Genomic DNA, 138,014 nt, shown 5'->3' with positions numbered 1-138,014 from the left:
ATTAAAAACGTTGATTTTTTTGATTTTTGATATATTTTAATAATGAGTTGCTGTTTTTTAAATACGTCACGTAACTTTGATTGAATGACTTACTATTGAAAGATTATTCTCTACATTTGTTGACCCACATTTTTAGATTTAACGCAACTTATATTATATCCAAACCGGAACTTTATGAACCGGTTTTGAAATAACGATGGTCGAACCGGAGCTGAACCGGAACTTTTAAATTGCTCCGAACTGAAACCGGAACTGAACCGTATTCCGAAAAAATCCTTGAACCTGAACCGGAAAAGTCAAACGGTTCGACTCCCTGTTAAAAATATTATTACACAAAAAACAAACAAATTCAAATCAAAACAAATTAAGTTAATTTTTTTTAAATACTGGATACAAAGTAGTCAAAATGTAAACAAAAAATAGCCTAATACTGATAAAGTCGATATTTTTAAGTTTTCTTGTTTATGTAAGAAAATTGTTATGTGTTCATCATTTTCTCAAACACAAAGTGTTTATTTTTGCTTTAATAATAAAGGTAAATTACGAAATCACGTGATCCTTTTCTGGACAGACAAACATGTATTAAGGTTTACTGTTTGCACATATACAGAGTTGTGAGAAATAATCAAAAAAGAGAGAATGCTAACCTATATGTTTTAAGTCAAAAGAGTGACAAATGATTTTCATACATTAACAAAAAACTTATCGGGAAACGCTTTTAATCATATTCTAAAGATCACGATCGACCATTTTGGGATTCCGCAGATGACGAATCTTGAAAAACGTTAGCTACTCTATTAAACCTAAATTGTAAACAGCAGTGGAAAAACCACCAACATTTGAAATGGGCGAAAATAAAATCCATAAATAATTCGCATATGCGCCACCGAAAGACAAGTAAATTGCATGTCAGAAAAGTCAAACATTACACGGACATGGTCATTTTTTTAGGTGGGTTTTTCCAACCAACGAGTAGCACCAACTGAAATACAAGACATAGACTTTAAGCTGAATTGAAACAGACAGCTGAGTATATACAACTGAAAACTATAGCAAAGTTTTATGGTATTCGGCTTGGCCGAGGGTTAATATGACGCTGGCGTCAAGCAGGGTATCGAATTTGATGACGTCATGCATGCGCGTGCGAAAACGCGGTTTATTTTTTGTGGCATATGTCGTCGCCGCAGCCAATCGTCTCGCGGCTTTCAATTAAACATTACGCCGCATAAAATTTGCCGCCCACTGCACATGTCCGTCACTATAGACTTAACGAGCTCGGAGAAGGTGGGCTGCCGTGTGTGCTTTACGACCTAAGCCGACACGCGAGGCGTTAATTATGTTGACAATTAGCAGCTTACCCGAATACCGCACAGATCTGAGCGAACTTTGGGGATGCTAGTGGAGATTTATGAGTGGTGATAGTCAGGTTTTATAACCACCAGGTCGACTTTTGTATTTGTTAGTTTTTCAAGAGTCGTAAGCATGTTTTAAAATCCATTGCTATTTATAAATTAGACAATTTAGCCTTATTATGTCAATTTCTATCATACAAGACCTAAATAACCGATTTAAAATCGCAAAATAGTAATCGAGATTTATCAAACATTGCATTTTAAGGTCCGGCGAAATGACCAACTATACGTAAGTTAGATACATGCAGTTTTTAACCCTTCTTCTTAATTTCTTGTGATATACAAATTTCACTTAAAACTTAAGTTTGTGTGTTGTTTCAGTATAAGGGTTACACAATTAATACTAATAAATCAAATGTATAACCTCTATTTAAGTGAACATGTAAGAAAAATGTCGATTACTTTGAGTGGTACCGACAGAAACGTAATGCAGACCCTTTTTGTAATTCTAGTATATTTTAAATGCAAGATTTCAATACTTTGATTATTATCTAATTATGTAGCAACTGTTTTGTAGAGCAATTTTGGTAAGCCGATACGCCGATTCACTATGAAACTGAGCACAAGTACATGCCTTTTCGGAATAGTTTTCATCTTAATATTTGCTGCAGGATTCTCTGCTGGGCAAGATCAACAGGGATTGTTAAGGAGGTAACTGATTTTATTACATTTTCCTGTTTTTGGCGAATCACTAACCACAATTGCTTAACGCAGTAAGCAGAAACACATGCCTAAATATAAGAACCCAGTCGGTATGTAGACCGGCGCAGATTGTATTTCAACGAGCCACATAAACCACTTGTATATATCGTGTTGCAGGGTTATGCCGCAACATTAAAAAAGAACAGAGCATACCGCGCATTTAACACTTGAAATGCAAGACTCCAAATTTGCGACACTAAACAATCTCTATTTTTATTGTTTAGAAAAGCAAATTTGAGAAATCCTTACGTTTAAATCGTTGCCGTTGAAAATCTGAAATAAACTTGCTTTATATTTTAGGCTCTTGTTGATTGGGCGGCAGCAGAAGAGCGTTCCCACCTACGTGGTCTACCTCAACCCGCACAATTACGCCGAGGTCAACTTGCCAGCTTACCAGGACTACAGCGAAGGTAGCACGGCACCCGTGACGACCCAGCATCTCCGCGACTACGGCGCCTCGCTGATAGATCCTCTGCGAAAAATGTACCTCGAGCGCTTGCTGCAAACGATTACGGGCATCGACCCAAGTTCAAATCTGAGGTGCGTGCATTCTTTTGACAGGCAATTACCTTTGAGATCTTGTTTTAGTAATTATATCTTGAAAAGAGGTCTGTGTCAAGTGGTGGAACGGTGCTGTCATGCATGTTTTTTATTATACCGATTCAAGGTGGGATCAAGGATTTGCTGTTTGGGGGTGGCCAAAAAAAACATCAGGTATGATGTGACAAATTAACTAAAGAAACCTAATTTTCTAGTAAAACAAACAGTTTAGAACATCCGCAAAAGCGCAAAAAAATGCGTCCATTTGGAATCATACGGAAAAAATAAACTTTGAAGAAGGCTTAACGCACTAAGCACATACCAGTTGTTAATGTTTGATCTATTGAGCTTGATTTTGGCCGTTTAAGAATATTTACCGAGTTTTACAATTAAATAACATTAAGTTTTACAACAATTTTTAATATAAGTACTTGCTCATGGCAATAAAAAAACTAATCACTTTTTAAACGCCACAGCTAGATAGCCGTATTAGAATCACGGTGCGCACTAAGTACAAAAAGGCATGGGCTACATTATATAGTTTTTAAATTTGGATAGGTGTTATACTCACATTATCGCAAATACGTTATTCATTAGCAAAAAAGCAACAAATTGCATTGCTAGATGATTTGGCAGAAATTGTATTGGTGAAAACATGAAAGGCGAAAATAGTACACGGCGCATCAAGCTGGAACGATTCCTTTTACATAAGTAAAGCATCTTACAAAATAGAAAAAGATTAGAAAAATTTGGTTGCATTTATTAAAGATAGAAAAATATAACTTGCGAGAGCCATGGCTTCGTATCCCCCTGGATCAGAACCTCAACGTTTTCGCATGTGCTTTACCCTTGACTTTAAAATGTGGCTTACTAAACCCTGTGTCTGATATAATACGTGACCTACTTAAAAAAAAAAAATGTAGTAGAAAGCAGGGCTGCGGGGTCGGAGTTGGACTCGGGACTCGGAACTCGAGTAAGACCACGTAAAACTATCCGAGTCCCTATAGTCCGATCTGCACATGCGCAGTACGAACTTTTAAAAATGATATCTGTGAATTGTTAAGGCGAAAATAACATGGTGGATTTTCCAACCATGTATTGTGAGTGGATGGTATATGAGACTGCTATGAGTGGATTCCTAAAAAATCCACCTTAATTTAAAAAAAAAACGTGTATTGTGTTCAACCTTAATTTAGTTAGCCTAGATAAATGGGTGAAGTAAACGCTGTAGGGTCGCAGCCAGATTCGGTACTTGACCAAACAAATTTACCCGAAGTCGGACTCGGGAGTTGGACTCGGTTATTTTTAACCTAGTCCGCAGCCCTGGTTTAAAGTACTGTACAAGATTACACTGGTAACACACAGTTGTAAGACTGCTGATTTAGTATGCTTAGTAATTTTGTCGTTTTTTGATAAACCTAACTTAATAACTATAATTTTACTAGGAAAGGACACATTTAAACCAGGGTTGCGGAGTCGGAGTCGGACTCGGGACTCGGGTAAGACCGCGTAAAACTACCCGAGTCCCGAGTCCGACTTGCGCATGCACAGTATCAAATTTTAAAATGTTGTAAAAAGTGTAATAGCATATGTGAAATATTTTTAAACCATGTAATGCGGGTGGATCAATTATGACACCAATATGAGTGGATTGCAGGAAATCCACCTTAATTTAGTTGCGTAAATGGGTAAAATATAGGCTGTAGAGTCAGAGCTGGACTCGGGACTCGACAAAATCTTACATTTGGCCGTAGTCGGCTCGGGTGTATTTATTTGGCCGGAGTCGGACTCGGGAGTCGGACTCGGGTTGTTTTTAACCAACTCCGCAGCCCTGATTTAAACCATCAAGCCACAAACTTGGTCAGAATAAAACGGTAGACAACATAATATATCGCAGGGCTGCGGGCTCGAACTCGGGATTCGGGACTTTGTTTTGCTGGGATCGGATTTGGGACTCGGGACTCGAGTAAGACCACGTACAACTACCCGAGCCCCCGAGTCCGACGTGTGCATGCGCAGTACGAAATTTCGAAACTGATCAGGCCTTGAATTGTACATTGTAAAGTTGGAATAGCATTATGGTGGATATTTTCCGACCATGTATTTCAGGTGCATGAATTATATGACACCCTTAGGAGTAAATTGTTGAAAAAATACAGGCTGTTGGACCCGGGAATCGGCGAAATCGCACATTCGGACTCAAGTCCTTTTTAACCGACTCAGCAGTCCTGCTATAACGGAAGCGCTTTTTATGTGTCTTTTTGCAAGCTTTTTGCTCGTTTTTGCAACTAATCGCTCACCAAGCGTTGAATATACCAGACTCTCAAAAATAATTACAGGTATTTCCATTTTCCAGGTATGTGGAAAATGCATGCTTTTTGATTCTTAATGATATAGATAAACGATAGTATATACGTGTAATGCACCGTGGCCATGAGATTGACATTACGCCAAACCCAGTCACACGTGCGTTCACATATGTGTAAATATAGTCGACGCTTATGCCGACTGACGGCATTAGCCCAAAGCCCAGGCGATCTCTTAAATAATTAAGCAAATTGAATTATGAATGGCGATTTTTATTTTGCTTAGGAATCCCCCGCTCGCAACCGTTCTTGACAATATACAAACCGGTGACGGCGCCTGAATCAGCGTCGGTGATTATCTGGAATGGTGTCATGTTTGGGGCGGGATGCATTATTAAAAACTGTTGCGTTTGGTCGGCGCTATTTACGGCGTAAACCGCTTGTCAAGCCGATTTACATCACAATTTGCGAGCAGAATTTAGGATATCGGAATACAAGCGCTGGTCGCACGTTTCATTCCGAAATAGTGACCTGGAATAACCTTTAAATTTGTTTAAAGCAAATGGTGACCATTAATTTCCTAAAAGAAGTATTGGCTAAAAAACGCGTTGCCTAAATGCTGTTACATTGTTTGTTGTACACACTCGGCTTACAGTTTTATACAGCTTTTGCGATTTTACGTAGTTTTGTTTAGAGGTTTACCCCCAATCAGAAGCGACGGCAAAACGAAGCAAGGTGCTATACCATCCGTAAGAAAAAGTGAGGGCAAGCGTGGGGCAAAGTCGGGATCCGGATGCGACGGTGTATCTTCATGTTGGATCACCAACCTGGGCCAAACAATAGCCAGCACATCGGGCGCCAGAGACACCAACGTCGGCGAATTCGGACCAGGAAAGAAGTGACACTGGACGAATTTAAAAAATGTTTCTCCGACTGTAGATTTATTTTAAAGTACTGGCACTCTATGTTTTGATTGATACTTCGCTATACCGACGATATTTTTGCGCTATAAATGGTTCTTGCGCCTGAACTAGGAATGTTTATTTGTAGTAAATATTTTATGACAAAACAAAACATTGCTTTTACTCCACATATAACTGGCTACAACAGTACAGAATTAATATTACCTTGTAATAGTAAAGGGATTCAATTGGCATTTAAAATATTCTGTTCCCTTTAATAAATCACTGTGTAGTCCGTCTCAAAAACTCAAAAAAATATACAACGCAACGTGCAAATCGATATTTCGGTGTGGATAACGCACAAAGGCAACAGGTTGTCGGGATAATTAATATACCTACACAGGTGTGACAAAAAATATTTAAAATTACTCACAGCAATGTTTCAAAGCGCAAATGGAAGACATATACCTAATAGCTGTGATTCATTCGCTTATCTTGGGTACCTTGTCAACAGATAGTGTGAAAAAACTTTTTTTTATTTAAATATTCGCTTTTACTGTCAGCTTCCATTAGTTTCTACGACGTTGTCCTGTCATGTAATGTATACATTAGGAAATACGTTGCATAAACTATAAAATAAATACAAATTCAATGTGATCACAGGGGGAAGTGAAAAAAAATAGGGATGGCGTAACAATGGTAAAAAAAACGTGACGTCACAAGTACGTCATAAACGTGATATATTTTTTACATTGAAAAGACGGAAAACACTCGTGTGCAACTTGAAAAAAAAACCTAGGTTTAGTTTCAATTACCTAAGCTTTACTTAAAGAGGGCGCGATGAACCGCATGGCAACTTCGGACTAAACCGATTTTAACCACAAAATATAGTGTAAAACAATTGCAAACAAAAAAACATAAGCTATATTCACGCGGAGCGCAATTATTTATATGTACGCAATTTTTTGGACTTCAGCCATTTTTTACCCAACCCCCACACCTAACCTAAACCATTTTTTTTCAGTACTAACTACTAATCCCCATTCTATAATATCACCCATAACAGGTTTTTTTGTTCTTAACTTTTGTCATAAGTGTTGTCAAAATTGGCAAAAACCGACCTGTCTCGTATAGGTTCAGATAAAATCAATTCGCACTAGTAAGTAAAGAAGAACTCTAAAATACCAACATATCCCACTTACAAACAACAGATCAAGTGCTTCCACCACGACATAGTCATCCACTTTGCATCGAAACAATTTCCTGTGCTGTGAAATAAAACAATCTGCATGTAGCGCAGGTGTTTTAATGATAATTGCAAGCCGCAGCACTGAGACAGGTACTCGATAAACCAGAATTTCTGCAGCAATTGAACGACCACCGTCCGAAGATTTAAAGAGCACAATCGGCAGAGATGAAGACATTCACGTTTTTATGCGCCTTGATATTGCTCCTGTGCATTCCCGCCAAAGGCTACTTTATCGGAAGACACCACGTTCACAAAAGGTAACGAGACAATGTGAAAGTTTGTTTAAATTTGTAAATTGCCGTTTGCCTTCTATATATCTTTTTTGCAAGAATGATGCCTGACATGGAGGCAAGCGGTTGGCCGGGCGAAATTTCCGCGGCGACAGAACGCCCGGAAGAAAGAAATCGACAGGAAAAAACATACGGCTCTAGCGGCAGTGGAGACTTCCAATTCTCGTAATTCGGTTAAACTTGAGTGATGGCGTTTAATAAATTTTGCTAATATTCATCGTGTGACTTCGGTAAAATTGGAGAGGTTAGACGTGTGATTAACAGTCAGTTTTCAATTGTTTAAAACCGTTTATTGCAACAGAAGTAATAAATTCAGGTTTTAACGGCGGAACCTATAGCATATCCTCGAGGTAAACAATTAAAAGCGTTTATTCACTAAACACAAAACTGTTAGAATGTATAGCTTTTACTTTTCCAATGTTTACGCCAAAGGAGCGATTTTTACCAATTGATTGCTATCTGGTCGAGCTACTTTTATATATTCGGCTTTCTTTATGATATAATAAAGAGCAATTTAAAAGCAGTGTACAAAATGTGCATACCTATGCCCAGTGGTGGGATTCAGCCGGTTGGCACCGGTTCTATAGAACAGTCTCGCGATTTTTTTTGAGTTTTTTGAGATCAGCGAACTGGTTAGCATTACTGGTTACTGTCAATAGATTTGCATCTTATTCCATACATTGATTTTTGAGATCCAGGTAGCTCATGTGTTTGTTGTGCAATGGTCAATGTCGCACGTAACAGTCATACATTGCGTTAATTTTTACAATTATAGTAATTTTCCTTTGTGATTGTTTGTCTGAAAATTTGAAGTACGAGTCATGAGACGAATGCTGCTTTTTAGTGTGGCTGTGAGCACTTTTCGCAGTTCGCAACATTCGCTGAAACCTGGGGCTGCATCCTGTTCTTGCGACTATTTTAATTATTTCCCGGAAAATGTGACTTTTTGTAACAGAACCGGCTGAAATATATGTGTTTTGTGATAGAACCAGCTGACAAAAAATTTAAATCCCACCACTGCCTATATGCCGCTAATTTGTTTAAATGTTTTTTATAGGAAAGAATTTCAACGATTTTAAAACGTTGTCGCCGAATCGCCTTGACCGCAAATTAAACCTTGGTAAATTTTGTATGTTGTCAAGAAAATAACATGAAAAAATACAAATAAGTGTATGGTTGTTTTGAAATGAAATCAGCTTGTTGATGTTTTCCAAACTTGTGGGATGCGGTGATTGAGCTCCAAATAAACTTTTCAATTCTGCTGATTTCCAGCAAGGTTTTAGGTAAGCAGGTCTAAGCCTAAGGTTACCATGAGTAATTATCCGCCAAACTAGTAAAGGAAAACAAAATTCAATACAAAAAATGTAATACCTTTTACATTTACATAAATAAAACGGATTTCTTTAATAAGTAAGTTCAAATTTATTTGTTTGCACCAAAAATAAATGGTATTTTGTACAAAAATAATCGTTTGAAAAGGTATAAAATTTAAGTGACAACCATCAAAAATCAAAATATCAAATATTTGCAAACACATAAGAAAAATGAATACAGGCATGCTGCGCAGCAAAAGAAACATACAAATGTTTTCCCGCATAAAACAACGCAAGAGAGTCGTAAAAATTCTATTTAAAACACGCGGTGAAACATGCATTTGCAACAGCTGGTCTTGGGAATATAGACAACCAGTTACAAAAGCTTTGGTTTACAAACAAGACATAATATATCACAGATAAAAAAAAAACTTAGAACCCTTAAAAGCACACACGAAAACACAGTAAAGTTAAATCATAAACGGGGTGGTAAAACTAGAAAACAGAAAAAGACAAAAAAAAGAACCAGCCATGGACAGAACGAAATCGCGAAAATCGTGGACTTTCAAGGCCAAAATCGCCAAAAAATTCACCCGCCCACTGTCCTTATTCACGCTTTGTGGGTGGGTTGCTGATCATGTACACTTGGCTTCCGGCGGTAGCCACCGTCATTGTGACGTCACTGTGGTGGTGGTGATGCTGCTGGAGGCGGTGTCGATCGTGGTCGATGCTGTAAACGCCCGACGGTAGGTTGCTGATCATGCCTGAAGTCTGCGAAAAGGACAAGGGTAAAAAGGTTTTAAAAAGGCTTTATAGGAGGTATTTTGCACCTTGAACCACCTTGAACAAGTTGGACTGGGTATGGAGTTACGGTGCTCACAGGTTGATGACGGCCAAATATAAACCGATCGCTTTTAGCGACACAAGGCTTTAAAATAACTCTTAAAACAAAAAACTGTTACGCCAAACTGCAGGATCCCCATTTAACGGCCTGTCGCACGCCAAGCGCTACACGTAGTGTCTTTAAACTGTAATATTAGCGAACTGTAAGTAAAACAATAAAAAGCGGCCAACGTCTAAAAAGGGGCAGAAACGTAAATTGCAAAAGTCTACAAATGTTTCACAAGCTCTCCCCAAACCCGATTGCTTTCATTGGTTTTCGGTTACTCGGAACACCATAACGAAGGGAAAAAATGGTGTAATTGCCAAATGTAACTAATCACAAAGGTGCCAACGGAAACGTATGATAAGATAAGAAATAAAGCGTGAAAGGTGAAGTGCAAAAGGGAAAAAGCGATCTAACTGACGTAAGGGAGAATGAGAGAGTGAAAATAACAACACGCGTACAAATGATAAACAAAGAAACAGTACCCCACACACAAACGATAAAATAATCGGTGCAAAAAGTAGAGGAAAAGGTTTTAGCGACGGTGGTTAAGGGTGGGCAATATTGCTTATTTGGCACTGGTAGAACATGTCAGATTGGTTATTTTGCCACCAAGTAAATCAACTAGAACACTTTAAAGTCGTATAAACTATTAATGGGCGGGATATGGTACCTGGTCACATGTTGTTGGTAATTTGCTAGCTGTCGAGTCACTGCACTTCTATGGAAATGTCAAGGTTATGCAAATGTCACGAGCTAATGTGCAAAGGGAAGTGATTGCGCGAATAGTTTATCTCGAAATATAGGTTGTACTGCAAATGCATGATAAACCGTACGGAGTCATTTTTTGAAATTTCTGATGGAAAAGTTCATAAAGGAATTTAAACTGGACCGGGATTGGTCGAATAAGACTATGGTGTTCATCTTTTACCCGCCTCAGTTAACTCACAAAAAAACTATATATTTGCAGAGGCGTAGCTAACGGGGGCGGTACATATGTCCCCGGGCGCCAAGGTACAGGGGCGCTAAAATACGGCTTATAAATGCCAAAATAAGGCTGCTACTTAAAAAAAAACTTTCTATTAAAATTTGAATTGTTTTTAGGTATATTATGTTAATGTAATGGAGAATGTCATTAAACATGAATGAGGAGGAGTTTATAGATTGCCGCCGGGCGCTAAATAGCCTGGCTACGCCTCTGTATATTGGTAACAATTTTTTTCGTGGTATGTTACAAACCAACGGCATTTCCGATTGAGCAGGATTTATGGACAGTTATATATCCGAGTCCCACCCCTAGTTGGATACCCGACGATCGAAAACCGGCCGTGTAGCCTTGTTCGTTTCAAAGACGTCAAGAATACACGTAAAATATGGTACGAAGCTTACCCCAAGGGTTGTCTTGTTGACGATGCGGATCTGATTGTTATCGGCTCCCCCGCAAATCATGTGCTCCCTGCCTAACCACTGACAGCAGTAGAGCTGGAAAAAGAAGTAAATAACTCTACACAGGTGACAAGTACATTGCTTTCAACCATCACTGGCCTCGTGTAAAAAACATAAACTCCTCTTCTCCATTTATATGTCATCAAGTGTAAGAAAACGAAAATTATGCTCAGGCAACAGCTCCGTTTTCTAGCTGAATGTTGTGGCTACGGCTTATAAAAAACACTTTTAATTATGTAAAAAAATTACAGATGAACCAAAACATAGAAAGTATTTAGTAACATAACGAAGGAGGAAATGTCTCGTTTATATGAACAAATAGATTACATAAAGATTTAGTTATGTTTCAATGCAAATCTGCAGCATAAAGGAGCAAAAATCTATTTATCACCGCCCGAAACTTCTCTGACCACTGATTTAACCTTTTTTTATTATAGTGTGTATAAATAAACCTTGAACGCCAAGTCTCGCGAATCAACCAGTAAATCTGTTAACTATAAATATTTGCCGCACTTGGTTGTTAAGCACTTGCCAGAAGCGAGTTGGGCGAGTGCAAAATTTGAACTCTTAAAGGCCAAGTTCAACAAATCGCTCCCAAAAATAGTGGCACGTTCGACGCGGCGCGGAAGACTAAACGGGAAAGCCGCAGTGACGGGATTAGGGCAACTGTAATAACAGGCTAGCGGACACGCGTGAGCCGGCGAACGACAAGCGACACGCAAAGTAAATACGGGCGCATAATCCCGGGAAGACTTGATTTTTGGCAAAAAAAAACATGTTTGGCACGTATCCGGCAAGTCGTCTCGAGTGACATTGGACGCGGAGATGTTTCGCTTTACAATGGAAAGCACGTGTAATTCGGGATGTCACGATTACGGACAACCGGACTGTCAAAAGTTCAGGATCGGCTTCTGTAAGGTTGGCAAAAAAACACGACGTTTAGCTTATTACGACTTTTTTCGGAGTCACTGCAAGTTGGGCAAAAATATCAACGCTGAAACTTAACAATACACTTTTACAGGAGTACCGATATTGGGTGTTAAATGTGTTTAAATGCGCTGGTTTATTGTCTCTTAAAGGGAGTCATGAAAATGACATTCGTTTTTATCCGATGTTTAATCCTCAAAAAAACGCCATTTTGTGTTTTTTCGACACTCTTTTCCCGCTGAACCCGAAAGTTTTATTACTTTTTACTTACTGAGAAAACATTTAGGTATTAAAAAGGACTTTTTTAATTGAAGTGATTCCTGTTTTGTAAGAAATCCCGTCACATATTCAATAATTAAAAAAAAAGTACTCGGAAAATCGCAGGACGTGTGATAAATAACCAACATAGAACGCCCGATAGCCTTTTTAGAACACAAAGTAGACAATTGTTTTGGCTACAATTGAAACTTTAACTAAATTCGTCATATCACGAAGATTTATAAGGGTTTTTGACAGGTAATTTCGACAGAATTAACAGAATATATTGAGCTGGCCATTCGTTCTTTTGTTTGGTTGTTTGGCCAGTTCTTTGTTACAAAACATTTTCACGTTTTGATATTAAATAGTTCTTTAAGAGACCTCGATTCGGAATTGGAAGGTAAAAAACGTTCTGTGTCAATAACGCGCCTGACAGTTGGTAAACACGAGGCCATGAGAAATAACAATGCTCGAGATTGGGAGAAGGGTGCGTCAGGGCAAACCCTGAGGCGTCAAGTTTCACTATGTGGCCACCGAAAGAGTCGATTTCGCATGTTTACGAAAACAAGTATTAAATGTACGTGGCAAGTGCTGTTAACGACGCTATTCGCTGGAGGATTTGCCGAAAAAATAACAACGTAATTTTCGCCGACCCTCGGGAAAGTAAAGTGACATTGCAAAGTCCATAACAGGAACATTTGGCGTAGCCTTAGTCTCCGTGACGTACGGTGTGCAGCCACTTACAGGGGAGAACAATTGTTATTTGTCCATCCCTACACAACATGAGCAAAACCCGATACCGGCCGACCCGGGAACACAAAGAGGACGACAGCGCAAGGCCGTTCCGTACACAAAGCTACTACTATACACACTTCAAGCGATGTGCTGAAAGTGGGAAGGGATTATAGGCAAGCCACGGGGCTATTATACAGGCTATTCCATGGTTAGCGTTTCTAAGGTATGGTTATATAGCGGCGCTGTTCATCTTTGCATTACACAACAAAGACAAATACCGAAGCTGCAGCGCAAGTCAGACGCTTGCATAAGGAGTAAATCCGACATAAAATACAAAAGAGTTTTACGGAACAAACTTTGTTCGTTTATAATACCAAAAAAATTAGTTACAACAATGTCACAAACACATCAGCCACCATTTTCTGTCAGGCATAACACATGGTTACCTTTAAACTTAGGCGCCCATACGTTTACCTAATAGTAACCCTCCCTGCCAACATATCACGGGTAAATAAGAAGCCCTGACGGTTGACGCTTATGTGTGGCCAAGCAAAACCAAACTTAGAGGTATTAGGCGCTTGAAAGTAAAGTTTTCGCCAACAGGAATCCGGAGCCATCGAGTGGGGCAAAAAGGGTACTTAAACGCACTTTGCGTTTGACTTTGAGGCCAAACCTTAGCCACTCACCATCGAATCTCCTGAAAAATCCGGCGGGATCGTCTTGAGTTTTTTGCTGGTTTTAAAGTCCCAAACCTGCGTAAAGGAATATGTAAAAAAAACTGTCATAATAAACGAGGTAAGAAAATAAACTCGTTTTGAACTGACGTCTTAATTTTATCAAAAGTGAAACATTTAGCTTAAATAGACAGGTTTTTTTTACTAAATCAAAAAAAAATTGTAGCGAGTTGACCTCAATTTTTTGCGTGTTTTTGTAGAACAATAGAACAACAACCTACGTTAAATATTTTTTAAATTTAATCCTTAAACTGAAGCCTATTGTACCAAGAAGGTTCATACATGTATTTTCGAGCGAACGGTCACTATTTTATGAAAGTATTATTCGAAAACCAAATGTGCTACATGTTGGGGCAAAAAAGTACGACAAAAATCCACCTGTAGGACGTCGTCCTTTCTCCACGAGGCGGTCAAGATGTGGTTGTATTTGGGATCGATGTCGATTCCCTCGCCGCAAATGTGAGGCCCGAAAATCCGTCTGACAGAAAAGCAAAAACAGGCGTCGGATCGGCACTTACCCTGGAGCAGGAAGGGACATAGTATACTGATAATAATCGTTTGTGTGCGCGCGTGGGAACATGACTTGGTGCAGTTTGGGCTGTAGCGAGATATTGGTTGACTGTCGAGGACGTAAAGCATAATCACTATACTAGCATTACAGTTACACAAAAAATCGCACACTTTATTTGCTTTGTTGCCGATTTTTTTACTGAAAAAGTCCCCCCTCCTTGTGTTTTCGGTTCTGTTGTGAATTACAGTTTCATTAACTTTGCCTATTTTCTAAATAACTTACTTGAAAAAATCTTAGTTTTTCTAATCTAGTTCAAATTATTATAAAATAAACTTTAACGCATTTTCATATTTTACCGCACAGAATGCTCCACTCTCTGGTCCCAGATTTGAATTGTGTCATCCCATCCCCCAGAGAGAAAAATATGCTCTTCGGTTGGGTGATGCTTTATCGCAAAGACGCGAAACCGATGACCATCCATTACAAAGCGATCGGGACTTGTAATTTTAAATAAATAGCATCATGTAAAAGTGGAAAAGAAATTGAATTCTCAAAATAGTGAAAATTGCAACCACAAGTTGAGAGTCAACTAAAACTTTACTTCTATATCTAGACACAGATTTTGACGACTTTAATATTTCCTGAATTGTTTGGTTGAATAAATTATTGGAATTTATTTAAAGTAAGCAAGATAACTTTTGAAACAGTAAATTAAAGACAAACGCATACAAAAAACATGGGTTCTGACATAACAAGACACTTCTTTATGTAATTAATAAACCCACCTTGGTTCACAAGTGACTATCTTATGTCCTGTTACAGTGTCATAAATGTTGATTTCTTCAGAGCTTCCAGCAGTAATAAATCTCAAAGTACTTGGTGAAAGTGATGATGTCAATATCTGTCTCTTTTCATGAATTGTCTGCAGGCAAGTCTTAGTTGCCAGATGCCAAAACTTTACCATGCCACCAGCATCTGCACAAACCATTGTGTTTTTATTTGTGATAAAATTAATTTTACTAAGTGTTACAATTTTATCTAATTTTATTAATTGCCCATTGAGCTTGGGATTTAATAACAAATTAACCAATAGAACAAAAGTTGGGAAAGCTTTTCATACAAGTGCCGATTATTATTTCGCCTTTTGTTGAAGTATCTGCTGGGATGAAATTTACTGATGTTACTGGCAGCCGGTCAGATTTGCTTTCTTCATCAGACAAGTGATAGATACATGAACCAGAGGATGATTTGTATACCTAAGAGACAAAAATTCTTCTGCAAATATTTCCTTAAATTTCAAATAAAAATTTGTGAACGTCGCAGTAATTTATCTAACTATTTTCTTATCATATGTCCATTAATGTTAGGTCCTAACTATAATAAATGAAGGGTTAACAAACCAATATTAATATTTATGTTGCTACTAACTCTTCGAAACAATGTTTTTAAATAATAATAAAAATAATACTAGATTACAAACCTTAATATCACCATTAGATAAACCCACTGCAAATTTTTCTCCACATTCAGAAAACTTGCAACACATCGCATCACAGTTAACTTCTCTAAACAGTAAACCAAAATAAGTAAAACATTACGTACACAACATAGCAAAATTAAATTTTTAGGATAAAGTTGTTGGTTTAGAATATTTACATTGTTTTTAAAATTTTGATGTCCCCTTCACAAATTGGGGCCTTGCTTGCCTTGGGCAAGAGTTCAGTGACAAGGGGGCTGCCACGATAAACTGACTGGCCTTCGACATGACCCATATCATCTCGAAGTTTAGTCTGCAACTTGGGCGATGACGTTAACATACTTGATTACTTGAAGGACCAGCAAATATTTCAAAACAATTCTGTAAATGCAAGAACAATGTTATTAAAAATGTTTTCTCGTAACTACAAGTTGTTTCTATTGGTGAAGAAAACTAGTTCTTAACATATGACAGTGGTATTGCACTAATCTGCAATGCAATGGAGTTTTAACTGTGACAAACAACAGACAATGAAATACGTTTTATGGACTAAAATTGTAACTAACAGCCCACCGCCATTCATAGAAATCACGTACAGCTCGTGTTTATAGAAGCGTGAAAAAAACAGACAAAGCTGACATTTCATCAACGTTGATTTCATGGTTGATTATTATTATTACCTTTAAAAAACAGGTCATAGGTTTTCTTGAAAACATCGTGTTGCGATTTGATCGAAACTTCAGGTTTTTGCGGCTAAACTGGGGGAGTCGATCCTGTCACTCCTGATGTTTCAGGCTTGCCCTATTTTTTCGTAAGTAACAAAAAAAGAAAAAAAAAAAACAAGACTGCGTGTTTGCTGAAATGGGTGTATGTTATCATTCAGACAATAATATGTAAATGTCACATAACATTATGTAGCAATTTGAAGCTATACTGTTCACTGTTGTTAGTTCCCATTGTCACTAAATTGATATATTGCGAGGTCCCAACGAGACAAAATATGCGAGTGCAAACCAGACACACTAACTGATAGTTGTTACGCTTGGGTTGCTCAATATAGAATTGTGTACATACTTGCAGAAACTATATGATGTTGGTTGGTTCAACTTGAAACGTAAGGGCAATAAAGGTACTTCCTTTTACCCTGCTGGTAAAATGGTTATTTTATAATATTTTTTGGCCCAAAAGAAAAAATATACTATTTGCAAGTTTATTCAAAATTACAATTAAAATAGGCATACCTACGTTCATAGAATACTTTTGTGTCTAACTTATACCAGGATATATCGCGATTAAACAGGAGACTTTCTGTTGCGATCGAGTGTAGCTCAAATAAATCTAAATCAGTGGCAAATGTTTGCTTAATTGCGGTACCGCAAATGCATACTTTACTTCGAAATCGCGACAGTATTCATAGCAAATAAAGGAGTGACGTAATGGGATCTTTCTTCGTATCGACTTGCGTGTGTACTGTGTATAGTTGGCGCGTAACGCCAGCAGTTGGGCGTGAAGGTTATTTGACAAACAAGCAAAAAGGGGAACTAAAAATTAAATATAGCTGGCAGGTAACAGGGTATACTTGCACTGACAAACTTCGAACTTTTTTGTACGTGTTTTTAAGTGTTTGCTTCAACAGAATAATATAAATAGAGAAATCAGGTGGCACTGTATAAAGACAAATTGAACAAAGTATGCTACTTTGACCTGATGAAGCACGGTTGTGCGAAAGCTTGTCGAGAATCAAATACAATTTGTCTTTATACAGTGCCACCTGATTTCTCTATTTAAAATTAGGACAAATACGGCCATATACAAAGAATAATATAAGTAGCCTACCGTGTAGGAGTTTAGGTTTCGGCTTTTATTGTTTGAAAATAGTTAATCGAAAGAATAAAAAGTGTAACAATGGCCGGTTAACTGTATAGTAAGTAAACATCGATGGCCAATGAACAAGCAAGTGCTAGTTTGATAAAAAATCGAGAAGTGGAAACCAATCCTTGCTTCTTTGTTTCAATTACGAGGAACCAGGTAGTCTTATGAGGTTTTATACAACTACAATAGGACTGATACTAAACAGGCGTTGTTAAGCACCTAATAACATAGCCAAGTTTAAAACAGGCAAATTGAGAAGTAGAGGGGAAACGCTAAACTATAAAAGAAAATATTTACCTTTTCAGCTGGAATAATTAATTTGATAAAGAAAATTATGGAGGTTACGTTTGACGAAAATAACCCCAAACCGCAACTTTAATTACTTGTGCATGCTTTTGGTGTAAATCCGAACATTCTTGCCAAATTGTGAAATAATTTATCTAGAAATGTTTACATTTTGCCAAACTGTTTATGATCGTAATCTGGTTTATGTGTAACTAGACGAAATACCCGGCGTTGCCCAGGTGAAACAGAATATTTACCGGATATTCGTAAAATCTTAGTAAAAGACATAAATAATGGAAACATATTTTTTAAATGTCATAACAAATTTGCTTATGCCTAAACGTTTGAACTGAGTGTCACTAAATAGAAATTTCAAATCATGTCCTTTCTGTTAAAGGCCATTTAGACGGCTCCTATGAAGCTTGCCAGTAAAAACACCAATTAAAAACACTTTTGGTGTCGGAGTTAAATAGGTATATTTCATTCCCCTTAATGGATACGAAAGTTTGTTAGGTGAAGCGATTCACTGAACTGCGTCATCATTGTTTTATCTTATTCAACCGTATCAAAAACAGCTTTTAGCCGTATCAAATTAAAAAACAATACCTGAGACGTGAGTATAGGCTCTGCTGATAAGCATCTACATAATAAAAGAGAAAGTTTGTGAGATGTAAGTGTGTGGCAAGAGAGTTCGCAAATTTACGAAAGAATTGAATTTTTATTTTTAAGCCGTTTGTTAGCGATAGTGATTGAGGCCAAAGCCTAATGACTTCTTACAATGTGTTTACCCACGCAATACTTATCAGAGTTCGCGAAATATTGCGTTTATTGCAGTAGTTACCGGAAGCATTTGTTTTTTCAATGATGATTTTTCTTACGTTTGACGCAGTTTAGCACCGGGATTACGTATTTGCTTAAACATGGCGCTATCAAGCAAGTCTAAACAATTGCTGCTGCAACCTAAAGTTTTACGTTTGGGAGTTATTCTCAATTGACAAACGTCACGGGTTTTCGTTACTTAAAAGATGTATTGCATGCTTAGCCAAGTGTTGTGCGCTATAGTTAACCGACTTCACATCACATGATTTAAAATTTCTATGTAGTGACACTCATTTCAAATGTTTAGGCATATGCAAATTTGTTATGACATTTAAAAAAATATGTTTGTTTTATTTATGTCATTTACGAAGATCGTACGAATAACCGGTAAATATTCTTTTGGTCGGAATGGTCGGAACGCTCACAGTATTATTATTAAATATAATAACACTTGACCCACCTTCACCCAAACGCTAACCCCCACCCTAACTCAAATATTGTGCGTTGGTTTAATAATTGTTTTAACGGGGTAACACTTAAATTAGTGAGCGTTCCGACCATTCCGACCATTCATAATTCCGTAAATTATAGTATTACCCTATTCTTTGTAACCTGGGCAACGCCGGGTATTTCGTCTAGTATAACACTATAACTGGGAACGTCCGATACTTGACTTTTCATTTTTAATAGAAGTAACGCGACCCGAAGATACCAAATGACGTAATTACTAAGCAAAATAGATGAAATTAAAACGTTTAAGGTATTTTTTACCGTTTGGGCCAAAATTTGGTTTAGCGTTGAAAAGTTCAGTTGCCTGTATACTTGTTAACCAACTATTTTTATCATAAATTTATCATTATAAGTCGCGGCGTTGGATCGAAAATTAGGGCTTAAATTCCGATATTACTCCTGTATCGGATCGGTACCGATACCACCGTACTATCGAAAAGTGTTGTAATGACTTAAGTCAATGACTTGACTTAAGTGCACTTAAGTCACTGTTTTCAAATGACTTGACTTGACTTAAATCTTTGGGCGAAATGACTTGACTTGACTTAAGTCTTTTTGGCCAAATTAGTGCTTTCTGTATGCCTTTTTTAATAAAATTGAGCTATTTATCCAAATGTTTGCACATAAAACATATTAAAAAAAAATTAAATAGTTCAACGTTTTATTTTTACGACAAGGACGTTACTTGAAGTTGACTTGCTCTAATTATGACTTGACTGGGACTTGACTTGCGCAACTGATGACTTGGACCGGGACTTGACTTGTTATTTATTCAAAAAGACTTGACTTGGACTTAAGTCATTTCAAAATGACTTGTTTACAACACTGCTATCGAACGATCGACTACCACTTGGCATCGGCTCCGATTCGACGTTATAGGACATCCCTAAAACTAACAATCTTTTTAAGTCTTGTATTCTTGGTTGTATATAAAAAATAGCTTCATAGTTTACTTTTTTAAATTAGAAACAAAATTCGCGGCTCACTTACTTCTACTATTTTTTTTTTTCGTTTCATGGTAGGCAGAAGATATACTACGCAGATACAGTTTTCAACCTGGCACCTACCTGCTGAGATGGAGTAGCAGCTACGGCAAGATAGCAGTGTCTTGTGTGTAAGTAAGTGTGGACACCCAATTTTTTCTCGAAAAGGATAAAATGTTGGGTTAGCTTACCAAAGCGATTTTTAAGGCGTTTTCTGGTAAACCAGTAGCCTATACTTCTACTTATAGAATAAAAATATAAAATAGTTTAAAAGTAAATTATTTTCCAGTGGTATGAAGTGTTGATTGCTAAGAAAATTACTATTTCATAAAAAGCCAGGTGCTCTATTAGTGTTTTAATAAAACAAAAAATGAAGTTTAAGCAAAGTAAAACCAAATTAATGTCGACCGACTTATCTTGCTTACAGATTTATTGTAAATCTATAATTTAGCTTCACGATTTTGTTTTTTCCAAAGATCACTGCCATTCAAACACAACAAAATTTTTTTGCAACAGAATCGCTGCGGACACGCTTGATCATGCTTTAATCTTCGTTTCGAAAAAAGGCCAGTTTTACATGGAAGATGGCGTTAGTTTCGCTGAACTTCAGCACCTGCTCGACTACTACTCGCAAAACGGAATACCAAATTTTTCGGCCAAGAAGATAACTGTAACTCTAACGTAAGGACCGTAGGAGGTTCTGTTAATCACACCGGTTATATTTCTGTTTAGGCCTCAACTGTTAACTTTTCAAAAGTACGGTTTGCTTCAAACGTAGGCTACCTTATAAAACCTTTTCAGTTTCATTAACCACAAAGTTTGCGAGTGTTAAGCAGAACATATCACTTTGTCTGCGCTTGCATGCATATCGACAGCGTTTTGCATTAGTTTTGACTTTGTACATCGAAAGCCAAAAAAAAGTAGAATTTACATAGATTTAACACTTCAGTGAAATAGATGTAGCCTAACTGGTATCTTTATACAAAGGGTCAGGACCTCCAGTTTGGAAAACCCTTATACAGATGAAATCATATTTTACATATTCGTTTTCAGTTTGCAAAGCCCAATATGCTTTTTTATCGCAAACAATCAAATAATGGGTGTAATGTATTTAGCGACATACAGCGGTCCACTTATTTTTGTGCAATATAAAACAGCTGCAGTCTTCTGTTTTAATGCATATTTGAGAGCAAATAAGATAGAAATGAAATCGATTTACATCTCAAACAAAAATAAATCCCTGGAGATACTGACTCATGGGCAGCGCCAGGTGAAACATTGCGGATGATAGGCTGGGTAACAACTTAGCTAAGAAAACTAAATTTTTGCTGTAATATTTACAAGGCACCCGGTTTACCGCCATCGCCAAAAAATGCCCTATCCCTGGCAGAACGAAGAAATCGACTACGAGACTGTCGAGGATCATAAATATGCAATTATCGGACAGCACACTAAGAAGTGGCAGAACACAGTAAAAGCGATGTAAGCGGTGAATTTGTTTTCATTTATAACTTGTTGTTTTCACCAAGTAATGTCGGTACCGTATAGAAAAACTTAAAAATCGGTTTCAAAAGAGCGGATTTAGGAAGTTGTGTGAAGTTTAATGTAGTGTGTATTTTCGTAAGGCTCTTCCTTTAAACAAATTCATTTCAAATTATTTTAGTTAAAGTTAGCTTAATTAATATTTACTTTAATAATATAACTTTAACACTTTACTAAACTAGTAAGGTAGGTAGATGTAGGCATATTTTGATTAATTTAAATATTTATTACCTGTTTTAAACGATATCTTTTACGAATAAATATACAAATGTCTTTTTTTCACCTTTATGTTTCGTAGCTTAAAGGGGAGCCCAACCGGAACGCCTCCTCGGAAAGAACCTAATTTGGACGACAGTGAAACTAATCCGAAACTTTTGCAAATCGACTCGGAGGCCGAGACCTTTGTCAAACTCCCGAAAAGCCTCAAGCAAGATTCCCATTACGTCGGGGTGGGAAAAACACCCAAAGTCATGCCGGTGACGCGTAGCCCAAATGTCCCACCCGTCCCAAAACGCAGGACCCTTGACATGTTGGCTGACCAGGTCACGCAGGTTCCTTGACATGTTGGCTGACCAGTAACGGGGTCACAACGTGACTTCATAAAACAATTACTCCTAAAAAGACATGGTGTTCTCTAACAAACTCGTGCAAAAGCACCCCTGACCTAGCTTATTGTTTTATTTCTTCTACCAAGAAACCAAAATGTTTATAAAATGACAGTCGGAGACTGTCTAGTTACCATAGGTTTGCCAAATTAGTGAATGCCCAAGTAACTTTCAATTCAGTTACCGGACGAAACAAAATTTCGTCTACAGACGAAATTAGCTCATTTTTGTGTTAACATAAAATCGATATACCCATGATTTAAACAAATCAAGCCTTGCTTGTAAACCCGGACTAGTGAGGGATGCCTGATCGATTAATTCGCAAGTATTCTGTACAGTGTACAGGTACCATTTAATATTTCAATAACAAGTTGTACTATAATATTATCAAATGGGCTTTGTCTAATTGGCCTGGGTCTAATTAAAAGCCCTATTTACTGCTAACGCATTTGCAGTGGGTGCGAAACCTTTATACCCCGCCAATTCACTATGCAAATTATTTCTAAAAATGTACCAAATATTTAGAATTTGTATAAACATTTTAGGTCGATTTTATTCTACACTGATACGATATGCAGCATATTAATCGGTCCACATCAATCCCATAGCAACTGTAAACCGCCGAATATTGTTTTAATAAGTTAGCGGAAGGCTGCGGAGTGATGTTTGATTAACGGTCGACGTGACTGGTTTTGCTATTTGCTTGCGCAACTGGCGTGTGAGATTGCTAAGCAATAAGTTTAACCTCTGTTGTGCTCTTCAAATGATGATTGCATGTTTTTTTTTCGTGTTGTACACGTTAACACGAATTAGAAATAAACTTTTTTAAATGCCCTTTCAGATTAAGTTTTAGCGAAAAAATCGTTAACAGCGCGAATTGGAACAGCGCCCCAACAAACAATTTATGTTTCTAAATTTTGGTAGATGTGGCAACAATGCTAACCAAAATGTTGAGATATTAAAAGGGTTTGCAGGGTCTTTAATATCAAAACGAGTTAGCATTTGACCAAAACTACCAGGAATAAAGATCAAATTTTGGAATTACCTTATTTTGATAATATATTTGCATGGTTATAGTTTCGTTTCGGAAACAAAGATTAAATTAACTAACATTTGCGTTTGTGAAAAAGCCTATTTCTACCTTTGAGTTTCTGCTATCACAAAAGTTGACTGGCAATTTCATAGCCTCACAGACAACGCTGTGACTTTTTCTTGAAATAACGCAAACAGCGACCGCCAAAATGTCGAGAGAAGATTTACCACACAAAACCAAACCAACTGACAGAAAGTTACAAAATATACAATTGTTTGGCTAGTGTAGAAAGGTGTATAAAATTCAGCGTAGTACCTTTAACGGCCATTTGATAAACAACGATTCTTTAATTAAAGGGTATACATGACCTAAAAAAGCACACATACAATACAGTGATCTAAAATCACTTGACCACTCTCAACACACAGAGTAGATAAGACTGCGGAGAAAGACATGCACATCAACATTACACATCACTGCCATTGAGTTTCTGGTCATTTTGCTTATTACAAGCTAATACAGTAATACTCACTACAGTACAATGTAAATTGATAATGGCAAAAATAAAATAAAATCTTCTACAAGTTTATGTTTTTCTTATATTAAGGCGCAACGATTTACATTATGTTGAAGTAAAGAAAATTTTTAAAGTGAAACCAAAAAAAAAATATACTCCTTCTTCGGCTAGAAAGTAAGCCACCATATAAATCTATACAGTTTAATGCTTTCAACATAAGAAACAAGGTTCCTAGCTCATGTATTTGTTCTTATAAAACTTATTCAACTGTTCGAGGAAGATAAAGGTGAGGACAGTGTGTGGGCCCAGTCGAAAGTAGTATGGTGTAAAGCCCTTCCACAAACTGAACGGACCTTCATTGCGCACAACTTTTGTAAGAACATCCTATAAATCAATAAGGAGTAGGTTAGGCCCCAGTAAACAAAAATTACATCTGTTATTCCTCACTTACTTAGTTAACACTTTACATATTATACATATCATATTATATATTTTTGTATTTGTAACTGCCATAAACCCAATATTTTGTAGTAAACAAAATTATAACTTACAATTGCACCCTTGTATTCTGGCTTTCCATCAACTATCTTCATATTTTGGATTCTGAGAAGTTAAAAATAATGTGAACAATGCCGGATGGAACAGAAAAAATTATGATGCAAATAACTCTATTTACCTGGTTTTTGCAATATCGACAGGCATTGATGCAGCCGTGGTTATCAGACCACTAATCATACTTGCAACAAAATGGCAAAAAATGTTATCGTTGAAGTAATCTGTTTCAACACAAAATATTGTTTTTTAATATAAATTTGCAGTGCTTTTAGCACAAGACAGTGATGTTAATTAGAAACTTACCAGTAGTAAGCAACATTTGTTTCGCTTGCGAATAAGAGGCTAACTGAGCAGCATTGACAACAACAGCCCTGCCAATTGTTGGGATACAGCCCTTAAAGGAAGAAACATTGCATTGAAAATAATGTCTAAAAACAAAAACATTGAAAAACAACAGTTTACTGATGACAGGTTAAATATTTATACTTGTTTTAAAATGTACAAGAAAAGTTCCTTCTTATTGCTATTTACAAACAAAATTCTAGCATATATATCACCCTACTTTTTTCTTAGCCTTAAATTTTACAATATTTCCTATAAAAGGGGATAAAATTTATATTTGACGAAGTTACTTACTCGCCATAAAGTGAAGAGGCCCTCTTCACTAATCATTCGCGACAAAGCATTAAAAACACTGGTGTAGCCCCTTCTTTGTTCAACTGGTAAACGGCCATCTGCTGTCATGCGAATGAGTGAAATCTCTGCCGGGGTACCAACAAAAGCACCACATGCACCTGCAGTCATTCCTGTATAATATAAAAATTATGAATTATAATCATTTTCGTGTTGTACTAAACCGTTGTTTCTCAACCTTTTGCGTGGCGGCCGGCAACCCAAATACCAGGCACAAGTTTAACAGCAAAGCTTTGGCATTAGAATTCTCATCACTGAACTTTTTGTAAGTGAACAAACGATAAGAAATAGGCAAACATTAAGTTCAAATTTAATTAAATGACGACCAATCTTTGGGTTGCGAACTATGTGTTAAGAAACACTGCCTAAACAAAATAGTTTTATTATGACTGACCTAAGGCTGCTTTTTTGAAAAAGCCAGGTGGTGTTCCATCTGGTTCTGCAAATGCATCAATCAAAAAAGTGAACACGCCAAGTCTTGTTGTGGTGTACGTAGCTTGGCGGAGAAGGCCAGCCGATAGACTGCAAGGTTAAACAAGAATTGCATTACACACGCTTATTTTTATGTTTTATTTGTTTAGTACTCTCAATGATACAAGACATTGCAGCTCTACTAATTACCCATTGTACATTCCAACAATGCCTTCACTGCGTAGAATCTTGGAAATTGCATCAAAACTGTTTTTGTACATCTTTTTTTGGCCACCTTCTCCACTTAATTGAAGGCGGTTTTTCACCAAATCTAGTGGCTGGACAAAAAGTGTGGCACCCATTCTAAATAATACAAATCGGCTTATTTAGATAGGTAACAGACAAAAAAGCAATAAAACATTTATATATATCTTACCCTGCTGATCCTCCAAAAAGGAACTTCACTGGTGCTGGAATAACCTGAGGTTTAGTGCTTGACATAATTGCTTGAATATATATACAATAATTTGTTACAATTAAACCTATAACATAAGCATAGTATGCCTAATGTTAAGTAGTAAATTTGTGTCTTTAGCAGGCGTGCAACATCTTAACCAAAAGGCCAAGGTGGAAAAACACGCCTTAGCCACTCGGCCAGATGATGATAATGTAACTTGAGACCATACGGTTAAAATAGATTAGTGCGCAATTCTCTTGGTTTCTCTCTCCAATTACATGCCGCTACTGAGTAACACTACGTGGTAATTTTTTCGTTTTCGTTGCAAGCTTCGTTTTTTGCCTAATAGTTTATTTCAGATGAAAGAATTTATCTTATACGACAACCAGCTTTTGCCTGAATCGACAACTTATGGTGACCCTACAGACAACAGCTTGCCAATCAATTATCGCCAATTCGGATATTCCGAAACATCCGCAGAAAACGTGGCGGAAAACTAACATGCGTGATGCTGGCATATAAGTTTTCGTGCAATCATGATGATTTGAAATACGAGGCTGCAAAAACTCCACCGCCCAAAACAAATTTCGAAATGTCTTGGAGCAACGCCTTACAGACAAAATATTTAAAAAGAATGTGAGAAATCCCAGAATGGTTTTCGGTATTTTTGTTATTAAATTAATCCTATTTCGAATAAAGAATGGTAAAAATGTTAGACATATCATGTCCATCACCTAGGTGTATTCAATGTAGCACGAAAAACATCTAATGTTGCAAAAATCTTCATTTGCAAGCCCGCATATTCTCCTTCCTACCATTCATACAGCTGACTGCTTATCCACGTGACGCAATGTTTAGCTAGCCATTTGCCAATCGGTGTTGATGGAAATTGAAGGCAAAGGAAGTGCACAGTTACACTTTTCTCGAAATGTTGCAGACACATTAATAAGTTACAGAATTCAACCGAGCTGGACAATCCGTTTGCTTACTTTCACACCAATCAAAAAAATCATTTTGATGTTTATTTCTGCCAGTAATCGGATTCGGGTACACCATACAGATTATAGTGTTTGATAAGTGTAAAGTGTTTTGAAAGATATTTTTAACGGCGCTGGTCTACAATTCTACCACATTTTTATTGGGGGGAATATATTGCCAACATTGTTTGGGTTAGGGTGCGAGTTAGCGTTTTAGTTAGGGGGATCAAGTATTATTATTATAATATTTAATACCCCATATTAACTTGTTCTTTGCGATTTCATTTTTGACAACTCGTTTTGTTACTTAAAAAATGGTAGGATTCTAGACCAGCAACATTTCTAACATTTGGTATTGGTATAGTTCTGCATTTTAAACAGAATGAAAATGGGGTCTTCCAATAGTAAAAGGTACAGTAATCCAGATGAAGCCCTACAATTTATTAACGAAACAATATCGGCACATCCTGTTGTGATGTTTTCCAAACTGACCTGTCCTTACTGCATCAAAGCAAAATCAGCATTCAAAGGCATTAAAGTTCGGTATCACGATGTTTCTTTGACGGGCAGATCTGATCGTGATGTCATTCAGGATGTGCTACTGGAACTAACTGGGGCGAGAACTGTTCCAAGAGTTTTCATTTATGGAAAATGCATTGGTGGGGGAAACGAAACAAGTGCACTGAACAAGCAAAACAAACTGAGGGATCTTGTACTAAATGAAGGACAAGATAACTAACTATTCTTTTTATTTCTAAAAGTCCATTTTATTCATATTTTACTTTACTTAAATACATTTCATATTGTTGGTAACCATGTAACCTATTTTGTTTGTGTATACCTAGTTTATTTTTGATAATATGCAAAAAGTTTGTTAGCAACTGCATAAAGTTGGGTATATGTAGATGCAATGTTTCATAACAGATTTTGTTTCTTTGTTATCAACTGATATTATGACTGCACTTTCGTTACATACATTATACAAGCACTAAAGTTATTGTTTATGTTTATAAGTTCGAAGAGACCAAACTGATTTACTTTTTGATCATCCGCATTATGTAGTTTTATCCATACTGCTATGGGAAAGTATGCACAGTAATAACTAGTGTCTCTACTATACAAACTATTTTTTCACTGTAACTGTAAAATACATACTACCTATAGTGTAAATTAATTTAGTGTTTGTATTCTTTTTGAAACTTTTAGGTATGTTGTGCATTGTATTTGTTACAGTCTTTCAAAATGTTAGAAATTTACATATCATAGGTGTGGGCAAAGCTGCAACTATGTTTAAGACTTCTTTAGCTGATAGTAATCAAAAGTATTGACAACCTGATTTTTTGTCTTGTTTTGACTCTTTTCAATAACAATTTTGCTTATTCCTGATACATATATTTTATAAACAGGAATGCAAAGTTGCTTGAGTTTGTTAAATTTTATATTTTTATATAATTCCTTATTACTACCTCCTAAAAGAATATTTCTCCAATAGCAGTGGTTACCAAACTTATTGTTGAATGTGCCCTTTGAAAACATATCAAAACTTGTGACGCCGTAATGAATTCAAATATTGCAGATTAAAAATCACGTTTGTTCAAAATGCAAAACATTGAAAGATTTTAATGCCTGAGTTACAAAAGGTTAAAAACATCGCAATTTGCAATACATGGAAACAAAACACTTCATGCGTGAGAGGATAACACTAAAAACGCAACAACTTTCACTTGCTTCCATTGAACCCATGGCAAAGTTTTGGCGCCAAGCTTGGGAACCGCTGTCTAATGGTCACTCGTTAAAAAAAGAGTTATATATAGAACTATGCTATGTATATAATTGTATAGAATGTAATTACAGCTCAATAAATAGGTATATAAAAGTATTTTGAGCTGTGTTTAAAGAAAATATTGACTAAAAATTTTTGATTGAATTAAAAAGGAATAAATTTAATATATTAGTCCTTTTTTTACACTCTTAGGTCTTAGTGCTGTATACTTCTTTAAAATGTCTAATCCATTTGACAGTAGTCCTGCTATTCGGAATGTCAGACATACAGGTGCAAAACCCATGGCAGGGGTAAGCCGATCTGGATTTATTCGGGATCCTTCTGGTTTGTTGATGTCAATCATTCGCACCCTTTCAGCCAGCGAGGATGATCGACAACGTGACCAGGAAAAAGAGAGACTGGAAGAGGCGTTTACTGAAAATGATGAGAAGCTTGATGAATTAGTCGCTGATAATTACGAGGAGTTGGCTGTGTCTATCAAGCAGTTTGGGAAGATTGGCGATCGCATTTCAGAGTCGAGAAAGCGCATTAAAAATGTCAAGGAGGATTTGCAACAGTGTAAGTCACTTCTATACTGTCGCCAGGATGAGCTCAGAAAGCTGTGGATAGAGGGTGTGGAACATAAAAAGGTTCTCTACCTCCTGGATCAAATTGAAAGGGTAAAGCAGGCTCCGCAGAGCATTGAAGGTTACTTGGGTAAAAAGTTTTACCTCCACGCGACAGAGCTTCTTACACAAACCCTTACTGCTTTGGAAGGGGAGTTAATCAAAGTTGAGGCACTGCATGACATCAGGAATGAGCTGATCAGCAAAAAGCTAATAATGCATGAGGCCCTGATAGGAGAACTACACAAACAAATATACATAAATTCTATATCAAAGTCAGCAAAGAGTCAGTCTTCTGAGAAACCACAGGCATCAAAGCTTGAAAGAAAGGAATCATTTGAGGACGAGGGCAAGATTGGAAAATTTAGCAAATCTGTTTTGCAACTTGAAGATTTGGATGGCAACCCTGAAGAAGACCCTTTTAGGTTGATGACCATCCTGGTAGAGTCCTTGTCCTATCTAAAGAAACTTCCCGATATGGTAGAAGCAAATAAGACAAGAATGGACCGACATATAAACTCACTGGTAACTCATACAACTGTGGAAGTCACAGACATGGCTTTTCAGGATGAGTCGAGGAGTGAGGATAGCCCAAAGAGGTTGTTAGAGCTTCTTAAGCTGCTATTTAAAAAGTTTCACTGTGTTGTCTCCGCCCACGCTCACATCCTGGAGTGTCTGAAAAAGATTGAAAACAAAACAAATGTTGATGTCCAGATTTACGAAATTGAAGATGTATGGGCTAAAATACAGTCAGTGTTACAAATGCTCCTTCACGATTACCTTGATGCCGACAATGTTACCGATGCTTCTCAGCAACTGTCAGGGCTGAGCTTTGCCGAAGGAGGCAGTTTGTCTCAGCACTTTGCCCGTAAGAAGGCAAGTCGACCTCAAGTTGCCAAGTTGTTTCGCTTTGACAGCTCATCACATGCTATTTCTATGAACACATACCTGAGAGAACAGCGCGCCCAGCGACGCACTAACTCGTTGGGTGGTGTAACCTCCCCTTTGATGGATCATGTTTTGTCAACACAGAAAGTATGCAAGCCGAATCCAAGAAACATTACCATCATATTCGGTCCACTTAAGAAGTTCTTTAATGAAATAGAAACCTCCTTGGGATACCCTAAAGGCAAGAAATGTGCATTGCATGAGTACATTACTGACTATGTGCAGGATGTGTTTATCAGACAGATTCAGTATGAGTTGAAGAAGGATTTTGATGCTGCACTAAAAGTTACAGACCCTTTAAAGGTTTTGGCAGATCCCAGTTTGCAAAAGGATATAGCCAAGGGCAAAAGTCTCCTACAAAGTGCAGTAGTTGCTAATTCTTGCATGTGGTTTCTTTATGACCTGACAACCAGCCTCGATAGCTACCACGATCATTTTCTTACCATGGCCTGTTCCTTGATTCAAGAGTACAAAGAGATGTCCATACAGTCTTATAGAGGAGTGGTGCAGCCAGAATCGGAAGACCAAAGGGTGGCCAGTGCATCGTGGGTAAGAGAACAAGAAGTAAGTGAAGTATTACGCAACTTTGACAACTGGAAGGCAATTACTTCTTCTACAGCGGTGTCATCAACATCTCTTAGAGAAGCTTTTATGGAAGAAGCCCACTTCTTTGTTGACAGGCAGGGATCAGAAGCCTTGGGGAAAAATTCCCTCATGGAGGATCCAACATGTCTAAAGGACATTGCCTGCCTTCATGAGAGCCTAGAATGGTATGCAAGTCGCCTGGAAGAGTTTATCGATAAAATACAGAACCTTGCCCCGCCCGACACTTTGCAAATGCTGAGAAACTTGAATCAAGATTATGTACGCATGGCAGAAATATGTCTTCTCTGTTTGCACATCGAAATGCGACTCAGGTGCTTTTACCACTTGACGCCAATGCTGAAGAACACCAACTATGACATCCGTGGGCTGGAAAGCATGGAGCATGATTTCCAAATCACAAAGCTTATTAAGGATTTGCAGGCAGCAGAAGAAAATCTTAGTCCTTCTCTACAAAACACAAAGTACCGCTACATCTTTGAGGGTCTTGGTCATCAAATGGCGGCTATTATTATCGGAGGAGCAAAGTATATCAAGCGAATCTCACCATCTGGAGTAAAGAAAATGTGTAGGAACATCTTCACCCTACAACAGTGCCTCACCAACTTCACGATGTCTCGCGAGTCACACCTGGACATGGCTCGTCAGTTTTACGAGATGCTGAACTTGCTTCCTGATGATCTGCAGGTATTTTTTCCATACAGAATAATTTACCATTCAGCTGTTCCACATCGCAATTACAAAAGCCTTCTGTTTCTCAGACAAAGGCGTAGCTAGGGGAGGGCGGTGAGGTACATATTTACCGGGCGCCAAAGTACAGGAGTGCCAAAATGAGGCTGCTGCTTCTTTAAATGCAATCTTCTATTAAAAATTGAATGGGTATATTATGTCATTGTAATAGAAAATGTGATTAAACATGGAGAAGGGGCACCAATTCAACAGTTTGCCCCCAAGCGTAAAATACCCTGGCTACACCTCTGAGATCAGGGGTACTTGAACTGGGGTCCATGAAGGCCAAATTGAAATGTTAGTGTATATTCAAGAAGTCAACAATTTTCAAACAAAATAGTTCAATCACAAATAAATCGTTTTAACACTCAATGTATTTAGACTCCATTTCACTTTCACATTGTTGGACTTAAATCAGTATATTTCTGAAGTTTATTTGTATTGTATTGTGAATACATAATGTTATTTTTGGAAATTTCTTGCCCACTGAGGTCCACAAGGTATAAAAAAGTTGTTCCCCCTGGTCTAAATAAATGCCTGACTTTACTAATCACAGCATACCTAACAGTTGTTTATCAACATATTACAAGACATAAAAACTAGATCTCATCTGCTGGACAAATTAAATAAGTGTCCTCGTTTGGATCTATAGAAACAAGTTGTAGCCTCATTGTAAACGCGCATCACAACAGGCACACAATTCATATCGTTACGGTTCCAGGTGCAAGTGGTGGAGCAGGGCGTGCGCTACAACGAAGAGGATTACGTGGAGGCCTTACATCTCCTGCACCGAAGCAAGCCGGGCTCGGGAAGCGACAGCGTCCAGTTGTCACGCGCTCAGCGACTGCGTGCGATCGTGCGCGAGCAAACCTACAAACGCGAGTACGCCGAGCAGATGGAGCAGCAGCAGAAGAACGGCCCCGACTCTTAGTCCCTTAGCTTGCGTTTAAGCACTTTTTTTGTTCTTTTCGTTTTATTCAGACGCTTGTGTCGAAATGCAATAGGATTTTTATTTTTATTTTTTTGATTTATCATGTTGTGAGCGCGATTTCCGAGTAACTGTCGTTTACCAAGTCTGGTCATTTCAATGGAAATTCGGTAACTGGCGGAATTCATTTTTTTCTAATTACCCATTTGAACCACCTGGACTAAAGCGCCTGCCAACGGATAACCTACACCCTAATTAAATGTCACATAAGTATTAAATTCGCTTATTGGAATAAGACAGGCCCTTTTTAAGCTGATAAGTTCAGTTGGTATTGTAGATTTTGGTTGGGCATTAAAAAATCCATCAGATTCCGTTAACAAGTGCTAATGTGATTTTCTTTCTATACTAATATAACGCGGGGGTCGCCAACAAACACACTTGCCACTGGCACCAGGTCGCCCGATATAAGGCGCCCACAGGCCGAAAAAATAGCTTACTCGCCATCAGTGAGCTGCGTCTAATAAACTATTTCTTTTAATCACACTGTAAATTTATATGTATACGGAAACGACAAGATTCTTATAATACATATCCAAACTGTTTGCCTTTGGAATAAATCACTACACACGAAGTAGCTCTCCGTTACAAAAATGTTGATGACCCCTAGTCTAATGCCTTCTCGCCTTTCTTGGTTTATTTCAATGTTGTGCAGCCGCGTCAAATGGCCTATTACTGTATTTTCATGGCCGACTTCTAAACTCTAATTCACAGACGATTACGTCCGGGTAATTCCTGCTAATTTATCTCAAGGATTTGGCCCTGGCTTCAAAAGCCTTTTTTTGTTGAAAGGTGGCCATGTAAGCGCGATTTATTTTCACCTGTCTGCAGTCGTGTGCATTACTCGCATGATATATCGTTTTAAGACGGAACAAATGTATACGCTTTAAAAATAAACCAATATATTTACAAGACAGTATTTGGATAAAATGTTTTAGGTCGATGTTATCACACAAATGTTAAGTATTGATCTATTTATTTTGCAATCAATCACAAAAAAGCCAAAGCTTTTCAAAAAAGCACGGTAATCAAAATGACATGCTGACGAACAAATGACCCTTTCGACCAAAACTACGACACAGTGAAATTTGTTGCATAAGGAAATGCACGCTTATTAATAAACGAATATCCAAAGCGGTGTTTTACTAATTTCATCCAGGACCATTTCCGAATCACCTCTACGATCAGTTCCTAAAGAGATTGATTTCATAACTCGGTTAAAAATGTCGGTTGTTACGGGCAGCACTTTATAGTACCACGAAATAAAATTGCACAACATTTCGCCACAAAATATGAAATTATTCGTTGCATACATACATAAATAAATAAATGCAAAGTGTATCATCCGGCCGCTTGAAATCGACAGGCAAATTTTGTACAAACGAGAAATCGTTTACGCACTTAAAATTTTCTGTTTTCTTTTTCTACGCAAAGAACTGAAAACTGTTGTGCAAGCAAACGGATCGGATTGTCAGTAGGGGTGTCCTACATCATTACTTTTTTAAGGGTGGACATATATTGATCCTATATTACGTTTTTCAAAAATAGAATTACTCCAGGTGACTTGTATAAGATTGCTTTAGCAGATGAGATCACAAATTTTTTTAAAGATCTTTTCAGTTTTGCCATTTTTAAAGAAAATTACGAAATCTTTTAGGTATTTAATTGAAATGAGCAACTTACGTTACTGCTTTACGGTGGTAAACATACAGCGACTTGGGTAATAGTGTTTACGATGTGTTAAGCCAGTGAGCACAAAGCACGCAACCGAATGTATTTCCCAGCGGGCACCAACGGAAAGCTCTTGGACGCAAAGTCGGCGTTTAACACTGGAGGATGTGCAACAAACGTAGAGAATTCAGCCGATTTTTGTCGACCGCATTCGTTTTGTGTGAAATGAACTTTAGAGCGTGGATGTACACGAGTGCGAGAACTGAGCTACTGAAAACCCACGCAGGCTTATTGCACTGAGGGCGCCCATCGAAGTTGAGCGAACAACGACGCTTTAAGTGAAGTAAATGCGATAACTCGGCCGCCGATGGACAAAAAGAAAACAATGTGACACGATGCAAGAAAATCTATTAAAAAACGCTCATATGTCACAGGACGGAGGCGGCGACGTTTGCTGCCATGACGCAAGATTTCATTTTCATACTTGAACAGTAAGATTAAATATATTTTGCCTTTTCCGCCATCACCTTTGCGCCGACACCAGCTTAAGCCGATCCCGAAGCGACTTGCGTTCTTGTTCCGACACCATCAGATCGTCCTAAACAGAAACTCTTGCTGATTTAAACCTGTGTAAGAACACCCCAGAAATCAGGGTATCATCTGATAGTTCTATTGTGTAATTGGGTCGCGAAACAACTGGAAACACCGCATGTGTATTCTGGGTTTACCAGGTTCAATTAAAGGCACGACAATAGCTTTAAGCTTAATCAAAAATTGCTTAGATATTTTAAGTACCCTTGTTCCCTCTGGTTGGCAGAGTATGTGGTAACTGCATTTTATACACACAAAAATGACACAACAACAAGTATAAGATTAAATCTTACAGTGGATATAGAGCAAGAACTAACACTCTTCTAACGGCTAATGTACAGATCGACATGGCGTATGTTGCAGCGTTTGTACCAATCTTTGTAAATCGCGAAATTTTGTCTAATTTTAAATTAGGGAATCAGGTTGAACTATGTAAAGACAAATTGTATTAAATTCTCGACAAGCTTTCGCACAACCGTGCTTAATCAGGTCAAAGTATAAATGAAAATAACTAAACTACACGTAAAAGCACAAGCGCGAGTAAAAGGCGATAAGAATGGTAACGTCTAACATATCGACAGGTACATGCTAGTTCGCACCAAGTCACTCACCTGCATCATTTGTAGCGCGGCCACCAGCGAATCGCGTTCCTTTCCCAAATCGACCAGCTGCTGGTTGAGACACATCACCTCGATGTCCTTCTCCATCTTCAGCCGCTCGAGGTCGCCGTGGATTCGCTGTTGCGCAACACTACTACCGAGACTAACAATCGCCGGAGACTCGGACGGTTTCGCGGGCAGTTCGCCGTTCGCGAGACGTTCGGAAACTTTCGCGTGTTTAGCTTGGTCGGGGCTTTGGCTCAGCGTAACAGTAGCTATGGGCGAAATAATCGTGTCCACGTATTCAGGAGTGCTCGCCGCTTCGCTACAGGTCACTGTCGGCGTGGTCTTGAGCACTTCGGCGATTTCAGTGACTGACTTGCCCGTAGAATCCACTGTCAAATAAAACAACAACAAGGAATTTACAAAATTGATAATTATACTTTAATATCGTAATCCGGGAGTGTTTCGTAACACATGTTAAGTTGTGGAGAATGTGTTTTATGTTTTTTCAATTTCGCTAAAAGCGTTTTGTTACTTGAGTGAGCGCCCACAACATAGATAAAAAAGAACGTTAAATAAAACCAACACAAATACATGTTTTAACTTTTATAAAAAAATATCCTACAGTAGAGAAAATAAGTCAAAACACGTCGTTTGATTTACATTTTAGTGTCAAATTACAACATAGTGGCAACGAATATCGGTCGAAAAAGTAACTTAATGTAGATTAGATGGACAAATGTGTTATTTAGAGATTTCTGGATTGCACAGCACATATTCAACTTTTTAAAGAAATCGTAAAATTTAAAATTGCCTACATGTACCCAAAGTTCGAATTGGTATTTAAGCCAAAATGCTCGACTGCGACGAGTGAAAGAGGGCTTAGATCAGGAAAGAAGGCCTCTAAGTACTGTGTGGTTACTTACTCGAAACATGGAATGTCCCATCGTCGACTCGCTTCACCGAGGCTTGATGCACGTGGAGTGCGATGGGCGGTAATTTTGCAGTCGACGCGTAAACCGACTTGCCGTCGTCCTGAAAACCACAAACGGCATATAGCAGCGTTAAGTGTGTGTTGAACTGTGAAGCACAGCGAGCCCCATTCTCACAGCATAGATTTCGAATAGGTGCAGGCACCAAAAACAATGTAAATTTTCGTTGTCCACTTTTGGCCAGAAGTTTGAAGACCCCCTTATTTGAAACACTGTCTTTTGGAAAGCTCCATTGCTTTTTGAGATTGGTTTATTTTTCTGCTGCTGTTTGAAAATATTGTGGAGTAAATAAGTTTTCAATTTCTCACGACGAAAAATATTTCCTAGCTTCCCGCGTTCCCGGTATTAATTTTCGGTACACCTTGCTTAACATTTTTCGGCGCTACAGTTATACCATTCCACAGAGCTTCGGATCTTTATTTGCTCTGCTATAATAAAAATTCACGAATAAATAGCGTTACCCAGCAAAAAACACATGTGGTAAAATTGTCAATCGCCCTATACACTACTGTGGCAAAGCTATCGGTCAGCCGTTTCGTTAAACAAGGAATCTCTGTATTAGTAAGACAGTCAAGTTAATAATTGTAAACGTGGCAATTAACTTCCGTCAAACTTTGCCAAATAAAACTTTAGTAAGCAAGTATACGGCTTCACTTCGGACATGCATTTGTTTCAATGGTCAACATTTGCGGATAATTTGTGGTGTGACATTGTCCAACTAACACAACAAGTTTTTTGCTCACCCTGATTGTGAGATGAACGTCATTAGCCTCTATTGACATCGGCATAACTTCTGGGACCACTTCGTCCTCTAAGAACGCACCTGAAACAACGTAAAAAGCATGTTAGTGAGGCATTTGAGTATTTTACATCAATGCTAAAGCCAATCTTTCAAATGGTAAACCGACATTCTTCTATTTTGAAGCGCCGATTTACACAGATAAAAAAACTAAATATTCACAAAACATGTTGAATGTAGTCAACAATGCATACCTATGTCCATCTCAGAAAGGTCCAAATGGTTTAAGTCGGTGTTAAATGGCAAACCGAAACAAGTGAAACTTTAGGCCTAAAATTTCTTTAAATAAACTTTTAAATATAGCAAAAGAAATCTATTTTGTATAGATTTATTTGGTGCATCAATAAGCCGAGAGTCCGAGACACGAAATAACAAATTCACTTCGTGCATTTTTCGGTTATATAGTTTTTGTAAAGACTAATGGGAACAAAACTGTGTAAAAAGTAACCTGTGTTGAAAATATCCAATATTTTATGTCATTCGTGCAAATAAGCTATTGCGACCAACCAGCTATAGATTTCTTGGTGTATTAATAGCCAAGACACGATTTATGTCATTGAGGCCAAGGAGAAAACAAACTTAGCAGCAAGCAACCTGTATCACAAAATATCCAATCTTTTATGTTATTCGTGCAACCAAGCTATTATACGACCTAACCGGTTATTACCTAGATTGGCGAGACTGGATGCGTTGACAGTTTCGTGGAGATGATCGACGTGGAGTTGCAGCATCCCCGTTTTCACTGAAGCTTTCGAGAAGCGAGAGGCGGACGGGCCGGAGTCGATTCGCATTCGCACGCTCGGGAAGGAATTGGTGGTGTGGTGCACTTTGGCTAAGAGTTGGTAGCAGATGGATAAGAGTCAGGAAAAACACGTACAAGCGTAGTTAAAGGATGCGGACTGTAAACTATGCCGATTTGTCAGACATTTTTCAACCTCATTTAAAACCTCTAAATTTTTGTTTCTAAAATCATTTAGAATGCAGTTATCAAAGGTTCCATATTGTCGTTCTTCTGATTATACATTCGCTCCAGCAAGTGGATCTTCCCAAGGCCATGTTGGTAATGTCTGGCATATTGTGATGAATCATATTTAAAAGAATCTCAACAGAATAAAAATAAGGCTAAACCCTTTTTGAAGTTAGTTTCACATAGTCTCAACTAATTGGGTGACTTAAAATCAGGGCTGCAGAGTCGGAATCAACCTCGACGGTATCGGTTTATTACGCTAGAGTTGAACTCAGTACTATTATAATACGCATGACTAGCAGTCCAGAGTTCGAAGTGTGCACGTGTGGCCACAAACTGTAAGTTGTAAAGGTGGAATACCACGTACTTGGCCGGGGTCGAATCGAGTTTATTTTTTCGGCATAAGTCGGACGCCCGAGTAATTTTAACTCACTCCGCAGCCTTGCTTAAAACATCGCAACAATCATCCGACGAAGGTTTATGGTATTTAACACAGCACAACTGGAAAATGTACCCCGCCATTAATTAGGAACAGTTTCGTATGTACAACCACTAGGCGACTGGCCTTTAAAGAACTGTTCATTGCATACGGCGGATGAAACGTACCTGGTGTAGAAAACAGCGCTCCGGCGCCATCCAACGTCATGTTGCCGAGTTCGTGCAGCGCGACTTTATTGACGACCAACTTCACGGAAGCGTCGTCGCCTCGCGCGTCCACACTTAACTCGACCTTGTTCTGAGCGGCGATCCGAAGAACAGAAACCTAAAAATACGTGATATTAAGTTCAAAGCTACATTGTAATGTTCTAGACGTGGATAGAAAACGGCTGGGCAACAAATTTAAGGTTTTTTAGTGTTTACAAATCGATTTTTTTTACGTTTTTACCCCGAGCTTGTTTATTTCACCGGCCAAAGGCTTATAATAACGCCACAATTGCAAAGTAATGATATGATACAATAACAGGGAACATTACGAAAAGTAAGTTCAGATTAAAATGCAATTGAATTACCTCTACATAAAAAGCGTTTTACTGTTTCACAATTATAAAAGTGCGATATTTCTGGTAAAAGTTGCAATTCAGAAGTGGTTCAGTTACCAGGTATTTAGCTTTTTGCTGAATTACTGAGATTATGTAAACGCAATAGTGAAAATAAAAATAACAAAAAAAACGCATTTCTAAAACAATAATATATGTCTCGGTACATTCATAAGAAGGGTAACACCATAAACATTAAAATAGACGTACTGCTCTCGGCATGCTACAAGCACTTGCTCAAGACTAGAAGCTATACGTTATCGCTAATTATTTTCCTATCGTGTTGTTGCTCGCGTTTTTTCTAGTTTTTTCTTGTGTTTTTTCCATATACCGTACTACCAGCGTTCGGAGTCAATTACCCTGATGAAGGCGATTTGAATTGGTTGCCAAAACGTTAGTTAACAACTACAACTACCATAGAAGCTGTTTTTTTTTATTATTATTACTAAAATATATGGATATGTTTGTGGCACATGTTTTTCGACAGAAGGGCTAAAATTTTAAAATTGAAATTTAATGTCGCGGAAAACGCGAGCAAAACCTTTCGCGATCCAGGTTTTGTGTTTTCCTCGTTCTGCGCTGTCTGCACGGATCTGTCGACGGTTGCTCCAGGCTCTTCCTCCAGCGAGTCTGTGTCCTCCTGCCCATCCACCATCGTCACCTGGGAGTCGACCATGCTCGGATGCGGGACTTCCATCCCTCCAACGCTGCCGAAAAACAAATCAGTGCAGTCCTAAGGATAAGGATTGACTTTAGGTTCTCGAGCAAGACGTTTATTGGACGGTACGACAATCAGTATAAGGCAAACATCTAAGCCACCCATGCACACTAAGGGCTCGCATAAGGCTACAGCTTGTCTCTAACCACGAGATTACAAACAGACTGCCCTTAAAATGCGTCCGATTCTCTCGGTATCCACCAGAAGAATAAAACGATGCAATACCACGCAATACAAAACGAAATTGCGCACAAAGATATCACGCAGCGCTGATAAAACGGAGGCTGCGAAATTTACACAAGGAGAGAGGGAACCCGTGTCGGCGGGTAGCCGAACCGAACGACGGCAAAACGCATTGGTTCGGCACAAAAGGGCTACAATAATAAAATTTGTGACGCTTGGTTGCGCATTTGAAAAGTCGCAACAGTAATCATTAGGTCCGTATTTCTAATCCGATGAAAGCAACGTGTGTTCAAGAGTTTAATACTAAAAATGGCGGCCTGAAACAGTCGAGTTTGTTAAAAACAATCGCGCATATTTTTCTGTCGCTAAGCATGACAAAAGTGCCATTCGCCTTCATTCTATTTAAGCAGCCCCGGTTTGTATAAATTAAAACCCCCGGTAAGCGGGCACCACATAAGGAGGTTATAAGATAACCGTTAGTCAGTAACTTGATACAAAAAGTAATTACAGGAAAACAATAACAACCATATAGGTACTCGCTGGAAATAGTTTTGTACACGGAATTCGAGAAACTCAGGTTGACAACCACTGTTAAGTATGTAACTGTAAGATAGAAGTCCCTACCTAAATAAAATCCGATGTTTATTTAAACGTGCCACAATACTTGATCAAGTGACCAAAACTATCGCAAAAATGTGAAGTGGCTATTTTCCCGTATCGCTAAGGTGCACACACCCATGGCTTTGAGTGATACATTGATTTTGGTTAGGGTTAGCGTCGTTAGCGTTTGCGTTCGGATGGTGGTATAATTAAATTTATATTCCCGAGTTTTGCATTATTTCCACTATTTATTCGCTAATCCATTTAAACTAGTTTGTTAGCCGTGAAGATAGCCTTAGGGAGTGCATAGTAGCTATTTGCCCGTCTCGCTCCAGTAAGCAAACTACGCATATAGTAATCCGTGATAAAATATGCATTTAAAAAATTTTTTGCCCGACAAAAAATGCTAAATCGCAGGAAACAAACCACGAAAGCGATAAAACTCTCACCCAGGAAGATCCTGCAGGTTGAGATTCGAGTTGTTGGCAGATATGGGCTTGCCGAAAGGCGGCGGAACGTCAAGCAACACAAACTGGTTGTCGCTGTCACCGCTGGAGGCGATAGAGGTGCAGTCCTCCTCGTGTGACGACACAATCGAATTCATGGACGAGTCGAAGGACGCTGTGTCGTAACCGCTGCTCACAACGGTGGTAGATCTAGAAATATCGATTCGTAAAATTACTTAAACGAGCTTAGGTTTTTTTGTGGAGGAATTTTCTAGATAGTGATTTTCAATAAATTTGTCTTGTCGGACAGTTTGTGTTGCATTTTTTTCTTATCAAAACAAAGTTTTTGACATCGAAAAGACAACCAACTTTATCTAGTTTGCAAAATAACATTATTTTTATTTTGGGTGGTAACTAAATACTCGAATTTACTAATCTTCCCCAACTGGAAAAATTGACAAAATCGCAAATTTTAATAGATGTACTACAGGTTTCTGTGGCCTTTGGTGGTCAATGACAAACTTCACATTTAAAAATTCGAAAGCTCAAAAAGTTTTCCTTATACTTAAAATCGATTTTAAGTTATTGCCCACAAAGTAAAACTTAACAGGAAATTATCGAAAACTATTTTCACAGTTTGCCAACAGTTTGGGTTATTCTGACAGCCGCGCGTTTGACAGAACCAACGTAAAAATCAATAAAACCACTACATAGCGAAACACGAATTGAAATTTCCTGAAATGCAACAAGCAATAAAGCTTTGAAGTGCGCAAGAAGGCGATCAATGTCGGCTGTAGCTGGCCAAGCCCTCGAGCCTCACACTTACCGGGAAGATACGTTTTCGAAGGACACGCTGCTCGATATCGACCCGTTAGAGACCTTAATCTTGGTTTGTAGCCGGTCGTCGGCTTTCCGTCGTAGGGTCTGGATCGGGTCCGTGTTGCCCCGCCTTCGACCTAGATAAACAACAGGGAAGGTTTGATTTGTTAGCGATTTTGTTAAAAGCGCAAACGTTTCGGCGTCTTTTTGGTTGCGGATTGTAGGTTTGCGCGCCTTTCAGTGTTAACTTGAATGGATTCGCATTATCGAAGATTACAAAAAAGGGTTACGAATTTTAGAGATGACGTCACAAATCGTAAAATAAAACTTCACCTGATTCGATTATTTGTGGTGGCAAGCAAATGTAAGTTACACATAAACTGCAACGTTATAAGAATCAATGAAATACCATGTAACCCAATTTGGTAATGTAACGCGATTGCATTCCAGTGCGTTTCCGACAAAGATCTTTGGCATGACCCCGTCAGTAACGTCATTTGGCGCTTCGTTTGGATGAGAGACTAAACTGGCGTTAAGCAAAGTAGCATTTTAATTAATTCCGAAGTAGATTAGAACTAGAATCAGGGCACACAAGGATTTCACGAACTAGATTAGAATTAGAATTAGCCGCATTTTGCTCTAATTATTTGAGTTGGAAAACTAGAATAATTCAGTTGTCCACGCCTGATAGGATCCCTCCCAAGCAGTGTTAGGTATGGCTATACGAACCATACTTAAGGTCGCTAACATGCCCAACCATGAGTGCGCCTCTGCAGAGCAGGGTGGTTCTTCAACTTTTTTTAACGTGGACCCGCTGCAGACTTATGAAACCTGCTGTTTTCGGTTCTACAAATATGAAACTGAAATAAAGCCTAAATACATTAAAGAAGAAGGCACCGGAGCGTTTTTTTCAATTAAACTATATATAACAAGGATTCTATTTTCTGTTATGGACCACCTGGAACTAGTCTACGTACCCTCAGACTCCAGTTTAAGAACCCCTGATAGACCAAAGCTAAAACTACACAATAGGCGTTTTTTTCTTCCTGCTTTTGATATTATACACCAAGATTTCCATGTGGGTGTTATGGACCACCTAAAACTAGTCTACGTACCCCAAAGGGGTCGACAGGCCACAGTTTAAGAATTCCTGATATAGAGCAAAGCTGAAACAGCACAATTACCGAAGGTTGGCGACGCTGGCAGCGAGGCTCGCTCTGTAGGAGCAGCTGCGACGAGAGACTGACTCGCTTCGTCGTAAGGCGCCTTCACAGCGGGAGGGCTGAACAGGGGAATGTCGTCGCCCAGAATACTGACTGTGTCCGACGAACTGCACTCGGAAGGCGCCGGGGTCAAATGTCGCGGTGACGTCACAGGTGGACTGGGCAGCAGAGGGTCGTGCGAGGGACCTGGGTTGCAACGCGAAATAATTGTTAAGGCTTTCCAGTATTTTAATGTTTTCAGCCACAACTGGATTTCTGAGACGCTGTGTAAAGTTTCAACCAGTGTTGTAATGACTTGACGTAAGTGCACTTAAGTCACTGTTTTCAAATGCCTTGAATTTACTTCTTTTGGGCAAAATGACTTGACCTGGCTTTCAGCTACATTTCGTGTATAAGACACACCCCTGAATAATTAAGTTGCAACGCAAGGTTGTTTAGAAAACGGTGAGCTAATTTGGGATGGACACTGAACAGTAGATATTTTTGTACAATGAAAAATATGGAATTGTTAAAAAATCGGTGGACAGTTTAATTACTGCTTAAACAAGTTAAAAAGAAACGTTCACATTTAAAGTGAGTACAGTTGTACGCTCGTACATATTTATTAATATAACTCGGATCAGAAACTCAATATTATTAGACCTGGAAATATCAGATACTTGATGTATTCCGATACCGAAAACCTGTTGTTTATAAAAAAAGTACGACCGCATTGTTTATAAAAAAGGACGGGCGTATAATACGGTACCAAATTTCATAATTTGTGTAGTTAAATACAGTAGGTAAACTGAAAAAAGGTAAAAATGCAGCAATTTTTTTATAGATTAAAAAGCAATCCTTTACTTTGGGATTTGGAATCTTAGTTAACTTATACGAAATGTATTTTTCAGTTATGTTTTGGTGTGTGTTTTATATTAGTTTCAAGTACATAATTTGTCCTTACTGTAATTGGACGACGTGACGCTTGAGATGTCTGAAGGCTCCTTCAGCGGATCTGAAACTACCTCGGGCGACGGTTCCAAGACGAGATAGAGACTGGCTTCGGGTAGGACAACACGCACTCCGCTTGATTGCGTGTTTTCAGGCTGAGGACTGAAAAACAAACCATTTTGTTTAAATTAACCGGAATCAAAAAGGAATCAAGCGGCAGAATCAAATTAACCGGAATCAAAAAGGAATCAAGTGGCAGAATCGAATTAACCGGAATCAAAAAGGAATCAAGTGGCAGAATCGAATTAACCGGAATCAAAAAGGAATCAAGTGGCACTATGTAAGGACAAATTGTAATGAATTTTCGACAATCTTTCGCACAACCGTGGTTCATCAATGCTCTTTTCATCAACGTCGAGCGTTCCATACAATATTTGTCTTTACAAGTGTCACTTGATTCCTCTGTTTAGAATTAGACAAATACGGCCATTTACAAAGACTTCTCTACAATGACACCCTTCACTTCCAGTTCAGGATAAACTTGCAGCATCTTATTACAAAACGTCCTTTCCTAAAGCGGCCCGTTCTCTGCCAGTGAATTATGTACTTAAATATTGGTATCACTATCATACATACGTTATATTCAGGGTTACACACGAAGACGACTTGTCGGAAAGTATGGCGTCTGTGTCATTGTAAACCTTCTCTCCGATACTTTCCATTGATTCGGCCAATCGCAGAAGAAAGAGAAACTGATAGTGGTCAAGCATCAATCGCAGATGCTACGAAAACAAATTAAAAAAATATCAAAGTAAGATACGTTTGTGCCTTTTGAAATAATTTTTGCCCCATTTTTCAATGGCTGGTTACAACATACATGTTCAAGCATACAAGAAACAGTGGATGTATTCTTCTACTTACACTGTCCGTGTCCACTAATATATAAGTAGAGGCGGGTCCATCGATGGTGGAAGGTTTGGGAAGAGGGGTTTCGACGGGAGATTCTTAAAAGCGCAAATATGGTTGTCATTGATCTGCTAAGTGTAAAAATCTGGCGATAGAAGCAGAAACAAAACAAACATATCTCTTATATCAAATTAATCAACATAGCCACCATGCAAAAGAGTTAGTTAGTAACAAAACAAAGCTGAAACTTACAGTTAAAAATTAGGAATATAAAGGGTTGGGAAAAATAGATGGAATATTCTACAGTTACCATCCCTTTTTGCACAGAGTAATAGAAACTACCTTACCAATAAAACAATGGTAAAAAACAATTTACGGTCTATCTCAGATAGTCTAGTTCTAAAAACGTAGGTGTAATAAAAAAAATTAAAGTGTGTGTGCACCAGTTAATTAGTTAAAATCTATAGAAAATAGCAACTTCTACAACATGCAATCACAATCAATCATAGTGACCGGGAATTTGTCATGCAAAACACGCAAATTAAAAACTACAACATCAACAAACCTTCTATGGTACCTCTATAAAAATCCAGGAGCATCTTGTTTTTAGGCCGAGACTTCCGGCCAGGCTCTTCTTCCAACGAGTGAATAGAATCATTGTTTTTGGTTTGCTGACCTAACTCACCAGACGACATAGAAGATGTGGCGACAGGCAACTGTTCCGCCATAAAGCCGTCAGTATCCAGCGACGGCAGCGAATTGCTTTGATAAACGCCGTTGCTTTTCGCGACCTTTGACCCTTTGAACTTGACCTTTCGGTCTTGATCGTAAGATATCACGTGATCAAGTCCGGCAAGTGTGCTTTCCTCAACTTCGAACTGTTTTTCGTCCTTGGGAATCGGCGTCGACTCGGATTGCTTCGGACGCAACACAAGACCTTCATCGGAATTCGCCTTCAGCGGCTTCGGGTCGTCGACGTCGGTTTTAGCGATCCACATGAAAATTGGGAGCGAGTCGATGAACGGACAAGTCCTGTGCGAGTTGCTGCTCGGAGATAAGTTTGGGTTGGAAGCATCGGCGGTTTGCGGCTTCATGACGAAGTCGATCCAAACCTGCCGCAACCAAACCGACCAGACATCTTGGTAGGCTTTTTGCTTCAGGGCAGAGCCTGAAAGGGCAAGTCTTTATTAAACTGAGGGTTGTAGATCGTTAGGACATGGGACGTGGGTGTGCAGAAGGTTTTTAGACGCCATGGATTGCTCGTAGGGCGTCAAAGCGCCCTGGAATTTGACCAAGCTATCAATACATGTGCAAAATAATTTCTGTAGCACAATCTTAGTTAACCCAAAGTATTTAAAACTTTCCTGAATTACCATAGGCACGAGGCCATAGAATCACTAAACTATGTTTTTAATGTTTTAGGAAATGTTATTCTATTTATTGTTACGTTTTGTCCATTTCAATGGAAACTTTTTTAGTCTAAAGGCGCGAAAATCACATTTTGAAAAGAGGAATTGTTGGCTTAGTGATAAAAGTCAACAGATGTTATCTAAGCGCACATTTTTTATCTAATTAATAAGTAATTTTCCACTGACTACAAACAACCTAACGCCCTGGAATTTGAGTCCGGTTCCTATGCATTCGGTTAGGACATGTGTTTAGGAATATTCAATCGCTTGTTTTACCTATCAGTTGTGGCAACGGGGACGAGCAAGCAATCTTCACCGGAATATCCTTGCCCTCCGCGTGAGTTCGCAAACATCGGTGGAGAAAGTCGAGGTCTTGGCCGGACTCTTGCGGAAACGTTGTTGGGTTTCTATCAAACACAAAAGAGAGAGGCTGAGTGATTTTCGCTTCAACAATTCGGGTGAAATTGTGTTCGACTTACTTGGCGATAAACAGTTTTTCGACGGTTTGTAACAAAAGAAGGAGTGACTTGCGTGAGCTGTTTTCCCCTCTTCTGCAATTTGTAACTAAAAAGTAAAACATTTGTTTAAATGTCGCTCGCAGTTGGCATACAGGAAACATATTGCTAATTGAAGTCATTGGGAATTATAAACAAAATCGCACATCCTGTAAATAGTATAAAAGAATTGCATTATACCGGCAGCTTGCGATATTTGTATCTCCAGTCCTTCAGGCGAGTTTGGATCATCATTATCAATTGGTGATGGGACGAATATCTATGGCAGTAAAATAAACGTAAAAGTTATTACTCTTCTGAAGAGGATACATTCAATAACAAATCAGGTAAAAATCACCTATACATTGTAAATATTGCCAAATGGATGATAAAACATTAACATTGACCGTTTCTATCATAAATACTAAGACAGGAAACAAACAAGGGGGCATTGATTTCTCAAATTTTTTAAAGGGTGCCACGGTGTAAAAAAGGCTGCGAACCCCTGCACTTTGAAACCCTGAAAGCAACGTGTACCTTCGGCATCAAGGTCTCGATCCTTATGTCGACATGGTCTTCCTCCTTCGGGTCCCCTGTTGCCATGACAACGCCCAGGTCGTCAAGCATCTTCTGGACGGACTTGAGTGTGGAGAGGGCGAGCTGGTTGCACCAGAGGAAGGACGGCCAGTGGCACCAGATGCGAGGCGCGTTCACTCGCACGAAGATGTTGTTGTGTGGTGCTGAGATAGACACAAGGTTTCGGGTTAGGCTTGCTGGGTCGGATCAGGGCTTCTCAATGTTGTAATGACTTAAGTCAATGACTTGACCTAAGTCACTTGGAATCGACTTGCTTTAATTATGACTTGACTCGTCATTTATTTAAAAAAAATTGACTTGGACTTAAGTTATTTTACAAATGACTTGACTGGGGCTTAAGTATTTCCGAATTGTTTACAACACTGGAGCTTCTTAAAATGCTCTGTAAGGGTCACGGAAAGTTTTAATAGTGTTTTTTTAAAAGAGTTACTAACTAAGTTGAAGTGAATTTTATTACAAAATAAACTGTTTAAGATAAACCAACCTTATCCTAAGTAAAATTACTTGTCTAAAAAAATAAGATGCTGTTGTGTCGTGCTGAGGTTGCGAATTGCATGTCAGGCGTGGTTATTTACAGGACAAAATGTATGTGCAACTAAATTAAACACTTGTTATCCAGTGTTTCTTTCGAATTCAGCCACCAACTGTATTTCAAGTGCTTTTTGATGTCTGCTTTTAAAATTGGCCCGAGGCAAAATTACTTTATCATGACCTGAATACCTGTAATACACAACTAGACTGACAATTAAGTGTCCCTTTTTTGGCATATTTTTGTCATTTTTGACTTAACTAAGTTTTGTGTCTGCTTTTCATATAAGGTCTTTCGGGTCAAATTCCATTTATTTCTGGCCTATGGAAAAAAATAAGAAGTATTTTGCTGAAAAAAACGTTAAAGGATCCAAACTAGATTGTTGTTTTGTAGATAAGACTTGACTTAAAAAATATATTAATCGCACTATATTTAAACTTCAGTGATACAAAAATACTTGTTTAGAAAATAGTAGAAACTTAATTTTACATTTTCCCAGACATTACCTGGGTAGTTTCTTCCATCGGGAAAGAAATAATCAGTGAACACTGCACACGCCAGTGGCATGTCTTCAGGTAAAAGGAGTTCTTTTCGCTGAGAAGAAACAATTTTGTTGCTGGAACGTTCTTTATCCGAAGATGAGGAAACCTGAATGACAATCACAATTAAAAGTTTTTTTTTATACTTTAAAAGCACATTTTAGGGTTAAAAAATGCAAAAACTGTGTAGTTCAGACATGTCAAAATGTCAATTGAGCATTCAGCTGCCAGTTTATCAGTGAACAATGTGTTGCCTCGCCAGAAATAAACGTACAAATAATGATTTGATATGCAAACAAAATATAATGGCTGCTGCCAAGGTAAAAAAACAGTTATCCTTTGTATTAGTTAGACAAACCTCCCAAATATGTTATTTAATGTATTACTTACACCTTCTAGTTTGACATTGTTTCACAAAAAAGCGAATAAATAATATGATGAAAAGTTCGCCATTAAAAGACTGTCATAAAATGGCAACTATGTAAGTAAATGATTAATATAAAAACCAAGGCCATCATGTCTAAAAATGGATGCACTTATGCAGGTATCGCAACATAAAATCAATTCCTAGTAGCCATAAATATGCAGTCAATGAACTAGATTTGGGGCAATTAATCAATCAGCTGAGTCATGCACTTTGAACAAAACATTTGTTGATACAATTGCTGTAAGCATGTTTGCATACACAGTTATACAACAAGACACATGTCATCAACTTATTATACATAAAAACAAGGAAGAAAATAACTGATATTCAGCTGAGTAGGCTAAAGCAATTACCACATTGTATATTACCCTTCTTTAACAAATAATGTAACATAGAATTATAAATACATTTCGCTTAAATTTACAAATTTATTCATTTAATTTTCCGTTCAAATGAAATCAGTGTTGACTGGTAAATAGCCTAATTAAATTTACTTCGCTAAATTATTCCATTAAATTTCAAAGCAATGTATATTTAAATTTTGTTACAATACAATTAAATGTACAGCAAAATGGCTGGATAATAAGTAATTTGAGAAATTTCAATAAAAAAACAGTGTGTTGTATAAACGACATTTAGCTTAATATAACCAAGTCACCAGCTGAAACCCTGCATCACTGAATCTTATATGTAGAATAGTAATTTAAAATTAAAATTACTGTAGCTTATTAAGTAACAACCCACCTGCCCGACTTCCAAATCGCCTAATCTTGCCACAAAACAACTTTCCAGCAGCTTCGAATTATTAGGTGAGGCTAAAACAATTCAAAATATCTCAATGCTATTTACCGAACAGGCTTGTTTTGCTGTGGGTATAAAAAAAAGACTAGTAGCAGCAGTCATAAGCCACCAATTAGTAAATTACCTAAGATAATTTAAGACTAGCCCTTTATAAGTCCTCTGTCTTGCAATAATTATCTTCTATTTTACAAAATTATGTTCAATTTTGCTTAAAATGACCCAACAACTAATCCAAATGGTAAACAATTGTTGTGTTGGTCATTTATAATTTCATTAGGTGCTTTTCATTAAAAAACTTACTTTTTTAGTGCTTGAATCTGTTCAGTTGTTAAACAAAATAACCCTAAATACGGGAATGGTTGGGCAGTCCTGTTTTATATTATTTTGTTCTTAACGAAAAACTAAACAGTTTTTAAAGGCATCTATAAAAATTTGGACAACATGCTGGTAATTTACTACAAACAAACCTACCAATGTGGCCTGCCGCAATTGCTGCTTTCTTTAATTCCAAAAAATCTTTCCTAAATTGATTAATGTTCTCATCTGCCCATTTGTCCCGCGATGACAGTATCTCATTATAGCCTCGAAAGTGTTTACGACTTTTTCCTGTTAAACAACCAAACTTTCAAATAATTTTAGGGTAGTGAATTAAAAAGCCAATCAGGTGTTCAGAAAAGCATTTACTTCCAGTGAGGTGAATAATCTTATTGTTCCTTCATTGTTCTGAACTTAAACAATCTACCAAACAAAATGGTAAGCAATGTTCACATGTATAATTAAACCAAACATTTCTTAAAAAAGGTTAAACTGAAGTATTCATTCTGACAAAAATTTATTAACCATAGGCCAAAAAGAATATTTATCACAGAACAGATCGAATTGATGGATTGGTTGATTATATTTTAAGGTAGACAACTGTCAATTATGTTGCTCCAAAGCTGGTGACAATGCTACTGCAGGAATATTAACTCCCACAATGTGTGTGGTGGATTACATCTTGCTAGTATGGTTAAAAAAAGGAACTCAAGCAAAAATCTTGAAACAACATATTTGCCTGCTTTGTGATAAGGGTAGTGATCCAACTTGAGTGAGTGTAGTGTAACCAGAATAGCCCCTCCTTCAACCACCTTTTTGTAGGTGGCTGTAACAACAAATTTACCTTATCAAACATGTTTTGTACATTTTACTTGCTTTGAAAGGTGACGTTATATTATTACCAGTTAGTAGCCACCTAACTATTTAATATATAAAATTTATTCTATATTTAATGTTCTTATGTTATTTGCTATTCTTTGTTAGCAATTCAACTATTTCATTAACTGGAACAATTTAGAAAATAAAAGTAGGAAAAGTGTAACCCCAATCATGGCATCTAAATGCTTTAACAGTTTAAACACATAACAAATAAAAAAGACACAATTAAAAATATTTATACTGCTTTTGTACATTCAATCCTTATTACCTTCTTTGTTATTATTTGAACCATCGTCGCAAATGTGCAAGTCAATGCGGTCGATGTCAATGTGAAACGAGGTTTCTTGTATGTTGTGAGTGAGGAAATACTGATCACTGGTTGGTGAGGCGGGCACAGACTCTGGGAGCTGGATGTTGGTCGGGGAAGCAGCCTGAAACAACAAGAGATTAGCATTGCTGTTACAATGGTTACATCGTGGTAATTGCAAAGTTTTTGTTGCCAACAATAGGAAAACATTATAGTGGTAGCATTTTTGTGCTATTTTTTATGTAGCTATACACAAAAAAACATTTCAATAAAAGTAATAGATTAAGCATTATTGACAACTGACAATCAACATGTTTTAGTGACCACACAGCAACCTTGTTAACAGAACACTGTTTTAATATGAAGGATGTAGGTCAATTGAAGCCACGATAGAGGGGTTTATCAACTTTATAAAAAGCTACAACAACATTAAAACATAGCATCCAAAAATGTGAACTAATTCACCAGCACAGAAATTGTTAGAAAAACAAACCAAGGCCAGTTAATTTCACTAGGAAAATAAAGAACAATACCTAGTCTAAACATGGCATTGCAGGATCAAACAGGATATTATAACATTGTATTATTTGCAGTATTAAAAGTGTCACTGACTGAGTGACTGTGGCATATTAAACATTGCAATAGAACAAAATAAATAAATACATAAATTTAGTGGGCCAAAAGCAAATGACAGGTGATGATTTTTTATTATTATGTTAACAAGTTGTACAGTGTTTGACAAGAATTTCTATGTTTTGGGATTTTGCAACCCCATATAAACGCTTCTAAATTACCAGACAAAAGCAATTTAAAAAAATAGTTAGGTAATTGGTATTAGTTGGTTTCATTAAACTCAAGTATTGGAAAATGAATTATTAAAGGGTGCATTTAATCCACTGATAAGTATACAATGTAGTTTTACAAGGAAATAACACTCAATGCATACTTTACGCAGAGCATTGTAGGATGCCCACCTGTTTAATGTTATACAAGATATACAAGCATTACCAGATTTGCATTGGCTGAGTTAGCAGTGTTTTGCTTGCTCTGCTGTTGTGAGCGTTCAATGGTTTCACGAATCGACTTGACACAGAGCAAAGCAGACTGGACTTGGGCATCCGTAAGAACCCACAAAAGGTCGTCAAACTGCATTTGTAGTTGTGAGGCAATGACTGAGAGGTCAGACACCTAGAAAACGCAAAATGCATGAAATTAAAAGAAACCAAAAATCAATTCATAAAATTGATCACTGGATCTTTTATGGCATTAAAAGCATTTTGTTAAACTAATTTTGGTATTTTGTTTAATCTAATCACAGGAATATAAAAATTTCTCAAATGTCCAAAAGGTATAGAGAATAGCGGGAATACTTTCAACAAAATATTTTTTATGATTTTGGCATTTTTACACATGGAAATCTGACATAGAATACATTTGTGAACTATACTTATGAGTCACAACAAAGCTTAAGACACTTAAGTGGTTTGTAAGCACTTTAGAATGCATTATTAATGTTAAGGGCAACAGCCGATTGATTTTGAATGTTGATTATATTTATTTTAAACAAAGGTAGACACTAGACCTGTCAACATATAGTAATTTTTTCTATAGAAAGTTAAGCATTCAGTGGTGACAAGAATAGATACCTTGCGCCTCAGAACAATCTTTATCTGTGCTTGGTTTGTGATGAGTCGAATAGGAGTGGTCACACAACCAATCCCAGTGGGTGAAATTGAAGCTGCACTGTCCACAGCTATACGCATTGTCTGCCATGTCACTTTTTTAAACGTCAGCACCTGAAATACACAAAAAGTAGATCTAAATCAGTGTATGGAAAGAGAAAGATAAATTCGTAGCTCATGGCAATTATACCACATTAACATAGTCTCTTTGTCCTCACCTGTCCGAGTTCTTTGTTTAATATTCTGGTGAACCTTAAGTCGGCTTGCTTGCCATCGGGATTTGTGCTGTAAACCAGGAGTTGGGACAACTGACAAAACATGTTGGTTGTGATTAGCAGAAAATATTTTTCAAATACAAGTTAATGTGTACCGGCTACAGTTAACAAGTTTGCTTGCAAGAGGACTGTAATTTATTAACAACCACATAAAATATGCATTTTAAGTATTATGCCATGCCAACAATTATTCTCACTACCAACAAAAAGTTATAGAAAGTAAATAGAATAAATTTAATATGCATACCTGAAACTCTGCCTTAAACACAGCAGAAGAAAAATTTACATTGATGGAGTTGATTCGAAGAGAAATGCCTTCTAGAACTTTTTGAATAAATCCATAACTGGCATCTCCACTGTATTCAAATATGTAATATTAAGGGCAAAACCACTCAATTTTATAAGCATAGTATAATTAGAACTGTAAGCTGCAAACTAAAAAATATTTTACATAAAATTATATTCATTTTGATCTATGGTAGATTGTTAAATACTAAGAGTTTATAGCAACAATAGCTAAGCTATATATACATGGTTATTTGATACTGGTGTAAATCTGACCTTGAAGCAGATGCCTCAATGGGCGAAGGTCCATTAGGTGGCCTAGGTTTCTCACAAGTCACCATATCAAGTTCCACAGCATCAAGAAACTAAGCAAAATACAGAAATCATTGACAAACTAATATCAGTTTCCTTTAGTGGAAACCTTGATTAGGTGACCAAACAGACAAATTTCCTATGCTACAAACAAGATGTTTTATTATTATATATCTGTCGCAGTGCAATATCACAAATCTTAAGTTGTATAGAAATAAAGCTAGCAACTTACAATAGTAATGCCAGTTCCTTTTAGTTTTGTCCAAGGAATCTGAAAATAAAAGTAAAATACTTCTGTATTACTCTGTCTAGGATGAGAGAAATAGTTGTGTTGTAACCATAAAATCACATTTAAGAAAGTCGAAAAATTGGCAAATATTGCGTATACCTTGACATGCACTTTGTTGCATTTCGCTTGGTTAATTTGCAGCCAGGTTGGAAGGTTTATGAGGTTTTGTATGGCAGAACAATCAAGTTCCAAGTTTGAGAGTTCGCCCTCACCACGCAAAGTGCTCAGCTGAATGCTGTCCGAAGAGAGATTTTTTGCAAACCTATAAATTCATTAAAATGCATTCATTTGAATTTTGAGCACTCATTTTACTGTAAAAAAGTATGTATTTCAAATGCATTGCAATGGCAACTTAGCACAAAATTAACTGTTTTGTAGTAAGCATTAAAACTGACAAAAATGACTATTAATATTCAATGAAAATCTGACTAAACCTACTTTGATAAATGCTTTAAAATTTGCTTCTTAATAAGCCCAGCCATCTTTCTTCTCTACTGGATTAAGATATTGAACAAATAGGACAGACAATCTTTGTGCATAGCAAGTTAAATAAAATCCATACTAGATCGGATAAGTTACTATGTTGATATTACTCTAAAATTATGGAACAGCATCAAACAGCAGGAAAAGTGTAATAAACAAAAGAAATTCTGTTTACTTAAAATCATAAACTATAAAAATGTTTTTATGTTCCAGTATAGAGGATAATGCCCACCAAAGCATAGTCCCATCTAGAAAGTATGGCCGAACTCGACGAGATCATGGTGGGGCCTGGCCCAAAGCAGAGCCATGTTTGATAAATGGGAGTGTAGGTTTAGTATTTTATTAAAAATTCATTGGTCCACTTGCTACACTTTTGACAGTTGTACATACTAGGCACACTAAAGTGTTCTAAGTATAATAATTACCAAGTTACTACTAAGCTGGGCGCTGGTCAAGAATCCTGAAACAATTATTAAAGCAACACATAATAATTGGGTTAGGGTGTTAGTTAGTGTTTGAGTGAGGGTGCTCCAAGTATTATTATATTTTTTATTTCTTTTGCTTAACCTACCCAAACCCGCATCTTAACCAAAATAATGTTTGTTGTCGTAGGATTGTAGACCGGCACCCCAAGCTGAAATATATACATATTCCTTGTAATTTGCTAGAGGTAAAATTAGTGGTTGTGTAAAGGCATTTTGTGTCTTATGAGGGATTTAAAATCTACTTAAAAACAAATAACTGGACAAGATTAACAGGTGGCCCTCAAAGTACTCAAAATACTTTTATCAAAAAGCATAACACAATATATCACAGTTTTTTGCCTTGCATAGAAAATTCTAATCTAGAAAACACTCGATAAATAGTTGCTTGTCTATTTGTCAATCTTCATGTATAAAAATGAAAAACCAGTTATTTAGCCAAATTAATATCGTTAAAAACAGTTCAACTTACAGTGAAATTCAGGTCAGTGTTGATCTGAATTTCCCATACGTTACACTAGCGCAGTTAACTTTTGACCTTTAGTTCGATCAGTGCCGCTGGTCTAGAATCCTACCACAATATTAAAATAACGCACAATATTTGGGTTAGGTTGAGAGTTAGCGTTTGGGTGTAGGTAGGTCAAGTACTCAAGTTATTATATTATTTAAGAATAATACTTGACCTACCCTAACCCAAATCTCTAACCCGCACTCAACCCAAATAATGTGCATTGTGGAAGGATTGTAGACCAGCGCCCTATTTTGTAAAATTGAAAATCTTTAGGTTTGAGAACCCCTAGGTCATAATTAAACAAATGCGTGCACTGGCACGTATATACGTTTGCAAATGAGCGCGCTCGCATCTCGTTTACATCTAATTTCTTTTTTCCTTAAAATAAACTAATGACTAGTTCATCAACATAGTTTCATTAGTAAACTGTTAGTTAGTTATTAGGCAATACAAAAATCACAAGTACATGAAACCTTGCTTGAGCGGCCTAGCGGAACGAAAATAAAAATCAAATCCTAGAAACCCAGACGAACAGGTAAGCGTGCGATTGCAAGAAGTTACTTGGATATGTCCGCGGTGCATTGTATTTTTTATTTGTTAAATAGTATGTTTACTAAAAAAAACAGATATCCGTAAAAGAAATACAATCGAGAATCCCTGATTTCCACGTAACATACTTCTTTGTTGCTACCTAGCGGCCATTTAATAACCTTGTTGCATAACTGAACGTCGCCAACTATCAGAAACGCAATCTGCAAATGTTTATCAGAAATCGCAAAATATGCAAAAATGTGTTTACGTCGCAAGTGGTCCGTTTAAAGGCCCTTCTGCAAACCGAATTCATCCTAAACAATGTTAACTATTACATTAAACCCCATTTAGCTTTCCCATGACAAATAGCTAAGCCAAAACTCTGGTTCCCGTTTTTTAGAGTGGCCTGTTCATCACGTAAATAAAACTAATGCAGGCTACCAGATAAATTTTCAAATTGGTGCGGTTTTGCGGAGTTGTTTAACACTGCTGTTTTGTTGCGTGGTCCAAAATATCCGAAATGCTTATGACAGACACGGAAAATTCTGGTCAGACATGGGCAAAAAAAAATAATTTGACTTATGTGCACTTAATTAAAGTCACTTCTTAAATTAGTTCACTTGACTTGCCTTAAGTCATTTAAACAAAACAGTTGACTTGGACATGAGTCATTTTTTTAAAAGGCCCCCCAAAACAACATACCGGTACCGCAAAGATATAAGATAGTTTTGCATTTGTTACTCTTTTATATGTTCACAACACTAAATAGTCTACATATCTGGTAAAAACAAACTAGTTACAAAATCCATCTTGACAAGTTTAGGCGATAAAACAACATTATTTGCAGATTGACATTAGTATGAAATTTGTAGCACTTCCTTAATATAGGCAACTTCGGATTTTACGCATTTTCTTTGTTGGAAGAAAACTGTAGGATAGCTCTTTGAAAATAAATGTTTTGTCAGCGTAAACATGGTTCCTGAATTAAAAATTTCTCCAACTTAAACCACATTGGAAAATAGTTTAGGAGGTAATAAAATCCTTTAACGCTTTTTTTTTTAACAGTTAAGTCCTCCATATAACGCCAACTATTTGTGTATTTTTAAGATGCACATGACCCCTCCTTCTCCCTCCCCCGCTCAGGAAGTACTTTACATGACACCACAAGTAAGTTTTTTAAAGTCATAATGGAAACGACAAATCTGAATTAAACTGGCCAATAATAAATTAAGAGCGTTTCGTGGTCCCCTGGGTCAGAGGACCAAGGTTAAGATTACCGATCTAATAGTGCAATGTAATATAGCCCTATCAATATTGACTTTTTTCGAATCACAAAGATAAGGTTGAAGGTAGAGAGCGAGCATCTGTTTTTGTTATTTAACGTTTTCGTTTTACGTGTGCTATCGAAAAGGTTCTTAAAGTCGTTCTGGCTATTTCCTTTTCCCGTTTGCATCCTGTCCGCTGAGGTCGTTAAAACTGACCAGTCAATCCCTAACGCATTCCTTTTTCCTGCGACGTAGTTGTATTTGAATTATACTGCATGAGACAACGAAATGTACGCCTTACTGACGAGGCGTGTTTTTACTGCCCTGTAAGATAGTTAATTTATTAAAAGCGAAGTATGCTGAATTTTCGATTTTAAAATACCTGACAATATGCCCTTTGAATTGAAATGCAATGGCAGTTTACTTAGTTTGGACTTAGCGGAGTCCAGGTAGCACGGTGGTCAAGTCCAGGGCTTCCACTTTGATTTTCAATTTATCCTAAGGTTTCATGTCTAAAAGAATTGGAAAAAAATTTATAAAAAAAGCTGAAATAGATTAAAAAAGCTGAAATATAAGAGACTGGTGGACTTTCTGGTGTGCATCCATGTGTATTGAAGCTCTAACACAGGTTTTGGCAACCTTATTTCTAGTCGCGGGCCAATACCCAACTGAAAGGTCTCTGCGGGCTGCACACAAAGTTAACGAAGAAGCGTGGTATTAAAATGTTAGAACAACTGTGAATCAGGCGGGCCTCGACTTTTTTTGCACTTGAAGACGAGTTTGATTACATTCAAGGATCGAGGCAGTAAATTGTTTTTTCGAGTTCACACTTCGTCATCCATATACTACTAATGAAAAGTGTAATAAAAACTTACTTCGAAGAAACGCGATAACTTTACCTCTAGCGAAGCGAGCTTGATTTTTTTAGGTATACCGGTATTTTTTATAAATTTCTTGTAAGTTTTTTATTACATTGCCAAAAATAGGAAAATGTTGATATTTTTTAATCCGTTTTTAGTTTGTCAGCAACGCAATTGTCAGCCTTCCACTCAGCCGTTTAAAAAGACAGCCCAAAGCATAAACAAACCAAATGCACAAAGATCATTCGCGCGAAGCGCGACACTTTTATGCACTAACGCAGCGCTTCTCAACCTGTGCGCCGCGGAAGGCTACCAGGTGCGCCGCGAGCAAAAAGAAGAAAAATTAATATGTCTAACATATATATATAAATATATTTTACTTTCCCATTAAGCTTAGCTCATTGATTTCACAGTACTTCCAGGTAGAAAACGTAACAAGACCTACAAATTAGCAATATCTTAATTAGATAATCTATAACACCATAAGATTAAGACCACCGACATCATAACGCCAAATTCGCAGTAATCACGACAGAATAAGATCTAAAATAGTCTAGATAAGGCCTAAACATGTCAAAATAAGTCCAAAATTAGTCTGAATAAGACTAAAATAGACAAAATGCTAAGACTGTAGGGAAAGGGTATGGGACATTTGGGGGCCACTTGTCTGGCATTGGCCGTTTGTTGTCGCCATTTGGGCGCCGCTATTTTGGTCCCGGATTTTTTCCCTTGTTTTGGCTTCAATTGGGTTAGGGTTGAAAATATCAGGGAAGTTAGTGATAGTTATGGGTGGGGTTTGGGGTTAGATAAAAGGTGGTATAGGCAATATTTTTGCCAATTAGGTTTATTACGATTATAAGGTATTAGTCCTATTTACGCCTTATTCTTAACTGTATTTTTTTCCGAAGTTAATGTTGTTCCAATTTTGGTCTCAAGGCTGGAGATCCTTCAAAGATTTGCAATTATAAAGCCTATATAATGAAAATTGACACCAATTTAAAACAAATACCGGTACACCTCCAAAAGTTCGCCCTTGCTTCGCTCGTAAGGTGCGCCGCCAGGTTTTCATATGTCTCTACGTGCGCCCCCAAGTAAAATAGGTTGAGAAACACTGCACTAACGTATAGTTAAAATAGTCAAAAAGTAAAATTTACTCGTGTCCATAGTTTGTCAAATAGGCGGCGGACGGATGAATTACATTTGCGGGCCAGATCCCGGTTTTAGTTTACCGACGCCTTCCTTAATAGCTCCTATTATTATTGTCGATTGGGTCTGTTGCATTAACGCCGTCACACAAGCTAGAGTAAATGAACAGTTTCGTCTAACAAGCAAGAATTAGCATTGTTACGTCACATGAGGAATGTATGCGACGCGTACACCCACGAGCCAGGAAAATAGCTTCTTCCTTATTCCTATTAGGAAATGAGTCCTTAAATACAAGCAAAAAAATATTTGTAATTTCAACCTGCTAATGAATTAAAATTCCCAAGATATGGAACAGATATCCCCAGATCCCCAGGTCTAGGCTAAAATCCCAAGGAGTGGCAGCCCTGGTCAAGTCCCTCTGTTAAAATATACAAGGTAAATTTGTGGTATTTCGTACGTCATAAGGGCAAAGATATTGCAACCTAGCTCATTCATGACCGACTAATATTATTAAATACCTTTCCAGTTGTTTAAGCTTTAAAATAAATTAAAATTATACTTTAAATATTTAATATTGAACGAAACCAGCATTATAGTTTAGGGATCACACAACGTAATAACCACATGTAATTCTTATTTTAATCAATTAACGGTTGAAAACACCCACAAAGTTTGCAGTATGTTGATTGTTGACGTTTTTTATGCAGTTGCTCCTCTAAAAAAGTCTTCGACACTTCGCACCCTTCGCAGTAGATGAAAACTGATAGCAAAACATTTTTTTCAGAATTAAATTTACTCTTTCGGAAAACTTATTACTCTAAACTCCCAGCTATACAGTTTGTTTAAATGGTAAAGCTGCTCAGCTCAACAGGTAGGCCGCTTACGCCAGTCGTGCACTGCACAAGCTATTGCGCTGTAGCCCGAAACAGTTGATTATTATGACCAGTATGTGAGCTGCTTTAACTTTGTTTTACAGTTACGAAACGAGTTGTTGTCAAATTTAAATAGTAAGAAAGAAATAAATATGCAAGAGATTAAATATAACGTAATACTTTACTCATTCAAAACCAAATTCAAACGATACCCAAAATAATGCTAGCAATATTAACACCTGGACAAAAATGTATTAGGATTGTAGACCAGCGTCGAGTTTTTTTTTGTTATAAGAGTTTTTTTATGTTACCTATTAGTAATGACTATTTTCATATTTTACTAGGATCATTTCAGCAATGCATATTAATTGCCAAAAATAATTTGATTTGTGTTGAATAAACATGTTATCTCGGTTGCAAACATGTCGACAGTGCTTTCATATTACCAGAAAAACCCAGCATATTCTTCCAGCATCATGGAAGTACCCGTTTGCCAACGAATATCAACATCACAACCTGCAAAGACAAAATATAAGCCTGACAAGTTTTGATAAAGTCGCAATGCACTCCATGATAACAGGAAAAGAAAATGACCTGGGACTTGAACACCAAGAGGTAGGAACTAAAAGGTTACTGCTGTTTATGCGATCATATGTTTGGCCAAGAAACAACCCCTCAGTCAGAAGAAGGGTTGCCCTTTCATTATCCTTACTGGTTGGTGCCAAAGTACTCAATGTACAAGTGCCATTCTTGTTTAAACGTGTTGTAGATGCATATGGTACAGCTGGCATTAACATCGATACGCCTGAAGGCATGGCCCTGACCACAGGAATGATGATTATTTTGGGCTATGGAGCTGCAAGAGCAAGTTCAGCACTGTTTGGTGAGTTAAGGGATGCAGTATTTGCCAAAGTTGCCCAAAGGTCCATCAGAAATATAGCGAGAAGACTATTTGCCCACTTACATGATCTTGATTTAAAGTTTCACTTGTCTCGACAAACTGGTGCTTTGTCAAAGGCTATAGATCGAGGTACCAGGGGAATAAACTTTGTTTTGAGAGCCCTTGTTTTCAACATTGTGCCCACAGCAGTTGAAGTAACAATGGTCAGTTCTTTGCTTTGGTATAAGTGTGGCGGTGACTTCGCTTTGATCACTTTAATGACATTAGCATCTTATGCAACTTGGACATTTGCCATTACGGCTTGGAGGACAAAGTACAGACAGCAAATGAATAAAGCAGACGGCAAAATAGGAACAATTGCTGTTGATTCATTGATAAACTACGAAACTGTGAAGTATTTTAACAATGAAGCCTACGAAGTAGAAAGATATGACAAGGTTTTGGCAGACTATGAATCAGCAAACCTAAAAACCAACATGTCCCTTGCTTTGCTTAACTTTGGTCAGCAAGCCATTTTTACATGTGGCCTAACTGCAATTATGTTACTTGCTGCAAAGGGTATTCAGGAGGGTAATTTAACTGTTGGTCACCTTGTGTTGGTCAATGGACTTTTGTTTCAGCTATCTGTGCCACTTAACTTTTTGGGTTCTGTTTATCGAGACATGCGCCAAGCTATGATTGACATGCAGTCAATGCTTAGTTTAATGAACACCAAGCAAGACTTGGCGCTGCCAGATGAAGCCCCCAAGCTGGTCTTATCCAAAGACCAAGCCTCAATCAAAATTGAAAATTTGACATTTGGCTACACTCCGGAAAAAAATATTCTCAATAATTTGAGTTTTGAAGTTCAACCGGGACAGAAAATTGGAATTGTGGGGGGAAGTGGCAGTGGTAAGTCAACGATTGTTCGCCTGCTGTATCGCTTTTATGATCCCGACCAAGGCAGCATTACACTTGGTGGACAAAACATCAAAGATCAGGACATTCAGAGTGTCCGGAAAGCTATCAGCATTGTGCCACAAGAAACTGTGTTATTCCACGACACTATTTATCACAACATCGCCTATGGAAACCTAAATGCTACACAAGAAGAAGTTTTTGAGGCGGCAAGAATGGCCGACATTCACGAGGCTGTAATAAAAATGCCCCAGGGTTATGACACTCAAGTAGGTGAAAGGGGTCTGAAGCTGTCCGGTGGTGAAAAACAAAGGGTGGCGATTGCCAGGGCTATTCTCAAAGATCCGACCATTCTCATTTATGATGAAGCCACCTCTTCGCTAGATTCAATTACTGAGGAAAACATCTTGGCGGCTGTGCAACGTATTTCAAAAGACAAAACCTCTGTGTTTATTGCCCACCGTCTATCCACTGTGATGGACTGCGACAAGATTCTTGTTCTGGACAATGGAAAAGTTATTGAAGAGGGAAACCATTTGCAGCTTTTGGCCAATCAAAATTCCCTCTATCACCAGCTATGGTCTAGCCAACATAAGGGTGTGCTAGATAATTGTGAATCTCCTTAAATGGTATTCTTTGTACTTAGATATATTTTTTTAACCAATGAACTGTTTGTGGATTTATAACACTACAACACATTAGGACTTTAAAAGGGTTTTTGATCCAAAAATTTTTTTTATTTAATGTGCTTAGGCCAATTTATTTTCCAAAATACTGCCTCTATACTTTCTATGCAAGCCTATTTTAGGTAATTCCACAGATTATTACTTACCTGGCTCGCGGTCTACTGATATACAAATTATTAGCAAAGTATGATTGTTATGTCATAATAATATTATAATTGACACTTAACACTGCTTAGTTGTATATTTAGCAGTGCTATGAAAATAATGCTTATTAGCCTTGAGGGTCAGTTTTTTTTACTGAAATCCATGTTCTACTTGAAACAGTTGTTAACCTTTTAAACTAAACATTTGCTTTAGGTACCCTTATTTTGTTTAACAGGTTGATCAGAAATTTCCTCTTGATTTTAGAATGCAATAGTTTACATATCGTTTATATTACTATTTATTTCAGTCCAATTTTTTTAGTTAAATATAATGACATTTTCTGATTTAGTTCACAAAAATTTGTATATCGGCATATTTTCAACATTTTAGATGCCTTTTTGTTGTTTTTTTGCATATTATATAGATTTTATTACAGACAAATAGTACTACAATAGTATTTATTTATGGTGATGCATCAACAATTGGCAAATATTTATTTTTTATAAGACATTGCCTAGTTTTAAAATTGTTTAATGCAAAATTGCAAATGTAATTTTCTATTTATTGGAAGTCATATTTTATTCAGTACTGTAAGATACACTTTGCCTTAATTCTTTAATCATACAGCATTTTGTATTGTTTTTTGTTACACAGTCGGTCAATAGAAAAAAGGTAAAATTGAGACAAATATTTTTTGTGCCATTTGAAACATGGCATCGGAAGCAATGGATGTGGAAGAAGTAGCTTCAGCCAATCCAAAGCCTACGACGAATTGTTTGAAAAAGGATTCTGCTGCTATCAGCAGCAAACCAAATGAAGAGAAACTGAATGGAAACAGCACTCGGATACTCTGGTCTAGCAATGGTGTTTCTGGTGGAAGTAAAACCCCAGTGGCTGACAAGGACAGAGTTTTTACTTTTATTAATAGTGGAAATCACAATAGAAGCTCGTCAGAAAATTCAGCCTGGTCCATCAGGTCACCTCAGCCAATAAAAGTTCCTCTTTCTTGCCCAAGCCATGCGCTGCTGCGACAGCGGAACTCACATGAAAACGGTGTAAAGGCGAAAAAGCTGAGTTCAGGTTGCCAAGAGCAGCAGAAAAATAGTGTTGGCGACTCGCGCCGGTCGCTTGTGTTTTCTGCAAAGTCTCCTTCATCAGCCTTCACTAGAAACTTTCTGTTCCAAGCCCCAAACGAGCTAAATTCAATCGAAAGGGAAAGTAACATACTAAAGAGATGCAACAGTGCCCCACTTCTAACTGACCTTGAGTAAGTGGTGCTTATTACCTTTTGCTAAGTTTCATGTTAACAATATTAAAAAATTAAAATATTTAGTCACTGGTATTTCCATAAAAAATGCTTTAAACTAGATGTATTGCCTTTAACATTTTTTGAATATGTGTGGTAAAACTTTGCTCTAGTTTTCGTTTGAAAAACAGTTTTAATTGGTGTCCAAATTGGGTATTTGTTTCAGAATTGAGGAAATGTCAGCTTCCTGGTCGGCGAATCGACTTGCAACTGTAAAGTCTGGTCGAATGAGGAGGTTCAGTGCCACTATAGTTTCACTTAATGCTGTAAGGCTCCACATAATGTCACATATTAAAATCATCTAAACAGATATCAGTATTTATAGCTTCTTAAAAACAACCTGTCTAGTTGTCACTGCTATCCAGTTGTAGGATGCCATTAAGTGGTTTCATGCTTTTATTTCTGCCACATATATTATATACAGGGGTATTATATACCTGTGTTTGTTTTTCCAGTATAAATATATTTCTTCATCTTTCAATTTTAGTTAAAAGAAGCATTAATAATTCAACAATATTTTGCAGTCTCCTGCTTCAGGTTCTAGGCCAAGTTCCAGGCTGCGTTTGCACCAGCTAAAGAAGGTAAATCCACATTCTAACTATCCCTGTAGTTAATGCACTTGACAAGTGTACAAAGCTTGTAACTTTATTTTTTGTTTTTACTTGAATGATTTTCCGCATTTTGAGTATTTTTTCTTTAACAATTTTCATTATTGGTCCATAAATTCTTGTCTTATCTAAATTTATATGCTGTTTTGCTGTACTCATGATCTGTGATTTTTTAGGAGGAAAGTCTCGAAGGTATCCAGAACAAAGAAACTGAACATGAAAGGTTTGTGAACTGTTTTTTTAACAGCATTTAAAAAAAAGATTTGGATTTGGCTTTTATTTATTTATTTTTTTGGCTTTTTTTACTTAAAATCAAATCTGTTTTTAGAGAGGTGCAAGCTACAATTCAAATTTCGTCAAACTGCAGCGATTTAACATTGGTGAGTAAAAGTCATAAACCTATACCCCTTTAGTATGCTGGTTTCGCTTAGAATGATAGATTAAAATGTAATAATTGCTCCTGCACTACAGGTAGGTTTAATTTGTCAGTTTTCATATTTGTTTTTCACTACTTTTTCGATTCACATACTGAAGGCAAAAAATAGTTTATTACGTTTAGCCTTTGAAAGGCGCATTATAACTTTGAGACGGTGGTAAATGTGCTTGCAGTGGCGCCAGCGTGGTGTTTGAATAGACAACAACCTTGTTGGCCTGATCAAACACGCACTCATGCTAGGCCATTAACTATGAGCCGGAATCGCCGAATAGCGCGGGAGTTGAATTGCGGGATTAACTGCTTTACATTGGACACACGGTGTTTCAGTCGAATCTTTAAAGTTTAACAAATCCGTCCGGTTTCCGTTCAACGGTGACTGAATCTCGCCTGCTGCGGGGACCATCATTCGGTAAACTTGCTTATGCTTATTATTATGCCCGCGTAGGCGTTTTCAAAAATATCAATATGAAACCGCAGCGCCTGTAATCTCGATCTGAAATCGCCGGGCGGCAATTTTCACGAAAAAGCGTCAGCGTTGGTCAATTTCAAGCTGACAATTACCAGCCCGCCTATAAATGTGCCCGTCGCTGATGATAGAGCAAGTTTTTGATCAACAACCGTGACCAAGCGAAAACGACTCGCTGCCGACAGGCTAACGTCAGCACTTTTGAGTCGGTTCAGTGGTCAGCTTCTTGTTAAGCGTTTAAAAGTTGTTTTTGTGTAACTATGGCGAATATTACCATGGGTGGCAAAAGGTCTTTAAACTGCTACGCCAGTACCGGGTATGTATTTATTAGGCGTGGAATGATTGGGAATAAAGGCACTACAAAGCGTGTAGAGTTTTCAATGAACTAGCGATGTAACTGGTTTCCAAAAGTAAGCGTATAGGAGATTGGATACTCTCTGATACCGGCGGTCATAAAGGTTGCGGCCAATTTTTGCCAGTTCGACATTTCGAAGTTTGTTTTCTCCCCGCCATACATTACAGCCTTGGGCAGCGAGCAGCGAAGCGACGAGCCGGGGGTGTGTGTACACGAGAAACCATCCAGAAAATGCACTCTTTCCAACTTGCGTCGCCGTTATAGCCAGGCTTAACGGTTTGGGCTTTAAAGGGCTAGTTGTTCCCCCGCTGCTCGTACAGTTGACTGTGTAACAAACTACTTAACGCTTCGGCAAAGCAATTTTGTCGTTTTGTGCCTCTCAGTTATCGGCAGCAACACACACCCACATACACACACACGCTCGCGCGCACAACCGCGATCACACGCACACATAGGCGCGCTGTTAACACGGTAATGCGCGGGCTAGCAAGCCAGCCGCCTGTTGTGCCATGCCAGGTTTAATGATGATCCGTTTGCCAGGAGCTGCCTTAGAGATTTACGATCGAAGCGCATTGCTAGCCCAGCCAAGCCAGCACAGGGGGCCTTGGCACGTTCAGTTACTCAACGGGAGGGATATTCGACCCGAATTGGGTCGATTGGGGTTTGGACTGTCGATACCAAACGCTATCCGTTACGCCCTTATTGGAATCCGCGCGACTTTCTTTGGCCAAACGCCGACTCTACCACGGCGCGCCTTTGTGCCACTCGGCATCTGGTCATTGTTATCGCGCAATTGCGCTGTATGATTAAAACGTCGCGCAACGGCGCGAATGTGGGATGTGTTGTACAAACTTAAGTGCTCTGCGTGACGAAACTCGCGAACAGACGCGTTACCCACACCTTCGTACACGTTTGCTGACTTCAGGTTTAGAAAATACATTCCATTTCTCAGTGGTACGTTTTAAACGTTTCCGTCACCAAGATCATCTATTCGTGTTAGATCTTATGCCATCCACATATAAATGCAAACTTTATTGAATAATAAACCCACACACGCCACAATCGTTACAAATGGACCCGTTTTCTAACCATTTAATAAGTAACAGTTATAATTGTCGTATATCTGATATTGCGTATATACAGGCGTCATAGGCGTATTCCCTATGGTAAAATTCCTTATCAACGAATAACATGATATTATTATTTAAACTGGTCTGCATAGACTAAATCCGTCCTTCATGTGATGTTTGCGTAGTGTTTAAACAACCAAGTAAAAAATGATCGAATTTGCTGTTTTATCGCCACATCGAAAAAGTAGCACCGCAATAAGCTCCAACCATTACTACATTATTATTGCATGTTTAGTTTTATATTTTTTTTTTATGTATTAACTATAATTTACATAGTAGATTTTAACGTCACATTGAAACAAAAAACACTCAGGTAAACGATTTTAGGTGAAATTTTGCTTATAATACTACAAACAACCATCACCATTATAATTCGACGAGGCCTGACTAGCGAATTTTTCGAAAAATATCGTTGTTTCTTAATCATTGTCAATGTTTCGACATCTCTTTACATGCGATTGCAGGGCGAACAGCGTCGCACCAGCCTGGACAGCTACCTGGGTCAGAGCTTCTCTCCTCGCAACCACGCCTCGCCCTCTTCACTGCCACTCAAGCCTCAATTTCCCGCTCCGACCACAGGTAGGACTGATTATCCCCTTTGTGGTAACGTCGAGATTGGAGATGCTTGGTCGAGGTATTACTCGTTCAGCTCGTATCTACAAATGGAGGGTGATTTGAGCGGGGCTTATTACTCTATTTTGACGTAAACTGTTGAGAAAGGGTCAAGTTTGATGTAATTGCTGATTGGCTCTTATAATTTACGTCGTGTTAAACTTTATTAGGCGATTTTCCAATATTTTTATTGCGTTTAAATCTGAAAATGGTGCTTTTATTCGGCTACCTGTATCTTTTTGATTTCATATAACGTTGTCTACTGTGCTCACCGACACAGGGGCCCGCCGATCTTGTTTGGCACGGCTCACAAACAAATAGTCGGGGCGTCTGGCGATCCAAAAGTTGCCAGAACGCGTTTTGTGCCGAAAACCTTTGGATTAAATAGTACCACCAAGTTTCTAAATATTAAATTTAATGACAATCTATACCTATTTACCATGTTACTGAAAAGAAATTAATTAAATTTAGGATTAGCCTCAACAAATGCCATATTTAACATAGTAAACGTCATGCAATTGTGTCATTTTTTCCCGTTTCTTACTATTTGCTAACGATTGGTCTATACCGCGTATTTGATTATTATTGTTATTTTTTAATATGATTTACAGTGGATAAAACTCATATGGTATGCGACAATAGTCGATCTTGGTAAACTGATGTCCAAGCTTTCCAGTGACAAATGAACACCGCTGTTAGGTCCCTAACCATTGTATGTAGACCTTTATGAAAAGTCCATCTCAGGAACTGTGTCATAACAGGAACTGTGTCGTAGACCTTTATGAAAAGTGCATGGAACTGTGTCATGACATGTTAAATGGTTTTCCCTAATCGACATTTAACAAAATCGCGAAGGTAACGTAATGCCGTGTTGGTAAAACTTCAGTAGCCAATTTACATTCTATCATTAAAAACAACTGTCCATCTAAGAACGAAAGCAGAAACTATAATGCAGAAATGTAGCTGGCTGTTGTCCTCTAGTTGCGAAAAAAACATAACCGATCTTCAAGATTATTACAAAAGGATTTCATTAATTGATACTTTATTTATTTTTTTTCCTTTAAGCAAAACTAAGCTCATTTCTCTCCTAATACGCTCAACAGGTGCAAAATCAAGCCACACGCGCGCCATCGACTTCAATACGCCGCATTCTGCCCCTGGCGCTCTCAGTCCGACGCCGTCGCCCCTACACCAGCACCCCTCCTCTGGGGGGATACCGTCTCCCCTCACCTTTTCTCCCTCCCCGAGCCTGTACAGCTCGTCGCCCCTGCCCCCCTCCCCTACACGCGCCCTGTGCGGCCCCGGCAAGCAGTGCTTCTCCCCCTCCATGCAGATCCCTGTTTCCTTCGCGGCGCGCACCACGAGTCGCAGTCCCTCGCCGAGCCCGACCAGACGCAACTTTGTGACGTAAGTACTCGCCCGTTCTTGCTTGGTTGTGACGTCATTTCGTTTGTCGTCGTTGTTTTGTTTTTTTCTTTGGAAAGACGGTGGCCGTGAGACGTGGCTGTAGTATTATTTTATTATTTTAAAAATAATTATTTTAAAGTTTAGATTGGTCAAAATTTTCAAGACCTCTAAACAATTTTTTTTTTAAACTTATTTTTTCCCTTTGAATAAAGATTGCACCTTAAGCTTAGTTTCCTTGATCTCATAAAATAAACATGATCAAAACTAGTTGGGTTAAACATATTGTTTGTAAAAAAAACATATGAACGACACATCGGGCAGTTCAGTTTGGCTAATCCGTAGATATCAGACGCTTTTTGGCGTTATTGTATATAAGTTTGTTTTTAAAAACCTGTAAAAATACCACTTATGATACCTGTTAAAGCATTAAGGAGGTTGGTAAGAAAATGTCAATCAATTCATTAAACCCTTTCAAATAATCCATATTACCCAATTGCCTCACTGAAGTAGTTGTATTTGAACCGTAAAAAATGGTGATTGGATTTGAATGGCCTCGTTTATTATACGCGTTGTGCCGGTGGCCTATTTTGTGTGCTTATGAAGCAGCTTGCAACGAAGCGATTCTTCGCCATTACGTCAGCTGCCAAGTGTTGTTTTAAATCCTGGATGTGCGCCTGTCATTCACTCTTAGTGGATTTTCAAGTGTTCACAAAACATGAAAGTGTGTAACTATATAGTGCCTATTTATCACCAAGTCATTCTATTAACAGACTCGGGACACTACATCGTGATGTATAAAGAATCGTATACGCCGTTTTAGTAGCAATACTGGATGGTTCATCGTAGTTTAAGGCTTTCTGTGTCGATTATTAGTTTTAGCATTACATTTAGCAGATACCAAAAGTTTTCTTGCAGGGTATTTTTTAACCATGGTTCATTTCAGTCGTTTGCGGTAAAACACTTGCCATTTAAACGTTTCTCCATGTCCTAAATCTCGACTTGGAATTGTGTGACTCATTTCATGGCGTCTTGACCAATCATGCTGCACGATTTAATTCGACCGTATGTAATGCGAGGTTTAATAATTCCCATGGCGCTCGTAAGGGCGTAATGTTACCAATCTAGATTTGACAAAACATAATATCCACCGAGGAATAACGTATAGAAACGAAATGTGCAGTGAACTGTATATTATTTTTAACTATTTTGAATTTACATGAATTAAAGGTACATCTCACCGAGTAATTACCACCAGACCTGGTTTTGGGCAAAGTTTTTTTAAGACAGTTGAACAAACTTTGGGTGTTAAACAATGTTCAAACTTCCAGAACCGCGTTAACGATAAAGCGAGCAAAGTTTGTTTGCTTGTTTGTTCCAACTTATTATCGAAAGGTTGTGAATAAGTAACGCAGCCCAGTGACCTAAAGCACGTATGCGAAGTTACCACTTCGCCTCCCACAAAGTGTAAAACTTTAAACCCGAATAAACTTAAACTACCCCTAAACCTATGCTAGTTATGAGCTCATATCGTTAATTTAAACCACAGTAAACGTTTATTACAATCTTTTACTAAAGGGCTTTGTCGAAAATGGCCACGTCTTTGAGTTTTCAAATATGGAACGTCTTCGGCAAGTTAGTAAAGACCTTTTTGGTCTAGACTTAAATCTGCTCTCAGCGACGTTTAGTTTTAATCATACAGTTATTCAATGTGCGTTTCACATTCATTTTCGCCATTTCGTTTCACGTTTTTCTATACTTTTCTCATTATCTCACCGCGTAATAAGCTAGTTTTGCTAATCAGTCTTGTCATGGTTAGCAATGGACGGAAAAAAGTTTTGTAGTGTTGTACAATCCCTGCCCTTTGAATCAAACAGCGTAACCGCGTAGAAATAGGCGGAGTAAGGAAATTATTCCATATTTTACTTTTTAACCACTTTGTCAAAACCTCCGCTGTGTCTAAATCGTATGTTTTTGCATTATTGAATTCAACTCGTATATGTTTTGAAGCGCGGAAAAAAAAGTTTTGTACTAAAAAGAATATTTTTCCGCGTTGGGCATTCGAACGCTCCTATTTAATTTTCGTCCTCTAATAGATTTTTACTTAACAGTTTCTATGGCCTCTTTAACAAACATCTTCATATTACTTACTTTGCTTTAGTTCAGTTTTACGAACAGAAAAGTGGGCACAAGTGGTCGTCTTTGTATATGTCAAGTACAGACTGTAACAACACACTCCGTTGTATGTTTTCAGGCGCAGACGGAGTCAGAGCCCCTGCATTATGCGACCGAGCGCGTTGGGCGCCATCAAAAGGAAATGTAAGTGTGTTTTGACCGGATTTGCTCTTTGTGCGTGCTTGTTTGCGTCCTAGGCCAGGCGAGCATGACTTGTCGACGAAGAACTTTAGGAAGGTTGTGGCATTCGCCTAACTTTTATTTTTCAATTCGCTTAAAGTGTCTCTGAATCAACGGTTTTCGAGAAATTTTGCTTCGGTTGTGAACCCTCAATAACGTGGATCAAAATCAGCTTGCGAGTAACTTTAAACCCGCCGTACTCAATGCTTTTGCCTTTTAAACCAATTTTGCTGTCAAATGAGATTAAGAAGCGCCGTATAGAGCCGACCGTGAAAGCAATTTCCTAAAAATCAAACGAACTCTGGCAATTTGGCCTGATACCCGGCGTAGAGTTGTAGTTGTTGTTCGGTCGAACTTCAGTGTATACTGCCATTCTTGCTTTGGGTTCACGGTCGGCTGCCTATGACGCAAGCGCAGCAGAATTACTTGTCTGTTGCATGGAATTGAAGTGTGGCGCTGAGTTCTGTTCAAGAATTCCGAGTAGTATCTCCTTCGTGTTTTCTCCGACCCGGCCTGTTCGCCAACCGCCGTTTCGTCACCCGAGGCTAGGTTTTCACGCCAAACACCGAACTGTGTTGGTTCATCAGCTCTGTTGAATTTAAGTTGCGCAGATGACGTGCGTACCAAAAAATTACCAATTCGAACAACAATGCCCTGTTTTACTGCTTTGCGCAGAAAATAAGTCATAAAATCACTTAGAATTCTCGGTTCGGTAGGAAACAGTATAGGTATTGCAGCTATGTAAAAACTCGACAGCGTTTGAGATTCTTATATTGCTTAATATATTGCAGAGCTCTGTCGTGCCAATGAAAATCATCAGCGTTCAGACGACGTCAAATTTTGTCTTTCCTTCAAAAAATAATACTGTTTTGACTTTCGCAGTTCAACAAATAATTTAGTCTTATACAGCGCTCAATTGTTAACAAAATATGGCGACCAAAATTAAATGTTTAATATTTGACAGGTGACTCTGACAACGAGTGCAGCTCCCCGAAGCGAGCGTTCGCCCCAGCGGGGGTTCCCGGGGTTCCTGCGGTGCCCCCCGACCCGGCAGCACACCCCGTCAACTCACCCTTCCAGCAGCGAATTCTGGCCCAACGATCCCTCAGGTGAGACAACCTAAAGCTCGTCGCGAAAAAGCAATGTTGCACTGATGGTCAATTGAAACTCGTAGGCGGAACGATTGTTCTCGACCTCACTTCACGCCGAACCATCGGTAGGCGTGACGTTTATTTATAGGTCATCCTAATTGTGCCAGTTAACGCATCCGGCTTCTGCCAGACGCTATAAAAAATCAAAGCCCTGGTTTGTGATAGCGGGCAAATCTGGTCTAAGCTTTCAGGTTTTTGAACTCGCTTCTTCTATTGGTATTTGTTGTCCTTTCTTTTGCAACGAAATAGCATTGTCACGACCTCCAGCCTTGAACCTTAAATACGAAAATGCAGCAAACTTTAATTTTGAAAATTGTATATTTGGGCCAGTTCCTAGGCAAACTATAATTTTACGAACCGGGAATTGAAAAAAATGCCAACATTTACATGCAATTTTTGCATATGGCGTAATTGATCAACATTACTTTATGACCGATTTTTGTCCGGAGCTTTATAGAAAAAGTATACATCGTAGAACTTTCACATTTCCAGACATGACGTAGAGTGGTATGTACTTGCGTGTAAGAGGTTTAAAAGTCTGCACCCCTAGGGGCCTTTGATTGGGGGACAAAAAATGTAAAATATTGTGACGTCGTCGTTTTAGCATTCTATAGCTATCGACTTCTATCTACTTCGGTTTAATCTTATCGGTATTTTCTGTTTCTTCAGTCTGTCGTCTAGTTCAATGGATAGCTCCGACACCAGCATCACCCCAAGTCCCCCCTATCACCCCTGCGGCGGCGGCTTCCAGACCCATCACCTTCCCAGCCCCCTGGGGGGAATTCCCAGGCCCCAGCACCACCCCCATCACCACCTTACCACGCACCAAGTCACACATGGGATACACATACACGTAAGCGCCTTCACCTGTTAAACCTTGGGTTCCCAACCTGAAGAGGTTGTCTTAGGGCAGTGCTTCCCAAACTGTGTGCCTCGAGAGGTAGTCAAGTGTGCCGCAAAACTTTTTGTTATTTTGGAAAATAATTTACTTTTATTACCAGTAGGCATACACGCAGGCAGTTCAGACTCAAATACGCATGCATTCATTACAAATTTATAATTTTGACACATTTACTTATAGTTTGTCGTGTGTTAAGAGCGATTCTAAAGTTACCATATTGTTGTTTTATTAAAAGTGTGCCGCGAAATATTTAATTTTTTTTTGTGTGCCGCAAGCTAAAAATGTTTGAGAACCACTTAGGGTCAAGTTTGAGGACCACTTAACCACTTTAGGGATGTCTTAAGTGTTTCTAAACACTTTTTATCTACACAATGTTCGGTGTTAACTCCCTGTCCCTTTTCTTTCTCACAGCACCCCGAACCCTTGATCCGCCCAGCGTCCCCCGCCAGTTCAACTTGCTCATCCTCGTCGCTAGAGGGCATCCGTGACCTTCAACCTTTGACCTCTCCAGGTCAAAATCCTGTGCTTCACAAAAAGGTCTCCAAGGCCGTGGTAAGACAATTGTATAGAAAAAAGAAAAATTCTTGTTTTGTATTATTTGCCTGGACAAACAAAATGTTTTTTAGTATTTCCAAATTATCCTACTCCTACTGTATTTATTGAACACTTAATTTTTTTTCAGCGGTGTAAAGAAGAGTAATTATTTAACAACAATGCCATGCTGTTAAAGATTATTTTTGTAATACGGTTCAATGTCTCAAAATAATTTGTTTTTTTTACAAAGTACGCTCTTCACAAGTTGGATGGGTAATTTAGAGTTTACCGTTCATACGTGTTCGTATTTTAAAGTTGCATAAACTTGAACCTTAAAACTTCTCAGCCGGAAGTTACGTCTCCAAACGCACTCAATGGACCGGCCACTCTGTGACGTCATCGCCTACAGTTCCGCTTCGGTGCACACGCCCCAAACCACGCTGCGGTCGCCGCGTAATTCGAACATCGCAGCACACTTGTCACACGTCCGACCCGGAAGCACCGAAACAATCGGCCGCCATTTTTTTGTCTCGGTGCTCTTCTGTTTTCAGCAGCTCGAAACGCTTAAGGAAAGAAAGCCTTGTTGCAAATACCCAATCGCACCCATTTCAGCTTTGGCGGCACGTCATTAATCTTTTGAGGGACGTCCGATATTATCGACGAATGCTGGTTATGGTTTATAATGCATTCTGTATAGTCAACCTATGCAAGGACAGTTTCTGTTCTGCTAGGTTACTAGAATGGAAAAAAATTGCACTAATTGCCTGGAGACATGCCTAAACAACTCCGAGTTGAATAAATTATTTGGGGTATAATAACATTTACTATCAAAATCTGTCTAATACATCATTTTCCTCGATTGTCGATCGAATACACAACCCAACCAACGAAAATATCTGCCAAAAGAGAAAAAAAGTCGGATCGAAATACGTTCGCTGGTAGTGACGGAGCAATTTATTTTCAATATGGCTGCGTATCACTCATATAGTCAAATGTAATAGAGGGCAACCTGTTTGTTTTATCCAAACGAAAAAACGGGCGTTTTCGATCCGTACCAGCCGTCGTGTGTTATTACGCCACACACCATACACCGCGCTTCAAATACCTCGCTTCGATTTTTCGACAGGCAAAGCTGTCGCCCGCACTGCCGTATTAATGCCATTTCGAGGCCTCTGGGCTAAACTTATCGATCCAATCTTGTCGAGGACTTACAGTGAGGCTCGGAGCAAAATGTTTTACCGGGCTTTTGTGTAAAAGCTTTGTCAAACCGAGCTATACAGCCGCTGAGATTAGCATCGGATGTAACATGCTACACTACACGTTTCCGTGTTCGCTTCAGTCCACATAGCACCCTTAACGTGTAAAAAAACACCAAGAATGCTGCCAAGCAGGCTTGTTAATAAAATGTATAAACTTATGCCGGTTAATCTGTTGGCCGAAGTTGTTGTCCCCTCGGTGCCATTATTTGGTCCCGGTGTTCTCTTTGTTTACAGTTTCGGCGTTTTTGGACGACGATTAAATATTTCTAGTCTGTTGTGATGCTTGTTGTAAAAGAAATCGTGCGGCTCGCGAATAACGTTGCTAAATTGGTATTTCGATTTTCAGTTATGCGCTGTGACAAAATACAGTACATACAATATCAGTAGTTGTTTGAAACTGTTTGTCGCTGTTAGCTAATTTTGCCGAGTTGGAAACTTGTGTCACTGTTCAGCCAACTGCTCAGTAGTAAAGCAGAGTTGCCATTCGGCACGATTTTTTTGGCCCTTGCCGAAATTATTTGATAGCATTTCTTTGCTGACTTATGTGTAAGCAATTGTTACAAAACAGGCCTTAATTTTAAAATTGATTACGTATTGGGTGGAGCGTTAATATGCTCGGCGTAACAGATTTTCGTGTTTGATATGCCCACTGTTACAGCATTTTGCTCGCCCGAAAGCTAACAGGCTTGTCTGTTGCCTGTGTTTTCGACCTAAAATCGACGCCCTTCGTTCAAGAATCCACGTAGCAACCCTCTCTCCTGGCCGAAAAAAATAATTTCTCCTTTTTTTTTAAATGTTTGGTCTTTTAAGTTAACCCAGTTGCGGGATGCTTGATCATTTTATCGTTCGCCACTGACAAGTGTTACCAAATATGTATTGTATATCTTCCATCTATCTCTTTCCATATCTTATCTTTCTTTCTTTCTATGTGTCAAAATATATATATATATATATATTATATATACATCGTTATATATTTCGCTTGTTGTGTTTTTGCGATATGCGATGAAATGTTTGCGATATTTTCCCTGCGTTTGCAAAACTTTCGTTGAGTTTGTTTGGCCAGAGCGTTTATTTAAAAGTATGACTGCTATTCTTCCAGTCGTCACTCTCGAACTAATATCTTACATGAAGAACCGAAATCGTAAATAGTGCTTGTTGATTTGCACGTATATTGACTTGCATATATCCAGTTGGTTGCATACTGATCGACTGGCATTTGCTTTCATCGGCGTGTCGGGTAAACGCAAAGGTTTGTTGCCATGTTTCGAGGAAAAAAAATGAAAAAGTTCAATGACAGGACCCGAAATACAGAAACGCAAGCTTCTATTATAACCTCTCGCCTGTCTTAGCGAAACTGCAGCTTCCAACCTTTACTTTTCGCAACTTTGACGTCTTTGTGATATTTTCGTTCGTTGATCGTTTTCTGCAAGTTCATTAAAGGCTCCATCCATAAACCACACGTCGTAGTCTCCGGGTGTTTAGAGTTTCGATGTCACGCGTGTTTTCTTTTCTTTCCGCCGTCACTGTAAGCTCTGCTCGTGTGTGTCTGGCTGTTTTCCATATCCGCTTTCAGCGTTGGTTCGTGTGCCCGTGGTGTGAGATCCCCGCGTCCCTCTGTGGTTTAAGCGTGCAAATATATCCAACAACCTACTTCCCTCCTGTGAAGTACGTGCGTAATGCAGTGTCATCAATCCGAACACAGTAGCTGTGCTGTTGCCTGTTTCTAGTACTTGCGAAAAGGAGGAACTAGGACTGCGCAAAATGATAGTTGTTCCACTTTGTGCGTGTAAATATATGCTGTGGTTGCTTTTTCAGTGAAACCAGGTTCATTTTATAGGCGATTCTCACTTATACATCTTCTTAGGCAGACTCCCCATGTAATAAACCCCAAACAGATTTGTGGGAACCGCGACCAACTTTGTAAATTGACACTGCCGTCACAAACGTGACTTATTTACCGTATTATGAGATTGAAAAAGAGGGTCCTGATTTGCTTCCCATTTACTGCAAAAGCAAATTATACAAAAACCTTTCTTTATAAGTTTATATGACCTTATTATATAAATGAGATAGCTTGATACTCGGTCAGTGGGTCTATGTGTCAATTAGGCAGAGTTCGCAAAGTATTTTATTGCAGTGGTTTTATAGTAGGCAATTTTAATTTCAACTGGGTTACGGTTTTTTTCTTACGTTGGAGGCCGTTTTTGCGTGTCCGTAAAAATCAAACTAACGTTTGCGTTAGCGCCTCTTAATGGTTTAAAATAAGTGCTCAGTCACATTCTTTAAACTAACCAAAACATTTTTATAATAATTTTATCAGTAAAAAGTATACAATGGCTATTTGTTTCTGGAACATAAGATAGGCCTACAGCTGATACAAGAAAATAGAAGTGTTATAGTATAGTGCAAACTATAAATAAATGTGATACAAAAGGCGAGGAAACACCGGCGTTCGATGACAGTCGCAGGAACTGCATAAAAAGCGTGACGAAGATTGAAGATTGACATCACGGTCTGGTTATTTTCCATGGCAGTGGAGGAAGCTCTTCGTCGTCACTGGATGAGAGTTTCACCTCGCGCTGACCAGAATCTTTTGTTGGCGGTTTTAGCGAGTTTCTCTAAATTAAAAAAAATAATTTTGAATGCATTACTAACCAATTAAAGCTGGAACACCGTTTATGTCAATTAAGCCAACCGATTTGATTGCATTCAAAGACAATAATAGATAGAGCTGTCCGATAATATCGGATCAGAGTCGATATCCGATACCAAGTTGAAGTATCTACAACATTATAAGGCGGTATCAATGCCCATCAAGCACGTAATTAACATGTAAACGTGGTTATTTGCTATTTTGAAACGTACAGAACATTACATTTGCAGGTTTCAATTTGATTAGTTTTTCTGATTTGGCCAATAGTATTTCCGTCACTTTGTATTGGATCAAAGGACTTGTATGCTGTATAGGCTGCGTTTCGCCTAACCCTAAAGTGTAGAATATCGCGTTTAGAGGAAAAAACGAATATGTAGGACTTCCATATACGGCCCGAGGAAATATTCCGTTAGGTTCATTGAAAGTAGCACGATTACACCAACCGTTCTGACCGCCACGGGCGAGCATGAATGCGTGTGTCTGTGAACTGTAAAGTTATGCGTTGCCGCGATCCTCCCTCTGCTCGACTCCAGGCATAGCTGTTCTTGAATCCGCTCCTTTAAAAATTTTCATACAAAGATTAGCGTAGAAAACAAACTTCTCACTATTTCGCTCAATGACGTTTGTAAGTGTAAACTTAACAATAAAACGCATTAAAGGGCTAAGAAGACCAGCGGTAAAAACACGTTTGTCTTTCTTATTTAAACCGACGACCATTTTTAAATATTTGGAAGAAGTGAATCAGTAAGCAAGTTCTGTTTTGTGTTATTAATGTTTATCGAATTCGCCCAAGCCCATTTAAGATATGCATTTTTATGCAACAATGTGCGCTTCTGAAACATAAGGTTCGACATTTTCAGGCTTAGTAAAACTTCAGAAACGATTCCACTATTTTGCCATGGCGTAATAACTTGTTTAGGCGAACTTTCAGTTTCAAACATTTAAACAACAAAATAGACGTCCCTGGGTGGGCTCGAACCACCAACCTTTCGGTTAACAGCCGAACGCGCTAACCGATTGCGCCACAGAGACGGACGACCCACAGCCAAGCAATTAGCAACTTTGTCTCATGAACAATGTCGCCCAAGGGCAAACACCGTCTACTAAAATGACGCGAGTCCCAAAGATATCATTTTTTGCCGCTAATTGCCGCTACACCGACCGATTGCAATATTAGGTTTGTAATTTCGAGCTCAAGTAACTTTCAGCACAGTAAAAAACAAAAGGCAAAGTGTAACTAAACCAGAACAGCAAGTATTGAAACCGCAGTTTTGAACAAAATGCATACAATTTTATTTAAATATTTGACTACGTAAAATAAAGAGCGCGCGAAATATACTCTGTTGGCATACTAGGTTAAATGGAGGAACTTTAATAACAAACTTATTATTGCAATTTATTTAACTGATAGACATCGCTCTTCTGGTGTAAACGAAGTATAAACCGATGTTTCGACAGCATATACCGCACTATTACAAAAGACGGTTCATTAAATTACTCAAGATTACCCAACATCGTAACACCGTGAACAAAAACAACTTGTACGTTACGGCTATATCTACTCGTCGTTGTAGCTAAAGCCATGACTGTTAAACGTTCGTTGTCCGACGGTTCTGCACCGAATGACTCTGTCGCGTCACAGCTTATAGCATACTTTAGTTAATGTTAATGTATTATATTTATCTATATATATTATTTTTATTTTTTACTTTTTAGTAAATATTCTGGCTAACGCATTGTCGTTTAAAACGTCAGTTTACGTTTACACCAGAAGAGCGATATCTATCTATTGACATGTTGCCTGGTGGAGCTAACTCTATTTATTTAACAGAGTTGGAAGTAAAGTGGATTGGGTCGATATTCTGAAATATACTTTGTGCCGTAACTCGGAAATTTTGTTCGTTAACGGGCTGGTTGGCTAACGGGAATCGCTAACATACGATTGTTTTTTTATCGCGTAACAACGTAACCGCAACACGTACTGCTATATTACTCGCACTCTGCATATATATATATACCTTGGCTTTACAAGACGCCCGTCTCGGCACCAGGCTTAACTCGACGGGATCGTCGATAGAGAAAGCGCCGAAGCTGCACGGGGAACTGGCGCCGCTGCTCAAGACTGGCTTCAAGTGCTTCCCAGGGAAGTAGTCGCCAGAGTCGTCCAGCTTCCTCGAGGGCCAGGCTTTCGTCTCGTGAGCTACCTTAGGAAGCGGGTCGCTGTCGTAGCATGGAACAGCTTTGACGACCGAAGTCCGATCACCAGGAAAATGGTTTGGTTCGGTTTGGGGGAGCGGCTCGGGTGTAATCGGCTCGCGTTTTGCTTCCACGTACGACTCCTCTGCGATGTAGAGCCTTCCCTCGCCGAAGCTGTCGTCCTGGACACTTGTTTGCGGTGAGCAGCTATCGTTGCCTATGGTCGGGGAAACCCGTTCGTTTAGAGCGCGAAACTTCTCGACCAGTTGCGGCGGACCCGGGCCGGGCTCTTCGCAGTTAAGCCTTGAACTCTCGTTGACTTCCGAAGTGACGTCATGGCTGCCGCGAGGGGGCGTCAGAGGTTCAAAGCAGTCTCGAAGCGACCTGACTTCCGTGACTACAATGTCGGTCGTGGTCGACTTGGATAGTTTAGTCGCACTTTTGTCCTGGTCAGGCGTCGAAGAGAAAGGCTGGCGGTCCAAAGTAGGGTCGTCAGCTACCAGATTGTGCTGGCCCTCGCCAACTATGACCACTTCGCCTATCACGTCCGGCGGAGCTACGATGCTTTCCTCTGCAATCGAAATTTCGTGTGGGGGTGAAAAGCACGCCTTGGTGTTTATTACTTGTTGTGCTCTTGTCATTTCTGCGTTTTTATTGGTAATAGTCTATTAATTTAAGAGATAGAGAGAGTGTATAACTGTATGTATATTACAGTATATTACGTACACTACACATACCGAATATATCCGACGACGATCCGTTCAGTTTTGTGGTTACCGCCTCTTTATGTATCTCAGTTCTTAAAACAAAATTTGTAAATAAAAATGTTTTTAAAGTGAACATATTTTAACTTTTCATCGCTATGACTTTAAATTAGAATTACAGTCAGGCTCAAAAAATAATTTATTAGTTTACAAAACAAAACATAAATGAATACCTAGTGAAATCGTTTTCCGGTTTGGGATTGGTTTCATGCTTTTCATCTTTCTTATTACTTATCTTTGCTTGGCAATCACCACTAGCTGAGGCCACGACACGTTGGTTTTGTCCTGCATTGGAGTTGGGAGGCATAGAAGCGCTTAAATATCGCGAGATGAGATACATGTTGTCAATCTGCGCGCAAATTAAAGTGGTACTTTACATACAAATATGCCAAACAATTTGGTTCATACAAATTAAGCCGATGTTTAATTTATTTGAAATTACAAGCTTCTCGTTAAACTCTTTAATTATGATTCCCATTTTAAAACAGCTATTTAAGGATTTTTATTAGGGTTGTTAAAAAAAACGCATTTTTGTCGAATTTCAGGTGGGACCACCTGGAATTGTTAGGTTGCTTCTAAAAACTCCACAAACCAAATCTGAGCACGTTTGGTTCAGTGTATTAACCGTGCTACGCCAATTTAAAATTCAGATTAAGGTTAAAATTAAAAAAAAAAATTATCCCCTCCCTGAAAAAATTTCTATGTTTTTTTGCATTGCAATGGAATAGCTATAATAAAACCTGTTTTACAGTTTAAAGGTGAGTAGTCATGGTATAAATGTCACATTTTAACAAAGTACATTGTAGATATATACTGTACCTTTTTGCCTTCCGGGGGGCGCTCTGATTTCAGGAGCTGGTTAAATCGCTTTAAAGCCTCTGCAAACAAAATAACGATGTTAATCGGCACACGCGCGTACCAAAAACCCGCGATCGACTACGACCAAAGTTTCGCACCTGTGTTGATTCTTTGCACCTCAGGATCGTCACTGGCTGTGCACGATTCGCAGGAGTCGAGTTTTCTTTCCACAGTCGTGAGCGTTGATCTACGCACATTGCAGCTTTTCAATGTGATTTACCGGTGTTGTAAACAAGTCATTTTTAATTGACTCAAGCCCCAATCAATTTATTCGTAAAATAACAAGTCAGTCTTTTCGAATAAAAAACAAGTCAAGTCATCGTCCAAGTCAAGTCCCAATCAACTCATAGTTAGAGCAAGTCAACTTTAAGTCAAATCCTTGTCATAAAAATAAAGCGTTAAACTACTTAAACTGATGAACTCGATGAGTTATATAAGCCTCACATGAGTGGATTGCTGAAAATCCACCTCATTTTAGTAACGTAAATAAGTGAAATACAGGCTGTGGAGTCGCAACCGGACTTGGCACTCGACCAAATCGCACATTTGGCCGCAGTTGGTCTCGGGTTGTTTTAAATCGACTACGCAGCCCTGCTTTTTAGTATTAAGTTAAACTTACCTGCATTTTATCATGCGACGAGAATTGTGGAACGCTGCATTGTTCTTCGTCATATCCACCCACAAGGCACGAGACTGCTGGATTGCACGTATTGCGCAATCCTCGGGATCTGTACGACGATTCAATATAGTTTAGAACATAATACAAAATCCTAATCTTCATAGAAACCAATCAACATGTAAGTGACCCTCAAAGAAATTTAACTGATTGAATAAAAACAGTTTGATTTTAGGAAAGTGGTTCTCAACAGGGGAACGCTCAAGGGTGCCGAGAGATATTCTAAATTCTTTAAGATTTCAATTTTTACTCTATTTTCTTAAGCTTTCTTGATAGAGTTTTTTAAGTACGATAAAAGTGCCAAATATTAAAAAGGTTTTATCAACCTTGTTGCACAGTTAATAAACTGTTTCAATCACGTTTATTGTAATGTTACACGTAAACACTGAACAAAAATACGAGAAAGGGTGTGGCGAACTATTTATAATTTCTATAGGGTGCCGCAAGCCAAAAAAGGTTGCGAAACACTGTTTTAGGACATAGTGATTCTGATCGTTTTGCTAAAACATGTTTCAATCGTCATTAAATAGACGTTGAACATGAGTAATGAATTTATTATTCAAATACCTTCGCTCGATTCTTGCTGTATGCTGTCGATTTTCTTCTTGGCCTCATGGGATGCTTTTCGTTTGACCGAAGGCTTGCTGTGTTAAACAAAAACAAAAACTTGGAAATAAGGCTTTCAACCTAACGCAAAACAGACATTTCCAAGTCTAATGATTAAGAAAAACAAAAACGCTTTTATACTATTCCAGTAGCACTTCATTGCGAATCATCGTACTCACCTGCGGTTGTGGCTCCGTCTCAGTCGTCGGGAGTAAACCTTTCTTCGTCGCATCACCTGCAATGGATTAAATATATAAATTACTATGAATCTGGCATTAACAAACCCTTGGAAAAGTATTTCTCAACCCTTTTTCGCGGCGACTCAAACACTCGGGGGAAGTATACCGGCTAAACTTTTGGCGACCCGACTTAATTTAGTTGAACTTTTTCGTAAGCGAACAAAACGTAAGCATTTGCATCAACAAGTTTAAACTTAATTAACATAATCCATGTCTTTGTATCGTTGCCACACGTTTTCCAAGTATAGAAGAAGTCTTGCATTGTGCCAATCTTAATCACTCTACCCATATAAAATAATGCAGTCGGCGACACGTGGGTTGAGACACAGTACACACCGCCTTACAATATACATCTTTACAGCTCAGGTATATGCTAGGGTGAAATATGTACAACACTTCGTACCTGGAATTTAAATGTACAATACACAGAGACGCAAAAGAATACCCCAAAATTGCACTTTTGGTAAACCTATAGCCCATGGGTTGTTATCCGGTGGGCCAGGGTCCACTGGTGGGCCACAGGAGCATTTTGAGGTGGGCCACAGCAGAACATTAGGAATATTGTAAAGTTTGTGAAAATTTTTTTAATTGTTTAATTATTTAGGTTATTTTACAATACATTCTCAAGCTTCGCATTAACAGTTGTGTTATGATAAAATGTTCTTCTTATTTTCACATTTCAAAGTTATTCTTAATATCTTAACACATTTCAGTTGATCATAGCCAATTTAAGCATAACTTTAAGAAGTGAGCCACAGGATATTTTCAAAACTAAAGTGGGCCACGACCATAAAAAGGTTAAGGACCCCTGCTAGTAGAGCCGATTTTCGAACACATTGCTAGAGCGGCGCTTCATTAAAGCGCCGGTAAAATTTCTCACTCTTCGACGATAGTTTCTTTTCATCCTTCTTCCCTCGCTGGAGAGGACCTGCGTCGATGCGGATGACGTCACCGACGACATGCGTAAGGTCGACGCGTCGGACGCCGAAGCTGACGGAGGTGCCCAGTCACCGTCTTTCGGGCGGCGGGGAAATGCTAAAGAACAAATGCACAGAGACTTGGTTTGTTTTCATAAGGGCAAAACACATTCGGTCAAATCTTGTGATGTCCGATACCTTGCAATTTCTAACCGATATTTTCGGCAAAAAGTATCGTGTTCCGATCCAATACCAAAAGACATCATACCTATGCTACAACAATCAAAACTGGGGAATTTGAAACGTTCAGAGGTATCTTTAGCAGGTTATTAGGCCACAATTTGCTTTGGTGTTGAGACGTTTAGTTACCATCTGTTGTTAATCTACTATATATATGTTTTGGCAAATCAACCGTTTAAGGTGGAAGTGCTGTTTTCGATAGCAAATCGTGGCTGAAATTCCTATAATGATTTGGTATCGGGTCGGCACACATACCACCCAAATATCGGACATACCACCCTAACACTACCCGTTATCATCGGCTATCGCATCCTATCCGATAAGTTCGGACATCCCTGGTCAAAACGCTTTGCGTCACAGGCAGTGCATTTCGAGGCCAGAGCCTTCACCCATTTACGTACCTAAAATATGGAGGATATATGACAATCTACTCATAGAAGATTCGGGAAATGCGCGCGTTGGACTCGGTTATATTCCTGAGTTCCAACTCCCACTCTAGTAAAACTAATCGACTCCTTCGAATATCAAGGCTGACTCCGACTCCGCAGCCCAAGGTCCCCATATAACTTAAAGCATATAGATAGAAATTAAACTTTAACTACTGAGGTAACAGTTAGTTTGACAGTTTACCTTGAACGGGGTATGGTGTAGTAACGAGTTACAACACCTTTTTTGTCGTTACGTCTTGTATACCCGCTATGATTTATCAGACAAGCACAGAAAGTTACTCAGTGAAGCATTTTGCAAATAAATTATGTCGAACTCTGAACCGGTTAGTCGACATACCAGCGTCGTTCTTTGGCGGCGACTTTATGTTCGACTTTGCCCGATTGATGGCGATGGCCAACGAAGTCAGCTCGCTTGACACAGCACTGCGCAAACTGATACAAAAGATAACATTTAATAACTTTGTCGGCTACAGGCCTGGGAAATTTTCCTAAATCGCTGCTTTTTCACCCATCAGAAGCTCTTTCAGGTGGGCGATTGACTTTAACTGAGGTTTTTTGGTTGGGGTAAATTGAGGCTATAACCTTTCACGAACATTATATATTTGATGCGAATCAATCTTTTTATAAGGCAAATCATATTTTTGTAGAGTTTCTACATAAAAGAAGAACTGGAGTATTAAAAATAATCCGGTTCAACGTTAGGATTAAATTGTTTTGCTTCATTTTTCCACGCTAGATTATTGGTTTTGGAAATAACTCCCGAACAGTTAATCGCTAAAGGTAGAAAAAGGTAGGTAAAAGAGGAGCGCCCAATAAAAAAATGTAATAGGTGGGCCACGACGTTAGAGGTTATGGAATTGTATTAGACTAGACTTTATTTTATAAAAATAGATTTAGTCCAGGCAACATATCACTAGCTAGACGTCTTATTTTTTACTTTTTAGTACATATACACTGGATAACGCATTCTCGTTTTAATTATTAACCCTAATAAGGTGAGCTGGTATCTGCTGCCGAAACGTCGGTTTATACTTGGTTTACATCAGAAGAGCGATTTCTATCTATAGACTTTATTTCACCTGAAAAGACGGCTGTCGCCTCTCGGGTCCATCAACTCTAGCGCTCTCTGTCTGAGCCTCTCAAAATCATCGTCACAGTCTGTGGAAACCCTGTCTTCGTGCTGGCAACGATACCTCCTCTGCGTTTGACGTTAAACGTTTAAATTTATCTGCATATATGTTTTTAGCACAGCGGAATCAGACGATTGACAGACAACATAATCAATCTACTTTTTAAACATTTAATCTGCCAGCAACATGGGAATAAGATTTAATACTAATTTTACGCTGCTTTCGACGCGTTGTTTTGCAAAAGTGGTGGCCGTTTTTCCTGCTTTTATCAACCTTATTGTATGAATCGCTTGTCCTAGTTAAATATGGAATTACGTGTTTCGACGATGATTTGCTGCGACGAGAGCAGCACGATTTTGGGGAACACCCATCACTTGACAGTATTTCCTTCGGCGAAGAAGTAAACTTCCTGTCACGGCAAATCCTCTTGCGATGTTTCTGTAATTTTAAGTCGAATGCTCGTGTGTTGACATATTAGCTTTTTATCTTTTGATTATTAAATTATACGAAATTGATAGACCTTGATGTATCATTTATTGTTGCTTTAGTTACAGCCTACATGCGACTAACTTGGGTCATTTTTAAATATTATAGTTTGCATTTGATGAACATATATTTTCGTCTATGTTTAAACCATAAGACGAAAATTTTAACGTCTGCTGTGATAAAGTAATTTTGAAAATATGTGCAATTTCGACAACCGATGACGTCACTATGACGTCATAATTCGACTGAAGATTTCAGAAAACAAAAACGCGAAATCAAATCTATAAAAGTTACAAGAATGAGGGGATATCTTGATTTTTAAGACGAAATTCCTATTCTAGCGAAGACGTCATCAAAACGTAGAATAGCCCTAACTTTAAAATTATACGTCATAAAATTGAAAAAAATCTATTTTTAGAAATACTTTTTTATTCTCGTTTGTTTGAGACCAATCGCAGCTAATTAATTTAGAGGTTTAGGGGGTCATACGGGGGGAAGTGAATCGAAATCAAGTTGGGTTCGAGCAAAAATCAAGATAAAACGTCAAAATGAACATCTGTGCCAATAATCTCACGTCTACCTATCGCTTGCATGCCAGAAGGTTTTTTTACACCTAGCTCCCCCACTAAAAAAATATAGTTATACCTTTAAAAAAGTAGAGCCTATATAGTTTTTTGTAAATAAAAACGTTTATACAATATCAACATTTGCATCGATCTATTATCTACAACCCTCACCTTTTTCTCGTCAGTGTGCTTTCGACGGCGCTTTTTCTTGGAAATCGGAAGCAACCGATGGCGCTGTTGGTCACTGCTGTAGATCGCCCGACTTTCCAGTGGAGTGTTTTCGCTTGCAAAGCTTCTTGGCACCGCATTGGAAGGCCTAGGTGCGTAGGTCAGCAGTTGATCGGCCTCTGAACACAGATTTTCACCGTCCTCTAGTCCCAAGCCGCCAGGGGACTGTTTTAGTCGATCCTGGACCAGGGCCGCGATCAGTTTTGCAATTAGGCTTCGTTGACGCGCCACTGTGCTTTGCAGTTTGGCAACGTCGCCGTCGCTTGCGATGACTCTTCTGTGTATAACATAGAATGAACGATGATAGTCCACCATTAGTTAAATGTGGAGCGAGCAAGAATGGCGTCTTATATAGTCAGTTTTTACTAGACAATCCCACTCCATAAACAAATGTGGATCTATACAGTAAAACAATAAGCTAGGCCTATGTTCAACTACTTGTTTATCTAACGGTACGTCCTTAGAAGTGGAACCTGTTTATCTAACAGTATTCAATTTCCTCTTGTTTTTTTTTGGCCGCGACAAAAAATCAAATTTGTGGAAGCTACTCCGAAACTTCCACGCTTTAAACGAAAAACCCTGTTATTTTGCTGACAATGCAAACGCAGAACAGTTATCACAAGGATGTAAAAACAAAAAACAAAAAAATAAATGTATAGCGGAGTATCCAATATCGCTATTTTAATTTTCGCCTTGTATGGGCGGGGACCACGATTTTTGTTTGGAGTCATGAACATTTTTACGTCGCAAATTTAAGTCATAAAACCGCAGTAAACTTGAAAAACTGTCTGTGTCCGGAACTATTTTTTTCGTTAAAAACAAAATTTTATCGTTTATTGAATTTAAACTGAAAAAAAAAAGATTTGAATAGGGACCTTATAATCTCGATGTTGTGCCTTTCAAAAATCTAAAAACATTTGGGCGAACCGCAAAAACGATGTTGTTTCAGGTTTGGGTAGGTGACTGATAGAAAATTTTAAATGACCGCAACTATCAACAGAACAACCGGAATTAAATACACACTGCGAAAACATATGACTTCACGAATTAGTTTATCGAGCCAATTAAAACGTGTGTTCCACAGCAATAACCCCAACGCCGTAGTCTGTTCCTCCTTTTTATACTGACCCCTCGTTTATGAATGCTTCAAATGTTAACAACCAGAATGAACTTGCAGTTATTTTAACGACCATGAAGCTGCCATGCATTTTGAGCCTTCGCGACAACTTCGCGCCGTGTCACTTGATTGATATATGTTATTTTTGCTGCCCTGACCTTTGTGCTTTCACACTGTTGTGATTTTTATGAACACAATACGCGTAAACCGACTTTCGATTGACGCTTTCTTGTCTAGAGTTGACAATAGCAGTACAATAACGTATACTTTTTACATTAGAGTGGTAACACTTTTTAGGAAGCAATAACTACTGACCTGTTTACTGAGTGAATTGGCCCGGTAATGTTTCCTGCAATCGTTTCAGCATTTCTGGAAGTTGGTTCGCCGGTTGACAGCCCAGTGTGAATCGGCTTAGATGCTGTCGCCATGGTCGAACCGACTTGACTTCCGATCAGCTGATTAGTCGCTGCCGCGGGGCAGTAATTCGGTCGCCAAGGACGGAACGACTGTATTTGTGACCCTGGTTGGACTTTCGCACGCGGTGTCATGGCCGCCAGTTGTTGATTTGGTATAGTCACAAAATTTGAGTTTTGCAGGCCGAGATTCAGCCCTTGTGGATTTGAGTAAACGGGTGGAAATCGATTGATAATGGTTATATCCGACGCTTGCCTTGAAACGAAACTGGGGTTGTATTGGTGGTTCTGTGCCATACTGTCTATATTGAGTTTGAACCACAAAATATTTATATTTTAGTATCTGATATTCGATTACAAATAAAATCGTTAGATCAGATAGGCCTCCAGGTAAAGACCTTAAAGATTTGCTCTTTCAGCTGCTAAACAAAGATTCGTTTTTAATTTTACATGTACTTTTACCGCTGGTCACTGAAACAAAATTACGTGCTAGCCTGACTCAACTGCAAAATCTGACTAGTGACTATTTAGAAATGATTATGATATTATTGTTTCGAAGAACAGTTGTTGTTTACAAAACTGAGTGACAATACAATTTGTTAAGAAAGGTTATTGTTTTGCAACATTGGTGCATTGTTTGGGTTTGGGTTTGACAAAAAAAATGATACTATGTTTCAACCGCCTATTGAACGTTTGTTTTCCGTTCGAAATCGTCGAAAATTTGCTTCGAATACCTTCCTTGTCGCACACACGGCACCATTGCGTGTTGGTTGACTGGGGAACTGCGTATGTTTTAGTCGCGAACAAGTAAATAATTAATACTTGCCTGGCGCCTGTGTTGTCTACAATGCTGCAAGTGGAACTCTTAAAAGGAGTTGAGCGTTCTCCGACAGGTTCATAACTTAGCCAGGAGTCTGTATCAACAATGTTTATTTAGTTGTTTTACATTTCTGTCCATATTGTTTGCTAGGACCTAACTAAAAGTGAATTTTAAAACGGTGATGCCCTGACAAACTGCCATGTTGTTAATAACTTGCCATTGCATCACTAAGGGCATGGGAAAACAAAAAGGTGTCGTAACGCCTCCTAAAATACAACCTTTTACCAGTGTCACGCGTTCTCACAGTGATGCACCTCGCTTTGAAGTCATTTAACGAGTGAGAAGTCACAGCGTAATCTTTTATTACGAACTACGAGCCAAATTATTATTTATTTATACTCACAGCATGAAAAATCAAGTTTCTCCTCTTGCCCACTTGAAAAGTAGTATAGGATTGTTTTAAATCGCATCCAAGGTGATTGTGTTTAGCCCATTAGCTACATAAGCGACAAGTACTTACCAGAGCGGGTTGTTTACAAATACGCTAATAGCAAGCAGGTCGTATCTGCGTCATTTTGTTGTGAGGGGGTGAGCCGAAAATCTGGTTTTGTCATTAGCCGAGTTTTTCATGATGTGCGTTGACATGTGTTCGGTCTCAGTTGGAAACACAGCGTTTGAACAAAGGTGATTTGCACTGCATGTAGTTGATACTTAATTGCAGACTTATTTTTTAGTTAATTAATCACAAAGGGGAAATAAACCCCGCAGAGCAAGCAAATAGACGGCACGCGAAATCAAGTGCTAGTTAAACAGCTGTGTGTGGTAAAATGTTGGCAAACCATCTGCTGGGATTTTGTTTTACAAAATAAAGTAAAACAATAAATTATATTTTAATTGCCAGATTAAGCGGTAAAGTGCACCCCATTTGAGATTACGAATAAACTTTAAAATAAAAGTATTGATTTGATTTTTCTTAAATTAGCTCCCGAAATATGCATCCCACATAAAAATAGAAAAAATCGCCAAGATAAATGCAGTTTTAGAAGAGCGTGAATTTTTTTAGGAAAACGTGAATAAGAAAATTTACTGTGTGAATACATATTCAAGACTGTGTGAATACATATATTCAAAAAGGTAAGACAGGTGTAGGCAAGGTTTGGTGGCAGAAAAAACTTCAACGCGTATCAACAGTGTGGTAAAGCTTCTGCTTCATGTCACTACGACTGCTGTGCAGCCTCGTGTCAAGGCAACGTAGTATGTTTTCAGTCCGATTAGTGAGTTCATTAGTGAAACAGAATAACAGGCCACTTTACAAGAATGTTATTCTATGAGGAGAAACCGCGGTGAATCACCGAGGACCGATTTTACAGGTTTAAGCTCACGATGCGGTTTTCAGATCAAGGCGAACAATACAGGACAGATACAAGACGCGATTGTCTGCCGCGCATCTGCAACGACTTGACTCGGCGCGCGCGCTTTCGAGAGAGCGCCCTACGACCCCACTTGTGCCTTGTTGCGTCACAATTAATTCAAAGTCGCCCCGCGCGGTAAATACAACAAAAAAGTTTAAAGCTCGCGAGGCAGCCGGGCGGCCAAGGCTCGCGGACTAATTAATCAATAGGCGTCGGGCGCTGTTGCTTTGAGGCGGCATCAGACTCATCAGCTGGTACCGGTAAAATCGAGATAAGCTTGGCGCGAGATCGCTTTATTGTGTGTAGTCGCCCTTGTTCGAACTGCGACTGACAGCCCGGTTATAAGCCGTTTTTCGTTTAATAGGGTGAGCAGTGTGCCAAGGGACTTTGCATAAGCCGCAGATGCAGCTTTACAGAAAGAGTAAACTGTTAAAGGGAAAAGATAAGTTTACGATTAAACTTTACAACAAACTGCCTTGTACTTCCATGTGGTTTGGATGTATACTTCGATTTGTAGCTAATTATCATCATTACAGTTGTTATAAGCAATGCTCATTTCGGATAAAACATCAATTTACTGTCATAGGTAAATTTAGTTAAATTTACTTCGTGACTATTGAAGAATTCGCAAGGGATACTAGTGAGAAATCAGTTTTTAAGTTACTAAGCCTGTGTTTACAAATATCATTATTCGGTGGTGTTATTGACACAGGGTGCCACAGCCGCGAGTTAAATGCCAAAACTCATACTTCTCCTTCGAGCCGAGGGGCGCGGCCTTTTATTTACATTCTATCGCGCTAACTTCGACAATGGAAAAGTTGTGTTCAGATAAGATTGACCCAGTGGAAGGCTTACTCCGTGGCGCGGTGAACTATTGTGTCGAGTTAAAGGGAGCAAAGGGTTATAGCGTTATTTCACGTGGCGCGCCAGCTTGCTCTTGTATTTTTTTTTGCTAAGTGTGTGAAAAAAGTAAAACCTTAGTTGGTGATTGCAACAAAAAGTGTTAAATACGTGATTGATAACTTAGTGAGAGGGCAGTAGACAGACTAAACCTCAAAGTTTACGCAAGAGTTTTATACAGGCAAGGCCAGATCAGGCCTTTTAGATGCCCTAAGAGACTCTGGTGCCCTTATATGTGTTATTCAAAATATAATTGAGGGTCAAGTTTTGATTAATTTACATGGTTTTTGTTTTGAAAAATCTCATACCTACAATTCTTTAAACCTATATAGAGAGGTTTAGGCTGATACTTGAGAAAGAAAAATATGCAAAAATTAATTTTAACCGGGACACTATTGGCGTCTGCGTCGTCTGACCAATTCAAATTATTTTATTAAAATTTGGCTATAAAAATTTCTGTTGCCTTGCTTCCCTAAGCGTGTGCTTATTTTGCAATGGTCTATACAGCCCTATATACGGGGAAAACCCACGTCTCCGAACCTTTTCAAACCTCTGGAAAAATTTTGTTCGTTTCAGAGTGTCGCCTTGCAATATAGTATTATCGCGCTAAAACTGTGATCTTAAATACGCCTAAATAAACTCGTCTGAACAGCTGTGTCAGGCCGTTCGCAAGCTGCTCTCGACAGTCCCATTAGGCTCCGACCATGGAGAGCAACCAGGATTACGATACACTTTTGCGGTCGATCTTTGAATCGTGCGACACGACCGGATCTGGACTTATTTCCACCCACGAGTTTGAAGACCTTTGTAACCAGTTGTCGCTCGAGGTATGTATTGTCGTCGTTTAATCAGAGTTAAATTCTTATTTTTATTTGTTTTTAGTGCATATCTATTTCCTTGTGCCCCCTTTTATCACATTTACTACTCTTGAGTAGTAACATGCGAAGTAGTATACAGTTGCAATTATATTGCCCTGAAGAAGATGGGCCGAATAGGCAATCGAAATGTTGGCAATTTAATAAATTTTTGTCGGAAGAGCAATTTTACAATTGATTAGTATATGTTAGGCTGCTTGATACGTATAATCGATTTAAGTTAGGTGTAATAGTGTTACGCTAATCGCGTTATCTCCGCTTTAATTCGCAGTAAAAAAACGTATGAAAACCATCGTATTTGGCACATATATTCTCATAAACGAGTCTTTAAATTACACGTGCGCGTCACATCATACACCAACAACAGTGCAGTCGTCACGTACTGGCTAATTAGGCTCGTCAAAGCCCACGTTCAAATGCGACTTCATAGGCGGCCCACGTCTGAATACGCCGGTCTGGCGAGCGCATAAGGCTCGGTAGCCCCGAGATACGAAGTAAATACAGTCTAAGGTAGCTGCTCGAAACGCTTTTGAGTGCCGCTCTGCGACAATCCGCACGACAAATATTAAAACAGTGCTCATAAACTGCTGACAATACTACCTATGGCGCGGAAAATTGTTCAGGGTGATATTAAAAATCTCTGTCCAAAATGGAATGTCGCTCTTTTTTAATTTTTTCCAAACTGACGACGGCCGCCTAAATGAAAAACTCCAACGTCGCAATATTAAAAAATTACTGATCAAATACTGATACAATTAAAGTGGTCATGATTTTGACATGTGTTAACTCATCGTGACCATACATTTGCCATGTGTATGTTTGTTATATCACAGTTTTCTTTATTACTATTTTAAAAGCTTCGTTCCTAATCGGATTATGACGGAATCGAATAGGGCTCTTGAGCTGAAAACTCGTTTTAAACTGAAACTTATGCCATCGTTCTCATACGGATTAGTGAATGTTCGCATCCGAAGATCTTATTGTAAATAAGCCAAAATGTTTCTGTGTCCCTCCGTGTATGAATCAGGCATTAGAGCCGTTAAAGTTGTTAGTTCGTAATCAAAGGGCGATTGAAGCGTTTATCGATTACCACTTACACGATAGCCCTCGAATGTCGCATGCCGAACCGGCCAATCTCTCTGAAAGGTGTCAGTGCTGTGGCCTATTTTCTCTAGCTACTGGTAGCGGTATAGTTCACACCGTCACCTTGTGTAATCACCCTGCGTCGAACTTTGCCACCCAATGTAAACGAACTGCCTGTCATGTGAGTTAATGCGCGATTTAGTGCTATATGGCTGTCAATGATTAAATCGTAAACGGTGCCATTGCTATTTGTCAAACGGCCAATTAAATAGAGAACCATCCAAACATCGTTAAACATGCAACATTGTTATCCAATTTGCTGATGTTTTCTACCATTTTAACGCACTGCACACTTGTCACTTTGTATTAGCGACTTAAATACACTTTGCTGGCTCAAATGTTGTAATTTTCTGTAGAAAAAATAATGTTGCAGTAGTTATCATGTGCTGCCAAAAAGATCTCCGAATTCCTCTTAACCAGGAGAACCATGTTTTGCTTCCACAACCCATCAGAAATGTTTTTTTTTTTCACTTTGAAAAAAAAATCATTTCTGCAAAACAATATACTGAAATATTTTCAGCCCCTTGTCAACAGCAGGCCGTAGTAGCCGATAGTACAGAAACCAGCAGGTTTATGTTGATAACGAGGGGAAAAACAAGTCGACAACGCCTTTGTTGCAGTGTAAAAATATCGCTGGATAATCCCAAAATACATCAGATACACAATGGCCGACGTCTTAGGTTAGATTTCAGCGCCACAAATTCCCACGTCTGCGGTCTCCCTTTTGCCGGCCTTGTATGTTGAGATGCACTTGTCTTGGCCACTTCAAACTGACAATTGTTTTTCAAACACCCTTTTCGGGCACTGTTTTTTTTTTGCACGTTGAGTGGCGTTCCCCTGAAAAGGATGCGAGTACCGAAAAGTGTTTATTGTACGTTTCAAAGTCTGAAAAAAGTCATATCGAGTCCAGTCAATGATACGCTTGTGGAAGAAAACAAGTTGTTTTGTTTACCTGTTTAAATAGATGTAAGTACCAGTTTCTAATTGCTTACATTGTTATGATGTATCGTTCGGCAATATCATGTGTTAAACTCCTTATGCGTACTATCCGTTGAAAAACCCACGAATTAATTTTATGTTAGGAGTTTTACATTTTCTAAATTATGACAGTTCTAAAGAATACAAGTTTTTAACTGTATCACACTACAGTATTGTTGTTTCAAACGAAAGCTCACTGTCAAACGCGTTGTATCAACAGCAATTAAACAAATTACAGCGCCGCAAGCCTCTGCAAGCCCGACGCTGCCTTGTATACGTTGCAATTAGGCGATCCCCAATCTGCAGCAAATCCGATCCGATCCCGTGCTACCTAATGAACGCGAGCTTATTGCGGTTTATCACGAGTGGATTGTTCTACAGACTAATTGTCGTTAAGGTTGCTTGGTATAGTTATAGCAAATGTGTAAGCAGGGTCAAATTCGACTTTTTAATCTGTCAGCACTAATAGTTAAACGCCATACAGATTAAAGTTGTATTTTTGTTGTCACGAGTTGCTAATAGCCATTGCCGAACACGCGTTTTTTCTCGTTCTGTGTACTTTATGCGCGACGCAGCATCTATAACCAGGCATTGTATCAATGCAGAGTGAATACGCGCTGCTGTACGAGTACCTCTTCCAAACCGACACACTGCTCTCCTACGACCGATTCCGCGAGGGCCTGTTGCAGCTTCTGGCCGGCACCTTACTTCCAGGCAGCGAAAACGAGGACGGCGTTGACCGGAAGTCACTCGACCTGCGCGGCGACCTGAACGGAAACGACGTCACAAGCGGCGGTGACGCAAGCGACCGGGAAATCACCTGCGAGGGTTACAAGGCCTCGAAGGCGGACAAGGGCGACAAGAGTTGCTACGGGGCGAACGTGGAGGACCCCGATTGGTTGGTTATCGATTTCCGACAGCAAAGTAAGCCGCAGCAACAGCAGCAGCAAGAGCAGCGAAGGCTAAGCTCACCCAGCAAGGGCGATCGGCTCTTGAATACAGTAGCTACCTTCGACCAACAACAGCAGCAGCACCGTAACAGCCTGAACGCAAACTCATCCACCCCGTCGCCGCGCAACCAGTCGTTGCCTAGTAGGAAGTCGCGCAAGTACGGAAGGCGGACGTTACCGGACACGGAGCTGCTGGGTAGAAAGTCGGCGAGCCGGTGAGTGCTTGTTCCTCTTTGCGGGTGCTTGTTTGTTTGTTGAAGTCAGTGACGGAGCCGGTGCAAAGTTCGCAGAGGTGACGCGCAAAAAAAGTGTGTTTTTTGTAGCAGTCTTCTCTAGGCAATATTCGCGTTTTGAAGTTTGAAGTCAGTGACGGAGCCGGTGCCAAGTTCGCAGAGGTGACGCGCAAAAAAAGTGTGTTTTTTGTAGCAGTCTTCTCTAGGCAATATTCGCGTTTTATGTTTCGGACTTCGTTGGACTTAGACGAGGTGAACGGACATGGCGTTTATACTGTTTTACTTGTAAGTCTGTATAATGTTAGTTAACTGATGCCTAATTAAAAAAAGTAATTAGTTTATTTCTAAAACGTTGCACGGTACTGTAGGATCTTGTCGTTTTTTTCTTAACAACGAGCAGCTATTTACGGCGAGCAGAGCAGTATAGAATAGTTCACAATACCCGAATGCTAACCCGAGTTTGAGGTTGTCTAATATTGACAATATTATGAAAGAAAGCACTCGAGCGAGCGAAAGCAGAAAAAAAACATAATCTTTAGAAATATTCCTATGACTTCACGAAAGCATATTTTTGACTTTCGTTTTGGCTCCTATTTCAAAAACGTGGCGACCGATTTGCGGTTTTATATTTGATTAGGTTTCGCTTGGGCTACCGCTCGCAAACACGGCGAAGTTGTATACAATACTGTTCTGTTGCCGTGCTCATAGCTAGAATTCCGTCTGTCGTCAAGCGACAAAGAAATGTAAATAGCTGGCTTTTGGAGGTCGTTCGTCCAAGGGCATCGGTATAGAGACGGTGGATTGCTAATTAATCCAGCTGTCGACAGGCTTTAGATTCGCCAAATGACGAATCGGTCGAATCTATTTGGCAGAGTTTGCTTTTTAGGCAAACACGTTTTGCGGCCTAGGTTTACTACGGCTCAACTATTCGTCTAAATTTGATGATAAAGCGATAACGCTTCTTTGTCCAAACTATATATGAAAAATTACCCATATGATTGCAGATGCATTTAAAAGATCTATTAAAGATGGATTGTAAAACGTATTTACAAACGATTTAACGTAAATCATCGCCACGTTGTTTAAATAAATTGTCGTCGACGCGAGGATGTTTGTTTCATGACACTCGCATAAAATTTAATTTCCTCAGGTTCGATAAAATCCATTGATCTCTATCGTTTAGGTACGACATGACCTCCGCCGCTCGGGATCAACAAAATCGATTGGGACAACAGCGTGATGACGTCAGCGCGCAGTTACGTCAGCAGCAGCTTAGTCACGTGACGCAACATTCGCGCCTTTCGGTCGAGGAGTTTGTTGGGGAAGGCGACGGTGAAGACTGGTAAGCATTAAATTTCAGTACATGTTTTTATCACAAATAACCAAATTATACTTGAAAACGGTTGCAATTTTGATTGTAGACGTTTGGAATAAAATAAACGTCGCACTATTATAATAAGGTCACCCATTTTACTATAATATAAAATTGACCCAGCAAAGCTGAGTTTTACGGAAATACTAATTAATAATTTGATTTAGTTTGTTTAACTTAGGTTAATGTATCTGGTTAAACGACTTTTTTGAATGGGGCTTTTGAAAATTATTTTAGTTAATTTATTTATCGTAATATATTTTCAGTATAAAAGTCTAATACAAAGAACGTTAAAAAGTTTCTTTCATTATATTATCGGTTAATGTTTTGCAACATATCGCCATGATTCCATAAATTCCACTGACAACAGTTAAAATGTAGAGTTATTGATAGCTGATAAATCACTTGTAAAACTCAGTAACATAAGTACCCCGCACCAAACTGTTTTTATCCAAGCGTTACTCGCGCAGGACAAACCCCGACAGCGAGTTGGCGCAAATGGACGAAACCAGCTCCACCGAGCAGCAGCAGCAACATCATCAAACGGACGGCGAGGTGCTGAACCAGTCGAGCGCGGCTGCCGACGCTCAGGAAGCGCTGGGCGCGATCTGGCAGCAAATTATAGGCGACCTGAGTGATAACATTGACATCCGTCAACTACAAGAGCTTTACCAAGCGCTGTCACTCACAAGTTCCGGCGGCGACGTTCAGCAGCTCTTCGATGTGCTTGACTCGGACGGCGACGGCCTCATCAGCTTCCATGACTTCGCCCGCCAGATGACGCTCTTCCTCAGCGTCGACAGCGCTTGTGACGTCACTTCTCAGGGCTCGGATACTAACCTGAACGACAACCGGCGGCGCTCTGCGGAAGCTTTGCACACGACGCCGTTCACGAGCAAGAATCGGAATAGCGCAGTTAGCACGCCTTCGGTTGGTGATTTTTCCGCTCACCCGTCTGTACACAGCACTCCTAACCTTTCGCCGGCAAGGCGCCCCACCCACTCGATTTGCCAGGCCACGCCCCCGTCCGGCAATAAGCGACAACAGCAACAGGACAGCACCAGCGGTTTTGTGTCGACCCCGGCCAGCGACGCCTGCTATTTTACCTCGTCACCGGCTAAATCAGGTTTGTGCATTTCTGCGGCATTTATGTGAAATGTGTTATCTTGATATTAACACTGATGGAAGAAGGCGTTTGATAAATAAGCGCCACACTCAGGGCTTTGCAACGTTTACAAAATTGAGCTGAATGTGTTGTTGTTGGCTGAAGATTTGGTGCAAGAATTTTTAGGTATCTATTTGGAAACTATGATTGCGCTATGCTCCGTGCAGGAAATGACCAATCGATTCATTCAACACATCCCTAATTTTTAACGCAAATATTTGCGTCTAACCTCGTCATATTTTCAAGTGTAACAAATGAGCTGTTAAAAAGTGGCTATTCATAACAGTAACAACGTATGACGCTCAACAACTCAGCGATAACAGTTTTTGAAATCTATTTTTTACCGATTGGATAACGACCCACTTTATTCCCCAAAGGTAACTTTACACTATTTCTTCCAGATTACAGCAGTTCCCTGTCTTCCGCCGGAGGGCGCACCTCGCTCGACCGGGACGAGGCAGACGATTGCGACATGAAAAGCTACGAGGGAGTTCCCGCTTACCGCAGGAGAAGGAGGACCAATCACAACGCGACACGAAGCCGAAGGCGAAGCTCTAAGACCACCTCGCTCCCTCACTATCATCCAATCAGCAGACGCCGTTTGGAAGAGTCGCCGCTGTATTTTTTGACTGGGGATGGCGGAAGGTTTGTTGGAACGTATTTTTGCCTTTTGACAACAATATTCTGTGAATTACTGAGTAGCCAGGTTATATATACAATGGCTACTAAAACCCTGCACAAAGAATAGTTTACTAAAATCGTTAAATATAAACGAAAAAAATAAATACAGCTTAGCAACCCTTTATGTTCACGATAGCTTAAATATTAAACAACTTTGACCGAAATTCTAGTTAGATATATTTCACAGTTGCATCCGCTTTTTCAAACAATAAAATTTAATCAAGTCTTAACTATTGAAAAACAGCGAATGCTCACCTTCAATTTAAGTTCATTCACTGCAAACGGATTAGGCTAAATAAACGACAAGAATAATACAGAATAGCGGCATTGGCCGGGATTGTGGGTTGAAAACAACAGGGTAGCGATCATGGAAGCAATTCAGAGTATTCTTTCGTAAGGCATCTTCATTTATATTTTTTATGAACAGATACGTAGACGTTGAGAGCCTCCACACCATATGGAAGGAAGACGGGATCGAAAATCCGGATCAGGTCCTCAAAGATCTCGGAGTTGATCTCGGTATGTTATAACAACTTTATTGGGTCGTGACTGAGGAAGTAGAGGCCGTCTCTACTAAGTCAATATACTTCCTAGCGTACAAATGCATAAGATGGTGCTTTCCTGACAGTGTCCAACTTTATTATTCGCAGACGATTCTTTCAGCGTCGAAGTTCTGTCGGAAGCTATGGAAAGCGAACTCAAAGACACATTGGTTCAACAGGCGGTTTGCTCTATTTACAAAAGCGGTATCAAGTAAGTGACCCTGATTATCTTCGACTTACCGATTAAACAGATTGTCATGATGGAGTTCAAACACAACAAATACAATAAAATCACTTTCAACAATTGATTTGCCTATTGGTTTTATTCGTCAGGTTTTTTTTATTTTTCCAAATTGGTATCAAATGGCCGTAGCGCTTTTTTATCAACAATTAAACCTGTGCCTTATTAAAATTGCAGTTTTAAATAGCGATAACTTGTTATAATCAGTACATACGGAGACTATTTTGTTATTACAAACAAGAGGTTGCGCTCTTTCTGTAAACAACTGCATTTTCAGGAACACTCTTAACAGGTCCATACTTTCTTCTTCGCAGGTATTACCGCTCGCAGAAGGAGCACGAGTCCTCCGAGAGGGCAAAGCTGGAGTCCAAGGTAGAGTATCTCAACGTCCAGCTGCAGGATCAGGAGGACCGGATCGAGAAGATGGAGTGCGAATTCCAGGGGAGATTGGATGATGTTGAGTGCGATTATAAGGTAATGACTTTGATAGCACTTGGAAGGATTGTCATAACTCATAAGACTTGCAAAAAAACGTACTGCGGTAGTCGTACACCATTGACGATTTTTCAAAATGCGATTATTATTATTATTAATATTGTTTATAAGTTTTGTTATTGTTCAGTTTTACTAAGTTACTATTGGAATAATAGAGATTTGAATATAAATTTCTACTGATATAGAATCGTATGTACACATTGATATCATAGGTATTAAAGGTAAACAAATTCTGTTGGCGCCTCTGCTCGCCATGTTGTTTTTTTGCTGCGTTGATTAAACACAGGTTTTCACAAAAACGTTCTGCGCTAGTCGCACACCATTGGCGGTATTAAGTGAGTGTATTTAGGTTATTTTAATTTTCTCAGGATCAAATCATGCGACTGAACCTCGACCTGAATTCCTTCCAAGGCAACCTGAACAAACACAAGGACGAGGAAATAACGCGCCTGCAAAGCCAGGTCGAGCATCTTAAAGAGGTCGGTGTATAAGGAAGTAGTCGAATCTACGCAATTTTAACCTACTTTGGTGATTTTGCACGTATTGTTAGTATGTTTTTACGCGTAAAAGCCAGTGTATTTGACAAGGTCTACTCACCAAGTGTTATAAAAGTCATCCCAATACGAGCAAGAAAATAATAATACTTTAATCGTAATTTAGATCGAGGAGCAGCTTCGTTCCGACATCGACATTCGGATCTCGGATTACCAGGGTCTCGAGGAAGAACATCGCACCACGCTTCAACAGCTCAATGTCGCTGACGTCAGTATGGTACGTCACACTTATGACGTTGCCTTGTGAAGTTTGAAGGCTAAATGGGGCATAATGTTTAAACTGTATCCCAAATAAAGCAGTTTTCAGGGCACTTATAGTTGACGTTGCTTTAAAATACTGTTTGAACATTGTTAAAAATTATATCGTCCGGCTTGAATATTTGTCATGTTTAAATGGAACCCAACACACTGGCTTTTTCTCTCATATAAAATGGTTTTAGGACTTTAACCTGCTATAGGTTTCAAGGCGTAGCACAACATTTTATTCTGAATTATTATACTTTTCAGCGTTTTGTCGAGCCATTGTTCCGATTCAAACTTTGTATTATTTGTTAAAAACGAAGTACAATAAACCGTGATATTCCAAACAGCTCTACTGGTGTATTGGGTATACAGAAACTTCGTTTTTTCTAATATATCACTAAAAAGACAGAAAATAAATATAAACCATTAAGATCAGTTTATCCTTATTAAAAAAAGTCGCCATTTCCTGATTGTTTTTGTGTTATTCAATTTTCCTGCTATCACTCGATTGAGCAACACTACCTTTTTCACAAACGTCGCGAAATTACGCTGTAACGCCCTTTTATCTTTTCGTTTCTTCAGAACCAGATGCGGGCCGACTTCGAAGCCGCTTTCCACCGGATGGCGGTAGCGAGCAAGTCGCAGCTCGAGCAAAATCAGCTCCTCGAGTCGATGATGGTGGAATACCGGAAGTCAGCGTCTCGACTTAGGGACGAGAACGATGAACTCTTCAACGACCTTGACCAGATGAAGCTCCGATGGAACTCACACGATAAGGTATTGATTTTTTTAAATTCGTTTCAGTGTGTCTTCAGCCGATACGAAACTGATAATGATTCCGGTAAGGTCGTTAGTGTTTTTTTAATTAGTTGTGTGTAGTGGTGAAAGTAAGCAGGAACGGTGAGGAACTGCGTTACGGGAAAATAACTTTTACAAGTATGCCGTGGTAAAAAATGTTTTTTTTACAAGGCCTTATCCGTCTTTCACCAGGCCATCCCCCCATCTCCCCAAGTTGCATATTTGTGCTCTTTATCAAACGTTAACTCCGGTTTTCTAAGATACTTGTTTTAAACGTTTAGTTATGGCGTAACCTTGTGACGTCATTTCTAAAAAATTTCATGCGTTTCGCTAAGACGCAATTTCTTCGTTATGGCAAGAATATATGCTACTTTTACCCATTTAAAGGACAGGTTAATTTAAGCAGCATTCGTTACAGTAAATCGGCGCAAAATATCTGTTTTGTTGATAAACCGTACAGAGGCGCTGATCTGGGAATTTTATTTTGGGAGGCCACTTCAATTTTTAGAGAGGTGATGTCACAAAGTTGCTTCATGCCGTACATGGCCACGTGCCCCAAAAATCCTAATCCTGCTTTGTTGATCTTTCAGGTGAACTTGGCGTACATGGGCCGGAGCGGCAAATCGCCGACACATAGAGCCACGAACCGAGGCGACCCTCGACCCCCTTTCTTACAAGCCCCGCCTCCAACTCCCGCCAGCGCCCCGGTGACAGGTGCCAGTGCCAGTGGCGGTGACAAATGGCACGTGTCAACCCATCCTGACACGTCAATGAGCGAGATGCCGCTTGCCAGTAACGCGATGGCAACGTCAAAAGGAATGAGCGGGCAAAGTCTGTTCGCCGAGCTTGAGGCCACTAATTCTCCCCGAATTTCGTGAAAGCGCAGTTTCTGGCGTTTTTTTACTTTTGTTCCAAATTAAAACCGACCAACATAGTTCAGAGCAGTCGGCGAATAAAGCAGCAAAATTCCCAATTTATGTAACCCCCTTTCCTTGCAATTTTAAGGTAGTTATCGCTTTGGAGATAATTTTTCTCAACGTTTCTTGAAATTGTGTTCTTCCCAGCGCCTGGAAAATTTTAGCTTTTCTACCTGACTCATATTTTCTTTTCTTAAGTTTGTACTATCTGGTACTAAACTGTATAAATGTTGTTGCAAAATGTCCCACAACGAAATTTATTTTTCTAATTCTTTTTGTTATTTTTCTTTATATCTTTACCCGTTACGTTTGTTTTCTGCAAGTTGCGTCAAAACTGTTAAACTACGTTTATTATCCAGTGCAATTTAACAGCAATTATGCTTTTTACACTGTTAGGCGATGCAGTCTGGGTAATACTGTCGATTAATTATGAATGTGTACTTGATTATAAACTGATGTCAAAATTATATTTTGGGTAAGTATTTCTAGTTTTATTTATGTGCTTTTTCCGCCCCTTTTAAGTTTTTCTTTCGAATATTTGCTGGTTTACCTCTGAGCAATTCTCTCCTGCGATGCCTGTTTAACTTTTTTGCTGGTTTGAATCAATATACTTTCAGAAAAATACACTAGTTTGTTAACAGGAATACTTAGATTTTACCAACATGGCAAGTTCCAGCTTCAGTGATTTTATATAAGGCCGCTATCCAACAATATTTTTGTGAGCTTAAAGTAATATTTTTTAAGATTACATTTCTCCAGTCCAAATCTCTGAACTATATCTAAAGTGTCAAGTGATTTTAAAAATTAGGCGTATCTTCACATACTAAATGTACAATGATATTTGCTTAATGTACAATGATATTTAATTTAAAGTGAAATACAATACTTAATTTTACACGACAATAGACATCATGACTGAGCATGCATATTGTGGACAAACATAACACCAAGATTAAGTCCGTTGATGTCTGCCATAATAAGTTACTTGCAGTTGTGGCAGGTGGGTAGGTCGTTACGACGAACGAACCTTTTGTTGTTTAGATTCCGTCTGCATTTCTAAAACACAGAAAAAATAATGGTTTATTTCAATATGAAAAAAATGGTAAATTTAAACCATTTCGCATGGTCCGAAAGTAAAGTAAAACACTTAAAAAAACTACAAACGTAGATTTAGTCTTGTCTTATATTTTTTTGGGAAAAACACATTTTAATTACCTGACAATTGAAGCAACGATCATGCCACTTCTTATTAATAGCGTTTATTTCTTTGTCGCCTGGACCAATAAGATTGCGACAACCGAAACACGTGACCGAAAACAAGAGTAAGTGATCTTCAAAAAAATAAATAAATAAAAGATGATTTCTATATTATTTAGCTTTACCAAAAAAACACAACACAGCGATTTCCAAGGATGACGCACATAGTTACGTTATAAAACAATTATTCTTAAAAAGACCTGTTGTTCTTCAGTGAATTGGGGCGCAAATATGCGAGTGGCAAAACTCTCAATTAAAAGGCATATGTCATGCCTAAGGCACATAAAAAGATATTCGCATATTGCTCGAAAAGCCGCGTGTGCAGTCTAATTTATTGGTTTAAAAACTTTTTTGGTGGCTCATCCAGCAATCTGAATTTCACTAAATGTCAATGGAATAACGCCTTTGGAAAATGAAACGACGCACCAAAACGTCGCAAGCACAGTTTGCGTCTGGTCTAACTTAACAAAGTTTATGTGTCACCCGGCGCAACATGCATATTGCCATATATTGCTGAATAGATAGCCTTAAAGCAGACAAAGCACAGTGCTAAAGGCTAAAAGTTGGCAAAAGGATAGTAGGCCTACGGTAGGCCCATGACCTGGTGCCCCCCTCCATCTGAACTCGCCCTTTCACATGACCTAATACAACCAGGGCTGGGGAGCCACCGTAAAATAGCATTAGCTCCGGCTCCAGCTCCGGAGCCACCAGGCAATTATTAAATGGCTCCGGCTCCAGCTCCGGAGTCGTAAAACTCAATCCTTTGGCTCCGGCTCCAGCTCCGGAGTAGTAAAACTCAAATCCTTTGGCTCCGGCTCCAGCTCCGGAGCCATCAAACACACACCCAATGACTCCGGCTCCAGCTCCGGTGCCACCAGTCACTAATTCAATGGCAAGTTTTAAAAAGTTTTTAAAAAAGCTTTTGGCTAACTAACGTTGGAGATGGAACAAAATATAATTTCTTAGCTTTAGCACCACAAACTATGGCCCCAGCTCCACAAAAATAATAAAAAGGGCTCCGGCTCCAGCTCCACAAAAATAATAAAAATGGCTCCGGCTCCGGCTCGAGCTCCACAAAAATAATAAAAATGGCTCCGGCTCCGGCTCCAGCTCCACAAAAATAATAACAATGGCTCCGGCTCCGGCTCTGGCTCCAGAGAAAATGCTTAGCTCCGGGCTCCTGGCTCCAGCTCCGGCTCCGGCTCCCCAGCCCTGAATACAACTACAAAAACATTCATGTTCCACCAAAATTGTATTTTACTAGCGTCCGCAAAACTATTGGCAACCTATAATTATTTTTTTAACTGTGTCTATACTGGTACATCCTTTTTAGAATGTTTTTAGCGCGGTCTTATTAGTTATTAAAATGCTATACTTTAGTGGAACTACAAAACGTAAAGTTGCACGTTATATTTGTTTAACATTTTTACCATTTTCACGCCCAGTTTTTTTTTGGTTTTAATGTAAAACCTATATCATACCCATGGCGTTGACTGTGGTCCTTTGAGTGTGGTCGTTAGTACGTACTTACCCTTATCGCAATAAACTTTGCCGTGTTCCATGTGAAAGACCCCGTCGTATATCGGCGCATGGCACTCGTGACAGGTGAAACACTCCAGATGCCACTGACAGTTTAACGCCCGAAATATCTCCTGGAAATACATAAACTGTCAATCTTACAACATCAAATGTGGTCACACGTTCAAAACTTACTTTATATTTTACTTCTTCTGCTTAATTTTTGAGAGAACAAATTTGCTGTCTTGCACTCATATATTTATGTATGTTGTCTATTATAAAACTGTGTTAATCTCTGTGAATCACTAGCTCCTCAAACCATATTATTGCACCTTTTCACATACCTTACTTAACTACCTTTGGTAGCCTACTCAGGAACGTACAATTCGGATAACGACAAATAACTGCACTAACCCCAAAAATTGGCTTGCAACATTTCATGCAGGGCTGCGAGAAGTATTTGTCGTGGCAGTGAACGCAGTAGGCTTTCCCTCCGTCCACTATAAAGCCATGGTCCAAGCTTCCCTGGCAGTTTGGCGCGGCGCAAATGAAGCAAGTTTTGTGGAAATTGAGGTTTTCAACTGTGGAATATTCGCCCCTGAGAAACAAAGCATTACCGGTACCAGCGCACTTTCCAAAACCTTGGCATGTTATTTACGAGCTGAAAACTTTAGATTGTATTAACATATGCGTAAAACGGTAGTAACAAGCCAAATGGCTATAAGGGGCGTTTTACTCAATGTTTTGTGCGCAGTAGTTGCACGTCGTAGTCCCCTTGGGCATAAATCGTCTTGGTTGGAGAATATCTTGCTCGGGCGGAGCCACTGTTGGCGCTGGGACAGCTGACTCAAACGTTGTCCCCTGAGTCACCAGGGAGCCTTCAGCGCCTTGAAAAAGCAGTCGTTTAAATTGCTTACTATGCTATGCGATGTATTTTTAAACGTATGCGATACAAACTTTAATGTTTATAGACGTAATAGTGTAAAATGCACTGCTAAATTTTTTGGTCCAAATGTGTGGTTAAATACATCTTACATCAACACAAAGTGGTCTGTTACCAGCTTGCCCAACTGGGCGGGGTTTTTCAAGTTCTTTGGCCAGTTGTATCCAAGTCGGATCAGCTGCCTTCATTCGACCTGGTTTGGCGTCCCACGCAGTTGCTCTAAAAACAAAGCGACGATCACTACACCTGAACGTTCGAGAACTATTTATTCAAACCCTACAGCTTAACGACGACATCTAGATGTCCAGGTGATGCCGTTCGAACATAAGCCTCCGCCTCAGCCCTGGTTGCATCTTTTAACATGTTTCCATCAATGGCCAAAATAATGTCGCGGCTTTGTAGGCCCGCTTTAGCTGCAGGCGACCCCGGCGTGATCTACACATGAATACTTGTAGCGGTACGTATAAGTTTACAGACCTGGGTAAACTAAAATGTCGCCGAAATTCCTACCCTTGTAACGACGATATTCTGATCTTCGTCTGCACCACCTGTAATCCTAAAACCCCACGGAGGTCCGTTTAGCAACGTAAGCTTTCTAGACATGTTTGCTACTCACAAGTTAAGTTGACTACAACGGATGGTTGTTGACAGGCTACTTTCTGCAACTAGCTTTTAAATGGCATTACATTAGGGAAAATGCCCCAAGGGACGGCCATTTTTGAAATCAATTGTAATTTTATTTTTTAATCTAGGTAACCCGCATACATACAAAAATGCAACCTAGTTAAAGATTTTTTGATGAAACTTAAGCAATGCTTAATTAAATAATTAAAATCCCATATTTAAGCAAACGGTTGCATTATGGTTTGAAACAGCGTACTTTAACCTACTTGTTAAACTAAATGTGGTTAGTAAATCTTCTTCGCAAATGTACAAATTTTAATGTAATTCAGGCGCCCCACTCAGGAAGGTCTTTCTTCTCAATAACAGCGATTTTGGTATTTCAATTCGCTGTTTAGGCCATTTTACCAAACTAAAAAAATAGCAAACATTAAACAATTTAAATCGCAACTATAGCGGCAAAAAAAAATATGGACATTAACCTTTGCGGGGAAACATTAGTTTGGGATTGTCTTAACGACAAATAGGCTAAGTTAAAATTAATCTGAATTTCAAAGTCGTACTAAACAATACTATATAACGAATCGGTGATTACTTCAAATATAAAACATCGATTAGTTTATTACACCTACATAAGGTTTTGTTTATTTCTTTGCTTTAGTTGTCGCTTGTAGGATGTACTTTGTTTGTACGTATTCTGTACACTCCTTGTAAAATTTTAAAGCCTATGCTTCAATTCCACAATGGCTGGACGAGATCAAAACAGAGGAAATCGCAAACGTGACGAAAGAACAGTGAGAAAAGCTCACCAAAAGGTTCGACGCCAGAAAGAGGTATTCATAACTTTGTGTTGTTTGTTTTTATTTAATAAATTCAACTGTACACTTAATATGATGTTAATTACAGGTAGCTTTATCATATTTCCTCGATGATGAAAGCTATGCTGGTTTCTCTAACCAACTTGCCACTGTTGGATTAAAGCTGCGCGATATTCCTGGAGATGGGTATGATATAACATTTGCTATTCTTATACGGTATAGGGTTCCTCTTTTTCCCGGATTTGTTCACTCCTAGGAAACGGGATTGAAAAATAAAAATTCCCGGGATTCCCGACAAAAAATTGTACCTAAAATTATGTCATTATGACGTTTAAAATTATTTCTATTGGCTCCAAAGATTTAATTAAGCTCATTTATGTTCTGTAGTCTTGCTTCTGCAATTTTACAAGGCCTTCTCATGTTAAAGTCAGCACCCTTATTTGTTTTTATTTTTAAAAAAGCGCATACAGGTCGCATTTTTATTGGTAGAATAAATTTAATTAAGTTTTTCTTCTGGTAAGCACAAATAAAGCCACTTAGGCAACAACTTTAACATGGTTAGTAATATTTTTTTCATTATATCAGTCAAAAACCACAATTTTTTTCAAGTTTTACTATGTTGCCGAATAACCGGGATTCAAAAAAATAAATCCCAGGATTCGGGATTGTTAAATCGCGGGAAATCCCAGGAATTTCCCGTCGAAACATTCCCGGAGAGGAACCATAATACATTACCTTGTTTCCTTCCCAGAAGCATTAGCTTATCCAGAAATTTACTTTGTTATCATCTTTTGCTATTAGTTGTAGCCAATGCTTTCCTTAGTTTTTTTTTTTTTTTAACAAAATCTGCACCCCTGTTTTTCATATGCAGGGTTGAAATTGCAAAGTACATTTCATTTTTGTGAGTGCTGATTGGCACATACTCAACTGGCGAGTGAAAATTTTTAATCAATGTCGACCCTGATATGTTCAACAAGCAGGGTGCACTTTTTAAACTTTACGGCACCCAGTCACTCCCAATTTTTTTACTAGCCCTGGTTGGAAAAATATTGAGGTTTAGTGGATTTAATTTCCATTTTTTTGAATTTATTAATACTATTTTCTTGTTTGTACTTGATTTATTTTGGACTTACAAAAAGTTCAGTGAGAGTTGGGTAATCTCACCTGTTATTATTACGCTTTATATTTGGGTCGCTGCAAAGCAAAAGATTGAGAAACACTGCTATAACTCATTAAAATGATAACTGCAGGACAAAAATCTTGCTAAACCACATTATTTACTTAATTCATATTTAAGGAACTGTCTTTTTCGTGCACTTGCTGACCAACTAGAAGGCACCTCTCAGCGACACTTACTTCACCGCGAACAGACCGTCAAGTATATGATTGAACATAGAAATGACTTCGAACCCTTTGTTGAAGATGATTGTACTTTTGAAGACCACGGTAAAAGCATATTTTTTTCGAGTTATGAAAAAAAAATAAAAAAGTTAAAAATGAATGTTCTGGCTTTAGTTTTATTGTACTTTTATTGTGTATTTTCAGTTTTTGCTTAATTAGTTTGTTGAGTTGCAGTATCGTAATTACTTTAGGCAAGGCATTTTTTAATAGGTTATTCATCTTAATTTGCACTAAAGCCAATTTTCTTTTTAAATATTATGTTTTTGTTGTTTTTGGTTGGGTTATTGCTTATAATCAGACGAATTTACCAATTTTAATAGTTTAATGTTTAATTATGACAGCACTTGACTTGGTATTTTTTAAAAAAGAAACTTTGACTTAACTGATGCAAAAATATTAGGTTTTAAGCTCTTAACTAGTTACTCTGATTGCCAGTGCATTTTTTTGGAGGACAGTAGTAACTGTGTTATTTATCCATTGCATTTTCAGTAAAAAAGCTAAGACAGGATGGTACCTATGCTGGAAATGATGCGATTGTTGCTTTTGCAAAAAACAATGCAGTGAACATTGTTATTCATCAGCTAAACACTCCAATGTGGACAGTAAGTAAATTTACGTGGAAAACCAAGTATAAAGCATTTGTTTAGAAAAAACAACTCTATTCAAAATGGAGATGTATAAATCTTATCTGTGTTATAAACTACTTGAATTCTTTATGAAGCTTTCTTGGTATATGCAATATATAAATTCAATAATTAACATAACTTAGATAAGTGGAAGTGAGAGATCCACTACTACCCAACTGCATATTGCGTACCACAATGGAGATCATTATTCAAGTGTGCGAAAGTTAAGTGACAACTCTGAGAATCCAGCTAATATCAGACTTGTGGTAAGTCACATTTTTAGCATTGAGGTGTTAAAATTAGTTGAAATAACTTTATTTTTGGGTTAGCTGTAAATTTTCATTAAAACTTTTCTACATGACCAATGTACCTTACGGAATTTACCACTGAGTAGTTGACATAACTAATTAAACCGAATCACAGCCTGGTCACTCGCTGCCAGGATAAGAAGCCAAAAAAAAATATTGTTCACACAGTGTGTTGACATTTCAGTATATTGAGGTGGTTGTATTTTAATTATTTAAGGCTGTCTATGTTCTAAAGGTTAAATCTGAAAACAAACCATCGTCATTCAAACGGGAATCTAAGCGTAAACAAGTCTCACCTGGCGGAAACACTAAGAGGATGTTACAACAAATAATGAATGTTACTGGATGTCAGGTAAGGCATATATAAATTTAAAATCCACAAGATCAAAGTGACATGTTTCTAGTACAAAAAATTTAAATAGATAATTTCTTCCTTGATGATAAAATTATAGGAAAACCCAAGTGAAATATGCTTTTCTTGTTGACTTTTTCGTTAATACATATATATAACTGAACCTTTTTTATTTGTATATTTAGGATTTAAAATTAATTCAGCAAACACTGGAGGAATCTGATTTCGACGTGGATTACACCATCGGTGTTATACTGCAAACAATGCCTAGCAAAAGTTCTGGTAAGTAATATTCAAAATAACACTGCTCTGAATTTTGTTTTTTGCTTCGGCTAGTATGTGGCCAGTTGTCACATTAACACATTGCTGCCATTTGCACTATCTATAAAAGTTTATTACACATTTTTAATACTCTATTGTAGGCCTGCACAACTCATTGTTACAAGGGCTGCAAGCAAAAAAACTATTAGGCGGTCTTATGTTGTCAGCCAATTTTTTAGGGATAGTGTTACAAAGGTAAAAAACAATTATTCTTGAAAACATGTAATGTTCTTCAGCGAACATGTGCGCAAATATGCTAGTAAAACCCAGTCTAATCAGACAAATTGTGAAAATCGCATTTATTTTGTTTAAATTGGCGAAACTTTTGATGCAAAAAGGGGAATATTTGTTGCATCAATAATTTGCATATTGCTCCAAACAACTAATTAAACATTGTCCAATTTATCAAACATTGCACTTGTCCGAGTTTATTAGCTAGAATGCGCAATTGCTGTACACATAGCCTTTTCCTGAATTGGTATATAACTAAATTATTACACGCCTACAGTAATTATATATGATATGCAACATAAGCGGTAAACTGGAAATCTTAAAATGAATATTGGGCTCCAAGCAGTTCTATTATGACATTATGTTGGGCAGGCCTTTTCTAATGTAATTGCATTAATCTTTCCAGATGAAGATTCAAAAAATTCCTCCCCAAACACGTCAGTGTTTAGAAAAAAGAATTCATTACAGTCCAATCTTTGGGAAGAAGGTGGAACTGGGTCAAGAATATTTGGAGGAAACCACTCATTGGCTAAGGAAGGCAACAAAAAGAAAAATAATGTTGCTCCGACATCTAAGGTACTTTACAGTGTAAAGGTACTGCAAGTCAATATGACTCACATCCCAATCAAGTCAAGTGATTGCAATAATAAAATGTTAAACTTTTGAAATCTGTAATAAACAGTTCTTGGTTCAAAATGAAAATGTATTTCTTGTAACTATGCTGACCAAATTTACTCTGTTGATTGTGTTGTTTTAACAGTTAAGTAACAAGAACAGAAAAGAACAGGCGCGAAAAGACAGAAAAAAACGCAGTGACGAAAGAAAAAGGAATTCATCCCAGCAGTTGTCACAAAGTGACTCTGACGAATCAGGAATACTTGTAAAAACAATGGACATTGTAAAACTTTAGTGATTTCTGATTTTTATTTTAACTAAACATATATATTTATTTTCCATTTTAAAGTTCCAATATGAAACCCCTTTTTTTCTGTCTTCAACAAATGAATCACCATTTTATTTTGTGTTGGTGTCCAGTTAAGTCATTCCACTTTCTATTTCTGTGACTATCCACCATGCCTTAATGTTATGAACATAGGCTTCGTTTGTGTTTATTGCAACACGTTTTTTTGGAGTTCTTGTATGCAAATGTAGCATACATTCTCCTGCATAATCTACATGTTGTTTTTATTTCATGCTGGTGCAAATGTCAAAAATAACTTCTTTTTGTAGGCGATGTGTTGCGCTATTGTATGTTTTAGACAAGTTGGGAAGTTTAAACAACCTATGGTATAATAATTTGATACCTCCAGGCTGTTTGAAAATAAGCAGCAAACTTTAAAATCATGATTGCCATAATTTTTTAGGACATTTTAAACACCTGAAACTCGATTGCTCAATGTGTTTTTCTACATATAACTTAAAATACTACTCAGGAATAAGAACACAAATCTAAGTTTTTTTTTTATTAAACATTGTAACAGTTACCAACATGATCAAAAGTTCTATTATTGTCATTTCGTTCTGAAAAACCTCGGTCGCCCATCGTGACGTCGCGAATCGTGAGGGGGTAACATTACTGCTAGTTCAGGGTGTAAGTTGTATCTCCATTTGGTCCTGAACTTGTCCATCCACCATTTGGGAGGCTTTTTCGGCATGTGAGGATTGTTTCCTCTTAACATTCTATATTTTAAATTGACCCTGTAGTAATAAGACCTCCGCACCTTGATTTGCTTTTCACGAAAACGCCTAAAAGAAAAACAAGATTATTTGATACAATGTTTTTTTAATTATCATCTAAAGCAGTTTCTGGTAACTTATGGCATGTTAGCCAGGTTGACTAACGTGCTTAACAAACTTTAGTTACCATCTAAAGCAGTTTCTGGTAACTTATGGCATGTTAGCCAGGTTGACTAACGTGCTTAACAAACTTTAGTTACCAGATATGGTTCTATTCCCATGCTTTCCCCAATGCCTTCTGATATTTGAAAAAAAAAACGTTGTACTATAATACATTAGGGGTGTCCAACTCAAACATGCCGACATGCCAATTTTTATCTTATAACTTCTTCCAGTGCCAAAATTTAGCAACTATTTTTTTCTAATATTAAAAGTGCTTTTATACAAAAAATAAAAAGAGTATAATGTTGTAATATCAGAAATAATTGTTGTTGTTGTAATTGCTTGGATTGTTTTGCATTGCTAAAAGAGAATGACAATTGGCTGTATTTTGGAGGCTTGCATGCCATTTTTTTATTAGGTGGCATGCCATGCCTCATGTTGGACACCCCTGTACTACACGGAGAAACCCCACTATGATCATAAAAATATTAATTTCATTTGTGGTTAAAATAACTGATTTTACAAAGTCTATTAATAGGAAAACGACAGAATTATGTGTAGGACTTTGGACAGCAGTCTGAAAAAGGTTGCAGTCTATACCTTTACTAAATTAACCTATCATATCGCTATAGGATCAGAAAACTATAAAAAAATTAGTTAACCATTTAATTACAATCAATACTTACAAATGCCATTCAGTCAATCTTTTGTTGAAAGATGCTAACTCTGCCGGCCGGTCACCCTTTTTAATTCTTTGCAGGTGTTGAGGAATTAAATGCTCCTTATATTTATACCAGTAGATCATTCCAAGTGAGTTTTTACGCCATTCACCTAAGATGAAAACCCCATCATTAAAAGTTTGTGGTAGCATAAATAATCAACAATTGGATGAAACACCCTGCCTTGAACCCCATCTGGTGTCCCATGAAGCAGTACATTTTTCGCACTCTCCCTCTCTGTAATCACATCTCGTAGATTGCTCATGGACTCAGCTACCTAAAAAAATATATTTAAATGATTTTTATCCTGGAGCTCAAGGAAACCATTACCATTTTGTGAACATGGATTTTTCATACACAAAAATATGGTTTGGTACAGTTGGCTAAAAACTTTCAAGCCTGAAACAACACTTAAAAAGTATGTACAAAAAAAGAAACAGTTACCTTTTCTAATCTGTCTGGTCCAGGCATTGGTTCATCTTCTTCAATACAGTACCTTTCCAATGTTAAAAGCATGTTTCTTTCTTTAAGTAAGACATACCTAAAAACATTTAGTAAACAATTCATTGTTTTAGCACTTGAATTATTATTTATTAAACCACAAATATGAGTTTTTTTTACATATAATAAGGTAGTGGATATTGGCTTGACGGATATCCATGGACACAGTTTAAGGGGTAATAGTTCTATTCACTTTATGGCTTTTAACATAAAAATATGTTCCATGCTTTAGTTTAACAATGTTTACCAAAGCTTTTGTAAGTCTTCTAAGCTTTTTCTTCTTAGTATATCTGTGGTCCAAGGGGATCCTGAAGTAAAATCACTTCGCTTTCCTCGGTTTTTTGGGACATCGAAAAATTCCTCGAGGCCTAATCTACGTGTTGAGCTTTGAAGTGTCCGGATCTTTGTTTGCGAAATTAAACGATTTGCCACACCAGGTCTAAAAATAAACGTATAAATTGGGCGCCGGTCTAAAATTCTACCACATTTTTGTCCAGGGGGTTATATGTTTATGGGCTAGCATTATTTTGGGTTTGGGTAGGTCAAGTACTATTACTATATGTATTTGTGGCGCTGGTCTAGAATCCTACCACATTATTAAAACAACACACAATATTTAAGTTAGGGTGTCGGTTAGTGTTTGGGTAAGGGTGGGTCAAGTATTAATATATTCATTATTTAATAATAATACTTGACCCACCCTAACCTAAACGCTAACCCCGCACCCTAACCCAAATAATTTGCATTGTGGTAGGATTCTAGACCAGCGCCGTATTTCCTTCTTATGCAAAAAAATATGATAGGATTTTAGAAGAGCGTCAAAAATTGTGTTAGTTAAATCATAACAAGTTTTAACCTGCTTAAAATTGTCGTTGGTATTCTTTGCGATTCGCAGGTTATTACCTGCCGTATGACATTGAAAAGTTTCGGAAAAAGGGCCATCCCTTAAATTAAGGAAGCCCCTGTTTGAAAACAATCTTTCCTGAAGTGTAATGTGTGTAAAAGTTAGCATGGCATCATAAAAAAAGCTTTGTCATGGACTGTTTAGGAGCGTTTAAAGAGGGATATATCATTATCTTTTGCATAAACACCATTTTACAATAAAAATATATATTTATTTTATTGCGTTCAGTACAGAAAATTTATATTTATTTAAAAATAAATAGTGTAAATAAAATATAAACTATATTTTGAATTTATGCTGAGTAAGAGTAATTATTATAATTTAAGATAACAACACTGATCTCTATGAAACCATAGAATACTAGTTGTATTTAGTATTCTATGAAAAAACCTGACGAAACCTGCTGCGACACCCCGGTTGAGAACCACTGCCTTAAAGCAATAAAACGCATAGGTAATCTTCTAACCACCGCAAATTGTCACAGGAAGAAAACAAATCAAGGGTCCGACTTTTCATCTTGAAGCTTCTTTTATTCTCTGGTGTCCTTTATCCAGTCCCATCCTGAAAAACAAAAATATCTCTCAAAAGCGCAAAATAAATTGTTATACTAACATAACCAACAAATGTAAATTGAAAGCCTCCCAAACATCCCTATTTCCTATGTGAAACAGATCTTGACGCTCACTGTTCGTCTTCTCTTTATGTTGTACTTTTCCGTAGAACTTCCGAGGGCTGTGCTTAAAATCAAACACATTTTGTTACCAACAATAAAATTGACAAAATCCCTGTAAAGAAACAATTAAATAATAAACACTATTAAACAAAGCCAAACAACGCGGCCTTAAACAAAGTTTCACTATTATAACTTGCCTGTGTAAAATTGTGACGTTTGATAATTTTTGACCCGGTATATATTTCAAGAAGCATAACTTTTAAGCAGTTAACATCGATTAGCGTAATATAATTTTGGGTAGAACGCAAGATAGCATGGAGTTGAACAGTTTCATTTGAAAGCCTAAAAAGCAAATATGCAATAAAAGTTTTATATTTAAATCTTTCTTTCTTTTAGTTAGGGTTTATATAAGGATTATTTCTTAAATTTTGGCAGTTTTTTAATTATTTTATGGTCCGGAGCAATCCGGATCATCTTTAAAGCACATTTTATCTGTTGGCATGGGCGGATCCAGGGTTGGGCAATATACTTAAATGCAAAGTGTTTCTAGTATATATCTTTGTCAATTTTTTTTTTCATTTGTGAAAATTTTACATACCAGTCAATTTTTTTATGTAATATATTTCCGGTAATACCATCACTGCACGTTTGCATTTGGTATCGGCTTCAACTTTATCGGTCAACGGAGGGGTGGAAAATGTAAAAGCGTGTTTAAGCAGAAAAGCGTTTAGTTTTTCGATAAGATATTCTGAATTATGTGGTTTCCTGTAAAACCGGGGTATACTACCAGAAATGCAATAGGAATTATTTATTTACAAATGCGATATAAACAATGGATTATGAGGTTTTAAGCAAAAGTTTAGACGATATTACAAGTATTACATAATACAAACAAAGCACAATAAAATTGGAATGAAGGCAAAAAGTTAAAAATAAAAATTCTTTGTGGTGAATCAGGGAGAAGGTAATAAAAGCAGGTTTAAACAAAAAAAAAATTATTTCTTTAATTTTCATTTCTTTAACTTTTCGACCTTAGGACCTACATTTTAGGCAAAGTTTGCGAGAAAATATAGCGCCCGCAGCTGGACGGAAGTTAAGTATGTAGGTAGCCCCCAAAAGGCGCCAGAGAGACAATTAATCAAGTGCACCTTATCAATACAAAATAGCCCGATCATAAGGCAAAGTGTAATACTGGCACACAGTTAAACATTATTATTCGCACATTACTGTCATATTAAGACCCCTACACACCAAAACATTAGTAAGTCAAAGTTGATTAATCCACCAAACACCGAAAATGCGTAGTTCCACCCAACAAGCCCCAACCAAAAGAAATGCCCAAATCCAATTTGCAACACTAGGTTAATTACATGAATTGCAATTGCTTCAACAAGAAAAATACACGTATACCATAGAAAAAAATTTAACGCAAACGTGGATATAATGTAGAAAGCAAAGTAAAACTCAATTAAAAAAACTAGAGGAAAATACAGGATCGTCAATTTTTGGGGGGTTTTGAGTTTACGTTATTTGATTTTTTTTAATTTGAGTTCTAGTTTGTTCACGCGCTACGGACAAGCAAAACATGCCGTTAATGGTCGGATTCCATAAAGATACACCATTTTATGTAGAAAGCCGCGTAAGGAAGACTTGAAAAACAAATCAGTTCCTTAGAAGTTGTTATAGAAGCAAAAATGAAACATTAAAACGTAGGAAGTTGAAGTTGGTTAATTTTTTTCATAAAACAGGGTAAAAAAATATTGCACGTCCCAAGTGGAATTGCTTTCCGCTAAACCTTCGTACCTATATTTCACTTTCAACAGCTGCCTGAAACAAGCAGGCACGAAGTTAGGACAAGAAGGATTACCTGAGCGACATATAATTGGCCACTTGTTGGACAAGTTTGCACGAAAAAGAAATTGGAAAAACTTGAAAAGCGGTGCAAATTTGCTACGAGCGAAACCGAGAGCAGTTTGAACGCACAAAAATAAAAACAATGTTAGAAGTTACGAATTCACAATAATAGAGCTACATCTATGCGTACCTGACCTGCAACCTACACCAGCGATTTACGTCACTAAAAGCGCATTTACATTTGCGAAACACAGAACGAAGCAATGCTGCGAGAATATATAAAACAACACGGAGACACGTCCAGAATCTTACTGGGCAAAAGATAGCTCAAGGATTATCGAAATACGGGCTTGAAAATATTAAAACGTATTTCAAAACGATCGCATCAACGGTAGTTTTAAGTCCAGCTGATATAACGCTGCAATACGACAGCAATGGTCTGCAAAGTTAGCAAGTCTTTTTTAAAAATAATGAAACTTTTTCGCAAATCTTTACTTCGAAAATACTTGCTGTTTGAAAAACTAGTGTTTGGATATGAAAAACAAAGCCAGTAGACAACAATTTTCAATAAAAATACGCCGCAATACCAGAAAAAACAAGTGAAACTTAATTACAATAGTTAAAAGACGTAATGTTTTCTCTTTTTTAATTTGTTATCATATTTGGAAAAAAGGCGAGCGTAGAAACGACACGATAGTGATCGTGCGCAATTTTTAAAATTGAAAAACCGTCGAAATCGATATATAATACAAATATATATATACATAGCTCAACTTTAAACCATACTATCTTGCGTTCTACCCTATTATTAAAATATGGGTTTAGAAAACAACAAAACTTTATAGGAAACATAAAAGTCTTATTCAGGAAGAATTGTTTTCATTTCGAAAACAATGTCTAGCTGACGAAATGTTGGAATACGGTCGAATTTATTTGCAATGCTATAGTTATATTTTAAAGTAGACTAAAAAAACTTATTAGAAATTTACAACAAAGGGTGTGCGGATCTGAAGAACACGGTCGCCAGATAAAATGATGCACGATACGCCGCAATGCTGAACGTTTGTTTAAGTAAAAAAATCATGACACTTCTTCAAAAAAATGTTTTTAAAAGGCCATCCTAGGTGATTTTTAAAATTTGTTTTCAGATTTAAAAATAAGGCAAGGACTTGAAATGTTGTGTGACCATACAAATTTTCCGCAATTTTGCCTGCTTTTTCTATATATACATATATATAACTCTATAGGTTTTATATATATATATATATAGCTCTATAGGATATATCTTCATATATAACTCTATAGGTTTAGCTTTTTTTGGAAACTTTAAAAATTTATCAACATTGGAAAAATAAGGCCAGCGGACTTAATAATGCTAAAAAGTAAAAAATTTCCGCAACAATAGGTTACAAAAAAAATACCTAATTTTTAATATTTTTTCAGGTTTGAAAAACAAGCCCGCTCGACATAATCATTTTGCCATGTAGGAATTTCCACAATGCTGCAAGGCAAAATACACAGGAACTAGAAAATCCGAAATAGCTCAGTTAAAAAGGGTAATTTATTACAGTAAACATACAACTTTTTCTCAGATTTGAAAAACAAGGCCAGCAGACGAAATGTTATCACCGCCGCCCGCGGTTTGGTAGACCTTGGTGCAGACGAGGTTAGGAGCGATACAGATGAGGACTGTGTCCCCGTCTCCATTGATGTCCTCCTCCCAACATGAAACAGGGCGATCAGGCTGAAACGGGATGCGGCTGGCGTCATCGCGATTCACAGTGGTGGAGAAGGACTCATCAAGAAGAAGTTTAGATGTCTCTACATCGACCAGCTTGTTCCCGCAGATGTGTCGGTTAGCTGTAAGGGAGGCGTGAGCTGCCGCCGACATCGTGTTCTTCCACGCCGAGGAAGTCCGAGTAAGGATTGCTTGGAAGGCAAGAGTGTGCACGTGGAGGCGGGACACTCTTCCTTCGCTCTTTGTCGAAAGGAGGCGGTATGTGTCGCGCATCTGGTCCAGGACGGTTGCCACACGCGGGTAAGCGTCTGACACCATTGTGACGTTTCCGAAGCGCAGAAAACTGAGCAGGTTTGGAAGCTCCTGCTCGTTCATCCCGATCGAGTCTGAGTGCGGAAGGATTTTGTGCATCAGCTCCTCGATAAGCGATTCCTCTACGAAGGAGGCGAGCTCAAAGTGAGTGAGGATCTTTCGCTTGTTTGCGTCGAGCATTAAATCCTGAACTGCAGTGAGACGAGCCTCTCGAATCCCATCCCTGGAAATGTAAAGGCATCACTTGACAAAAATATGAATGCAGTGTTTGACGAAATTATATTACGACAAACCAAAACAAACGCTGAGCAAGAAAACAAACATCAAGTTATTGGTAACCATAATATTTTCACTGAACTTTTTGTATCCCTAAAGGGAAAAAAACATGAGTATTAAAATATCTAACGTAAAAACCGTATTGTATTGTTTGGCCAGTGTTAATTAATTTAATCAAACTACTTCCGTTAATCACACAGCAACACCAACCTACTTTAGTGGCCTTTTATTTGATCTGAAAGGTCAGTGAAAAATTAATAACTGCTCCTGAGGCGTATCCAGGGGGGATGTTCGCCCCCCCACTCCTTTTTGTTAGTAATATTATCGTTTTTTTGTTCGTTTTTGTAAGGGTTTTGCTCACCGTCCTAAGCGGCAATGTTTTTAATGTAATTAGGTCACGCGGCTCAAGCTAAAGCGATACCAAAATTAACCACAAACGGCATTTTTCGTTTCGTGTTTGGTCGAACGTAAGCGCAGGATATTTTTTCTCTTTCGCCTTTCGTTATTCGTTCAGGTTGGCTAATTAGCAACGGTGTATTCGATAATAGACAATGCAAAGTGAAGCCTTCTTACTTTTGTTATCGTTAAAAACGCCGAGTTAGGCGCAGTAAATGTGTTTGTGTAACGAAGGCATTTTTTTAACTGAAGCAGAGGTGGTCTTAAGAGGTGGTTAACTGTAACTTTCAAAGTGGCCTTTTTATGCAATGATTGTTAACACAAAATTATTCTCTCTAGGCACATCCTAAGACCACGTGTTTTGTGTGTAATTGACACAACTTAATTTCCCTTAACGGTAGCTTGTATTTTGGCTGATTAGGAACATTGCTTGGCGCGTATGTAACGCTAATCGTGGCATAAAAAAAAAGGAAAACCGATCTTCGTTTAGTATTGCCGGTGGCGAGGGACGTGCTTGTAATTTGGTGTGGTCCCGTACATGGAACTTAGGACACTGCGCTGCTAATATCTAAACATGATCCTACCAAAATTAATCACACATACTGCATCATCTTGGTTTAGTTTTTCGCCTGAAGTTAACGATTGCACACTGAGCGGTTTCCACGCACGTGTTCGCTTTGTGTTGTAAAAGTTCACTTTTTCTGGACGTTATTTGGTTGTGTCTGAATATATTTTATGACGTTATTACAAATCAGTATTTTGTGACGCCATTTCCGTCACTAGTTTATGACGTCATTATTCATTAACGATAGACAAAATATAGGGGAATTCGGGACCACCGTTTTTAAATTTCTGGATATGCCCCTGAACTGCTGGAATCTTAATACTATTTTAAAATATATTACCTTGAAACAAAATTCAAGGGTAAACTTTTAATTTATGAAGGTTCAGACAATGAAATATATACACATTCATACAACTAGTTTAATGAAAAACAAACAATTATTTTACTTGAAAGGAAAGTTGTCCAGCATTTGAAGGCCACTAACCACCAAAAGTGAGGGCTTAAACTTCTTGTATTCTTCCACGAAAGGTTCAAGCGATTGTATAGTTGGGTTGTATACATCAGAGTGAACAATGTAGCGGTTGGCTCTCACTGATTCATGTTTTCCCCATGTGTCTCCTGTCTTGTATTCCATAATAAGATGTACATCGCTTGTGTCAACTGAACTTCCAGCCAGTTTCAGCTTTGGGTTGAGGGTTTTTTTAAAGTCAGGGCTCGATTGAGCTGCCAAGAGCACTTCTGCTCCTTCCATAGCAAAACGATTAGCCATGACCGGCGCATTACCACCGAGAGCCGATCTAACGCCCTTGATTCTATACGAGGCATCCACTAGCTTGGCAAACAAGGTTGTGTTGCTCATGTAACGCTCTGCGGCCGCCCCATGTCGAAAAAAGTAAGCAAAGCCTTCGGCGAGATCTTTAAAAGTAGCCATTGAGTTGTGGTGTTTCGGTTTGTTAGGAGGGCGAATTCCAACTGCGTTGAGCAGTTTTGTTGCATCCACAAACACATCCATACAGCCTCCGAATCCAATTGCTATTCTGGTTGCCGGAGATATTTCAACCTTTTTATTGGAAAAAACGATTTGGAAAAGAGTTTTAAACAAAAATTAACTATATAAAATAGGTTAACTATCATTTCGCAAGCTAAGTGAATATGTATACGTATTTTCCAACAGCTCTTCTGGCTATTATATTTTTTATTCTACATTTGTCATTTTCACAAAGTAATTTGAGTCTATTGTGTTAACAATTTTTTTATTGAGTTATTATTGAATGTGATTTCCTTCACTTTTTTATTGTGTTTATCATGCAGTGTGGCCTGTGTGAGTCAGGTTGCCATTCATAATGATGAAGGTGACCTTAATAGGATGTTAAAAAGTTGGATCACAAGGATGAGAGATTTAAATCATTTATAAAATATTCTGGTTTTGTACTTCAATGCAGTTGCAATTTAGCGGAGAGGCTTTTATTTCAGGTTTATTATAGTTGAATAACTGTCAAAAACAACAATAAAATAAATTAAATAAATATGTAAAAAAAAATGAGTAATAAGTTAAAAAATATAATAACTTCTAAAAGGATAACACAATAAACAAAGCACTTTAGAGTTTAGACTGAAATATTTGCATTACCTTTTTCTCAGCTTTTCGTAGAGAATCAAGAATATTGGGAATTTCAGCATTCAGATCCACAGGTTTTCTGTTGACAAAAACCACAACCAAAATGGCAAAAAGAGAAATTGCCCCACTCAACTTTGTAATAACATTTGCCATTTTCTTTTTTGGCAGGATAGCTAGAACTAATCTGCAATTAGCAGCAAATTCTGCAATCTAAATTTGGTCCTGTAGAAAATGGGTGCAGATTATTTTTTTGATCGTCAATAAGCCTGTACTAATATGAAATCAAATTAAAAACTGTGGCATTCAGCCAGCTTGCGACACCAGAGAGTTCTTCAAGCAGTTTCTGCGCACACTTGATTTAGCATAACACTTCAGTGCATAAAACTTTGATTTGACAAAATATTGGCACTGAACACCCAAAACCATAAAGATAAAGTGTCATAAAACATACTGGGCCATTAATTCCACATTTCACAGTACTTTTTGATGGGATCTCCAGTGTGTAGTGCCAAATTCGACAAGAGTCTCTCGAACCCCCTTCTTGTTTCAGGTAAATAGGTGTTAAATCAAGATTTCATGCACACTAGAGGTTCAGAACCCAACTAAGACTCAATCAACATCCACCAATAGAACTATGAATATTTTTTAGTGATGCAGGTGTACAATTTATTTATTCAGGTGTGCACACAAATTGATTTTAAACAATATTTAAAAGTGTGGTGTGTCCCTGAAATGAAATACAGACTGTATATACACCAGTGTTGTAAATAAGTCATTTTGAAATGCCTTAAGTCCTAGTCAAGACATTTGAAAAATAACAAATCAAGTTCTTGTCCAAGTCATTAGTTGCCCAGGTCAAGTCCCAGTCAAGTCAAGATAGGAAGAGCAAGTGAAATTGTAAATTTATTTGATTATAAGAATAACTAAACTAAAAATAACAAAAAGGTTATATACAGCATGAAAATTGTTTTACGTCTAAAAAGACAAATCACCCTTCGGAAATTTATTAAAAAACATTTAATGAAAACACTTAATTTTAACCCAAGGTATTTGATAAAATGAATTAAGTCCTAGTAAAGTTAATTTAGTCACAGGACTTAAGTTAAGTCAATTCATGGGAATACAATGACTCAAGTCAAGTTATTGAGTTAATTAATTACAACACTTATTTACACTAAGGGTATCAGCAAGCCAAAAACGAAAGTTTTTTTTATAAAAACACTGCGGCAGTGGCAGATATAACACGTTAAGACAGCACTACCATTCTACCAGTCGAATAGCCAGTGTTGTAATGGCCTAGATCAAACCTTTACTGAAGTCACTGTTCTAAAATGACGTGCTATTTTTATCAAAAAAATGTTGATTTTAAATTAAGTTTTTCGCGAAGAACTTCACTTAAGCCAAATTATTTGAAATTGACTTTTTACAACATAGTTGACATCTCATTGAGCTTCGGAGTGCAATGCAATTGGAGCTTCAGTACACTGTTTACGAACTTCGAACTTTAGCATTGTTGCCTGCAATTGCTCACTTTCACCAGCGGCAACTAAACCACGATCTCAGAGCATTGCTGTTATAAATGCAGAAGGGGACCAAACCAAACCTACCCAACCTACTGACCATTTGTAAACAGGAAGTCTAGTTTAACGCATCTGACGTGAATCGTCTCATTTTCTCTTTCTGTGGAAACGTGACACAGCATATTTTTACAAACTTTTCGCCGGGCGGTTTACGCTCACACCGAAGTGTCAATAAACATCGTTTTTTAGCACAACCATAGTTGAATAATTTGAATAAGAGACGCAATATATAAGTTTGCTGTTTGGCCATGAAAGGTTTGGTTGGCGAATTACCTAGATGTACGGATGTACACAGGACGGTTACTAAAGAGGGCGTGATAGAAAATAAGTCAGCTAGTATGTTTTCGCGTACCATTCATTCCCTATATATGACAATATTTTCAGCGATATGTAAATCTTTTCAGTGTGCAATGCATCACGTAGCCAATAAATTAAAAGTTTTGCAAATTTAAGGTGAATATATGCTATTTTGGGGGCTACAGGCGATTAGACTGTTTTTCAGCTGCATATTTGCGCACAAGTTTTCTCGAAAAGACAACTGTTTTTTACAATTCGATTTTTTTAAGACCGCCCCTGATTGTAAATAGGGCACTTTTCCATTCTGCAACCGTTTTGTTTAGGCGTTCGTATTCTACAAGTTTAATTCGCAGTGTTGTAATGACTTGACTTGAGTCATGGTTTTCAAGTAATTGACTTGACTTATGTCTCTTGGGCAAAATGACTTGACTTAAGTCTTTTAGACAAATGACTTGGGTTGAAATTAAGTGTTTTCATTAGGCATTTTCGTAAAATTGGGTTATTTATTCTATTTTTTGCACATAAAACAATTTGCTTTCCCTTTATTGCCTTTTTGGTATTTTTTGTTAAGGCATTGCTCATAATCGGACTAGTTTACCTAATTTTAATAGCATGTAACTTTTATGACCAGGATTTGACTTGAAATTGACTTGCTTTAATTATTACTTGACTGGAACTTGACTTGGTCTGTTTACAATACTGTTAATTCGCCAAACTTTGCATTGTAACCTATGTTTTTTGCCTAACCTGTTCAAAGTAAAGCCAACTGGCTAATTAGGAATTTCAGACGCGTATTGTATTGTAAAAAAGAAAATCAATACGCTTTGACGTAAAAAGTTAATTTTTTTCCTAAAAGTTAGGCTACACGTTAATGACTGGAAGAACAAAATACATGAAGTAGAAATAAAACACAATAATCATTTAATATATAATATTTAAAGATTGAAGTGTAGGGGGTATGGTCTGATAATGAGTCTTCATTTATATAATTGCCAAGATGAATCGACCACACTCCTACAAGATTTGAGATGGCCTGTCTTCGGAAGGCCATTCAGGTCCAATTCTTTCCTTTAGTTCAGATACATGAACAGTCAATTTTTGCTGTCTTCAGTCAAAGCTGTAAAAGCCTCTCTCTGGTTCAGTCACAAAAGCACTCAAGTTTGCTGTCTGAGTAGAAGCTATAAAAGCCTCATATCTCTCTCTTTCTCCCCTCTTTTTTTATATTGATTGAACACGCTATTTATAGACGAGAATCAGTTAAGAAAATTTCTGCGATAAAGAAAGATTTACGTCATTAATTCTTATAATACTTAACAAAATATCACGTGATAACAAGGCGTGGTTTAAACCTTTTTCACACTTATTTCTGACGCGAAACATACAAATTTTACGTCAAAATGCGATTGCGAAACAGCCTCTGTCTGCAGTTAAAATGTCAACAGTTTAAAAATCACACAACCGGGGAAACCGACTAATGTTCAGACCGCGGTGTTTTGAAACATATACAAAAAAAACGGATGTAAATAACTTGACGCATAAAAATTGGTGTCAACAATTTGAATTTTGCAAATTCGCTGCAAATATTATGTGGTTGCAAGAAATCTACGTAACGGAATTTTACCGAAAACTTTCCGCTTATCGTTTGCACATTGGCTGCAAGGAGTGACGTAAACATTACATATGGTTACAAAGAATTTAGGCCATAGATTTTTACTGAAAATTTTCCGTTACGACACATCGATTAAAAAACAAAAATTCTCTGTGTAAACACAATATGACAAAATGGCTTCTACAGAAGAAAGAACCATTCAGTTAAAACATTGTTTAAAAAACGTTCTGAAAACGTAACAGCTTACACGTAAGTTAGCCTACAATCAAGATATAATAAAATATGGGCTACGTAATTTTACATAGAATGTTTTTTTAAAACGGAATAGTAAATTGCGACCCTAATAACATCTATAATATTGGTTTTAAACCAAAACACGGCATGGATTGAATCGAATAAAACAGCATATATTTCATCAAACATACTTGATTTGGGGTATGGACAGAAATGGTAAGAATAAAATCACTTCAAACTAACAGGCTATATAAAACTTTTAAAAAAAACACACAACATTTATGACATTTTTAGGCCATGATTAAATGATATATATAACAAAAATCTTTTTGATCTGACGGGACATCGTCTGTTTTCAACGATTATCTAAAATAAAAAACGATGTATAAAAATCAAAAGGCTTTTGACTAAAAAAAAATAATGCAGCTTGAATGAAAAATAAAGTTTCATTTACCAGATGACAAATTGTTTAAAAACGTTTTAATAAAGAAAATAAAATTCGGCAAAAAACGCAAACAAAATTGTTTAGATATAGGAATTTAAGACGATGAGATCAACACACTTATCAGTTTTTAAATTTGTCTTTAATTGTTTAGATATAGAAATTTAAGACAAAAGAAAAAAACAATAAAAAATTAAAAAAATTCGGCAAAAAACGCAATCAAAATTGTTTAGATATAGGAATTTAAGACGATAAGATCAACACACTTATCAGTTTTTAAATTTGTCTTTAATTGTTTAGATATAGAAATTTAAGACAATGAGATCAACACACTTATCAGTTTTTATATTTGTCTTTAATGTGTTTACATGTTGGCTTTCTATTTTGTGTGTTTATAATGCAGCCACTTAAACTTACCATAAGGATCCAATGTTTCACTCTCTGGCTGGTTAGCAGGATATTTGTCATCATATGGAGGGGGAATGGTTAGAGAAAGTACTCTTAACTTATGTACCATCTCTTGGACAGTCTCTAATTAAACATATTTTTTATTACATAGGAAACGCAAATATTCTTTGATAAAGTTAAGAATAAGCAACAAAATGAAAATCGAAGCAAAATGGTATGAGGTTTTAGTTAGACATAGTAGGAATATTAAAGTCCATATTGAAGTAGGTAACATTACCTATGCTCAATAGGCTTTCCTAAATTTTCTAAAATAAATATCCAATGATGTATCTACTTAGCCTTTCCCGTGTTTTCCAATGTTGCATAACATTGTACATTTCCTCGGCCTTGTTTCCTTTGAAATCCTGCACAATGCAGTAGGAACGATTTGGATCAACTGTCAAGGCTCTTCTGACAACTTCACGCCTCCAGTAATCGCTGTCATTATATTGGCCAATAAAATCGTAAATAAAAAAGGCCATGTTTCTCACTGAAATTAAATATAAATTTGCACGCTCTTTGAGCTAAATAATTAGGCTTTTAGAGTGGTGTATTTATATTGGAACAACCAAACAATTTGCTAATATCCTAATGGAAAATAATGGCTGGAACTTGAAGTACGGCGTAGAGTGAATAGCAAAGCATATACAGCAAGAAGTAATCCTTTTTAAAATTTAAAATAATAAAAAAGAAAAAAAAACAACAACAGGCTGTTGTCTATGTTTAAAAACAGAATTTGTTCCACGTCACAGGCGACCCAATAATAGTTAGGAATCGCTCTATTGGTGTAAACGCGGTTATAAACCAGACTGTTGACCTCACCGGAACGTCGGTTTATAACTTCGTTTACACCAGCCAAACGACTTCTATATATTGTTGTATATGTTGTTCAAATAAACGGTTGCTATTTATACAGGTACCTTCCAACAGTTTTGGGTTAAGAGTCTTAAACAAATCTTCAATTTCTGCATCTCTTTCTTGGGTAGCTACTTCTCTTGCAACACCGAAAACAATATCTTGGAGATTTTTACTGTATGCACCTGCTGGGAATAAAAATGTTAATTTAAAAATTGAGGTATAAGTAAAATACACTTCTTTTAAAAAAGAGATTTTCTAATAATGTAAATAAAAATTAGTCATACTTTTTACTTTCATTTTTATTGTAACAATTTTAGCAAGTTTGATGCAGTCATTATCTTTAAATAAGCACTCAGCTTGTTATAATTTATTAGTTTATAACCAAATTTGGTTTGATATGCTTAAAATGCTTCCATAAATATTATAAATAGCAACTGGCCAGCTTGTTGATTCCACATAGTTAAGATATCATCCTTGTAGGAAGCTCCGTCGCTGCTGGAATATTTCTCGTTAAAACTATTATCGCTTACTCCCAGCTTTCTGGCATATTCTGGCCAATTTGGATGATCAACTTCATCTTTTACAAGTTGGTTGAAATCTGACCGTTTTACTGGATCAGGCAATCTTAAAATTGAAATGAGTTATTTTTGTACATTTGGGTTAATTCAAAACAAAATATTTAATTCAAAGACAATATATAAAACGATTCCTTACCTGTTGGTCATATTTTGAAGTTTAATAATTTTATTTTTGTTCCAAGACTTGTTTCAAAATAACTGTAAAGTCAATTTGTAACTTTACTTGCGAATTAACTTTTACCCTAGCCTGTAAAAAAATCAACAACATAAAGAAACTGATAACATTGCGTTTGAAAAAATATCCACTATCCACTGGCATATCACGACGAATTATTTTAGTTTGACTTGTTTAATAATTAATGAAATGGAAATTATCAGTATTAAAAAACATAAGCAATAAATACTTACTACTCTTTAAATTCGCTTCCTGCGTTGCCTTCCAGGTGATAAAGACACCACAAGTTCAACTTTACTCTTTAAATGTCAAACAGTAATTTATTGTAAAGCTACAAAAAACACAATTCTAAAAACAGAAAAACGTTTTAGTTTGGTATTATTACGGTGGTTTGAAAAATATAAAAAGTTAGCCAAACATTATTTTGCATAAAACAGTTAAAACAATCACCAAATAAACATGTAGATATTTCAAGAATAGAAAACCTAAGTTTTGAGTTTTAAAGCATTTAGATTTTAGAAAAAGAACCCCAACTAATACAATTCACATAATAGCACAAACAACAATTTCTGTTGAAAAAATGGCACAGCATTAATAACGGAACAACACAACTTTATGCAAATTAACATAATAAAATTATTTGTGTGATACAAAAGTGCCTTGAATAAAATTAAAAGATTAGTTTGTTTCAAAATTCTACAAAGCTCATTATTGTAAGACAAAGTAAGCTTTTTGGTTTTATGAAGAAATTTCAGTTAATAAAGCATTTCTCTTAATTTGTTCCACTATAAATTGTGTTTCTTAAGTTTATGTTAATTTAATTATAATGCTTATATTTGAAACACAAAATCTTAAACAAAGTAGTGACATAACAGACTTCGCCACACCTTAGGGCGCATAACATGGTAGAAAACATAGAGCCAAGAATTTAGTTTATTTGTCCTTATATATAAGTCAGATGTCTGCTTAAAAAGTCTAAGCACAGTAGTTAATTTGTCCATATGAGTTTTTTGTACAATTTGAGTATTAGTTTTCAGAAAAAGTTGTGTTTTGAATTATGCTTTCATTCCGTTGTTCAGTTGACATTACTTCTCTAATATTTCGAAGATGATGTCCAATGCTTACGGGAGCTGAAAGTAAAATAAAATTGGGAATTACTAATCTATCCAGATTTGCAAGAGAGGCACAACAAAAATACATTAAACTTATAAATAAGCGAATATTTTACACTTAGCCCCAATTTTTTTTAAATAAACAGTTTGTCTTTTAACATGAAATGCACATAAATATATTCATAAATGGCAATAAAAATCACTCATCGCTAATAGATTTCAACACTAACATTCATTTTCAAGTTGCTATAATATGTTTTTAGGATAACACATGATAAATCCAGCGACATTATGGTCAACGGTTTTTAGGATAATAGCAAAAGATCTTTCACAATCTAAAAAGGAATTTAATTTTTCCTTAACGATCTTGGTTGTTTCTTAACCCTTAAAGGGCCAGTGGTACAAATATAATCCAACACAAAATGTAATACCTCAATTCCATTTATGTGGTCTAAATTTAATATGTTAATGCCCAATTATTCTGCATAATATGCCCACAGCAAAAGCTCCTACATTTGGTTGTCTGAAGAGATTACGTCATAAGTTTAAGAAACCTGCTGTTTTCGCTCAAAAAATTATGAAACTCAATTAGTATCCAAATACATTAGAAGGGTCATAGCGATTTTTTTATATATATATTTTCTCATGAAAAATGTATTCCACTTTTTAAATAGTACACTAGTATTTATTAAATAGTACACTAGTACTTTTTAAAATTATGAAACTCAATTGAAATCCAAATTCATTAGGAGAACGGTCATAGCAATTTTTTATATATATATTTTCTTATGAAAAATGTATTCCATTTTTTAAATAGTACACTAGTATCAATAAGGCCTTTATAGACCCCCTAAAACAGTGGTCGGCAATTTTATTTTCCGTGGACCAAAATACTTATTTTGGAGCTATTAAAGGCCCCCTCTACCTGAAAAATATACGACAATAGGAACGGATCCAGGATTTGGGGGTTAAGGGCATAAAATGTTCAGTAAGACATCACCAAGTTATTTCATAAAACAATTAATCTTATAAACTGTTGTTCTTAAAGCGAAATTGGAAATATGCAGCCCAAACCTAATCTAATAGTACAGAAAATATGATTTATTTATTTTAAATTACTCAGGAGGTACAAAGATATTAAAATATTGCTTTAAATAACTGCCTTTATAGTTTAACAGAAAATGGACTTTGTAGTCCTGGCATGTCACACAGCGCAACATGCCATAGTAAGCATTGCGCTTTTATGATGAATAGATTTAATCAAACTATCGAATATTCTCAAAAATAAGCCTAATTAAAAAATCTTAGCCAAACCATTTTTAAAATACAGTACAATAGATGTATGGCTATCAGGCGGCACACAACTACATGATAAAAGTAAATATTTATAATTACCCTGAGCTCCACTAAAAGTGACACAAGGGCCCACATTTAGGTCGTGGCATACAGTTTGCCGACCACTGCCCTAAAACTACCCAAGGCGGTCCATGGACCCCAGTTTAAGACCACTGGCCTACAGTTATAGAATCCCCCCCAAAAAGTAAAAAGTCAACATTCTAAAATAAAAATTTGTGACCTGAATTTCTTACCAATTCCATTAAAGCGAGCCCAACGCAGGATTGTTTGGTATTTTCTTTCCATTGTGTCTTCTTTATAGACACTTGCAAGTCGGGTAACTTCGTGTGCTGGAAGATTAAGTTTCATTCTCGCCAGTCGGGCCCATTGTTCGCCGCTGTGTTCGTGAATAAATTGATAGATTTCGCGGGCCAAAATAATTTCTGCAAATCATAGTAAAGTCAGGTACACCATACACGGATCTGCAATGTAGCTTGATAATGTATGTCAAAGCCGAAAATGTCGAGTAAATCAACATCATCCTGATAAAAACATTTCCATCTGCATTTAACTAATATTGATACAAGTGTGTATCGAAACATCTTTATCAAGTGATGTTGATTTTTTTTCCTTGTGGTGACGAGCATTGTTTGCCTAAATTATTCGGTTTTTAGTCGTGCCTTTAAAGTAAAATGATGTGTTTGGCTTACTTTTTGTGACATGTGAATGCCATTCTCATACCTGTCTATTAACAAGAATAGTGACTATCGTGATTGCTTTTTAACGCAATATAGAGTTCTTGCCAAATCAAAAGAAAACTGTAAACACAAAAAATGCTATGATCGAAATTCATTACTTTTTAAAATAATAAACAATCTAAATGCCTAACACTGGCTTTTCCTCACTAAACAATGTGCTTCACACTTCTAAATTTTTTTTTAAATTGTACAACAAAATTATTTCTGACAACTGTAGTGTGTAACATTTCTGCATATTTTGCAATTTAAAAATAAGTGTGTTAAACTTTGTTTATAAACAAGTATTTTTGTTTGAAATTGATCTTTAAAAAAATTAAAAATAATTTATTACTTTATTCTGATTCCGATTCCTCTATTCTATATAGCAAAAAGTATACAATCTGATGGATGCCAAATGACAGTATTACTAGACTTAATGAAGTAAAATGGATCCAATTGATAATTGCAATGCAATTCTTTCCAAGATAATAGGCTGAAACTTTTTTTTTCCTTTTTTTTCAGTGGGGTAGCGTTTTTATCTTTGTTTTTAAACTTAATACCATACCTTTACCTTTTCAGAATTTTACCTTGAAGTAAAAAACTTTATGTTGGATTGCAAAAATTTTAATTCAAAGTTTTATGATTCCTACAATTTTAAATACCAGACATGCAATAATATTGAAGAAATAGTTTTTAAAAAATACTCAATTCACACCATTTTGGAGATTAGGTGGGAAGTCTGTAATACATCTTTCCCGACCAAGGTCAACCTCATCTAAAGCACCTTTTAGTAATCTTTCAATATCGTCATCAGATTTCCTGCCTATATAACAGCGAAAGCACAAAATAAATCTGTTAAAAAAGACACCAACCTATTTGCTTATATCCAAATTAGAATTAAAAGTTGTCTGGTTGGAGAAGATTATACAAACATTTAGTTTAGTTTAAAAACCAAATAGATATAAATATATATACTTAAAGCAAAAGTACAGTTCAAAACACATTTTATTTAAAAACAAAACAGATTTTGATTTTCGAAATACAGGCTGGTAAGTCAGGGCCGGACGTATCGGAGTTGGACTCGGGTTTATTTTAACCGACTCCGCAGCCCTGGTTTCAACTACCGTACTACATAAGTTGATTGAGTATTGTAATCCTTTAGATATCAAGCAATTTTAATCCTAAATTATTTAGATTTTACTTCATAACAAAATTTATACCATACTCAAATTTTTGGCAAAAACGGTTACAACGGTTTTAATTAAATGTTGTCGTGCTAGAAGAAGAAGTGCAGTAACATTTTATTTTAATCTTTTCATTTTGTAGCACTAAACGTGAACAAAAATATTTGCAGTTTGTTAGTTAGGTCCACAATAAAAATTTTCATGCAAACCAATATTTTCACAAGTATTCATATATCAGTACCTAAAAACATTTGCCATCTTGAGAGTGTTTGGTATTTCCTTTCGGTTATGCCAACATCTTTTCGCGAATTCACAGCCTGCAACTCATGCTCAGCAAGCCCGAGAAATCTTACAAACTGAAACCACAAGTCTGGGGTGCACCTGTCAATGTGTCCGTAAAAAATCGCCGGCAATCTGGGTTCCTGCCTGAAATTTCGCAAAGTTTAAAAAAAAATATCAAAAGCAGGTGATGTTTTACAAAGCTGATTACAGATGAGTGCTTGTTTGTGTGTTTTATGCTGTAAGAAGGGTTCGGTTGTACAATACCATCGCAATTTAACTGTAAGTGAAAGGTTCTGAAGTTACCCATATTTAACAGTTGGGGCGTATTTAGGGGGGCATGCTTTTTTATCTAGATATTTACTCAAAATAAAACGTTGTGGCCAAAAAGTGATGGTGTCTGGACTCCAACATAGAAAGTATGGTAAATGCAACCGCAAGTTTTTTTAAAGGATAAAACCACCTCAAAATATATTCAATAAGCACTCTGACTTTTTTATATTAAATTAAACAAATTTGGTGCAGTTTTAATCTTAGATGTACTAGTTCAACTTAATTTTATCAAGTTTTCTCCATTGATTTCAAACTTCTTTATTCATCTTTCCAGACCAGTGAAAAGTCTATATCTAATGAAAGTTGCCAGTATGGCAGAATGCTGGCGACTTATCGACTATGTCAGCCAAAGAATCAGCCTGAAATCCCAAGAAATTGGCAAACAAAAAAAAAACCAATGTTTTTTGAAATATATATTTCACAAAAAAAAATTTGTGTTGTTTTCACACATAAGTTATATCTAGGAACTTTATGCCCTACACAATTGGCAGGAATTGATTTTGTTGTGCCATTTTGACATAAGTTACAAGTGCATGTTGTTTAGTGGGAAAAATGGCAGTCTATATTCATTTAAAAAGGCAATCCTGATAGTAAAATTGATAAGTATAAAATTCACATGAGGATATCCAGGCTAAAATGTTATACATTTTTCTCTTTATTGTACAAACGGTCATTTTGACTGCTCGCGGTATTTCTAGGTATGTCCGTAATTCTAGTGTTAATATATGTCTATAACAGTACAACTATGTTCAAATATTTACATTCCTAATTCATACCTGTTAGTCATATTATGCTGCTCCCATGCATTGATGGCATGTATTGAATACAAAGTTTAAAACTAAGGTACAAATGGAACAATGTTAGTTGACAATGGCTGCAAATTATGAAAATTCTGATGCACACCATAAATAACACCGGAACATGAAACTGTGTGGGCTTGACTGATTTTTTGATATTAGTTCCTCTTTCTGTTAACTGTTACATCTAATAAACTATAGCAATCAGAAGCACATATTTTAATGAATCATATAAAGTTAACAAATAAAATTTGTAAATATCTTCTAAAAACATAACAAACTGAGTGGAATGTTGGAGTAAAAAACGACCAATAAGAGTTTCCTGTATCAAAATTGGGCGCTCTTTCACTATTGTACGTAAAAATAAATAAAAAAAAATTTTTCTTCAAATGCCGCATACCACAACACAAATTGTTTGGGTTAGGGTGCACGTTCGCGTTTGGTTGAGGGTGGGTCAAGTTATTATTAATAATAAACATAATATTACTTGACCCACCCTCACCCAAACGCTAACCCGCACCCTAACCCAAACAATATGCGTTGTGGTATGCGGTATTATTATTTTTTTTTCTTGCATAACTTTTCACGTACAATAGTGAAAGAGCGCCAAAATTGTTACAGTAAAAAAATGACACCATCTCTAATACCATTTAAACCATTATAGCCTGGAAATATTGTTACATCAAAAAGAATTGGTTAAATTAAATAAAAAATAAATTTTCAATAATGTTATTTATTTAAACTTTTTTTCTTTTTTTCCTTATTTATTAAATTATTCAAATTTTCCAAACCTGCTAATGCATTTAAAAAAATACAATTTATTTTATTATTTAGACCGTTCATGTGGCCAATATTAACACAACGAGAATACAAGGACGAGATTGTACGTTCATGAACCAAAAGTTTAAAAACTTCTATTTTAACTAAATATTTAGTTCCGTTATTTGGAAGAATGTAATCTTCGCAATTCTCATTACTGCGGGTTGCAAAATGGGAACTTCCCTAAATCAAAAACAATAGATAAATTTAACAAGAAACCTACAAAGAAACAATATTAAAAGCGGAAATATCAATAATATTGATACTGACAGCACCAACATAAAGATGCCAAATACGCAGTTATATCCACCACAGAATATTCCCTAACTTCGTCTGAATATTACCGAAAACTATAGCTGTCGGAATAGTCCTAAATTCACTGTAATAATGCTTAAATGGCCTGAATAACACTTAAAACTGTAGGAAGAGGATATGGAACGTAAGCGGACTATATCTGCAGCTTTGATGTCGTTGCTTGAGCATGTGGGGCGCAAGCTACAAAGGAAGACTTATTGCAAACAAACGAACGACAAACATACAATAATTTACCTCCGCGATCGGACTCCAGAAGTGAACAATGAGACTGCTAATTTTGGCTTCAAACGCCAGCGCTTAAATAACGCATTCCAGCTGGCGGCAATTAAATTTCGTGACAACACGATACAAAAATACAGGAAATTCTAAGTAATTCACGAAACACGAGTATAGCAATATGTTGACAATTTGATGAATTCGCACAGGCTGATGTGACGACGTCACAATCCAACAGACTGTTTCGATTGAATGACAAGAGTTTCCACCCGGTAAAAATATGGAGCAGCGCAAGCCGCTACAGTCATTCTTTTTCAACAGCGCCGTTGGGTCGCCGCAGTTTTAGCACTGGACTGTGTGTTCCTTTTTGGGGTTAAGGTAGACAATCGATTATTTATAATTCGGGTTAGTGAGGAATTTATTAGGAGAGCTAGTGATAAAGCTGGGGGTAAGGTTTGTGGTGTAGGTAGAGAACGAGCGTCTGTATTTGGTATTTAATGTGTTCGATTGGCGTGTGCTAAAAATCTGCTAAAGTCGTTCTCGCATATTTCTTTCCTGTGCATCCATATTGTTAACTTAATCCCTAACGCATTCGTTTTTCCTGGACGTTAGTCGGATCCGAATTATACTGAAAACCAGTCAACTATGCACGCCTTACTGGCGAAGCGTGTTTTTACTGCGCTGTAAGCTATTTTCATTGAAAGCGAGCTATGCTGAATTCTTTGAACGTACAATAATTTTTTTTAGCGACCTGGCTGTATGCACTTTAAAATTTAACGAAGGTTTGTTTAGATTCGATTTAGCGGAGTTCAGATAATTCGGTGATCATGTCTTCCCATGTTAAAATATACATTGGAGACCCCAACGTGATATGAATACGAAATTATCCCTTCTGAACTAAATTTTATGCATACTGTCAGGCAGGGCTACGGAGTCGAAGTCGGACTCAGGACTCGGACTTTTTTTAACCGGAGTCGGACTCGGGTTTATTTTTTTAACCGGAGTCGGACTCGGGTGAGTTTTAACCGACTCGTGTATATGAATTAATTTGGTTTGCTAGCTCAGGTTCTCGCTTGTAAGTATTTTTAAACTACGTCAAATGATACTAGTTATGATTTGTTGAAACCTTTGTTACCAAGATTATGCAGTGTTATTGCTTATTAAACTGACAAATTGTTTTAGTTATTGTTGCGAAATTATGGCCCTTTTTTGAATATTTTTTAGGGTGAAAATATTAAGATCTAGGTTGAACGTACACTTCTCGGGATATCTAATCTCAAAACCAATAAATGGATAGATTCCATCTCAACCAGCACTTATAGAAGTCGTTACTTCTAAAATGTCAAAGCCACTGCGGCTATTGTCTCTGGTCACGTGTTATGGTGATTGATGTTTATATCTCACCCAAAATAACCGGACCACTTTGTGTAAAAACCATTCGTCACCGTTATGTTTCAATAGAAGGAAAACAGAGTAGAAGGCCAAACCTTGTGCCAA

At 37.7% G+C, this 138,014-nt stretch overlaps 13 protein-coding genes and 1 non-coding gene across 17 annotated transcripts; 6 read left to right on the top strand and 8 right to left on the bottom strand.

Annotated features, from left to right (window-relative positions):
• Positions 1–8,806: 8,806 nt before the first annotated feature.
• LOC146147028 (uncharacterized) lies at positions 8,807–16,516 on the bottom strand. The gene is made up of 10 exons (XM_083386989.1): positions 16,369–16,516; positions 15,868–16,069; positions 15,692–15,776; positions 15,332–15,467; positions 14,997–15,186; positions 14,568–14,708; positions 14,079–14,178; positions 13,653–13,718; positions 10,990–11,082; positions 8,807–9,485 (listed from the first exon to the last, which is right to left on the bottom strand). The coding sequence occupies exons 2-10, from the start codon at positions 16,026–16,028 to the stop codon at positions 9,321–9,323; spliced, it is 1,137 nt and encodes a 378-aa protein (XP_083243115.1). The 5' UTR covers positions 16,029–16,069; positions 16,369–16,516; the 3' UTR covers positions 8,807–9,320.
• A 995-nt stretch (positions 16,517–17,511) lies between these two features.
• LOC146147027 (uncharacterized) lies at positions 17,512–23,138 on the top strand. The gene is made up of 5 exons (XM_083388394.1): positions 17,512–17,716; positions 20,197–20,288; positions 20,674–20,838; positions 21,502–21,639; positions 21,998–23,138. Exons 1-5 carry the CDS (start codon positions 17,627–17,629, stop codon positions 22,257–22,259), a joined length of 747 nt encoding a protein of 248 aa, XP_083244520.1. The 5' UTR covers positions 17,512–17,626; the 3' UTR covers positions 22,260–23,138.
• Positions 23,139–24,018: 880 nt separating this feature from the next.
• On the bottom strand, positions 24,019–26,182 carry LOC146147026 (mitochondrial 2-oxoglutarate/malate carrier protein-like). Its single transcript, XM_083388393.1, has 8 exons — positions 25,950–26,182; positions 25,724–25,876; positions 25,497–25,624; positions 25,046–25,215; positions 24,713–24,803; positions 24,531–24,630; positions 24,406–24,457; positions 24,019–24,238 (listed from the first exon to the last, which is right to left on the bottom strand). The coding sequence occupies exons 1-8, from the start codon at positions 26,012–26,014 to the stop codon at positions 24,086–24,088; spliced, it is 912 nt and encodes a 303-aa protein (XP_083244519.1). The 5' UTR covers positions 26,015–26,182; the 3' UTR covers positions 24,019–24,085.
• Positions 26,183–28,926: 2,744 nt separating this feature from the next.
• On the top strand, positions 28,927–33,491 carry LOC146147025 (exocyst complex component 4-like). The gene is made up of 2 exons (XM_083388392.1): positions 28,927–31,573; positions 32,337–33,491. Exons 1-2 carry the CDS (start codon positions 28,949–28,951, stop codon positions 32,544–32,546), a joined length of 2,835 nt encoding a protein of 944 aa, XP_083244518.1. The 5' UTR covers positions 28,927–28,948; the 3' UTR covers positions 32,547–33,491.
• Positions 33,492–33,625: 134 nt separating this feature from the next.
• On the bottom strand, positions 33,626–54,807 carry LOC146147024 (bridge-like lipid transfer protein family member 3B). Its single transcript, XM_083386934.1, has 31 exons — positions 54,663–54,807; positions 54,324–54,486; positions 54,168–54,206; positions 53,900–53,988; positions 53,586–53,694; positions 53,282–53,371; positions 53,028–53,177; positions 52,390–52,569; positions 51,343–51,505; positions 50,935–51,021; positions 50,352–50,486; positions 49,824–49,894; positions 48,620–48,761; positions 47,525–47,727; positions 47,189–47,267; positions 46,973–47,057; positions 46,770–46,900; positions 45,650–46,252; positions 45,100–45,182; positions 44,815–44,960; positions 44,192–44,340; positions 43,210–43,434; positions 42,033–42,162; positions 41,210–41,416; positions 39,801–39,966; positions 38,829–38,985; positions 37,923–38,087; positions 37,200–37,279; positions 36,391–36,499; positions 35,474–35,856; positions 33,626–34,869 (listed from the first exon to the last, which is right to left on the bottom strand). Exons 1-31 carry the CDS (start codon positions 54,704–54,706, stop codon positions 34,795–34,797), a joined length of 4,638 nt encoding a protein of 1,545 aa, XP_083243060.1. The 5' UTR covers positions 54,707–54,807; the 3' UTR covers positions 33,626–34,794.
• A 5,916-nt stretch (positions 54,808–60,723) lies between these two features.
• Positions 60,724–63,585, top strand: LOC146147023 (iron-sulfur clusters transporter ABCB7, mitochondrial-like). Its single transcript, XM_083386385.1, has one exon. The coding sequence runs from the start codon at positions 60,777–60,779 to the stop codon at positions 62,796–62,798; it is 2,022 nt and encodes a 673-aa protein (XP_083242511.1). The 5' UTR covers positions 60,724–60,776; the 3' UTR covers positions 62,799–63,585.
• On the top strand, positions 63,584–74,692 carry LOC146147022 (uncharacterized). Its single transcript, XM_083386386.1, has 12 exons — positions 63,584–64,269; positions 64,475–64,574; positions 64,833–64,889; positions 65,093–65,139; positions 65,245–65,296; positions 67,768–67,882; positions 69,019–69,322; positions 71,574–71,638; positions 72,639–72,783; positions 73,495–73,678; positions 74,138–74,278; positions 74,607–74,692. Exons 1-12 carry the CDS (start codon positions 63,713–63,715, stop codon positions 74,652–74,654), a joined length of 1,815 nt encoding a protein of 604 aa, XP_083242512.1. The 5' UTR covers positions 63,584–63,712; the 3' UTR covers positions 74,655–74,692.
• Positions 74,693–79,133: 4,441 nt separating this feature from the next.
• On the bottom strand, positions 79,134–79,207 carry Trnan-guu (transfer RNA asparagine (anticodon GUU)). The gene has a single exon. It is a non-coding gene; the product is annotated as a tRNA-Asn (tRNA).
• Positions 79,208–92,896: 13,689 nt separating this feature from the next.
• LOC146147020 (uncharacterized) lies at positions 92,897–103,340 on the top strand. Its single transcript, XM_083387900.1, has 14 exons — positions 92,897–93,019; positions 95,794–96,134; positions 96,231–96,341; positions 96,866–96,880; positions 97,555–97,713; positions 98,214–98,869; positions 99,310–99,553; positions 100,017–100,108; positions 100,240–100,342; positions 100,687–100,846; positions 101,236–101,346; positions 101,528–101,638; positions 102,247–102,441; positions 103,053–103,340. The coding sequence occupies exons 1-14, from the start codon at positions 92,897–92,899 to the stop codon at positions 103,338–103,340; spliced, it is 2,709 nt and encodes a 902-aa protein (XP_083244026.1).
• Positions 103,341–104,171: 831 nt separating this feature from the next.
• LOC146147019 (PDZ and LIM domain protein 7-like) lies at positions 104,172–107,746 on the bottom strand. Its single transcript, XM_083387702.1, has 8 exons — positions 107,608–107,746; positions 107,378–107,532; positions 107,213–107,316; positions 106,891–107,041; positions 106,569–106,752; positions 106,168–106,288; positions 104,595–104,710; positions 104,172–104,435 (listed from the first exon to the last, which is right to left on the bottom strand). The coding sequence occupies exons 1-8, from the start codon at positions 107,698–107,700 to the stop codon at positions 104,361–104,363; spliced, it is 999 nt and encodes a 332-aa protein (XP_083243828.1). The 5' UTR covers positions 107,701–107,746; the 3' UTR covers positions 104,172–104,360.
• Positions 107,747–108,393: 647 nt separating this feature from the next.
• LOC146147018 (OTU domain-containing protein 3-like) lies at positions 108,394–114,002 on the top strand. Its single transcript, XM_083387009.1, has 10 exons — positions 108,394–108,551; positions 108,625–108,722; positions 109,834–109,982; positions 110,427–110,539; positions 110,707–110,829; positions 111,107–111,223; positions 111,409–111,505; positions 112,182–112,351; positions 112,536–113,607; positions 113,681–114,002. Exons 1-9 carry the CDS (start codon positions 108,462–108,464, stop codon positions 112,683–112,685), a joined length of 1,107 nt encoding a protein of 368 aa, XP_083243135.1. The 5' UTR covers positions 108,394–108,461; the 3' UTR covers positions 112,686–113,607; positions 113,681–114,002.
• LOC146147017 (large ribosomal subunit protein uL29m-like) lies at positions 113,224–115,837 on the bottom strand. 2 transcript variants are annotated; one of them, XM_083387010.1, is made up of 6 exons: positions 115,691–115,837; positions 115,082–115,273; positions 114,778–114,874; positions 114,517–114,610; positions 114,301–114,445; positions 113,224–113,521 (listed from the first exon to the last, which is right to left on the bottom strand). In XM_083387010.1, exons 1-6 carry the CDS (start codon positions 115,774–115,776, stop codon positions 113,287–113,289), a joined length of 849 nt encoding a protein of 282 aa, XP_083243136.1. In that variant the 5' UTR covers positions 115,777–115,837; the 3' UTR covers positions 113,224–113,286. The 2 variants fall into 2 exon arrangements, with proteins under 2 accessions (XP_083243136.1, XP_083243137.1); XM_083387011.1 differs by having other exon boundaries at positions 115,738–115,808.
• A 3,682-nt stretch (positions 115,838–119,519) lies between these two features.
• On the bottom strand, positions 119,520–123,385 carry LOC146147016 (ADP-dependent glucokinase-like). Its single transcript, XM_083386869.1, has 3 exons — positions 123,183–123,385; positions 121,999–122,612; positions 119,520–120,538 (listed from the first exon to the last, which is right to left on the bottom strand). Exons 1-3 carry the CDS (start codon positions 123,321–123,323, stop codon positions 119,854–119,856), a joined length of 1,440 nt encoding a protein of 479 aa, XP_083242995.1. The 5' UTR covers positions 123,324–123,385; the 3' UTR covers positions 119,520–119,853.
• A 3,462-nt stretch (positions 123,386–126,847) lies between these two features.
• Positions 126,848–135,462, bottom strand: LOC146147015 (uncharacterized). Of its 3 annotated transcripts, none has more exons than XM_083387356.1 (7): positions 129,624–130,420; positions 129,352–129,462; positions 129,077–129,261; positions 128,700–128,822; positions 128,075–128,269; positions 127,750–127,863; positions 126,848–127,256 (listed from the first exon to the last, which is right to left on the bottom strand). In XM_083387356.1, exons 2-7 carry the CDS (start codon positions 129,360–129,362, stop codon positions 127,246–127,248), a joined length of 639 nt encoding a protein of 212 aa, XP_083243482.1. In that variant the 5' UTR covers positions 129,363–129,462; positions 129,624–130,420; the 3' UTR covers positions 126,848–127,245. The 3 variants fall into 3 exon arrangements, 2 of the variants coding, with proteins under 2 accessions (XP_083243482.1, XP_083243483.1); XM_083387357.1 differs by having other exon boundaries at positions 128,700–128,819; XR_014494789.1 differs by lacking the exons at positions 126,848–127,256; positions 127,750–127,863; positions 128,075–128,269; positions 128,700–128,822; positions 129,077–129,261 and adding exons at positions 132,092–132,280; positions 133,290–133,397; positions 134,000–134,184; positions 135,147–135,462 and having other exon boundaries at positions 129,624–130,520.
• Positions 135,463–138,014: the final 2,552 nt, after the last annotated feature.

This window comes from Ascidiella aspersa, chromosome 4 (genome assembly GCF_963924565.1).
Source record: "Ascidiella aspersa chromosome 4, kaAscAspe10.2, whole genome shotgun sequence".
Taxonomy (NCBI): domain Eukaryota; kingdom Metazoa; phylum Chordata; class Ascidiacea; order Phlebobranchia; family Ascidiidae; genus Ascidiella; species Ascidiella aspersa.
The sequence above is the reverse complement of the archived record's forward strand: the minus strand, read 5'-3'. Positions and strand labels throughout refer to the sequence as shown.

Excerpts from the sequence above, each read along its gene's own strand:
- LOC146147028 (XM_083386989.1), bottom strand. The coding sequence starts at position 16,028 with ATGTTAACGTCATCGCCCAAGTTGCAGACTAAACTTCGAGATGATATG. Across the intron at positions 14,709-14,996 it reads ATAGTCACTTGTGAACCAAG|TCCCGATCGCTTTGTAATGG; the intron begins GTGGGTTTATTA and ends TAAAATTACAAG. Across the intron at positions 11,083-13,652 it reads ATTTTTCAGGAGATTCGATG|CTCTACTGCTGTCAGTGGTT; the intron begins GTGAGTGGCTAA and ends TTCTTTTTCCAG.
- LOC146147016 (XM_083386869.1), bottom strand. The coding sequence starts at position 123,323 with ATGGCAAATGTTATTACAAAGTTGAGTGGGGCAATTTCTCTTTTTGCC. Across the intron at positions 122,613-123,182 it reads TACGAAAAGCTGAGAAAAAG|GTTGAAATATCTCCGGCAAC; the intron begins GTAATGCAAATA and ends TCCAATAAAAAG. Across the intron at positions 120,539-121,998 it reads CTGGACAACTTTCCTTTCAA|GGATGGGATTCGAGAGGCTC; the intron begins GTAAAATAATTG and ends TTACATTTCCAG.
- LOC146147015 (XM_083387356.1), bottom strand. Across the intron at positions 128,270-128,699 it reads TAACCCAAAACTGTTGGAAG|TGAGAAACATGGCCTTTTTT; the intron begins GTACCTGTATAA and ends ATTTAATTTCAG. Across the intron at positions 127,864-128,074 it reads GAAAACACGGGAAAGGCTAA|AGACTGTCCAAGAGATGGTA; the intron begins GTAGATACATCA and ends ATGTTTAATTAG.
- LOC146147026 (XM_083388393.1), bottom strand. The coding sequence starts at position 26,014 with ATGTCAAGCACTAAACCTCAGGTTATTCCAGCACCAGTGAAGTTCCTT. Across the intron at positions 24,804-25,045 it reads GCCTCTTCACTTTATGGCGA|GGCTGTATCCCAACAATTGG; the intron begins GTAAGTAACTTC and ends TCTTCCTTTAAG. Across the intron at positions 24,239-24,405 it reads CAGAATACAAGGGTGCAATT|GATGTTCTTACAAAAGTTGT; the intron begins GTAAGTTATAAT and ends ATTGATTTATAG.
- LOC146147023 (XM_083386385.1), top strand. The coding sequence starts at position 60,777 with ATGTTATCTCGGTTGCAAACATGTCGACAGTGCTTTCATATTACCAGA.
- LOC146147020 (XM_083387900.1), top strand. The coding sequence starts at position 92,897 with ATGGAGAGCAACCAGGATTACGATACACTTTTGCGGTCGATCTTTGAA. Across the intron at positions 101,347-101,527 it reads AGGTCGAGCATCTTAAAGAG|ATCGAGGAGCAGCTTCGTTC; the intron begins GTCGGTGTATAA and ends ATCGTAATTTAG. Across the intron at positions 101,639-102,246 it reads ATGTCGCTGACGTCAGTATG|AACCAGATGCGGGCCGACTT; the intron begins GTACGTCACACT and ends TCGTTTCTTCAG.
- LOC146147024 (XM_083386934.1), bottom strand. The coding sequence starts at position 54,706 with ATGGCTGGGCTTATTAAGAAGCAAATTTTAAAGCATTTATCAAA. Across the intron at positions 44,341-44,814 it reads TGTGTAACCCTGAATATAAC|TCCTCAGCCTGAAAACACGC; the intron begins GTATGTATGATA and ends TTTGTTTTTCAG. Across the intron at positions 41,417-42,032 it reads TTCGAAAACGTATCTTCCCG|ATCTACCACCGTTGTGAGCA; the intron begins GTAAGTGTGAGG and ends CGATATTTCTAG.
- LOC146147018 (XM_083387009.1), top strand. The coding sequence starts at position 108,462 with ATGGCTGGACGAGATCAAAACAGAGGAAATCGCAAACGTGACGAAAGA. Across the intron at positions 108,552-108,624 it reads AGGTTCGACGCCAGAAAGAG|GTAGCTTTATCATATTTCCT; the intron begins GTATTCATAACT and ends TGTTAATTACAG. Across the intron at positions 110,830-111,106 it reads CAGCTAATATCAGACTTGTG|GTTAAATCTGAAAACAAACC; the intron begins GTAAGTCACATT and ends TATGTTCTAAAG.
- LOC146147027 (XM_083388394.1), top strand. The coding sequence starts at position 17,627 with ATGGCCAATGAACAAGCAAGTGCTAGTTTGATAAAAAATCGAGAAGTG. Across the intron at positions 17,717-20,196 it reads TTTCAATTACGAGGAACCAG|GCAGAAGATATACTACGCAG; the intron begins GTAGTCTTATGA and ends GTTTCATGGTAG. Across the intron at positions 20,839-21,501 it reads AAGATAACTGTAACTCTAAC|GCACCCGGTTTACCGCCATC; the intron begins GTAAGGACCGTA and ends AATATTTACAAG.
- LOC146147022 (XM_083386386.1), top strand. The coding sequence starts at position 63,713 with ATGGCATCGGAAGCAATGGATGTGGAAGAAGTAGCTTCAGCCAATCCA. Across the intron at positions 65,297-67,767 it reads ACTGCAGCGATTTAACATTG|GGCGAACAGCGTCGCACCAG; the intron begins GTGAGTAAAAGT and ends ATGCGATTGCAG. Across the intron at positions 69,323-71,573 it reads ACCAGACGCAACTTTGTGAC|GCGCAGACGGAGTCAGAGCC; the intron begins GTAAGTACTCGC and ends GTATGTTTTCAG.
- LOC146147017 (XM_083387010.1), bottom strand. The coding sequence starts at position 115,776 with ATGGCCCTTTTTCCGAAACTTTTCAATGTCATACGGCAGGTAATAACC. Across the intron at positions 114,875-115,081 it reads GAAGACTTACAAAAGCTTTG|GTATGTCTTACTTAAAGAAA; the intron begins GTAAACATTGTT and ends AAATGTTTTTAG. Across the intron at positions 113,522-114,300 it reads AGATTGACTGAATGGCATTT|GCGTTTTCGTGAAAAGCAAA; the intron begins GTAAGTATTGAT and ends TTTTTCTTTTAG.
- LOC146147019 (XM_083387702.1), bottom strand. The coding sequence starts at position 107,700 with ATGTCTAGAAAGCTTACGTTGCTAAACGGACCTCCGTGGGGTTTTAGG. Across the intron at positions 106,753-106,890 it reads TACTGCGCACAAAACATTGA|GGGCGAATATTCCACAGTTG; the intron begins GTAAAACGCCCC and ends TTTGTTTCTCAG. Across the intron at positions 106,289-106,568 it reads GTTGCAAGCCAATTTTTGGG|GAGATATTTCGGGCGTTAAA; the intron begins GTTAGTGCAGTT and ends ATGTATTTCCAG.
- LOC146147025 (XM_083388392.1), top strand. The coding sequence starts at position 28,949 with ATGTCTAATCCATTTGACAGTAGTCCTGCTATTCGGAATGTCAGACAT. Across the intron at positions 31,574-32,336 it reads TGCTTCCTGATGATCTGCAG|GTGCAAGTGGTGGAGCAGGG; the intron begins GTATTTTTTCCA and ends TTACGGTTCCAG.